The sequence below is a fragment of the Tamandua tetradactyla genome, chromosome 10, assembly GCF_023851605.1.
Source record: "Tamandua tetradactyla isolate mTamTet1 chromosome 10, mTamTet1.pri, whole genome shotgun sequence".
Lineage (NCBI taxonomy): Eukaryota > Metazoa > Chordata > Mammalia > Pilosa > Myrmecophagidae > Tamandua > Tamandua tetradactyla.
This window is the reverse complement of record NC_135336.1, coordinates 54,472,540-54,616,718: the sequence shown is the minus strand read 5'-3', so window position 1 is coordinate 54,616,718 and position 144,179 is coordinate 54,472,540. Positions and strand designations below refer to the sequence as shown.

At 34.3% G+C, this 144,179-nt stretch overlaps 2 long non-coding RNA genes across 5 annotated transcripts; one reads left to right on the top strand and one right to left on the bottom strand.

Annotated features, from left to right (window-relative positions):
• Positions 1–26,854: 26,854 nt before the first annotated feature.
• Positions 26,855–102,118, bottom strand: LOC143647934 (uncharacterized). 3 transcript variants are annotated; one of them, XR_013158263.1, is made up of 4 exons: positions 101,924–102,118; positions 36,654–36,695; positions 32,223–32,347; positions 26,855–27,074 (listed from the first exon to the last, which is right to left on the bottom strand). It is a non-coding gene; the product is annotated as an uncharacterized LOC143647934 (long non-coding RNA). The 3 variants fall into 3 exon arrangements; XR_013158261.1 differs by lacking the exon at positions 26,855–27,074 and having other exon boundaries at positions 32,143–32,347; XR_013158262.1 differs by lacking the exons at positions 26,855–27,074; positions 32,223–32,347 and adding an exon at positions 35,524–36,009.
• LOC143647933 (uncharacterized) lies at positions 64,828–73,071 on the top strand. Of its 2 annotated transcripts, XR_013158259.1 has the most exons (6): positions 64,828–64,906; positions 65,001–65,086; positions 69,517–69,642; positions 70,040–70,075; positions 71,797–71,822; positions 72,802–73,071. It is a non-coding gene; the product is annotated as an uncharacterized LOC143647933 (long non-coding RNA). The 2 variants fall into 2 exon arrangements; XR_013158260.1 differs by lacking the exon at positions 71,797–71,822.
• Positions 102,119–144,179: the final 42,061 nt, after the last annotated feature.

Genomic DNA, 144,179 nt, shown 5'->3' with positions numbered 1-144,179 from the left:
TGGAATATGGGTGGAAAAGGAGTACTCCTGGTCTAGACCTACTTCATAAATTTTGCATATGAAATTATACACTCTCTTCCTTTCCCCTTTTCTAGGATGAATGGGAAAGTTGCCAAGTACAAAGAGGAAGAGTTGGGCATGTCATTGGATTGAGCATAGAACTTTGAATTATGAATTACCAACCAGGAACATCTGCAAAGGATTTTGAGTGAGTGTGAAATAATCATTTTTGCAATAAATCATGGAGATTTAGGAGTTTGTTAAAGAACATTGTATCATTTATTTACATCTCTTACTTCATAGAGTCTATTTTTTTTTTTTTTTTTTTAAGAGAGAGGGAGGAAGGGAAGGAAAGACAGAGAAGGAAGGAAGGATGGGAGGAAGAAAGGGAAACATTTTTAAACATTTTCTTGTTTTTTTATATTTTGTTTGTTTGTTTGTTTTTTACATGGGCTGGGGCCGGGAATCGAACCGGGGTCCTCCGGCACGGCAGGCAAGCACTCTTGCCCGCTGAGCCACCGCGGCCCGCCCATAGAGTCTATTTTGATTGGTTGGGATCTTAGCCATATTTTCTAAAGTATGGTCTGCTTTGTCTGTTTGACCTTTAATGCTGATAAGATTATATAGTGCACATGGGCCTCTCTTACATTATGTATGGGTATATGTACTCATCCAATTAAGATATTATGGTGATCTTGTATTGTTCTAAGAAGTAGGAGTGGATAAAGGAATAATGAGCTATACATCATAAATCTTCATATATTATAAAGTGATAGGCAACTGCCAGATTTGCAGATAACAGAGTTGTTATCTACAACTATCTAGAACAGAAATTGTTATATTCCATATACCTAAGATGTCAGCTCCTTATATGACAAACTTAGAAAATATATTTTCAATGATTACTTTTAAATAGAAAAATATTACATCTTATTCGCAGGGAAAAGTAAGGTGAGATGAGATGAAAAACAACTACAGAAGGAGCACAACCTAATTCAAAAAAAAGATATTTTATTTTTAAGTAAAGTATCAATATTATTTATATACGTGAAAATGTAAACATTTACTATTAATTCTAATTAAAATTAGGCTCACCAAGATTTTCTTGAAAAGCAAAATCATTGGGTACATGGTAGTTTAATGAGTAGGAACACTACATGGCAAAATATTTTTCCTAGAGATAGCTGACTTTGATTTTAATATACATTGCACATTAGGGGAGCATTTTCACAGTAGTCATAATGAACATTAATTGTAAATTGAAATGGAGTTCATTATAATTTTTAACATCATAATCATATTTGAGCCATAATAGATAGTAAGAAGTTTTTGGTAGCATTAAAACACTTTAAGATTATGCAATTTTTATATGTTGCATGCAGAAGAAATGTTTTATAATTCATGAGATTATTTCCTATTTAAAAGACAAAAAAGTGTCATTTAAGTGAATGGTGTAAATATATTGATATATTCTTCATGCTCTTCAGCAAAGAGAAAATATATATAAATTATTTGTATTTAGTCACAATTTCTATATTATATATTTATGAAATAAAATATCATACACTGATCCTTCTTAGCTAGGTCCTACTACAATAAATATTTTAAGATGAAGCAAAGAAATAGATGGGCATCAGTCCTTAAGGTTGATAAGCCATTCGGTGAACTACTTCAAAAATTCAATCATCACTCAAAATATGCAAAGTTGTTTTTCAAACTGAGTTCATTGTAAAATTTGTCTAGGAAGAAATGAAAATCATGGAGATAAGGAACACACATTAAAATAAAGTTTTTCATGCTGCACACAGACTACTGCATTAGGGAAGAAATACACATTTTTTAACTAGAAATTTAGATTGTGGGAAGTGAAGAAAGTAGGGGAGGGGAAGAATGATGCCTGTACGTAAATAAATTCAGTTGTTGATTAGAAGAAAGTCACCTGTTACAACCTCTAAGGTTGGAGTCTCACCCTAGGGAGGCTTGTAAAGATCAAAATAATATCTGCCACCAGGAACATCTATTACAACCCACTCCAAGATTTGCAGGTGTCAGGGTCACCAACAAAATCCTGATTGACAGGGTCCCCAGGATAGAAGAATGATTATTACATAGAGAAGATACACAGCAAGGCAACTTCAATATTGGTGTCAGTCTCCATGGTCAGAGGGTCTCCATCTGCAGCTGATGCAAGTTGATGATCTTCATACAGCCTTCTTGTGCTTGTGCCATAGAAGAATGATCCTGCTCCCTCCCGACCAGGAATGGAAATGCCAGGGATGGACCAGGTGCCATAAAACCAACCTACCCAGTCTGGGAATGATTATATATGCTCAAGGCAAAAGGGAAAGGAATGCCCAGGCAGACCACGATCTGCTTTGATACGTGTTTTATGTAAAGATGCACCTGAGCAGGGAGTCAGCCAGGCCAATGCATCTAGCCCAGAGGACAAAGTTTATTTATGTTCACAAGGAAAAGCAACAGACCACAGTTGGCTTCCACAGAAATAATGTAAACCAGTAAATACGTTTTTTTTTTAATAGTTAACTGTTCATTATATCCCTGGTAAATGTTTTTGTTAGCAAAAAGACCTAGAAAAATAAAACATATTCAAAGATCAAATTATTAAGTGACCCTGTGTAATCTTATACCTCATATTCAATGATACCTAACATGTTTTCTTGACACTTGTGTTTGCTGTAAGTCTGGTTAAATCAGATATCATGAAATGTGATGGTTAAAACTATGAGAATCTATTTGCTTATAGTTAGAGTCTGGAAAAAATGTCCAAATCAAGATACAATTAAGACAATACCTTCTCCTCAAGATCAGCAGATAGTGATACTTGGCTCCTCTGTGACATGAGCAGGCACATGGTGGCATATACTGGTCTCTCCCTATTCTTCCAGGTTTCATTGATTTCTGCTTCTTGCCTCCACATCTTTTTCCTTTTTCTCCCTCTGTATTCAGTCTGTTTATAAAGGACTCTAGTGAGAAGATTAAGACCCATTCTGAATGAAGTTGATTATACCTTGAGTGAAGTAGCCTCATCAAAATATCCCACTTACAATAGGTCCATTCCCATAGGAATGGAATAAATTTAAGAGCTTGTTTTTCTACGGTACATACAACATCAAACAACCATACTCTACCCTTCAGACCCCCCAAATACATTTTCTTTTTATATGAAAAAACACAGTCATTTCATCACAATATCTCTACATCTTAAGTCATTTCAGGAACAATGTTAAGTGCAAAGTATCATCAAAGTTGGTTATAGGTGAGGTCTTTACTGGGGCCCAATTCCCCTGTCAGTGGACCTGTAAAACTTAGAGTGCATGTTATCTGTTTCCAATGGAAAGACAGTACAAAATAAATATTACCATTCCCATAGAGAAAAAAATAGAAGGAAAACAGAGATCATTGGTCCCAAACAACTCCAAAACCCTAAAGAGCATACTCCATTAAATTTAAAGGTCTGAGATTCAACTGTGGAATGATGTTTTGTCCTCCAGTTCTTATAGAAGAGAAGCTCCACCCTTTCCATGTGCTACTGCAGTGGCATGTGCTCCCCAAACATTGGGGTGAAGTCTGTACCTCTGAGAACACTGAAGTATAAGTGGGAATAAGCTACACCCACTGAAAAGATTGGGGTGATGGTGAAACACTCCATGATCTCCAGAGCACAAGCTCAACTCTCACAGAACAGTGTGGTGACAGCCAGTCTCTCTGCAATCCCCATGTCAAATACTCTTTGACGACTGGAGCAGTATACCACTTCCTGAAAAATGGGGTAGAAGGTACACCCCCTCCATGTGCAAGATCACACTCACCTTTTCAACACACCTATGTGGATCTGCTGTCTTGGCCCAAAAAAAAGGTCTTCAGTTCAGACCTCACCTTCCATAGTTCTGCTTTTGAAGTGATTTTTCTTTCAATCTGTCATTTATCTGTCACTTTTAGTCCAGGCTGGCAATCGTTCTGTTCATGCATATCTTACAAATGAACTTGTCGGTTTGACATGGAGCATACAGAGATTCAAACCATTAGACAAAAGAAATTTCCACAAACCTTTCCTGGATAACTGCATTTCCACCCCTGCCTTGCACTGAAATGGCTTGTTTGCATTTTCATTTAAATCTTCATAGGGAGCACTATAGTGTATAGACTCACTTTCTGGAAGCTCAGAATTTTTCAAACTGTCCATTTCTGGTTTCTTTGTGCCCAAGATTTCTGTTCTGAGCTTCTTTATTCCTCTTGCCCTTTACTATAAGCTCCAAGGAGAAACCAGGCTGCACTTTCTACATTTAGCTTCTAAATCTCTGCAGCTCAATATCTAACTTCATCACCCTCAAATTCTGCCTTCTATCTGACATCAGAACTAAATTTTGTAATTCTCTCTGTCACTTTTAAACAAAGATCACTTCTCTTCCAGTTTCCAAAGACACATTCATCATTTCTGTCTAAGCACTCTTTTTTTTTTTTTTTTTTTTTTTTTTTTTTTTAAAGGAAAGACAGAGAGAAGGAAGGAAGGGAGGAAGAAAGGGAAACATCTTTTAAACATTTTCTTGTTTTATTGTATTTTGTTTCTCCGTTTTTGTTACATGGGCTGGGGCCGGGAATCGAACCGAGGTCCTCCGGCATAGCAGGCAAGCACTTTGCCCGCTGAGCCACCGCGGCCCGCCCTCTAAGCACTCTTTTGAAGTACCTTTAGCATCCATATTTCTACCAGCATGCTCTTCAAAGAAACCTGTACTTTTTCTGTGAAACAGCCAACAATTCTTTCAGCCTCTACCCATAAACCAATTCCAAAGCTGTTTATAAATTTTTGGTATTTGTACCCCACTCACCTAGTCTAAAAATCAGTTTAGTTTCCCAGGCTGCTCAAAACAGATACCATGAAATGGATTGGCCTTAAACAACAGGATTTTTTTTTTTTTTTTTGCTTTTTTATAGTCCAGGAAAATGTTTAAATCAGGACATCTTTGAGATGATGCTTTCTTCTGGAAAGCATCTTGTGCTCCTTGTCACCTTCAGCTTCTTGCTGCATGGCTTTCTCTATATATTCATTCTGTTTATAAAGGACTTCAGTAAGAGGACTAAGACCCATCTGAATCAGGTGGGTCACACCTTAACTGAAGTAGCCTTATGAAAAGATTCTACTTTCAATTGGTCCACACCCACAGGAATGGATTAGATTTAAGAAGACGCTTTTCTGGGATATATTCAGCCTCAAACTACAACACCAATGCCATCTGGACTCATATATAGAGATGCATTTCCTTAAAAATCAGCATGTTAGAGCAGGTAGTCATTAACAAGGAGTTGGAAGTGTGAGATGTGAAGAACCGGGCATACCAGCTAAAGGAAAGGGACTGAATACTGGGATGGAGGAGAAGAGCAGCTTCTGATGTGTTTGTTTAGGACACATGTAACAAAAACCTCTGGATTGGAGAAATGAGGCAGAGAGATGGGTTGTGTCATAAAATGTCCTATTTGCTAATGAAGGGACCTACCATTTTTGTAGAGAATTTGGTATTATTGAATGCTTTCACGGAGGGAGAGATAATATATCAACATGAAGCTAATTACATGAGTCTAAAAATCACAACAGAGCTCTGGGTTGTAGGGATACATTTACAAAGATAACCAGTAAAAACAAGACTTAGCCTTAACATTGCTATAAGTTAAAAAATAGTAGTAATGAAAAGTTTATAGAAGAGAAATGGCTATGGCAGAAGAGACTTAAGACTATTCTCCACACTTCTTGCCAATCTTGCTTTCTTTTTCAAGAATGGACCCGTCACTCCCCTTTGTGACATATTTTTCATACCCCTTAAACCATAGGTCCCCTCTTTATTTTACTTTTACCTTAACTCACATAATAAAAAAGTCATCAATTTATAATCTGCATCTCTGTCACTACCAAATCTAAAAAAAAAAATGTGCTTTTCCTAGGGAAATATGATCCCCCTATTTATTTTCTGGATTTTTGTCCTTATATTCTTAAACCATATACCATCAATTTTGTCTTCTGTCCTCTATATTGTCAACCTCTTCCTCACTTCTGCATCCCTTCCATTGTCACAGAGATTTTCTATGGTATCTCTTTTTTAAAGTTGTGTCCTTTCCCAGACAACTTTATTCATCTTTCTTTACAATTATTTTCCAACAGTTTTTGCTCTTCATTACCTTTTTGCTTATCACCCCTTCTCCCTGATGTCATTGTACTCATATATTGAGATTTTCTCTAGTGAGATACATTGGTCATATACTCCCACAATAATTTTAAAATTATCTTTATTTTCTACTCTTTGTCAACTTAGTGTTCAAAGTATAGAATTCTGGGTGGACACCTATTTTACCACTGCACATTGAAGATAATTTTCCATTTTTCTTCTGTCTTCCATGGTTGGGTTCATATTTCAGCCCTTATTCCAGCAGCAGTTCCCTACTATGTTCTCTATCTTTTGCTTTGTCTCTTTTTCACAGTTTTCTTCATTTTCATTATAATACTTCCATAGGTGAGTTTCCTCAGTTTTGATTGCAAGCACTTTAGACTTTCTCTCCACTTTCCAATATATCCTGTTCTCAACTTCACTAAATTAAATTTTGAGCACAGTTCAATGCATGTACCATTGCTCCTTCCACTTTGATTGGTAATTTAATGATCTTACTGGCCTCTCTAAAATGTTTCTCACAGCTGTCAAAAATGTTCTTAGTATTATTCTTTCAAGAACTGAAATTATTTCCCAAAATCTCATTTAAAACAGGCTCAAAATCTCAATCTATTTCATTCTTTCCATCATGACCATTTCCAAGGACTGCATTTCTCATGCCACTTTATTAGGACTACAAAATAAATAGCTTTTATCTCTACCCCTTAACGTTAGTTGAGCAAGAAAAAATGTTTGTGTTAGAGTAATCAGTTTGGAGATGTCCTATGATCATTAATAGTTTTCTTAATGTTTTGTAAACACTTTCACCTTTGTAGATTTTCATCTCAGTGAAGCAAAAGAAATAAGAGACTAGCACCAGAGAAGCAGTTTAAGATGAATTTCCTGAGTTAAGCATCTCGGCTTACATCCCAAACCTTTTTGGATGTTTTTGATAGTCATTTGTTTCTAGATCTCAAACATTTCTTTAAACATCCTAAATGGAATAATTTGTTTATCTCCTAGTATTGATAGAACTACCTATTTCAGCACTATTTATACTGCTGTCTGTGTTGCTATTTCTCACCGATCTTGTTTCGTGTCCATATACATATGTGATTTATATTATGAAATCTTTATTTTCCTTGGAACATTATATGTGGACATTCTCAGATATATGGATTGAACATGATTTTTTTCAGAGGGATTTTATATTTGTAGCAATATCAATATTAGATTATTATAAACGTAACCTCTCACTGAAGCTTTTTCCGGTTATATAGGTAATGTGATATCAGAAAGCACAACTGCATGAGCTCTTTTTGTGGTCACATTCTCAGAGGATATTATTTTTTTCAATATTGATGATGTTGAGAGGAACAAGTTTCATTGCTGACCCCTGTTGCATAACAGGTTTATTTTTATTCTTCCCCATGCTGAGAGTTTCGACAAAATTAAACAAGGTATCTTATTAGACTTCAGGTGCTTGATGAGAAGTAGTCAAAAATTGATTGCTCACAGTCAGTCGTTTTCTATCTTCAAAAGCACTCACCTATATTTGACCAATTCGAAAGTCTTTGTATTATTTCCCAGTATATCTCAAATCCAAAGATATTGAATCAGATAGTGCATTCCTTTCCACCTGTAATTCCTCCCAATTTACCACAAACAAAATTTTGAGCATTTGCATTGCTATAAAATTTTAGGCTTATTATTACTCTACTGTCACCAGTAATGGTATTGTCATTTTTTTCTGACCAACAAGTGATACAACTCCAGGATCACATATTTATATTTTCCTAGAATTGCACCTGATGTTAGCTGCTTTAAATCATGCAACTGTAAATTTAGGAAGTGCTCAAATTTAAAGTCTTTGCCTAGTAAATCTAATGTCTTACTGTTTCCTATTTGACTGCTTTTTCCTGAGTACAGACCATGAATCTATGTACCTTTGCATGTCACATAATTAATTTATTGATGAAAACTGGACATTTAAAATAATATAATGTGGGAAATCTGGAAATCAGATTCTCCCCATCTCCCAAGAGTTTGCTGTGGTTGCTGCTATTGCTGTTTGTTTAGTGAACTAATTTTTTATATACTAATTCCTGAACTAACTCTGTAAAGAAGTCTGCATTATATGAACTATGCAGCAACTGAAGTCACTGCTTAATTAGATTAGTTGTCAGATAATGGATGGATAGAAAATTCCTTGAATCCCTGCAAGTAATTATTCTCCCAGTCTTTGCTGAGGGGCTGTGTGTGTGTGTGTAAGCTGAGGGAGACCTTGAGCACTCAGACAGACAATTTACACCTTTACCATAGCCTTCGCTCCTTGCTTGCACAGGTAAGCATGTGGTGGCAGATTACAACCCTATCAAATATTCCCTGGGTGTGGAAATAGCCCATGGCATGTGTAATAGCTTCTAGATTGCCATTAATATAAACATTTTCATAACCAAAGATGGACATCTACCTCCCAGATAGTCCCTCTAAGTTTAGATTTTTGGTCGGCTTGTTGTTTCCTACCAATTCACATCACTGCTTTAGACTGCTCTAGCATGAAACAATTGCTGCTAATTATTTTTGAAAAATGCCTCCAGGAGAAAAGGCTGTTCATATCAGGGGAAGTGTATGTCATCTTAAAAGAAGACAGGCTTTTATGAATGGGTTTTTTAAGGGAAAACCTGACCTGTCAGAAAAAAAAAAAAAAAAAGAAAAAAGACAATTCTCTGTAATGTGGCTTTGAAGGTCCTCTAACTCTATTCTGCCTCCTCCAGTGTCTGCTATAATTCACCATAATTGTATGTCTGTTGGTTTTCAAGATATGAAGTTGGTGATATGGGCATGAGAATATGAGGAGTTAAAATATCGCAAAACTCAGTTTTCTTAACTTGATTCACCTATTTTCCTTGAATAAATATTTCTCACAGTTTTAGAAGCCTTTGATTAATTCTAAGAGCTCCAATACAGTTGATTTTGACGATATCTGCCAGTGTTCTTGTTGCTTTAAAACAGAAAAGGCTTCTAAGAGGTCCCAATTCTGTTATTTCTGCTGATGTCATTCCAAGTTCATTGAGTTCTACTTTTATATTCTTTCCTGATTTTGGTTTATCTTGGTCTTTATTTTCTAGGTTTTTGAGTTTGGAGCTTAGATTATTGATTTCTAACTTTTCTTTTCTAATATATGTAGTTAGGTCAATAAATTTTCCTGTCATCACTGCTTTAACTGTGCCCTACAAATTTTGGTGTATTATGTCTTCATTTTCATTCAATTCAATGTGCTTTAATTGTGGTAAAATATTTATAACAAAATGTGCCATTTTGACCATTTTTAAACATTCAATTCACTCACATTAATTGCATCCATGATATTGTACAACTGTCACCACAATCTATTTCAAAATGTTTTATCAACCAAGCCAGAAACTCTATATAAAATGAACAATAAACTCTCCATTCCCTGTAATATTTTGCTTCTGGTAAACTATAATATACTCTCCGTGAATCTGTGAATTTGATGATCTATATGTGTCTGTGAATTTGAAACATATATGAATTACATTTCATAATAGGAGTCATACAATATTTATCACTTTGTATCTGGTTTATCTAATTAGCATAATGTTTTTAAGGTTCATCCAATTTAGAGCATGTATCAAAACTTCATTCCTCTCTATGACTGAATAGCATTCCACTGTATGCATATTATATTTTGTTCATCTATTCATTTGGGTTGCTTCCACATTCAGCTATTGTAAATAATACTACAAAGAACATTGGCATGCAAGTACATTTGAGCCCTTTCTCTTCAGTTCTTTTGGGTATATATTTCGGATCAGAATTGCTGAGTCTTACAGTAATTTTGTGTTTTTGAGAAACACTGTTTTCCATAACAGATTCACCATTATTTTTTATGCCTACCTGCAATGTATAAAGAATCCAGCTTCCCAATTTCTATGCATCATTGCCAAAAGTTTTTTTTGTTTTCTTTGTTTCATTATAGCCATCCTGGTAGATTTGTCCTAATGACAATGATGTTGCACATCTTTTCATGTACTTATTGATTGTTTCTGTGTCTTTTTTGAGGAAATAGCTATTTAAGTTCTTTTCAGAATTTTACTTGGATTGTTTGTCTTTTTGCTTTTGAGTTGCACAAGTTCGTTTTTATATTCTGATGTTATGCTCATCAGATATTCGATTTGAAAAATTTCTTTCCCATTGTGTAGGTTTATTTTATCCTCTACCTATTGTCCTTTGATTCACAAAGTTTTTAATTTGATAGCATCCAATTTATCCATTTTTCTTTTGTTGCTTGTGCTTTTAGTGTCATATAAAAAGCCGTTGTCAAATCCAAATTCACAAAGAATTTCCCATATGTTTCCTCCCAATAGTTACATAGTTATTACACATAAATTTATCTCTTTGGTCCTTTTTGAGTTATTTTTTATATATGTTGTAAGGTAATGTCAAATTTCATTCTTTTACATGTATATATCCATTTTTTTCAGTACCATTTGTTGAAAAGACTGTTTTGTGTCTTTGAATGGTTTGGTACCCGTTGAACATCAACTGACCCATAACTGTTAGGGTTAATTACTGAGCTCTCAATACTGATCCATTGTATATGGATATATAGACCATTGGTCTATATGTCTATGCTTATACCATATCTTTTGATTATGATAGCCATGTGTTAATTTTTAAATTCAGGAGTTGTATCTTCCAATTTTTTCTTCCATTTCAAGATTGTTATGGCTGTTCTGGATCTCTTGAAATTCTCTATGAATTGTATGATCTGTTTTTCCATTTTTGCAAAAAACACCAATGGAATTTTGATAGGCATTTCATTGAAACCATATATTGCTTTGTTAAGTTTTGTTATCCTAAAATACTGAGTCTCCCAATCCATGTTCATGGGATATCTTTTCATTTAGTTAAGTCTTCTTCAATACCTTTCAGTAATGTTTTGTAGTTTTAAGTGCATAAGACTTGCACCTCTTTGGTTAAAATCTTTCCTAAGGATTTTGTTCTTTTTTGATGCTATTTTAAATCAAAATGCTTTCTTAATTTCCCTTTGGATTGTTTATTGCTGTATATAATCACAGCTAAGCTTTTGATTCTATCTTTTCCATGTTATAGGTGTGTTGGTTTGAAATTGTATGCACCTCAGAAAATATGTTCTTTAAGTTAATGCATTCCTGTGGATTTGGACCCATTGTATGTAGTATCTTTTGGTGAGCATACTTAAGTTAAGGTGTGCTCTGCCTCATTCAGGATGCATCTTAAACGACTTGCTGGAGTCCTTGATAAGAGAATAAAATTCAGTGAGAAAGAAAAAGCCTCTGGAGCAAGAAGCTGAAAGCAAAGAAATCCAGAAGAGGAGGGAGAGACCAGCAGACACCACCAGATGACTTGCCCTGACAAAGAAGTCCAGGATAACTAGCAGCTGATCTGTGGAAGAAAGCATTGCCTTGATGATACCTTGATTTGGATGTTTTTCCAGACTCTAACTATAAATTAACAAAGTTCCATTGTTTGAGCCAACACATTTCATGGTTATCTGCTTTAAGCACTCTAGGAAATTAAAGCAATAGGTCTATTCAGACGTTCTACTTATTCTTGAGTTAGCTCTGGGAGTTTGTTTTTTTCTTGAAATTTGTCCATTAAATCTAGTTTATCCAATTTTTTTGTATCAATTGTTCATACTATTCTCTTACGTTCCTTTTTATTTCTTTACAATATATATGAATTTATATTCACTTTTATTTGTTTAAAATCATTCATAAAGGCCCTCCTTCATTAATAAGTTTAATAATTTGAGACTTCTCTCTTTCTTTTTTGTCATTTTCATTAAAAGACTGTCAATTCTCTTGATCTTTTCAAAGAACCGAATTTTAATTTAGTTGATTATCCTTAGTGTTTTACTATTTTCTTTTATTGATCTCCATTTTAGCCTTCATTATTTCTTCTGCTCACTCTGGGTTTTAGTTTGCTCTCCTTTCTTAGTTCCCCATTGTATTTTGTCAGGTTATTTGAGATCTTTCTGCTTTTCTTAATACATGAATTTACAGGTAAAAATTTCCCTCTGTGTACTGCTTTCATTGTATTCAATAAAATTTTGTTGTGGTTTTGTTTTCATTAGTCTCAAGGCATTTTCTAATTTCTCTTGTGATTTCTTTTTTGACCCATTCATATTTTAGGTTGTGTTGTATAATAGCCACATATTCATAAGTTTGTCAGTTTCCCTTCTATTATTCACTTGCACTTCCTTTCAATTGTGGTTGGAAAAGATACTTTGTATGGTTGAGATCATTTTAAATTTATTATGAGTTGTTTTGTGCTTTAATGTAATGGTCTATATTAGAGAAGATTCCATATGTACTTGAGAAGGATGTGTAGTCTGCCATTGTGCATGGAATATTATGAAAATGCCTGCTGGTTCTAATTAGGTGATGTTATTAAATTCTATTTCCTTTTTAATCCTCTATTTGGTTAAGGTATGCATTATTAAAAGTGGGATACTGAAGTGCCCAACTATTAGCACAAAAATGTAAATTTCTCCTTTCATTTCCATGAATTTTTGCTTCAAATGCTTTGGTCCATGTATTTTTTTTTCCCTAGATAAATCCTCTCTGACCTATGGATTATTTAGAAATGTGTTGCTTGGTTTCCAAGTGTTTGGAAATTTTCCTGTCATTTTCTGTAAGTGATGCCTAGTTTGATTCCATTGTAGTCAGAGAAAACTCAGAATGTCTCAATTTTAAAATATCTATTAGTGTTTGTTTTATGGTCCAGGATACGGTCTATCTTGATTATGTCCTGTGTATACTTGAAAATACTGTGTATTTTGCTCTTGTTTGGTGGAATGTCCAGTGGATTTTGATTAGATTCTGTTAACTGATGAGATGGTTGAGTTTTTATATCCTTGAATAATTTCAGTGTAGATATATTAATTGTTGAGAGAAGGACATTGATGTTACCAACTGTATTTGCAGATTTGGCTATTTCTTCTGGCAGCTATATGTTTGTCCTTAACATATTTGCCACTTCAGTTGTTTGGTACATACAAATTTTGGATCCCTTTGTTTCTTTGGTGGATTGATCCTTTTATCATATGTAACGTCCTTATCAGTGTCTACTAAATTTCTTTACTCTGAAGTTTATTTTATCTGGCATTAATATAGTAACTTCTGCTGGGCTTTGATTGTTAACCAGGTATATTTTCTCATCCTTTTACTTTCAACCCACCTGTAGCATTTTATTTGAAGTAAATGTATTGTTGATACCATCTTGTGGGTCATTTTTTAAAATACACTCTACAAATTTCTATCTGTTATTTGGTGTATTTAAATAACTTATATTTAAGGAAAATATTGTGATATTATGGTTTATGTCTGCAATTTTACGTTTTTTCTCTTTACTCTTTCTTTTCCTTTTTCCTGCTTTTCTGGATACTTGAAGATATTTTAAAATTCCATTTTGATTGATCTGTAATGTCTTTAAGAGTACCTCTTTGTAGAGGTTTTTATGTTTTACTGTTGTTTGTTTTCTGTTTGTTTAATGTAGTTTTATTGAGATATTTTCACACACCATACAAACCATCGAAAGTATATAATCACTGGGTCACAGTATCATCACATAGTTGTGCATAAAACCCCATGATCAATTTTAGAACATTTTCATTACTCCAGAGAAGAAATAAAATAAAAAAGAAAGCCCAGTCCTCCCATACTTCTTACCCCTCCCCCATTATTGACCCATAGTATTGGGGTAGTACATTTTTTACTGTTACTGTTCTTGGAAGAGTGTTAAAATATTACTGTTAACTATACTCCATAGATTGAAATAGAAGCATTTTCCCCATATACCCCTCTATTATTAGCTCCTTGTAATAGCATTCTACATTTGTTCGATTTCAGGAAAGAATTTTTTAATTGTACAGTTAGTCACAAATATTTTTCACCACAAGATTTGCTGTTATACATTCCCATATTTTAACCTCCAGCTTTCCTTCTGGTGACATACATGGTTCTAATCTTCCCTTTTCCACCACATTCTCACACCATTCGGCACTGTAAATTACACTCACAATAATATACTACCATCACTTCTGTCTATTTCCAAATATTTAGATTCAATCTAGTTACACATTCTGTACCTATTAAGCAACCACTACCCTTTCTTTAACTTCATTCTTTATCCTGATAATTTATATTCTTTATTTTATGTCTATGAGTTTATATATTATAATTGTATTATAATTAATAATATTATAATTAGTTCATATGAGTGAAATTATAAAATATCTGTCCTTTTGTGGCTGAATTATTTCACGTAACATAATGACCTCAAGGTTCATCCATGTTGTTGTATACTTCAGGTCTTCATTCCTTCTTACTGCTGAATAATATTCCATCTCATCTTTATGCCATATTTTTTTATACCCTCATCTGTTAATGGACACTTGGATTTTTTTTTTCATCTTTTGACAATTTTATTTAATGCCACTATAAGCATAAGTGTGAAAATGTCTGTTCACATTCCTGCATTCAGATCTTTGGGTATATGGGATTGCTAGGTTGCAAGACAATTATATGCATAGCTTTCTAAGAAACCATCAAACTGTACTCTATAGCAGCTGTACCAATTTACATTCTTATCAGCAGTAAATAAGTGTTCTTATTTCTCTACATCTTCCCTAACACTTGTATTTTCCTGTTTGTTTAATAATGGCCATTCTTGTAGGTGTGAGATAATATCTCATTATGGTTTTGTTTGCATTTCCCTAATAATTAGTGAAGACGAGCATCTTTTCATGTGCTCTTTAGGCATCTGTATTTCTTCATTGAGAAAACATCTATTATTGTAGAGTTTTTTAATGGTTTCCCTAGGTATTATATTGCATTATATATACTTAATGTATCACAGTCTTTTGGTGCCATCATTTTACTAGTTTGATTGAAAAATAGAATATTTTTTCCATTTACTCTACCTCATTTATTATATAATTGCCTTAACTATTTACATATTTTTTAGAACCCCATCCTTGTTACACTTCTTTTCTTCAAGTACTAGATACAATGTAGAAAACTCAAAAGGAAAATGGAATCTTACTTCATGCTTCCCTATTTTGGCTTAGCATGTGCTTTCTTCATTCCTGATTGTAGTATATTGAATTATGTATTCCGGAACAACAACAAAAAACATGTTCTCATCTTAATCCACATTCCTGTGAGTATGAAGCCATTGTATATAAAACCACTTAAATATGTTACTATCAGTCAAGATGTGGTCCAACTCTATGATTATGGGTCTTAATCTGGATCAATGAAGGCCTTTTAAAGAGGACCTAGAAGTCATTTAAGTTAGAAAGGAAAGGACAACATCATTTGACATGAAGCAGGAATTAAATCTAAGAAACCCAAGGATTGCAGTAAGCCAGCACCAAAATGCTGCAAACTCTAAGAGGAAGCCAGTCTTCTAGCCTCCAAAACTGCAAGACAATAAATTCCAATTGTTAAGCCAAAGCCAATTTATGGTATGTGTTATAGCAGTTCAGACAAAATAAGACAGTAATGATCAATTTTTGCTCCTTTTATAGTTTATTTCCTGTTTAGAGATTTTTTTTAGGCATTCTTTTAAGGTAGGCCTTCTGGAGACAAATTCTTGTAGTTTTCTTGCATCTGTGAGTGTCTTAATTTCCATTAATTCTTTAAGGATATTTCATTAGATATAGGATTTCAGGTTGATAGTTCTTTTCTTTTTAGCACCTGTAAAAGGTTGTACCACTCTTCCTACTCTAAGATTGTAAGTCTTATGAAAAACTATTGTTGTAACTGACTTTTCTGACACTGCTATGGCAGATAAAGGGGATAGAACTATCCATGGCACTATCTAAGGAAGGAGAAAGAGAGGGCCCCATTACTCCTTGGTGGGAGTGGAAAGCCAGGTTGCCCACTGATATTACAATGGGTGAGGAATTTATTATTTACCTGCAGAGAAAAGTCCTGGCTTTCTACTCAACTTTCTCTGACTGCACCTGTATGGAAATTTGGGGTTCATTGTTACACTCTGATGAGGGCAGAAATCATGCTCACCCCTTGGCTTTTGATGGCATTGGTGTGACTGGGATTACAGGATTTGTTTTTCCAGTGGTGTTTGGGTGGAGTAAAGTAATTTCTATCTGAACATTTTATTTATGGCTGGTCTCTCCCTTTCCTCGTACTTTGACTAGAGTGACCAGTCTTTGAGTAGTATTTTTTTTCTTTATTTCAACAACTGTTGGTATTTTCTAGTCTCTGCTTTCTTCTGCTCCAAGTCTTGGACATAGAGGCAAACAGAAAACAGGGGGAATTCACCACTGTATTGTTTCTTGGGTTGCAAGGACCTTTATCCACTTTTTTTTCTTCAGGACCTTTATCCAGTTTTTTTTTTCTTCACTTCACATTTCAGAGTTTCCCTGTGTTTATTTTATATATGAGATCCACAGTTTTATATTGTACCAAATGGGTAGAATAAGGAGAAGAACATCACCAAATATTCATAAGCCTCACATAATATTTTGAGTTTATACAGAAGATGATAGTCAATAGTACATGTGTAATTAACAAATTGAGTAGAATTTATGTACCTGTATGTATTTGTTTTCTATAACATATTCTCCCTGCAAAATTAAAAGAAAAATATTTTCTTAAATTTGAATTCTTTAAAGCTTCTCAAAGTTTCTTTAAATGTTTGACTTAGGAAAACTGATAGAAACATGAAGATTAAATTAGTAGAGAGGTCTAAAAAATGTGATTTTGCTTTGCTTTTACTGAAAAAAACACCAAAAAGATTCTAGGGAATGAGTTAACAAAATAATTGTTTTAAGAATAAATAAGTATTTAGCAAAAATGGATGAAGGAAAATAGACAAAATTATAAAAAACTTAGAACAGATGTTATAGGAGTGAGATGGAATAATAAATTCAATTTTCATTCCCTCCCAACTTTCCTGTCCAAATCTATCAACTTTTGCCTGTTTCATGCTAACCCAGATGAAAACACTGCCATTTATAGCCATCTTAAAGAGAGAGAAATGAAATGAAGGGGTGTATCCCTTCCTTTCCTGTATAAGTAAATGAAAACAATCTCCCCACTTGTGGAAGACAAAACCCAGCAACAGCTTTAACTGTACTATATTAGGAAGAAAGCAACTGCACACCGTGGCATACAGTAGAATCTCTGGATGCCATGGTCATATGGCCATCATCTCATCTCCTTTGCTATAAAATGAGTGCCTCCCATCAGTGACACTATGCAAGATTCTGTAGATTAGGAGCCTTGGCTGCCCTCTTTGACTTCATGCTTGTAAAGCGAATTTGCCTCCTAGGTCATAGAAGTGTTGCCAATTGGCCTCTTCTTTTCAGGAATCACATTATCTCTAATTATACTTGGAAGTTCAGTTCTGCAACAGCATCTTCAATTTTCAGCACCATTCTGCAGAGAACATACACCACCGGGCTCCTGCGTGTTAGTGTCCTCCACAGCAAGGCTTTCCTTTCAGCAATTGTAAATAGAACAAAGACAGCTGGTGGTTTCTTGTTTTGCATTTTAGCATGGCTAATTCTCTGAGACTTTAGTCTCTCCTTCCACTCTGTGCCTTTTTCTTCTGCCAGGGTTATATTGTTTAATATATGCCATTGCTATTTTCTTAGAATCCAAATGTCATTCCAGCAGTCTATCAGAAGTGGCTGTAAGGGTCCTTTCCCAAGCTTTAAATTATGAGTGACAGGATATTGCCCAGATAATGACGAAATCACTTATCCAATGTGCTGGTTTAAAATGATGTGTGTACCCTAGAAAAGCCATGTTTTAATCCTAATCCCATTTTGTAAAGGCAGCCATTTCGTCTAATCCCTATTCAGTATTGTATGTTTGAAACTGTAATTAGGTCATTTTCCCGGAGATGTGATTTCATCAAGAGTGGTTGTTAAACTGGATTAGGTAACGACGTGTCTCCGCCCATTTGGGTGGGTCTTGATAAGTTTCTGGAGTCCTATAAAAAAGGAAACATTTTGGAGAATGAGAGATTCAGAGAGAGCAGAAAATGCTGTAGCACCACGAAGTAGAGTCCACCAGCCAGTGACCTTTGGAGATGAAGAAGGAAAATGTCTCCCAGGGATCTTCATGAAACAGGAAGCCAGGAGAAGAAGCTGGCAGATGATGCTGTGTCCACCATGTGCCCTTCCAGATGAGAGAGGAACCCTGACCATGTTCACCATGTGCCTTTCCAGATGAGAGAGAAACTGTGACTGTTTTCGCCATGTGCCTTCTCACTTGAAAGAGAAACCCTAAACTTCATCGGCCCTCTTGAACCAAGGTATCTTTCCCTGGATGCCTTTGATTGGACATTTCTATAGACTTGTTTTAATTGGGACATTTTCTCGCCCTTAGGACTATAAACTAGCAACTTATTAAATTCCCCTTTTAAAAAGCCATTCTGTTTCTGGTATTTTGCATTCCAGCAGCTAGCAAACTAGAACATCCAGCTTCACATTGCACATACACACAACCATACACACATGCCATTCAGTAACCTAAAGATTCATTCCCAGGCATATACTTGGGAATACAGTTGCCTATTTCAGTATATATTTGTGCAATTTTTCATCTCTTATAGTTTAAAAAAGTCTTTTCTTCTTATAGGAGACTAAACACTTTTCTCTATTGGTATCCTAAGAATTTGCTACATTTATTGGTCTAGCCCAAAAGGGAGGTTATTGTGAGGTGGGCGAAAACTATCCTGCCAATAAATTGCATTAATTGATGCCAATTTCATAGTCTTCAAACAAGGATATTCTATAACAAGGGGTACCTAGGCATTCAAGGATCCTGATGCATTATAGCCTTTATATCCCAATCTCAATTCTCTTGCCACCTTTTTTTCTCTCATGGTATTGATTCTGATATAAGGCACTTTCATAGTCTGAGGATTCAATCTTCTCTGAATGCCTACCACTTATGCAGCTATGACCTATACTTGACCTCCAGTTGTCTCTGCCCTCTAGTTGTAGGAGCTAAGGGAATTTTTAAAAATTGCCAAGGAGGCACTCTGATTCTCACATTTTGCTTTAAATTTTTGATTATTAGATCAAAGTCTTTCACATTCCAAGATCAATGACTCATTGGCACATAGCAATGACCATCCAGTTCTACAATTGCTATCATCGCTGCCTCTCCTATTTCTCTCAGATACATGGCATAGTGCATTTCTGTTTTATCCTTTTTTTTTTTTTACATGGGCAGGCACAGGGAATCGAACCTGGGTCCTCTGGCATGGCAGGCAAGCATCCTTGCCTGCTGAGCCACCGTGGCCCACCCTGTTTTATCCCTTTTTTCTGTACCCCATTCTAATTAATCAGAGATGAAATCATAGCAGTTACACTACCACATGATGCCATGGACTATCAGTTCTTCCCTTCCCATGATGAGATTTCATTGCATTCAGAATCACATTCTCAGGAGCTACTTCTTAGGTCCAATTCTGGTATGAATTGTTTTAGGTCAAGTTTCCTAGAAATAGACGGTAAGATGGGGATTTTTTCCAAGTGATTTATTGAAGGAAGATCCCTAGAAGAAGGGAAATTAGTGAATCAGTAAAGATTAGGGGAATAATTTAAGCAACAGTGTCATCTCAGCTGAATATCAGCTCCAGTCTGGTTCCATGTGGAAGTTATGGAGCATTAATGGCACCAAAAAGTCAATGTTACTTGCATCAGGGTGATTGATCCTTGAACACTCATACCAGTCAATCACTGATGAAGAGCTACCTTTCAAACAGGGGTTGAATCTGGCCGTCCTACTGAATTGGGTACTATTTGGCTGAGAAAAATTCTCTTTCGAAGAGGGAAGTTGCCATCTACTAAGAAAGAGCCTCACAAAGCAGAGAGACCAGTGCAAAGGCTGCAAGAGTCGCATTCAGCATGTACTACCATGTGAGTCACTAAATTATTTAATCATTTTTTGTGGGGACCAACACTTCTATAATTATTTCAAGCCTATATTACTCAGGATCCTCTAGGGAAACAGAACAAACATGAGATATCTGTAAACATGAGATATACAAAGGTGTCTCACATAACTGTGAGAATCTAAGAGTCCTAAATCTGTAGCACAGGCTGTGAAGCTGGCAACTCTGATGAAGAGTTGCAGGAGAGGATTGCTGGCTGAAGAAGCAGTGAAAATTCTCTCTTCTCCATTAAAAGTCTTCAACTGATTGTATGATACTCAACAGATTAGATTATCTCATTCTGGGAAGCATGCCCTTACTTGACTGTAGATGGAATAAGACACAGCTGCAATCACCTGACTGATGATTTAATAAGCCAGCCTTCTGACTCATCAACCAGCCATGAAATATACTTGCAGAATCCAACCATCACAAGCCCCTAACATAATTAATGATGATGTGTTTTATGTGCAATAGACAAATTGCATTTAAGAAAAAAAGAATGAGAGAGAAAGAAATGAGAAGATTTTTTAAACCATGGGAATGGGGAATTAAGCAAAGTTGAATTTATAAGATTGGGAAATATGACATTTTTTAGAGATTAAGCACCATGCTAACATTCCACTATTATTCCTAGTACCTTACTGGTGAGTTGCATATTTCTTCTAGACAATAACTGTGACTCAGGAAACAGAAGGCATAAATACTCTCAAGCTGAAATTGTATATTTTATATTGGATTTTATTGAAATGACTCTTTTATGGAACCCAACAAAAATGGTTAACATTTGCCCTCAAGAAACTTAAAAGAGGAAATGGAAAAGAAATGGGGAATATTTTCATGGTCTACAGCTATGTTAAGGGAAACAACTAATTAAAAGAATATTTTGGGGAGTTTAACCTCAAACATGGATTGCACTGAAGCAGGATTGGTACATGATTACACTGGCAATAAAAGAGAAATTGGGTTTCTTTAACTCAAATAAGTTTGAACGCATTGGTAGTCCTCAGAATTGCAAAGTGAATACTGATTTTGATAATTGTAATGTGGCTACATATAGCAAGTCCTTGCTATTTTATTTTTTATGGAAATAGGGGTGTTATATCTTAAACAACTGAAAAATCACATAATATATGGAGAAATGACACAACTGTGCTGAAATTTTAACATTTGGGGAATCTATATGCAAGGTATATAAGAATTATTTGTATTTATCTTGCTATTTTTCTGTAAATATAATGTCAAAATAAAAGGTTTTGAAACAGAAATTGCTACTAGAAAAAGTAGGAATCAAAATAAATAAGGCAAACACAACATTTTAAATCCAAAGTTGTTCTCAGGTAAAATAGCATAATCATATAATCATTCTTATATAACAGCTGTTGTAAATTTTCAGATTGTGTGAAACACCATGATACCACCACCTGATATACATAGAATTAAAAATAAATAAATTCTGGCATACAGAAGGAATATTTGCTTTAATGTTGTGAGCATACTTTCAGGCTATTAAATAAAGAATCATTTAATTTCTTTCCTAGAGGCTGAAAATTGAAGCCATCTCTGACTTTTTAAGCTAATTTTTTGAAATGCATGAATGTGTTGTAATCAAAGCTGCAGGTGCAGACATGTTGCTGGGTTAAAATTTCTCTGCTCTATCCCATAATTAACAAGTAGTAATTTAATAGGACCAGAAAACGTAGTCTTCATTTTTAACTAACACCAATTAAGATAATTATATTGTACAGATAAATTCACTCTTTGGTTATGATATGATAAATATTCCATTTCTTCGTGTCTATTCCTGAAATATTTGAAATATGTCACTTTGTACTGTACAGATGTTTCTTCTTAGTTTCAGTTCAATGGTGAATGAGGTGATTTAAGCAGTCCATCAAGAATTGTGTTTCTGTCATAGAGAGAAATTGTTATACAGCAAATTCATGAATTACAGTTCTAAATATGTAATATTTACCAACTATAAAAACTTCAAAGTCAGTGGGAGAAATCATGCTGAAATTTATTTATATATTATTTTTTATTTACTATCCCTTATCCTGAAGTTTAGTGAAGCCAAGCAATATAGTTCAAACTTCTCTTTTATACCACTTAGTTTCATTATGATATATGCTATTAATTTGTGTTATTATTAAACCCTAAGGGTATAGGATTGCAAGCTGGAATTATTTAAAGTAATTTAAATCTGATAAGTAAAACAGGTTAAGGTAATCATCACTTGAAATGGTATCAAATAAAGAAAAATGTATGCTCAAAATATACCACAATCTATCATTCAATAAACATCTTAAAAATATCACCTAATATAACTATATGTTTCAAAATTTGTTATGAAATTATTTACCAAAAGAGAAACATTTTTCAAGAAAGACCTGTGAAATTAGAGGTTGTTTGAAATGCTACTTCTGGAAACTGTCCAAATTGTCAGGCAATGCGTCTCATGTAGATTGCCAGCAAATTACACTGCTGATAAACCTATTAGTTATAGTTTCTGATAAAAATTTTATAATATAAATCATTCTATATGTTTCCTATATACTAATTCTATAGTATAATAGAAGTTTTATAATATAAATCATATTATATATGTTTCCTACGTACTAATTATTCTGCAAGTCTTGCAACACTGGTTAATCTGTTTCCATAAAGTTGTAATAAAATATGATTTCATTTTTTTCTGTATTCAATATTCATTATGTGGTAATTTTAAGGCTTACATATACTAATGTGAATCCAATCTGATTAAAGATGAGAAAATGTCCATAATTATTAAAAAGTATCAAATAGGGAGCCAAACAGCATGAAATCCAAGTAAAAAAGAAAAAAGCTCAGATTCCCACTGTTTGCAGTTTGATCTAATGAAAATATCACTGTAATAGCTAAGAAGTCTTAGATCTGTCATAAACTAGCTAGAGCAGCAATAATCAAAAAATATTAAATGTAGAATTTCTGCATGCTGATCTTTAAAATAAAATCGTAGGGCAAGAGGAAATAGAAAAGTCACTTCCACATAAAAATACCCTTGGTATTTTCTTCGTAAAAACAAAGAGTCTTGCTCTGTCTTTTCTTGTTAAATAGTGATGAACATTTTGCCGCTTTTTAAATAGACATTCAGCTTAATAATGTATTTATGGTTTCATGTATATTACTTGATATCCTTTTTAGACTTTACAAGAATTCAAAGTTTCAGTAACCTTAATTTTGAAGTCTAAATTTTGAAATCTAAATGGAGTTGTGTGATGGTTAGGTTCTGGTGTCAAATAGACTAAGTAGCTATTTTCAGTTGTCTGGTCAGGCAAGCACTGGCCTGACCTTTGCTGCAAGGATATTTTGTGGTTGGTTGATAAGCCATAAGGTTGGAGTAGTAAACCATCTGTGAACTGATTGCATTTGTGGCTGATTACATCTGAGAACAGCTAAGGCATGTTTCCCATAATGAAATAATCCAATCCGTGGTGAATTTAAGGAAGAATAGAAACTCCTTCACTGTTTCTCCAACCAGTGAGCCTCTCCCATGACCCAGCTCCAGATGCTTCATTGGAGCTGCCATCTCCACAGCCTGCCCTACAGGTTCTGGACTTTTCCATTTACATGGTTACATGAGACACTTTTCTAAATCTCACATTTAGAGATCTCTCCTGTTGGTACTATTTCTCTGGAGAACTCTGAATAATAAGTTTGGTACTGGGAGTGGTTCTTGAGAAACAGAATTTTTAAAATGGCTTTTTACAATTGGTTTCTACTCTGACTAGACTCAAAGGCACTAATGACTCTGTTTCCAACAATCAAGTTGGCACTGACAAAAAGAAATACTCAAAATAGCTAGGTGATTTGGCAAAAGAGATACTCAAAATATTGCCAAGTCTCTGGATGAGAATATTTTTGACACCTTTATTGAGTATTCTGGAATTAAGAGTTAGTTGGAATGTTAGAAACTCTTGATACATGATGAGAGTAAGGGATGAGTTAAAGGCTTCAAATTTGCACCTCAAGCACTGTATGAATCATGTAAAAGTTTCTATGTGTGCCTTGAAAGGAAATCTTATTTCCTGCTGATGCAGACTTGAGATCTATGAAAACCAGACACAGAGCCTCATTGTGCAAGTAGCAGATTACAATATAAACTGAAATTTCAACCTTGCAGAGTGTCTGCTGTTAAGGTAAGGGTATTGATTGGATAGAAGGATCCTGAAATGTGAGATGGTGATATATGGCTTGATAATGATGATGATGAGAGATAGCATCCCTGGAATTTGCTGAGCTTTTTCTAGATAGATCTGTAATGGACAGCCCTAGGGAAACATCTTCCCAACCTCAGGTGTGCCTTGAGGAAACAGCTTTCTGACTTCCAACCTGCCCAGAGGAGTCTGCATCCAACCTCCATCTAATGAGATTAATACTTCAGTGACTGCAAATTCTGTAACCACATCCTCTGGGGAAACAGCCATCACTACTCTTTCTGGAGCAACTAATTATGTTCTACCAGATGAAACTGCAATGGAATGTCCTGAGATAGTTGGCTTGAGAGACACTTTTGTTTCTTTTAATGATCTCCTCCTACCACCTCTATTCTTCAAGACACATAACTAAAGTCCCAATAGGCCCTAAAAAGTGAAGTACAAAGTGTGAACCATGAGGAGGTATACTATACTATAAAAGAACTTCATGAGTTTTTTCCAAACTATATAGATAGAAATCAGGGGAATATGTGTGGGAATAAATATTAAGGATGTGGGATGATGGTAAAAGAAATATAAGTTTGGAATTTATTGATATGGTCCCACTAAGCAGAGATTCTGCATTCAAAGTTGTAGCTTGAGGAATTAGAAATGGCAGTGACAATTTGTTTGGATGGTTGGCTTAAACGTGGATCAAGAGGTGAGTGAAATTACCTGAGGTCAATGTGCCAGAACTTCCCTGGTATAATGCAGATGAGGGGATCCAGAGGCTTAGAGGGATTGGATTGTTAAAGTGGATTTATCATGGAAGACCTGCTCTCATACTCCAGGGATCTCCAGAGGACACGTCTTTCACCAGAACCTTGAGAAATAAATTCCTGAGACTAGCTTCATGATCCCTGAAGAGCTTTGTAGTCACTATTCTCTGTAGGTCAGATACTACTATGGGAATTGCTGTTACTGAGCTAGAATCCTTAAATAGAGTGGGGATGATCTGATCTCCAGGTTGTAGAACCATTGGCAGCAGTTAATCACCATAGACAAGGTTGGTGTGGCTACCATAATGGACAGCAGACTCAAAGCAACAGTCAAAATAATCTGTTTCACATAGACTTGTGGCATTGACTAGTAGGTCTTGGGATACCTAGAAGTAAAATAGATGAGCAATCTACTAAATTCTTCTTTGAGCTGTATAACCAGAAGTATTTTAGGTCAAGTGAACAGAAATCTAACCTGAATTACCAAAACAGAGAATCATGGCCTCTTAATCAATTCGTACACTTGAGAGAGTTTACAGACTCAGAGATCCTCAGATGAGGGGAGGGCTTGGTACACTTAGGAAAGGACCTCTTTTACATTGCCCAAAATTTACAGTGTTAATCTTCCTCTCATCCTTCCCCAAGGAGATCTATGGCCTTTTAACAGGGTGACTGTACACTGGGGGAATAAATGATCAGATATCTCTTGTAGTATTGAACATTGGGTCAGAAGTGACTTTAATTCCAGGAGACACAAAAAGTCACTCTGGTTCACCCGTCAGAGTAAGGGTTTATGGAGGTCAGGTGATCAATGGAATTTAAGCTCCAATCCATCTCACATTGAACCAGTGTGTCCGCGGTCCCATTCTGTGGAAGTTTCCCCAGTTCCAGGATGCATAATTTGAATCAACATACTCAGCAACAGCACAATTATCACATTGGCTCCCTGACTTCTTTAATGAGGGGTATTTTATTAGGAAAGGCCAAGTGGAAGCCACTAGAACTGCCCCTACCTAGCACAATCATGAATCAGAATCAATACATATTCCTGGAGGGATTGCAGAGATTAGTGCCACTCTTAAGGACCTGAATGATTCATGGGTAGTGATTCCCACCAGATCCCCATTCAACTCTACTATTTGGCCTGTGTAGAAAACAGATGGCACTTGGAGGATGATAGTGGATTATCATAAATTTAACCAGGTGGTGACTCCAATTACAGCTGCTGTTCCAGGTGTGGCATCATTGCTTGAGCAAATCACATCACCTGGTACCTTATATACAGCTATTGATCTGGCATGTGCTTTTTTCTCAGTAGCTTTCAATAAGGACCACCAGAAAGAGTTCGCATTTAGCTGCAAGGCCAGCAATATACCTTGACTGTCCTGCCTCAGGAATATATAAACTCTCCAGCCCTATGTCGCAATCTTGTCTGCAGGGAATTTGATTTTTTCTCCCTCCCAAAAGACATCGCACTTGTTCATTATATTGATGACACTATGCTGATTGGATTAGAGAACAAGAAGTAGCAACTACTCTAGATAATTGGTAAGGCATTTGCGTGTCGGGGATGGGAGATAAATCTAACAAAAATAAAAGGGCCTTCCTCCTTAGTGAAATTTCTAGGTGTCCAGTGATGTGGGAAGTGTCAAGATATCCCCTCTAACATGAAGGATAAGCTATAGCTCTGGCCCCTCCTACAATCATAAAAGAGGCACAGCGCCTAGTTGGCCTCTGGATTTTTGAGACAGCATATTCTTTATTTTGGGTGTACTGCTCTAAACCATTTACCATATGACCATTGATGCTGCTAGTTTTGAGTGGGAATGAGAATAAGAGGAGGCTCTGCAACATGGTCCAGGCTGCTTGTACAAGCTCCCCTCCACTTGAGCCATATGGTCCAGCAGATCCAATGGTGTTGGAAGTGAAAGTGTCAGTGGCAAACAGGGATGTTGTCTGGAGCCTTTAGCAGGTCCCTATAGGAGAATCAGAACACAGACCCTTAGGATTTTGGAGCAAAGCCTTACAATCTACTGCAGATAACTATTCTCCTTTTGAGAAACAGCTTTTAGCCTGCTACTGAGCATTAGTAAATACTGAAAGCTTAACTATGGGCCACCAATTTGCCATAAGATCTGAGTTGCCTATCATGAGCTAGTGCTGTCTGAACTACGATATTATGAAGTTTGCATGCACAGCAGCACTTCATCATAAAGCAGAAATGGTATATTAAGGATAGGGCTCAAGTGGGTTCTGAATGCACAAGTAGTGTGTGAGAAAATGGTCCAAATTCCCATGGTCCCCACTCCTGCCACATTACCTTCTCTTTCCAAGACCAGAGCTATTGCATCTTGGGGAATTTCTTACAGTCAGTTGACTAAGGAAGAGAAAACTCATGCCTGGTTTAAGGATGGTTCTGCACAATATGCTGGAACCCAATCATAAGTAAACAGTTGCAGCACAAAAAACCCATGCTGGGAGGTCCTTCAAAGACAGTGCTGAAGGGAAATCCTTCCAGTGGGCAAAACTTTGAGCACTGCACCTGGTTGTTCATTTTTCTTGGAAGGAGAACTGATCAGAGGTGAGTTTGCATACTGACTCATGAGCTGTTGTTAATGTTTGGCTGGATTATCAGGGACCAGGAAGGAGCAGGAATGGAAAAAATGATGACAAAGAAATCCAGATCATTCATCAGAGCTGTCAGCTTCACATCCTGCCCTATGGATTTTGGACTCTTCCATTCCCATAGTTGCATGAGACACCTTTATAAATCTCATATTTGCAGATCTCTCCTGTTGGTTCTGTTTTCTCTATCAATATCCATGATATCAAAAATTTAACCACAAAGGAAAACCCATTAATTTGCTTAATTTTTAAAATACTATTTCCATATTCTGATTAATTTTATTTGTGGGAGAGGCATGCTATACTATACAATTTTTCTAAGTGATTTACTACTAGCATTATAATATGGTAAAAAATGCAGGTACAATAGTATGTTGGGAAAGAATAGTAGGGAGTAAATTCAATTCAATTACCACACAGCTGCTTTTTCTTGGAATCTTGCATCTTTCTAAAAGTACACTTTTACAAAATGGGGCAGAAATCCCTCTGCTTTACTTGCATCTTTATTGTGATATATTATATAGTCACACACCGTATAATCATCCAAAATGATGGTTCACAGTATGATCACATAGCTGTGCATTCATCACTACTGTAGATTCTTGAACATTTTCATTACTCCAAAAAATAAAAATAAGAATAAACATAGAAATAAAAATAAAGTAAAACACCGAAACATCGCATACCTGCCATACCCCCTATTATTTACTTGTATTTTTTGTCTTTATTTTCTTACAAATCCATTCCTCTGCTTTTTAATCCCTCACATCTCTTTTGAGTTTGCACCACTCCCTCTCCTTAGAATTTAACATGTTGAAATAGCAGGCCCAGGCCCTTTCCTTAGGGAACAATCTTGCTTCCCCTCAATTATTTTCTTCCTCTCAATTATGTGAGTATCTCTGTAGTTTTTGGAGTTCCCATATGTGTAAGGGACTTACCCAGCTTAAATGTTCTATTTCTTAGGGCAGCTTCCTTAGATGCAAAGCTGGTGATTCTTATACAAGTCATTCACTGAGGAAGTGACATATGCAGAAAGTGAGTGGATAAAGTAAGGGGGAAAAATCTAAGCAAGCATGTTTCACAGCTGAAGCTCTGATGTCACAGATAGGCTCTAGAACAAAAATTATATCGCAGTTTGTCATGCCTTGAAGAAAGGACTCTAGCTGAGATGAAGGGTGAAAGGCAAAGCAGCTCCCATTTATTAGAAAAGGAGCAATTCTCTAGACAAGGTGAGGTTATGAATTGTTAGTCACTGTGTGGTTAATTTCATCTGTCAGCTTGGCTAGCCTATGATGACCAGTTGTTTGGACCAGCAAGTACCAGCCTGACAGCTATTGTGAGGGTATTTTGTAAATGGATTTGCATCTATAGTCAGTTGATGGCATCTATAGTCAACAAAGGATATTTCGCTTGGCAATGTGAGGAGTCTCTTCATCCAAAAACCAGAACCGAGGATTTCAGAATCAGAAAGAAGCATTTCTGCCTCACTTTCATTCAGACAGCCTCCTCAGGGGAATAAGGGTTTGCCAGAATTAAAGAATCACCATCAGTTTTGTGCTTGCAACCTGCACTATGGAATTCAGACTTGCCAGATCCCTTGGTCATCCTCTTCCATTTCTTCTCTAACATTCTGTGTAAAATGAATATTTAATCATATTTTCAAACTATCCTTTCCACCCTTACAACAGTGTTGGATTCCTGAGGCAAGCATCTTGGCTTATTAACTATATCCTTCACCTGTGCCTAGAACAGTGCTTTGCATATAGCGACAGCACGAGAAATGTTTGTGGAAGGAATGGATAAAGTCTTATCATATTTGGACTACAAGGCATCCTACCAAATCACCTTATCATGCCTAAATTTCTTATTCTTCTCAATGCCTACATTTTGAAGTTTAAACAGAAGGGTCCTTCTTATTCTTTCTCTATTCTCTGCTAAGGCAATGGACCCAAAACTGTGTAACTGTTGTCTGAATGGGATAAAATGTCAAGCTGTAGTACTGTATACTGATTAAGAAATGGATTTTTAAATGTTAGTTTGTCACATACACCATACATATTTTAAATACCATACACATTTTTGCATGCAGTTTCTTAAAATGTTAATACACTAATGAAGATTTAGCTTAATCAATTAGTGTATTTTTTAATCGGTAGTTATTCATCCTCAATATACAGAGAATATGTTGGTTTGAAGCTCTTATGTATCCCATAAAAGGCCGTGTTCTGTAAATCCATCCCTGTAGGGGCAGATCTAGTGTTAAGTGGAATCTATTGATTAGGTTGTTTCCATGGAGATTTGAATTAGGCCATTCAAAATGTGTCTATTTCCCCTGCTGAGCTCCTTTATGAGAAGATAAAAGACAGAAATACCAGGAGGGAGGTTTTAGAAAGAAAATACATCAGGAGATGCAAGAAAGACACACAAGAACTGAGAGAGATATTTTGAAACTAGAATCCAGGAGAGAAGGGCCAGCAAATGTCGCCATTTGCCTTTCCATGTGATAGAGGAACCCCAGATGCCAGCAGCTTAGCCTCAGAGAATGTATTTCCTCTTGATGCCTTAATTTTGACATTTTCAAAATGTCTTAGAACTATAAATTTGTAACCTAATAAATCCCCATTGAAAAAGCCAAACCATTTCTAGAATATTGCATTCCAGCAGCTTTAGCAAACCAAAATAGTGTCTATATGCTCAGGTCCAGTAGATCCACCATTCATTCTTTAACCACCTCAACATAAATCTAAGATCAAAGAAAGAGGGTAACATATCACTGAATAAGAACATACAATAATTTTCTTCAAACCGACTGAAAATGAGGTATGACTGTCATTTGTTTGCAATTAATTGCTATTATATGACGGAAGCTCAAAAGTCACTTTGAAACCTTCAGAGTATTAAGTAATCAAAAATAAGAGCACTGTGAAAGCCCTAATTAAGGATCCATGTACTCTATTTTTAAAGCAATATTGTAAACTCACTTATAATTTGTTGAGAATGGCAATTACTTGCCATTTGCCCTTCATAAATGAATAGTATCTGCTCATCAGTCTTAAAATTTGAAAGTATCTTTAAATCTTTTGCTTGATTTTACTGTGATATTAATTTCAGCAATGCATTTCCATCATCTGGTAATTTCATAATTTTGAAACTTTAACAGTTTTAATACTTACTTTTGTCTGATATGGCCATCTTGCCATTTTGGATTTTAGGCTTTAATATATAATGCACTGTTCTTATAGTGTTTTCCACCATTTCATTATTTTCCATTAAAATTTTTAATCTATATATAATTCATTTATTTAAATTATGAGGGAATAATTTTATTTTCCTATTTTTCTTGTAGTTTCCATGTTTCTCACATTCTTGTTCATTTTTTCACTTCTTTCTCATGGATTTTTATAGAGACAATTATATCATCTACAAAAACTAATTTCTTATTTCTTCTATCTCAATAGTTTATAACTGAATTTGCTAGAAACTACTGAATAATGATTCCCTTTTCTAGGATTTCATTATGTAGTTTCTTATTAGTAGAATATTGACCCAATACTGTGATGTAGATATAAGATTGAATTGCTGGTGTATCTAGATTTAATCAGTAATGAACATTGAGTAGTATAAAGTACTCCACCTCATCTATCGAGATAATCATGTGGCTATTCAGATTTAAATTGAATTATTCATTTGTAATGTATTTGTGGGAGATCATTTTCTATCAGTACTGAAAACAATTTCCCTAGAGAATATTCATTACCCTTTCAAAATTAGACATCTAGATTGAATAATACACATAAAATTTGTCAGATTTCTCAGTGGTATTCCAAAAATTATTGAAAAAGAAAGGATGTGGCAAAAATAATATTTCTAAGACTATGAGCAGAAATAGCCTAAAATTTTATTTTAGTGAATAACGAGTGACCAGAAAATTTCCTTTTATGAACAATTCATTTTTTTTCTATTCCATTTAATTACAGTTAAATATCCTTTCATGGTTTACATGAATACCAGAGCTTCCTTGTGCTTCACCACAGCAGGTAGGCAATTCTAGGGTGTTGGCTGCTGAATATATGGACACATAGATCTAGTTTTCTTTCTCTTCTGTTGCTCATGGGCATTTGCAACCCATTTCTGGTTACAACTGGAGATGGGGTTGGCTAACCACCAGGGCATATTGAGATTTCCTGCCTGGAGAAATGGACTACAGTGTTCTTTAATATCTGAATTCTCCTTTCTTCACTTATCAGGCCCTTTCTTCCCATCAAGAAAGAGTCCCAGTTAATGAAGCTGTGTTTGACTCCAACGGAACCAGCTGATTGAAGAAAAAAATAAAACAACAATAACAAAACACTTTTCCTATCATCACCAGACTTATATTAAATTTGAAAGCAAGTAGTTCCATTATATAGTTGTATGAAAGTGACAAAAGTAAGCCAAGAGTGCAACAGGATTGCTAAAAAAAAAATCTTGAGTGAGTCCAGTGTTGTGTTATTTCTCACTCTGTGGTTGGTAGAGATGTTAAAAGCCGATAAGAGGACTTGACATTTGATGGGATGCAAAGCAGCATAATAGTCCGAGTGGAATCAGTTCACTCTCTGGCTCACAGTGAGATGGAGACTGGCAACTACAAAGAGAAACAAATATGTGTTTCACAAAGTATTGGCAAGGAAAAGCAACCAGGACTGGTTCTGGCAGTCTATCCCTAATTTGAGAAAGGCATATGCTGTTATTCTTTGCCCAACTCACACATGACAGATGTCTTTTAACCAGGTCAGACAAACACAGCATGGAAGACAAAATTCATGCTTCTACCAGACTCTGGTCTGTACTCTCAAATAGAAAACCAGTTTCATCAGCAGGATATTGTATCAGTCTTACTCCAAAATGTACTCATTTTCTTCACTTATGCATGTTTTTCTATTCATTTTGTTGTTGTAAGAGACCTCTTTTATGTAATGGATCACACTCATGTAACTTTTCAAAATATTTTAATATGTAAATTTAGAAATTGTACATGATCACAACCACCCTTCCTTTCTTCCTTTTTTTACTTTTCAAACATATTTTCCTGAGTGCATGTTATATGACAGGCATAATTTACTTTGGAGCTTACAAGGTGAATAAAGCAAACAAGGCTTTTGTCTTTGCAAAGTTTAAGCCCAGTATATTTAAAAGTCAGTTAACCCCCTTCCCCCCCAAAAAAGTCAGTTAATATTTAAAATACAGTGCAGCCAGTATCAAGAATCACCTTGATACTGGCTCCACACCAATCACAGTCTCCTCACCTCACAGTGATGGTGTCTGCTTAGTCTGTGGGAACACCCGTCTGTGCTGCTGAACTTGCTGCCCTCAATGGGAGACCTACAGATGCCAGGCCTTGGCTGGTCCCAAGAGCTCCATGACCTGCTGCAGAGCGGTAAAGGCCCAAACATCCCCAGGTTCGTGCAGCTCCCTGAGGACATTGCACTGTACCAGCACACTTGGTTTCAGGCTCCCCTGGAGAGAGTGTGCTTGGAGCAAGATGTACCTCCACTCAGTTACCAAGATGAAGCTGCTTTGTGCATCTGCTTCCTCAGAAGCTTTGGCCACTTTGTAACTAAACTCCCTGGACAGTTCCTGAAGTTTGACTCTAGGTTAGATATTTTTGTGCATGCTTCACTTGAAGAACCTGAAAACTTGTGTGAGAAGTTTCCAGAGAGAACTTCAAGGATCCTATTTTCCAAAGACATTGCTCAGTTCTGGTTCCAGAGTGAAGTGGCGCAGCTGGAGAAGACCCTCAGTGGCCTACAGATTTGGTCAGTGCTGAACTCATACCTGTTGCCTGACTCCAACAAATTGATTACTGTGGAAAGTTTTTTCTCATCATACAAGATTGTTTTTGACATACTACCATGTCTTAAAAAGAGTAATCACAGGGCTTTGATAGCCATCACCTTCCTAGAAGGTAAACTGAAGAAAGGCAAATGCCAGTATCCAATGCCAGTCCTTTGTGTCTAAGAAGATCACGAGGGCCAGGATGACCAGACCATTTGGATGTCTGGGACCTCTATAACTTCTTGACTTTGGCAAAGATCTGCTGGACTCATCCAGGCCAAGAACACCTGATCCCAGCAACACGTTTGCCACCATCACAGGCATCTGTTTGGATAACCCTAGGGATTTCTCATATCCCCTGCAACTGGTTCTGGGAACAACAACTGAAGCTGGTGTGAAATTCCAAAACATCCAGCACTTCTGCAGGGAGTGGAAGACTGTCAGCTGATTGATCACTTCTCACTTCTTCTCTCTCCTTCAGCACTTATGGCTAGGACTCAATTTGTTCATTTCTCTTGTAAACACTTAATATTAAAGGTAGATGGTGTGGAAATACAAATATATACATAGGTACATATATATATTGCCATACATTCTATGGTAAAGGATGCAGATACAAAACAGGAGCATTCATTTTATTTACAAGGAATTATTCTGGAAAAAGTTACTTTGAAAGTGTTCATTAACCACCCTATACCTCAGTTTACTCACCTGAAAATATGAGGTTAATGACAAATGCCTCAAAGGTTTGTTGAGTGGATTAATTTTTAATTCATGAACATCATTTAGAGTAGAGTTTGGTAAAGACTAAGTAAATAATTACCCATATTATTATCAGCATTACTTATTGCAAAAGCCATCATGCTGGTTTTATCATGAAAAATACATCAGGGATGTATAGAAGACACTGAGGAAAATGAGACATGATATCCAGGGGTGAAAGCCTCCCTGAAGGCATGGGAGATGACTCCCAAGGATGAGTCCAACCCTGGCACCATGGGATCAACAATTCCATCCTAACCAAAAGGGGGAAAAGAAGTGTAACAAATAGAGTGTCATTGGTTGAGAGAGTTCAAATAGAGTTGAGAGGCTACTCTGGAGGTTGCTCTTACACAAGCCTCAGTTAGACAATGTTACCTATCATAACCTGCCAAACCCCTACCAGGACCATTCTAGCCAATCCTAAAGAACACCTAGGGCAATATATAAGATTGTATGAGAGTTCTGTGCACTAGAGTAACTTTTCAGAAACCTACAACCTCCAGATGGGTCCCTGTACCAGAGAAGTCTTGAAATCTAGAGGGCCCAGCCTCTCCAGAACATCAGATAATTCCATCTCCCTACTCCATATTAGTGACAGACCCTTCCAACATGAAAAAAGTTAAAATGGCCATAGCCCAAACACCCCTAAAGAGTAGGATAGAAAGATCAAAGGTGGTGGTGGAGTTATACAGAGAAGGCAGGATTTAACAAACGAGCATGATTGCTGAATCATTAAAAGGTTGATATTTCTTTTAGTCTCCAGTATTTTAGAGCAACTAGAAGTAAAAATGTAAAATTGTGGAATTATAACCCATCCAAACTCTGAAATATGTTCTACAACTAATTGTTGTGCTGTGCTTTGAAATTTATTGCTTTTTTGTGTATATATTATTTTTCTTATACAAGGAAAAAAGTTGGTTGTGATGACGAAAAAAATATTTATTCATTCTAGCCTCCTATATTCTGGAGCAGCTAGAAGGAAAAATCTCAGAAGATGGTATGGTAGCCTATGACAAACTCTGGGATCTTTCCTATAACTACTTGTTGAAGAGTGCTTTGAAAACTATAGCTTTTTTCTTTCTTTGCTTTGTATATATGTTATATTATGCAATAAAAAATTTAAAAACATATTACTTAGTCAAAATCAGAGCACAAATTCTACTTCTGGCTATACATCCAAGTGAAATTGAGAAAGAGGCCCATAAAGTTAAACATATTGGATTGTTTATTATAACATGTACTGTTGGAGGTAATTTAGGTGACCATTATTGGGGGGAAACTTATGTAATATAAAGCAATCTACTAGGTGTTTTCACTGGTAGATTATATTGCTGTCCCCTCAAATTGTCCTCAATAATTTACAACTCTACAACTCCCTGTAAGGGGATGTGTGTGAGTATAAATACACCTATTGTTGCTGATTTCTGCCTTATGACTTGATTTCCTTTTTGTAGAAGAAGTATAGTGCTTTGCTGTGTTGATATCAAAACTGGTATTTGTTTTGGCCAAGAAAATTAGAAGAGAAGTGACAGTCTGCCAGTTCTGAGCAGAATCTTTAACAGCCATTTTGTGGTTTTAGCCAGTCTTTGGATATTCTGTTTCTCCAGGAGAAAGGCTTATCCTAAAATGCTGATCCTTTTGATTTTATTCCAGAATGAAAAAGCCACAAGGAACAGAACTGTGAAGCGCCCAGCAGATCCAGCAGATCTCCTGTAACAATGTGAGCAAGACATACACGTGTTGTTTCAAGCGTCAGGATCATTGTGATCATGTTTGTTTATTGATAGTCTCTACCACATACAAACTCCTGAAGTTCAGAAAACATTTTACTTGTCTCTGAATCTCTAGCAAATAACAGTCTCTAGTACCTAGTATACACTCACTGCACCTGAAAAAAGTTAGTATTAACCTCACTCTCCAATAATCATCATCCTATGGAGTGGCAAACAGACCCACAATAGTGTGACTGCTCAGCAATTCCTCAATAGGAGAGTTTGTAATTTGGCCATTTCTCTTCTCAGGGCCCCTCTGGAGGAATGATAAATGTGTTGGGAGGTTAGAGTCTTTGAAGACTCACCCTGGCAAAATACACTTTCTTTCAGATCACGAAGGACCAGGAATACTTTCAAGTCAGCAACTGGTGTGGATTCTGATTTAAAATCTACTTGGCATGACTATTCTAGAAGAGAAAAAAACAGCCTTAGGATTTGAGGCCAGCATTGCTTTTACATATCTTACATAAGTTCTTGAATTTTTCAAGGTTGACTTGAAAAATATTTATAATTCTAATTGACTTTAGCACTTCTATAAAATTACTTTCGGGTGCATGGGTGTTTCAGTGGTAGAATGCTCACCTATCATTTGGGAGACCCAGGTTTGATTCCCAGACCATGCACCTAAAAAAAAAAAAAAAAAAAATTACTCTTTCAAATCAACTTTCTTATTTTCTGATAATTTTGTCAGCTTTTAGTTCAAGCCCCATTTTAACTTTTAGAACCTCATTTCTTGTAATGCTTATATAGATAAGCTTGAATACAACACAGTGAATCCCAATGCAAATAATTTTTGTGGGAGAAATGTTTGAAAGCCAATTTGAATTATAGTAGAGAGATAGAAATTGATGTTTTTATGTGAGTGGGTCTTTGTGATGACTAGTCTAATGATATGTTTTAGCTTCTTATTTATATTTATATATATTTTGCATATATATATATATATATATATTCTGCAATTATATATGTTTTTTCAGTTAGACAAGCATGGTTGTAGGGGGAGACAATGCTAAACAATTTAACAATAACCCACAACCCTCAGACCAACGCTTATATTTATATTTTGAATAAATATTATTCAACCTGAAGATTGTTGTAAATATTCAAGATACATTTACTTAAAATAAAGCTTTAAGAATGGAATAGTAAATGCCCAAAGAAAGATTTTTGAATCACTAATTCAAAATTATAGCTTTGATTAGAACTTGGAGTATTGGGCTATAATAGAAAGCAGAAGGTTACTACAAAATTTTATTTGTAGAATTACAATGGAAAATGTATTTGAGCACTCAGGTAGAACCATAATACTATTTCATTTTTTGTTAGTGAAAAACTCATCTTCTCTGCCAATTTAATGAAAGAAAACCAAATGGCAATGAAAATAAGAAGATTGAGACCTGCATCCAAAACTCTAATTATGGTTTAAAATCAAAATTGTATGTTGACTTGTTGAGATTTCAGGAGCCCTGTTTGTGACTATTTCTCCTAGGATTCAGAGTTTAAAGACTATTAAATGCCTATTAGTGGTGAAGAAAATCTCCATAACTGGCAAATAAAATCATATCTTGTATGTATATTCAAATAATTCCAATCATACAGTTATGCTTTCCTGCTCCAAAATACAGTATTTCTGTAGTGACAACTTATCTCATTTCTAATGGAGTACCATTTTTCCAATATTCTGAAAGATTATGTAGTAATTCTGTAGGTATGAAAGAAACAAAACTAAATTTTTGGCTAACTTGAAGTGTTTATATTGCCACTGCTGTAAATTAATCAACACATATTATTTTCAGTACTTCCCTGTGACAGCTGATGGTGAAAGAGTCCTTAAAAAAGTTTTATTCTAAGAAAGCATATTTTGATTAAAAGTCCATTTTTAAAAAGTCATAATCACTCAATTATAGATTTGTATATTTTAAGACCTCTTAAATAAAATGTGTGTGTGCATGCGTGTGTGTGTGTGCATGTGCGTAACTCATGATGATAGGGTTTTTCTGGTAGAGGTCAACTTTTAGATTACTCTTCTATTCCTCAACCAATAAGGCTTTGCCTATAATTAAGAAACATCTTAGTCTTGCTAACTAGGTAATTTATCACATTTTGTGACTTTTGGGCCTTCTAAAATATCAGTAGAAGCTATTTATTTTAGCCATTGATTGAGTTTATAGATGTTTTAACACATGGCATTTTTCTGATGTAGGTTTTCCCTTTTAAAATAAATAAGATGGTAACAGAGAAAACGTTTGTTTCCCAGTGAAAATAAAAGAATAGTCCTTTTATTCTAGAGCTCTTCACAAGCCTTTTTTTAATGAAAAGAACCTACAAAGAAGGAAGGAAATAAGTGTTTCAACTCATTTTTCAAAAGATTGAACGGCATTACTAGGTGCTTCAGCAATTCTTTTATAAAGTTCTCTAAACTGGTATCTACCCTTGAATGTCAAGAAAACACTGTTCTTAACATGTCTTCATTTCAAACTCATTCCCAGTCAATTGATACCACCATTCACTCATTGCTTAAGACAAAATTATTGGAACTTTTTCCTTTGTTTCCCACCACATTTACACACAATTCTAAAATATGTTATCTTTAACAAAATATATGTTACTTAAAATTCCCACAAGTTTTCATGTCTAAGCATTATTTTTCATAAATTCTCTGTCCTAAATTATCACATTTACCCACTTTCCGTAGTATGTTTCCCCTATTGAAAGCAAGAATAAACTGGATCATTTAACTACTCTGCTGAAGAAACTTTGAGATTCAGACTCCTTACAAAGAAATGCAATGCCTTGAACAGACATCTCCAGCTTGCTGCTCAACCACACTCTTCTTCACACAATGTGCTGTGGCAGGTCTGGAATAGTATTGGCAGTTACCTGAAGCAAGATCAGGTTCAGTAAAATCAATGAGCAAAATATAGATTAAGCAATGTTGTCAGAATACCTGGGCTGAAGTACAAATTTTATAGCCAACTCGCTGGAAAGTCCCAAACAATTTCTTAGAAATGTTGTATATGATTATACTTTAATAGAAATGATAGTCTGACATTTTAAAACCTATTTTTTTTTTTTTTTTTTACCCATTTTGCTTTTTCATCCCAGGATTTCCCTCAGCTTTCTTACTAACTGTCAAGGTTCACTGATTTCGAATCCTAGAATTTCTCCAATAGTGTATGGATCACATGCTATAAAGAAATGATATGTATTCTGATGCTGTAGGGGATTAAAAGGAGACAGTTTTTTCTTCCAGCCTGGAGATGTGGAGGGAAGAGTGCAGAACGCTATAGTAATCAGAAATGTGCGTACAGCTTTCCTCTCTCTAAGCCAAAGAAAGACCCAAAGAGGCAAGGAGGCAATGTGTATAGAACAAGGAGGAAGTAACAAGATAAGAGATCTTGTTTCCTGTTCTTTTGGGGATCTCTAAGAACATAAGTCCCCAAGATACAACTCTTAGCACCACATGAAATAAATTTGCTTCGTGATCAGACAAACAAGGGATCAGCAGAGAGCAGAAGACCCAGAATAGTATCCATGTCTCTGGATCCATCAGTGTAATCCTCCCTCTCTTTTGGTGCTGCAGGTCACATGAAATGTGCTCCCCTTTCTCCTCCACTTGCATCTGGTGCTGTACAAAACAGAGCAATTAACCTCTCTTTGCATAACTTCATAGTAGAGTACATTTTAGACTTCGTTGCTTTGTTTTGATATGAACAATTTATTTTGGCATTTGTTTCCTGCACAAGTGATTTCGTTCATTCTGAGAGGAGGGGCAAGTGCATATCTGTCCATAATTTGAATATAGCTGAAGGATCGAGGGAATCAATACTAAATGTCAATTCATTATTGGGTCATATTTATTGAGGGGAAATGAGATCAATCTACTTCATTTCTTCATCTACTTAATGGCTTAAACAGTTTTTATAACAGTAGAAACCTTGTAAAGAGTAGATGTCATGGCAAAAATGAAAATGGCATAGTAATAGAAAGCAATAATGGCAATGAAAACAATTGGGTGCTTTGAAATTTAATAGAGGCCAAAGTAGAAATGACCTTCCTTGAAAATGCAATGTAGTACAAAAAGATGCAAGGAAATAAGTTTTTAAAATTGTTATACAGTTCTATAAATCTAATTTTTACAGCCAAAATTTTAAAATGGACCTTTAGCTTCTTTATCTATTTTTCTGGTTTTGCTCTGTATTTGTTTGCTTTTTGCCTCAATTGGTTTTATATATTCTAGTATGATACCATATTCCCATGTAATTTGAAAACACAGAAATTTTATGAAACTTAAGAATGTGAATATTTGTGTTATAAATATCATGTAGATATGAAAATTGATTAATGTTAATGTGATTTTAATTGGCTTGTATTTTCAGAATATCCCAATGCTTAGGTCACATGCTGATTTTCATATTTTAAAAATATTTATAATCACAACATTAAAAATATATTATTTTCACTGAAGAGAATACACCAATGCCTAAAAAATTTCAAAAATGAGTGATTAATTTAAATTAGCTTTGCTTATCCAGTAAGAAAATATTTGCTTATCCAGTGAGAAATGTATGTTAAATGTCAAATATATGCACAATAGTTTATTTACTACTATATGCTTATTTTATTAAAATTATTAAGAGGCTTTCCATCTTTAGCATAAATTTTACAGATACACCCCACAATTGCAAAACAGAAGCGATACTAGTCATTCCTTAGCCATCATAAATAACCATTCTTACAAGATATTTGTTACCTTGCTACTCCAAAGTATGATCTATGAACTGACAGAACCATCGTCATCTGGGAGTTCATTTAAAAGTCGAATTTTAAGCCCTAGCACAGGTTTTCTGAAAAGGGGTCTGCATTTGCACAAGATCTCACAGGAAAATTTCACATGTTTTGAAAGTGTTGGTCTGATATAAATCTGTGTTGTTGTTGGTTTTTTTTAAATCTCTGAAATAGGCAATAGATTTTTTTTTTGAAGTCTATCTTTCCTTATCATGCACACATATGTAGAATACCTTTATTTTGATCTGTTAGATTCAAGTTCACCTCTGCGATGGTTAATTTTATTTGTAAAATTGGCTAGATTATAATGTCCTGTTGTTTGGTCAGTCACTGCCCTGGATGTTTCTGTGGAGGTATTTTGTATGTTTCACTAGAATCTACAACCCCGAGATCAAACTTAATAATCTAGGTGTGCCTCACCCAGTCAGCTGGAGGCTTTAAAAGCAAAGAACTGAAGGATCCAGAAATAAAAAAGAAATTCTGCCTCAAGACTATAGCACACTCTCCTCTCAAAATTTCCAGACTGCCAGATTAATTTATGGATCTAGACTTGCTAGCCAACAACAATCTTGTGAGCCAACACCTTAAAATAAATCTCAAAATACACACCACTCTCCCACATCTTGTTGGTTCTGTTTCTATGGAGAATTCTGACTCATAAAAATGGGGGTGCTGAAAGTAGAGTTCAAATTTCCCTAAATCAAGATTTAGGAAATCATCTTGTGGGCAGTTTTTGGAACCTTCAGTACTAAGTTCCTTTTTAGGCTGGTACCCCATTAATTTCTCCTAACTGTAACAACATTCTAGTGAAAGAAGTAATGTCAAGGGTGAAACAAGGCTGGGACATGTATCAAATTAGATTCCAGGAGAGATCCCTGGTTGGAACTTTTAATGAACTTTTCAAGTTATTGCAGGTTTATCAAAAGGGGGAGCAGGTGCCCTGGAGTCAGGGCTGTCCTACCTTCACTTTTGTGTCCGTCTTAGAACCTACTAAATGAACCTCTATTATAGGGTTGTTCACCAACCATACTGACCAATTTTGATAATGCTTGGCCTAGAGGAAATTTGACAATAAGAAGCTTTTTCTCATTCAAAGTTCAAGTGCAACAACTGTTAATATTAAATATACAATAAGAGACTACAACGTTTCTTTGATAGAAATGATAGTATAAATCTTCACACCACAGAAGATTGCAAGCCAGGAAAATGAGAGCATTGCGTTTTTTATTGAAGAAGACAAATTGATATTTCATATTATCCAATTTTCCTTCAAATTTGTGATAAATAAAAGTCAGGAATTAAGAGCTGCAGACTCTAATAGAATTTTTCGCATATGCGACATTCGCTTCAATCAGATGAGAATTATTTATGATTAAATAAGCTCAAATAATTCAAGTATAAGAAATATTCTACTCTTCTTTTGTGAGAAAATGGCATATTACTTTTATTATTTTCTGAAATTTGTGATAGAGATAAATATATTGACCCAATGCCCAAACAGTGTGAATATTCAATAAGCCATTATTATTTAAATTAAAAATAAGCCATGAAATCCAAGTGAAATAGAAGTATATAATTGCCTTGAATTAGGGAATTCAGAGTAAAAATAAATAAAAAAACCCAATCTATGAAGCTTCATGAAATTGTCTTGGAACCTGGATGTATCTCCCAAGTAAATATATCTCACACCTGGAAGTATCTCTCACACTCCAGAGTATACAAGGTATTACTTTCTCTTGTGAGACATTGCATCCCTGTGGGTGGAATTTTGTAAACATTACTCCCATATATTCAGGTTTTTATTCTTCTTTTGATAGAAAAATAAAGTACCATATATGGAATTCACTTTGAGCCTTTTGAGGAAAATAATTGTCACTGATTGTCTAGGGTAGGATTCATCACCTGTGAACTGAGATATACTTACACTAGGGCCAGGCTACAGTCATGCTCAAGATGATGGTAAAGCATGTATAGTGAGACAGTATTTAAAGCACACTATTCACTTTTCAAATACTCCAAACAATTGAAATCCTATTTGAGTACTCCTTGAATGACCCTTTCTGTTGATGTTCTCAATTTTTTGTAATTAATGTTGCAAGGTACAAGATTTGCTTGGTGGGCCAGCAGAACCTCCCTAATTTTCTCTTCAATCAGCCCAATTTATGCAGTTATGTTTGTGCAATTAAATATTTAGGTTTAATTTCTATTTTCATGTATTTTTATTTTCAACATTTTTTCCACTAAATATAGGCAGGATCTGTGGTAGCTTTCATTATTATTATCTGATATTAGAATCCTCAAACAAAAACTAAATTGATTTTTTTTGAATGAATATTACAACTGAGCAAATTCTCTAATTATTGATTATTGCATGTTGATGTTGAAATTATAAAATATTTCTTTAAAGAAAAAATAAAACTCATTTATTGCAGTGATTTATTAAAGTGAACATGGACATTTAGAGTTCTCAAACTGCATATTTCATAATATCATATGTGGGTGAAAATTTTAATTTTGTAAATTTTTCAGAAGTTTAATTATTAAAATAAAATAAGACAGTGCTTCCCCTTTTGTTTAGTACATGCCATTTTCAAAATATTTCGTTTTTCAAATAAAAAGTTAATTTTTTTCAAATAAAAAGTTAATTTTTCAAATAAAAAGTTAATTTTCAAAAAAAGTGTTAATTTTGATTAAAATAAATTAATTTTTATAAATGAAGATTGTAAAACAGTTGAAAAAATATTAGTTTTCTAAAGTCACAGAGGCCAACAACACTAAAATATTCTGAATTTATTTAGATGTTATATTTATAATCGTTAATTTGTACAATTGTTAAAATAAAATTGACAATGGTATTAATTTCCAAGGGGAGAGCAATATGCCAAAATTCAGAGTTTAGATCAATAAACATTATAGATATTATTGCATATAGATCCCAATATTCTGAAGATTCTTTTCTTCCTCAGTCCAAAGATTATTACCTTCTAGAAATAATAAATTAAAATTTTATGGCCTGGATACATCAGTATCAGATGCAGTTCAAATAGACAGTCAGAAGACTGAGTAATTGATAGCCAAACAATGAAGCACTGGAAATACAATAGGTGCCACTATCTCATGACATTATTGGTGAATACATTGGTGGCATGTCAAGTAAAGAGGCAACATTTTCTTGAAGTTAATTAAATCAATAGTATTTTCCATGTAGACTAATGTATATATGGTCATTGTTCAAATTAATAGCACTAATCAGAATTATTACTATCAAAGGACTTAAGAAACATCACATAATCTTCTCAAATTTTCTCAAAAAGATGACTATACTTAAGTCAAATTCTATATGAGCAATCTAAAAAGGAATAAAATATGAAAAAGTAAGTAAATGTGTACGTGTGTGTTCGGTGGAGCTGCAATGACAGAAAGGTATAAAGGAGGAAATGAGATGCCTTATATCCAAGCTGGCCTATAGATTTGATTCTATAGTAAATGCTATTATTTATAATCCATTATGCAAGTTTCATCTTTTTGAATTGTCATAAAATCAGGGATGGTTATCAGAAAACTCTCCATTTTATTTTATAAAATAGGTTGGTGATCAAGGGAGTTTTATAAAATAGTTATGAGCTTTAAGGAAACTTGAAAGCAATATCAACTGTCTCATTTGAAGTTTATTTGAATGATACTGATCATTTAAATGTGCTCTTTCAACTCACATTTACATGTAATGAAGTATTTAAGAACTCTTTAAAATGTATGTTAATGTATACTGACAAAATTCAGAGCAAAAATTCACCTTTGGAAGGTAAGTTTAAAGATAATTCATTGTCATTGCTTAATCAGAGTCATAATTAGATTCTTCCATTTGCTGCCCAAAAATTTTCAAAAAAAAAATTAGTTAAATGATCAAGGTTTTGAAAACAGGAGAGTACAGGTTCAAAATGATAAAGAAGGAAGTTTTACAAATTGCTCCCTCCACTATAAAAATGAAAGTGCAAGAAAAAGACATGCAAATTAACTGGGTGGTAGCTTTGTGTTCTAGTTTGCTAGCTGCTGAAATACAATATACCAGAAACTGAATGGTGTTTAAAAAGGGGAATTTATTAAATTGCTAGTTTACAGTTCTAAGGCTGTGAAATTGTCCAAATTAAAACAAGCCTATAGAAATGTCCAATCTAAGGCATCCAAGCAAAGATAACTTGGTACAACAAGAAGACCAATGATGTCCAGTGTTTTTCTCTCTCAGCTAGAAGGGCACATGGTGAACATGGCATCTGCTAGCTTTCTCTCCAGGCCTCTTGTTTTATGAAGCTCCCTGGGAGGCGTTCTCCTTCTTCATCTCCAAAGGCTGCTGGCTGATGCACTGTGGACTCTATGGTTGTCTTGAACTTCTGTCGTGGCTCTCTCTTTGTTCTCAAAAGGTCGCTGCCTGGTGGACTCTCTGCTTTGTGGTTCTGTGATGTTCTCTGCTCTCTCAGAACCTCCAATCTTTTCCAAAAATTCTTCTTCTCTTAAAGGATTCCTGTAAGGTAATATCAAGACTCACCTGGAATGGGTGGAGACACATTTTCAGCTAATCAAATTTACTCCCCATGCTTGATTGAGTCACATCTCCATGGAGATAATCTAATTAAAGTTTCCAAAATACATTACCGAATGGAGATTAGAAGAAATGGCTCTCTTTGCAAAATAAGATTAGAATTAAAACATGGCTTTTCTAGGGTACATAAATCCTTTCAAACCAGCACACCTTGGAATCAGAATGTACATTTAGAACAATTGCAGGAGTGCCAGAGGAAGTGAAAATCTGCCAACCGCTTGTTTTTTATAAATGAAAGTAGGAACCAGTGACAGTCTCATCGCTAAATCCCACAGCAGTGGGTGTACAAATGGCTGCAGTTGTGACACATTGCCCAAGAGCAGCAGGCTGTGGCTAGAATTGGCAAGGGAAATCTACCCCTCTAGAAGTCAGGATTTTGAGGGCCAAGTTCAATCTGTGGGATTCATGAGGAACCAAGGTGGAAGCTGGTCCCAGTTTCAGACCCCTCATCAGCAGCACTTCTGGCCTCCCACCAGCATTCACCTGAACCGAAGGAGCTAGTGTTCTTGTTAATTTGCTTTCCTTCTATGTGTGTGTGCTGCAAGGTCTGACAGGTCCCTGAGTGCATACCAAAGACTTAAATCATTTTCTGCCCTCTCTTCAGCAGCATGGGTTCTGGTCTCACACTAACATCTACCAGGACTTAAAAACCAAGTGCACATTTTCATTGGTTGGTTTCTTCCTTAGCTTTTTTTGTGTTATTTGGTCTAGCAGATCTCTGAAGGTCCAGTGTAGGCACTCACCCTAATTTCTCATGAAATCAACTTCTTCTGACCTTTCACCAGTATCAACAAGAACTTAAATAAAGAACCAGGACACTTCTTTCTCTCTCTTTCTTGTTCTTATATTGTTTGTTTGCTTGCTTCTTCTGTTTTATATTTTTGAATGTGGTGGATCCCTGAGGGATAAGCAGCAATTCTGGCCTATGGTTTTGATCTCCAAAGCTGTAGCTTCTGGCCTCCACCCAGCACATAAGAACAGCTTTGAAAGACAGTACACATCATTTTTATTTGCTGCCTGTTTTTTGTCTATTAGTTTTTATTTTATTTCTATTTTCTTTCCTACCTTTTTTATTTTCTTATCTGGCAGATTGAAGAGTGAGAGAAATGGATATCAAGAGTAATACAACCCAACACTTAAACACACAGGCCTCAACAAATTTTAAAATTATACCAGGTCACAGGAATGTATGCACCAATTGCAAGAAAAAGATAATTTGACAGGAAATATTTCAGCACAAGCATATTCTCTGAAATTACTAGTCAAAGGTCTTCAAACAACTCTCATAAATAGGACCAATGAACTAGAGTAAACATGGACAAAGAACTAATGGAAATTGGGTAAACAATAGATAATCGAAAAAATGAACTCAATAATAAAATAGAAATTATAAAGAAGAAGAAATTGAAGATTCTGGAACTCAAAATTACAATAACTGAAGTGAAAAATTCAATAGAGAGTGTTAAGAAAAGATTGGAGGAGACAGAATAAAGGAACAGTAAACAAAGAAAAAACTATCAGAATTACCCAAGTTGAGGAGCAGATAGAAAAAATAATGTCCTCTCCTTTTTTTTCCAGTTCTTTTTGATTTACAGCTTTGACTTCTCATCATAGTTTTATCTTTATATTGCCTCCTGTAATAGATTTAAGACCAATCTTGTTCAGCTGGCCATACTTTAACTAAAAATAGCATTTTCTAAAATTCTTATTTACCATGGATTCATACCTACAGGAAAAGGATTAAGACTAAAAACACGGTTTTTTTCAGTGGTACATAACTCAATCAATGGCATTTTCTTATTCTCAATAGTTTCTCCTGTTAAATGCCTAACAACATTATTAAAGATAAATAGAAACAATAGTTTAAAATGGTATCTGGGGCATTACACATAAATTCAACAAAAATAGATACCATAGGTTATTATGAAGAGAAAAAGAATTAAAATAGTGTGCAAAATCACGAGCAATATCTGCTTTCACTCTCCATTGCAATCCTCCTCATTTGATACGTTATATTCTTTTATTTATTTTGCTAAACTTCTTGCTAAGTGGTCTTCATGACTATAACAAATCACCCCTCTGCCTTAAAAATCCATTTTTATATAACAGTGATGTATTTAAAGTACACATAAGATCATGTTAAATTGTGCCAAACTTTCAATGACTTCTCATTGCCCTTATAAAATAATTCAAAATTCTTACCTTCCGCACAAGGCTGTACTTGAACTGGAATCTGCCAACTTATGTGAGCTTGTTTCTCATCCTGTTCACTCTCACCTACTTATCAACAACCACATTGGTTTTCTTGCTAGCATTATCAATACCAAGCAGTTGTTCTTTCATCTCCCTGCAATATTCTGTATCCAGATGATTGTATGGCTGTTCCTTTGTATTACAAAGATCCCAGCTTAAATCTCAACTCATGAGAAATGCCTTCCTTTTTTAAACAAGCAAAAGCTGCTCTCTTTTTTATTGCCATTTTGAGTTAAATTATTTATTTACTTGTCCTTAACTCTCTACTATATTTACCGCTTAAAGCCAAGAAAGCTGAGATATTTTCTCCCATATTTATTGTTCTATCTTCACCACGTAAAATAGAACCTAAAACATAGTAGGTACTTAATACATGCTTCTGGATGGGTGGAATAGTAATTAATTTGTAATGAGTTGTTCTCTAAGAAATAAATCGAACATCCCTCACATTAACAGGTAGACATCGAATGAGTACTTGTTAGATATGTAGAAGACAGGAAGACTCAGATACAGAAAATATCTCCATAATTAGAAAAACGAAGTTATTTGCAAGAATTCTACAAGATCCTTTTATCACTTGTATGTGAAATATTCATTGTAATCCATTAACAAAGTTAAAATTGGTAAACATATATTATCTACTACTTGTCAAGGATGTGCATATACATAGATAAATGATAGAAAGATGGATAGATAGAATAATAGATAGATAATATTTTCCAAATTGGTTATGCATCTTTCAAGTTTTTTTCTGTAAAGAAAGTTTAACAAATCAATGCAATCAAATGTATAAACCTTTCCTTTTATGACTTCGGATTTTGTATATCCTCTTCACAAGGACTTCATACCTCAGAATCTCAAATATATTTTCATGTATTTATTTCTAGTATTCTCATAGGTGTGTTGTTGATGGTTCATTGAACCATAGGGATCTTAAAAAAAGGTTTTTATTACATAAGACAAGAAAGTAACATTACTTTTTACAAATGTATAGCCAATTGCCCCAACATGATCTGTTTAATTGTTCTTCCTGAATTTCAAGGAAACTTCAAAACTATTTTCATTAAAAATCAACCTTTAAACTTTTGGAAGGGTTTTCACTTCTACTCAGGTATGATTAAACTCTGTAGAAAGTGCTATGCCTCCCTAAACAGCTAGAAACTGTTATGAAACAGGGCATATAAAACAACAGCTTTCAGGCAATGGGTAGCATGCAGAGCAGGATGGTGGTTTCTCATGAGGGAGAAAAAGAGATCAGTTTCTTTTTTTATATTTTTTATTGTATAATATAACATATATATACAAAGCAAAGAAATAAAAGAAAGATAGTTTTCAAAGCACTCTTCAACAAGTAGTTACAGGACAGATCCAAGAGTTTGTCTGGGCTACCATACAATCCTCTCAGATTTTTTCCTTCTAGCTGCTCCAGAATATTGGAGGCTAGAAGACCTAAATATTTTTTAATCATCACAATCGACTGTTTTTTCTTTCTTGTGAAAATATACAAATAAGCAATAAATTTCAAAGCACAGCACCACAATTTGTTGTAGAACATATTTCAGAGTTTGACATGGGTTAAAGTTCTACAATTTTAGGTTTTTTATTTCTAGCTGCTTTAAGATACTGGAGACTAAAAAGAGATGTCAATTTAAGGATTCAGCATCCACAATCATTTGTTAAATCCTAACTTCTCTGTATAACTCCACCATCACCTTTGATCTTTCCATCATCTCTTTAGAGGTGTCTGGGCTATGGCCATTCTGACTTTGATTTGATGACTACAGACTATGAGCTATAGCATAGGAAAGAAGAACAAAAATAGGTTAGGGAAATGAAAAAGTGAAAAAAAAATTGCAAAACATGAATCTGACAAAGTATTTTATCCAGAATAATGATACTCTACACCTAGGTGACAAGGAGACAAAGAGCCCAATAAAAATTGGACAAAGGATTTAAAATGACCCTAAAATAAAAAGATATAGGAACTGCAATATGCATATGAAAAGATGGTCAATATCATGAGTTAATAAACGGAAATTAAAGTTGCAAAGAAAGAGCACTAAAGAGTTTTTGCTATTGTTGGCAAAATGAAAAAGACTGGCAATTCCAAAGGATAGTGATGAACTAGAACTCTCATACATTACTAGTGGGATTGAAACATGGTACAATGATTTTGAAGATCACTTTGCAGGTTCTCATAAATTAAATATACCTTTACCAAATGATAAAGCATTTCCATTCCTAAGGTCTATACTCAAGATAAATGAGAACACGTTCACAAAAAGACTTGTCTTCACTTTACTCAAACCAAAAAAAAAAAAAAAAAAAGCATGCAATGATGGTGTTACTTTGTTTCACTCCTGATAATCTACTGTCATCTGCCACATTCTATCAAGATTTTGTATCAGCCATATAGGACTATGAAAGAGCTATGGGTGATATTATTATCCCCACTTGCTCCAACTTTTTGATAGTCACTGAGATTTCTGGGTGCTCTTCTAGAAGTTTATATTGTTAGGTAGCATTGACCCTCCAAGGTGGGGCTACTTTTAGAGGGGATCATTTTGCCTACCCCTTCAAGATAACTTTCATCACCTGTACACCAGAGGCAGAATTCCCCTATGGAGGTCTGTGATGTGGCATTTTATAGAAGATCAATTCCTAAAATGTATTCTGGCACAGGAGAAATATATGCTGTTAACACCTGAGGTGGGTAATCTTCCAATTTGCTGAGTACTCCCCAGTTAGGGCATAGAATGGTGGCTTCTTTGTTGACTTCTTTTCTCCCTTTGAGGCTCAGGAGTCTACTTCAGTAAATTCTTGTTCCTTTGGCAGTTTGTGCCACAGTTTTACCAGGACTGCATCAGGTTGTCTATCTTTAGCCTCTGTTTTTGTGCCTGCTGCTATATCTGCTTCTGAGATACCTGATTAGGGCCGTTATGTCCCTGGGAGATTTTCTCATTACCCTTATATATGCACCCCTTTTCTGCAGCCTCTCCAACTCTCTGAAGTCAGCTGTGACCTGAGGACAAGGGAAATGAAATGTCCTACTAGTGGGCTTAGGGTAGCGGCCCATAGTAACGGTAGGGGGCAGTATTCAATACCATGCTTTCACTCCTGCAGTAAAATCTTCAGTGCCAGGGCCTATGAAGGCCATGGTAGAAAAGGAATGTTTCATCCCCAGCCCACATGAACTGCCTTGCATCTCCCCCATATTTAGCCAATGGGGGATATTGTGTGCTATAGCCTCCTTATTAGGCATACAGCTTTATACCTGTCATACCAACAAGGAGGCAATTTTTACATTAGCTGAGGTAGCATACAATTGTTGTTTCAGTGAAGGGTGGCTTGTGATAGACATCAATTACTCATCTCCATTCCAGAAAGCACTAACCCCTCTGCTCTGGTGTCCCATAACCTTAGAAGGCAATCAGGTAGGGACTTCCAGTAGTTTTTCTATACTGCTGTCCCAAATCACTCAATTTGGCAGTAGTACAATCGATCATATTAATGTGTAATTTTTGTTCAGGAGGTTGAGTTAATGAACCCCAGGGTATTTTATTTATTCTGCTTCTGTTGTATTATGGGCCACACATTTTGAGCTCTTCATCTTCCTCCACTTCCCATTTCTTCTCCCTTTCCTCTTCTGAGGAGGAGTCTGTGGGGCTCCATGCTTTGGGGTTCCATCTTAGGGTAGCTAAAATCCTCTGGATTCAAACCCAAGGCAAATTACTGCTTCTGACTCTGACATATCTGCATGCCAGAATCTCTAACTGACCATCCACTTAGTGCAGGTGATAAGTCAAGGAGCCTTTCATTTCTGCCTGGGCAAAGCATGTTATCTGTTTCTAGTTTTAATTCCTCCTCTCAATGGCTTTTGCTATTTGTTCTATCTTGGTTCCTAGTCACAGAGCTCCTAACAGGGGCCATACTATGGCCACCACTCTTTGGCCTATCTGTTGCTAAACATTCAGCAACCCAGCCAGCCACCTCTCCCCACATAGATGCCAACCCAGGCACCCCCTTAATCTTGCAGTGGTCCTTTTTCATCTAGGAGGGAAACCACCCCTCCCCACATAGATGATAGAAGCCAAACTGGGATTTCCCCACAGATTCCCCCTTTCCAAGACTCATTCCCCAGTATGGCCTGTGGCTCTTTGGTTTCTGGCTGGCTCACCAATTGTTTTAATCCAGCTCTTGGAGGGCTTGGGTTGGGTGGGCCTAAAACCAAAGGAAATGTCAGGCAAAGAGTTAGACATGAATTTTATTGGGACTTATGGACAGAAGATCTTCCATAGTGACAGGCAGCCATGGAAAATAAGGTTAGGGTTCTGCCCGGTCAATTGATTTTTGATAAGTTTTCCAAGTCCAATCAAGTGAGACAGAACAGACTCTTTAATAAATGGTGTTGGAAGAACTGGATATCCATACCCCCAACAATAAAAGAGGATTCCTATCTCACATCCTCTACAAAAATTAACTCACAATGGATCAAAGACCTAAATATAAGAACCAGAACCATAAAACTCCTAGAAGAAAATGTAGAGAAACATCTTCAAGTCCTAGTGATAGGCAGTATTTTTCTAAGAAAATACACCCAAATCACAAGAAACAAATATTACAGAATTTCACTATTATGAACTAATTACAATACGTAAACTTATAGACATAAAATATAGATTATAGGTTGCCAGGATATAGAATGAGTTTAGAGGATGGGAAGCAGTTGTTTAATAGGTGCATATTTTTTAACTGTCTAACATAAACTTTTGGAATTAGATAGAGGTGATGGTAGCACATTATTGTGAGAATATTTAATAGGGTAAATTGTGGATCAATGTGGTGAAAAGGGGAAGTTGAGACTCATGCATGTCACTAGGAGGAAAGCTGCTGGAGGTTAAAACACGGAATGTTTACCACAGTAAATCATGTGGTAGGTGATGACTGTGAGTAACTGCACAAATATTAAATAGTTCTTCTGTGAAGGAGAACAAATACATGGCACAATTAGAAGGGGTTAATAATAGAGTGGTATACTGGAAAATGTACCTATTGCAAACTATGGACTATAGTTAATAGTAATATCTTAATATCCTTTCACTAAGAGTAACAAATGTACCATACCAATGCTAGGGGTTAATAATAGGGGGATATAAGGGGTAGAAGATGTTTGGGGTTTTCTTTTTTCTTTTTATTTGCTTTTCTGGAATAAGAATGTTCTAAAATTGATCATATTTATGAATGTACAACTATGTGATGACACTGTGAGCCATTGATTGTCTACATTGCATGGATTTCGTTGAGTGTGAATATATCTTAATAAAATTGCATTTTAAAAAGGAACTAAAAATGCAGCTTTTCTTTTATGTGACAACCAAAAAAATTTAATATTTTGCCAAAATTAGTTAAGAGAAATATGCTTGTGTAGAAAGTATAAAAGCAGAAGTTAATGTTTTCCTTCTTTTTTTTTAACATGTATTCAGATAAGGTTAGGAGACAGCAAATTCTGACCTCCAATAAACTGTGATGGAAAAACAAAAAGAAAAGCATAAATAAGGAGAAATATAGCATTTAAACAATCTAAAAAAACTGGGGTAAATTCAACAAATGCTTACCAAAACTTTTCAAGGATTTAGTAATTATAAATCAATTTTAAGAAGTTATGAAAGTGAATTATTTTTTGAGGCATAAAAGAAAATATATTTATCCATGCTTTATAAGGAAAATTGATAGACTAGATGATTGATAGATGACAGAGAGAGATACAGAGAGAGAAAGAGATAAAGATAAAGATGATAGATAGGGATATATAGAGAGAGATGGATAAGGAAATAGATATATAGATTCAAGCATGAACACAGGAAAGGAAGACAGGTTAGCTGAAAATGGAATGTTGGGAGGGAATTAGAATAAAGCATGGATCAAATTGCAGTTATCTAGGTGATCATAAGAGACTGGAACAATCAACCTAACTCTAAGGAGAATTGTGCTGATCTCAGTTAAAATACTCCTATGAAAGATAGATAAAGAGGTCAGATAGACAAGAGCAAAGAATAAAGACAATCTATATACATTTCCTTAGACTTTTTTATCCCATGCCATATGAAATTATCTTTGACATGCTAACCAAATCCAGTCATTGACCATTGCTAGTGAGTAAGTGAAAAAAATCAATTTTTGCCTCAACTGTATTAGTAGTTCTGCCTCAACTTTAAGGGCATAAATATATTAGGGCAAAATACAGAATAAGATTATTTTATAAAAGAAAAGCGTTCTATATGAATTTAAACATTTTAGGAAGAAAATATCTGCTTGAAAATCCAGATAAAATTCTACATGAGAAGTGAAGAAAAATATGTGAAAATGTAAATACAGGTATGAATTATTTTGGAAAAGAGAATATATAGTAACTTAAAAAATGGTTGACCAGTAGCAAAATCAATCACTTGCTTCTGCTAGGAAAATAGACACATTAAAAAATTCAATATTTCCCAAGTTTAAAAATATGTTTATTAAAACCATTCTTTTGCTTATACACTAAACTGATGTAACTCGAATAATATTTAAGATATTGGAAGTCCATTTGCAAATATCAAAACAAGTGATTTGGAACAAAAGGCTTTCTTTCATATAATATTTTATCACTAATATTAACAAAAATATTTTCAATATTTTAAAATGCTATTATGGAACAGAGAAATAGAATAATGGAAATACACATATCATTGCAGAGGGGCCACCTATGGTATCACAAGTTATGTCCTTTGGTTACTGCTTTTTACTTAAATTCAGTGTTTTTAGGTTGGGATAAAATGTGGTGTGTCTCAATTTTCTTTACCTCTGGACAAGCCAACCATATATATATTTAATCAACCTCAACAGTGGATCTTCGTAATAAATCTTCATTGGACAAGTGGATCACCCAAAATAAATCATCTGTGGGTGAGTGAAACAACTTTGCTCACACATCCATGGAAAGAGAGCTCATCCATCATAAATCAAAGATAGATAAGTGGATCAGCCTTGATTTACTGCCTCTATCCATGACTATGGTTTTGCCTTACTAAGATGTACTGTGATTTTACAAACAGTATATAGTCTAGAAAAATTGTCACCTTAAGATTGTCTTGAAAGCCTGTTTTCCAATAAAGCAATAATATCAGGACTAAAATATAGACTAAAGTAAGTAAAATAAGTTACATAAATTTAGCAAAATGATATAATGTAAAAAATAAAATCAGAATTGTAAAAACCTGGGTCTAAATCTCAGGAACTCCAATTATTAACATGACCTCTAGCAAACATTTTCTTCAACTAATAAAGTTACAGTGATAATGAACAGATTTATGGGTGTTGTAAGGAGTAAACGAGGTGCTCAAAACATGAATTGTGGGCGGGCCGCGGTGGCTCAGCGGGCAAAGTGCTTGCCTGCTATGCCGGAGGACCTCGGTTCGATTCCCGGCCCCAGCCCATGTAACAAAAACGGAGAAACAGAATACAATAAAAACAAGAAAATGTTTAAAAATGTTTCCCTTTCTTCCTTCCTTCCTTCCTTCTATCCTTCCTTCCTTCTCTCTGTCTTTCCTTTAAAAAAAAAAAAAAAAAAAAAAAAAAAAAAAAAACATGAATTGATATTATTTTAGAATATTCTTTTCTTGGTACTGGAAATAAAATGAAATATACAATAAACAATTTCTGTTTTTTGTTGGGAGGAAAGCAAAGTAAATTAATCAGAAAGCAGCATGATAATCCTCAGACAGAGGTATGAATAGAGAGTTATTAGAATTAATTGGGCAGTGAGCCTGATATCTATTCCAAAAGTTCAAAAAAAATGACCTTCAAGATAACTCCTCAAGCTTGAAGGATACATTAATTGGACAATAGAAAAAGGATATATTTAAATATTAATAAGTATGAAAATATACTATGGATACTGCATATACATGTGTGTATTTCTGAAAATGAGTGTTTATATGTGTAGCAATAAATGAGCTCAGTATATTTAGGCAGGGAACAAATCATAAAAGACCTCCTATGCCTTACTAAATTGTTTGGATTTTATCCTAAAACAGAGGAACATCCCTGGTGGCTTTGATGAATGGGGTTAATTTAATGACGTGCGTTTTAGGAAGAGCACTGTGGTGGCCAGGGGGAGAGCTGATGTGAAGGAGTTAGTTCAACTTTATATACTACCAGAAAATATAAGAACAAGAGAGAAAATAGATACAGAGGAGAGTGTATAAAGAGATTATATACATGCTTTTTCTCTTCATATTCCTCTATAGAGGTTGTTTCTACTCTTATGATTTCACCTAAAAAGCTGTCACTTTTTCTCATTTGTGTTCTATACAAATTATTTTCCTGCAAACACTGTCAAATGCAGCTTGCAAAAATATTTCTTTCTAGCGTTAACCCACAATATAGATTCAATAGCTCTTAGGCTTAGCCCTTATAAATATGATATAAACACAAAAAGAATAATAATGCTAATGATAGTTATTTATACCTGCAGTGACATTTTGTTTTGTTATGCATAGAAAAATATTAAAATACTTTTATAAAGGTCAGATGTCTTTGAATAATATATCTCATTCACCAGAACACATATAAATTGATGTTTCATTTTACTACAGATTTCACAAAGTATTACTGTTGTCAAAACAAACTTTCAATGGTTTTGGCACTGATATTATTGTATTTACCAATTTTCTTCCTTTAATTTTTTCTTTATACTTACCAAATATCTTCTCATACTAATTTTTGGGAATCCTTTATTTGCTAATCATACAAGAAAGATGTTGGATTGATTAGGCTGATATTTTCCCCCAAGGAAACATGATATCTGATTTTACCATCTAATCTAAGGGAACGAGAACCATTTTTAAATAATCATTTTCCTTTCTACACTCTGATAGAAAAATCAGCATAATATCCCTCAAGACCACCCTCTCTGCATATAAAAATATATGCATATAAAAATATGCAGAGACATCTTCCCCAAAACACAAGAGCCATATTCAAAAGCAGGTACATACATTTTTAATTTTTTTAAATATTTTCTCCTAAAATCAAAGTGCTTCCAATTTTTCAGTTTACTACTAAGTATAGAATGACTTTGTATGATAAGCACCATTGTACAGCATGGACTTCAACAAACTTCTGGACCCTCAAATGAAATTCAGGAATAGAACACAGCTGTCTGTTGTGCACCTATTTGATTAAAAGCAAGGTCTCTGCAATAAGGTGGAATTTTGTCAAGTCTCAGAACAATTCTGTGATTGTTCCTTATTTGTTAAATGGTGCTGGCAATAATGATATATTAATAAAATTAATGGAAAATGAATAAATATATTTACATACATGGTAAATCATAAAAAAAGTAAAGTTTAAACTATAGTGATTGGTTTATAGGGCCATAAATTATCCACTGTGTCTAGACTTCTCCAACTTTCCTGCTTTTTATAAACTGAAGGTGAGGACAATGTCCTGGGGCTAGGTGTCAAGAAAAGTTCCCTGAGAAGATGAAGTGCCAGTGTGCGTATAGAACAGGAAACTGTGAATTGGAAGTATACTTTCAGAAGCTTTTTACACTACGTGTAAAGTGGCACAATATTATTTGAAGTAAGTTGTGGCAATTAAAAAGTGTACCCTATAAACCACAGAGAACTTACTAAAATATAAATAAAGGAACAAATCTAATAAACAAAATCCAATAATGGAGATACAATGGTATGCTAAATGGGCACTTAATTAAACCAAAAGGAGGAATATAAAGAAGAAAAAATGAACACAGTAGAGATAAAACAAAAAAGTAAATATATACCAATATAATAGATTTAAACCCAAACATAAGAATTATACTTTAATGTACATGGTTAAATCGTTTCAATTAAGGCAGAGATTTTCAGGTTGGATAAAAAGTGAGTTCAAACATATTGTCTACAAGAACAAAACTAAATATAAAGACTGAGACAAGAGCAAATGATGGAAAAGATAAAGCAAACAGACATTATTCTGAAGAAAGTTGGAGCACTTATGTAAACAGCAGGCAATATAGACTTCCAAATAAGAAATACTGATAAGTATGATAAAATAATACACCACAAATGGTAAATATATGTGTATCTCTTTCAAAATATATGAAGTAAAATTTATACAGCACAAAAAGATGTAGGCAAATCCACAATTATAATTGGAGTTTTCAACCCCTCCCTCAAGAAATTATGGAACAATTTGAGAAAAATCAGTAACGATATAGTATGCCTAACCAACACTGAAACAACTTGTCCTAATAGTTCTTTATTAAACAGTAATTAGCAGAATTCACATCCTCTTGAAATGTATAGAATATTCACCAAGATAAACCACATTCTAGGCCATAAAAAATATCATATTAAATATAAACTATTGAAATCAAAGTACATCTCCTGATGGAACTATAATTAAACTGAAAATATTTAATAGAATAATTTCTTAAAATGTAAAATATTTTTAACTTCAACAGCACATTATTAGTTAACCATGGGCCACAGTAGAAATCACACAATTAGAAAATATTTAGATCTGAAAGAAATTGAAAACACAAGATAGTTCTTGGGGGATACAATAAAAGCAATTTATAGAAAGGAATTTATAAATTTAAATGCTTATATTAGAAGAGAACATTATAGAATCAATTAATTAAGAAAATAAAAAAACCAAATTTAACCCTAATTAAGCAAAAGAAAAGAAGTAACTATAAAGCAGTAATCAAATAAATAGAGAAACAGAGCAAATTAATGAAACCAAGGTTTATTCTTTGAAAAGGTGGACTACATTGTTAAACTTTTGGCATAGATATATAGGAGGAAAAGGATAAAAGGCACAAAGTGCTAACTAAGGAAATAAAAGGGTAATAATATGTATCCTGCACATATTAAAAGGAAAAGAAATCAATATATGGACACATTTTCTGCCAATAAATGATAAATTTCATGAATCTAAATGAAATTAGCGCATTTCTAAACTCACACATTACCAAAAATCTCCCATGAAGATCTAATGACTATTACTATCTCTAATTAAGTATTAAATTCTTGTTCAAACTTTAAAATAAAACTTCTGGCTCATAAAATGGTAAATTTTATTCAAGGAAAGGAAGATATAATACTAATTCTACATAAACTCTTCAAGAAAATGAAGGCAAATATTTATATAAGGCAAGAATTTTGTTCAAAATACATAGAGTTAGCCCGCCAAAGAAAATTATCCATGCTAAAAAAAAAAAAAAAAACATTAAAAAAAAGATTTTTCTTAAGCAACTAAATTCCTAGTTTAAAAAATGAATTAGATGATGTATTTTCTTGGATTTTTTTTTTTTATACCTTATGGCGAGCTACATTTCATTCTTTTTTCCATGTGAATATCCCTTTATTGCAACATCATTTGTTGAATTTTGTTTGTTTCTTTTGGTTTCTGTTCTAATTTGCTAGCTGCTGGAATGCAACACACCAGAGATGGATTGGCTTTTAATAAAAGGGAATTTATTTTGTTAGTTCTACTGAGGAAAGGCAGCTAACTTTCAACTGAGGTTCTTTCTTATATGGGAAGGCACAGGATGGTCTTTGCTGGTCTTCTCTCCAGGCCTCTGGATTCCAACAACTTTCCCTGGGGTGATTCCTTTCTGCATCTCCAAAGACCTGGGCTGAGCTGCGAGTGCTGAGACAAGGTGTGCTGAGCTGCTTGGGTTGTGCTACATTGTGCTATCTCATTTAAGCACCAGCCAATGAAGTCATATGTTATTCATTGCAGCAGGCACACCTCCTAGCGGACTGCAGATGTAATCAGTAACAGAAGAGGTTCACATACCATTGGCTCATGTTCACAGCAACAGAGCTCGGTGCCTTCACCTGGCCAAGTTGACAACTGAATCTAACTAGCACATGTTCATTCCTTGTCAACTTGGCAACTACAAGCATCATCTTAAACAATATTAAGGTGCAAAAAATTCTCTTCTGGCTGTGGACCTGTGAATCTTAAAACAAGTTGTCTGGTTCCAAGATGCAAAGGAGGATATCCACAGGATACAGGTTTTCATTTCCATAGGAAGAAATTAGAAGAAACACAGGTGTAAAATCTGCAGGGCAAGTGCAATGGGATTTCAAAGTCTGAAAGTCATTTATCCTTTGGCTTTAGAAAGTGGCAGTCCCACCCTTTCCAAGGGCCTATGCAGTGGCCCGCCTCTTTCCAAATCAACCTCGGGGAACATTGAGGAGACCACCATTTTATCAGTTCTACTCTCTCCAGGCATTAGGACCACTCCTGGGCTCTTTGCAATTTCTGGGGCACACGCTCAACCCCTCCATGTGGTGGCAGCCAGGCTCTCCCCAGTCCCCAAGGAGCATGCTATACCTACTCCAAGGCCTGAGGCGGCACAACTGTTCCACTGCAATGAAATGGGAGACTCATCCTCTGCCCTCAGGGCAAACTCACCCTCTCCATGTATATGGGTGGGTCCATTCTCCTGGCTGAGGTTTCTTGGCTTCAGACCTGAGTGTCCATGGCTGTCACTCTACAAACTCCAATTTGTCCCTTTTTGTCCAGATTGGCAGTGGTTCTGTTACACCAACAGTCTCTTCAAGCACTCCAGGACTTCTCCATCATTCTCTTCACAGTTCCTCCAAAATCTTCCCCTTAGCCATCCAAAAAACTGTTCCAACATATCTGGTATTTGCAAACTGCAGCAGCACCCCACTCTCAGTACCAAAATCTGTTCCAGTTTGCTAGCTGCCAAAATGCAATATACCAGAAATGGAATAGCTTTTAAAAGGGGGAATTTAATAAGTTGCTAGTTTACAAGTCTAAGGCCGAGAAAATGTTCTAATTAAAATAAGTCTATAGAAATATTCAATCTAAGGCATCCAGTGAAAGATACCTTGGTTCAAGAAGGCCGATGCAGTTCAGGGTTTCTCTCTCAAGTGGAAGGGCACATGGCGAACACAGTCAGAGTTTCTCTCTCATCTGGAAAGAAACATGGTGAACATAGCATCATCTGCCAGCTTCTTCTCCTGGCTTCCTGTTTCATGAAATGCCCTGGGAGGCATGTTCCTTCTTCATCTCCAAAGGTCACTGGCTGGTGAACTCTGCTTCTTGTGGCTATGCCATTCTGCTCTGCTCTCTCTGAATCTCTTATTCTCCTAAATGTTTCCTCCTTTATAGGACTCCAGTAAACCAATCAAGACCCACCCAAATAGGTGGAGACATGTCATCACCTAATCCAGTTTAACAACCACTCTTGACCAAATCACATCTTCCAGGGAGAATGATCTGATTAGTTTCAAATATACAGTATTGAATAGGGATTATTCTAACTTTATGAAATGGGATTTTGATTAAAACATGGCTTTTCTAGGGGCCACACATCCTTTTAAACCAGCACAGTTTGTTTGTTTGTTTGCTTGGGAAGTGCATGGGCTGGAAATGGAACCTGTATGGTAGGTGAGAATCCTGCCACTGAACTACCTTTGCACCCCCTGCCTTGGTTTTAATATATTTGATTCCAGTTTTTACGATTTAGTTTGGTTACCAGCAATAGGTACAATGTTGTGAATTATAATATTATATATATATTTATTTTATTGCATTGTATTCAATTATATCATATTACATTATACATTACATAATATATTAGGTACTCACAGTACATACTACATTAGAAATGAAAACATGCAAATAGATAATCAGTGACCAAACCTATGAAACTCTACTTCTTCTACAAAGACAGTAGCTCAACTTTCTCTTATGCCTGGTTGTCAGATCTAGATAAAGTTTCATGACCTGGATTTTAGTAGAAATGGGAAAGTATTTTCAAATATTTATGGAAGGGTTCAAGGAGGAGCTGTGTAGAAATGCATTTCAGTTCTTGAATTTAGTTCTGAGAACTCTAAAAATATTTCCCTACTCACTGTTCTCTAAAATATAGCCTTCTTACTTGCATTAAATTAATTGCTTGCCTCCTAAATGCCAGGGCATTTACCTATCAAAGTAATTTATTACAAACCAGTCATATCCCTGTAACTCATCCTTCTGTGTAGCAAGATTTCAGCATAGTCTTCACATGTATAAGAAAGAGATTATTCTGTGTTAGGTGCATTTTGTTACTTTTCCTAATACAAAACATCTTTATGATCAAGGTTGTTCCTTTTATCTTATGTCCTTTTTTATTATACCACCAAAATAATAATAATAATAATAATTTGCACATTAGGGATTAAGACAAATATCATATCTGGTTGAAAAACATTCCCTGCTCTGTAAGCCTAAGCAGAATAAAATATTTTCCCTAAATTGTGGTCCCTAATAAGTTAGAGCTCGTTATTTACATGAGTGTCTTCTACATGAGACTGTGAACTTCTTGGGGGCCCTAGTTTAATAGCTACTCTCCCTGAGCATCTGTAACTATGAGAGTGTCACAAATCCAAATACAGTTCTCATCGCTTTTGTGCTATTGTTAATAGAATAGGGTCAGATAACCAAAAATGCTTCAATTCAGTTTACCAATTATATCAACTTCCTAGAAGTCCCCAAGGGAAATATACACATAAGGAAAAAACTGAATGGAAAGCAAAGTACTATTGAATGCATAGTTTTAAAATTCACAGCAATCCTTCCCACCAGCGAAATATGGACTATTGGATGATGTAGGCTTTGACCAAACTCCAAATGCTTTTCCCCAAAAGCAAGAGGAGTTAAGAAGTAGACAGAAGCAGGCCTGGAGAGCAGAAAGAAGTAAAAGTTCTCTCTTTTCTAGGGAGTGTTACCAAATGTTTGTATCAGAGCATTTATTCACTGCAGAGTAGAGATTGCTATGTAACAGATTAATATACAATTATATAACGGGTTATGGAAATGGGTTACAGAATCTAAAATCATTCATAGCATCTGGTGTTGTCTGTCCCTACCCCTCCCCCCAAAAAAATCCTTAAATCATTCCCATTACTGAGTAAAGCTTTTGAGTTCTCTATATCTTTAAAGGATAATAAAGATAAATAATTATATCTTATCTTATTGAAATACTGTAACCAGAGCAGGCTGTTAAAATTACATATATAAGTTTCTAAAGGAAAACTACTACTATACTGAAATAAAATAATATTTCCAGAATATCATATGTCAAACCGATTACTGGGGTAGAGGATCATTGCTTCTTCTTGTAGATTTGACTCAATTTTCTGTGGAATAATTTTAATTTTGGAAGAGATTTTTATAATTTGAATAGTTGTTATGAGTCTTTACAAAACCATGATTTACGAGAAACAACAGCATTATGTGGAAGTGCTACTATGTCATGATTTAACCAGGTTTATATATGATTGACTCCATTTTAACTGACTTGTTAAATTCCATTACTTTATGTCTAATATGTTAAATAGTAATGAAAATAATTAGGATGTTCAAATTAATATAAATCATAGAAACAGCATGATATAATTAACATGGAAAGAAAGAGAAATAAGATTCATAATGATATCTGTCATGGTCCCAGGCATCAGAATTCCTTGATTCTCACTTCATATTAACTATGAAGCTTTAAAAAGTATTTGTACTGCCTACCTCAAAGAACAGTTATGTTAACCAAGGAAATTAATTAGTGGGAAAACATTTAAAATCTTAACATGCAGAAAGATACAAGTCATTTATATAGAGAGTACTATTTTCACATGGGGTGGAAGATTATAATTTGTCCTTGCTTCTGGAAGAAGTCAATTTTTGTTGCCTTGTATTCAAAATGGAACTTATGCATTCTCACCAAAATCTGAAGGCATCCATGGCAGTTCTTGAAACTGAGAAAATTAGTGCCTTAATATTAAGTAGTTTAGGAAAATATTATTGTGAACAAGAGCTTCCATGTCATCTTGCTGTTTCTCTGAATGACAAGTGTAAATATTACTGAAGTTTCTTCCTAAAACTGATCCTCTAGAGGGACATTTTCCTTTCTATACACTGTTACTTCTTAGTACTAAAATTCAAATTGCTTTTCATATGCAACTGGGCTCAACATAAACTGCCTTCTCTCTCTTCACTTATTTCCCAGCTGCCCCATTGGTCTTACTTCTGACTCTTCACTAAACATGTTCTCATCTCAGGGCTATTTAGGGCATGCTGCCCCCAATATTGTATATAGTTTGCTCCTCAGTATCATATAAGTTTGAGTTCACATGGAATTTCACACAAAAAAGGCTTTACTGTGACAATGTTATCTCAAGAATTCCCCCACATATCAAAGATATGGTCTATCAGACCTTGTATTATATTTTTTCTCTTTATGGCATTTAGTACTTTGAAAATTTTGGGGTCTATTTATTTGCTTACTAGTTTAATACCACAAACCATATAAATCACAAAGACAGACATTTTGCACTGTCTGCCTCTTGTCTCCCCAGTATTTGAATCAGAGCCTTTTATTTGAAACATAATTCACACATATACACCGACCTGTCCATGAATATACACAGAGTGATGGGCTGGAGCTGAGTGTCAATGGCTTATGAGGCTCTTATGCACATTTCTTCCTACTTCCGAGTTCAGCATCATCTTGCTGGAACTTCAAATTGACCAGATGGGAGTATTTTCATCACAGATACCAGCAAACACTATAAATCAGGGTATTTTTCCACCATGGAGAGTCAGTTGACTGTCCTCTTTGGAAAGTCTCTACACCGATGCTCAATGTCAAAAAGCCAGTTAAGCCTCTAGTTAAGTATATCTGGCCCCATTAAAAATAAAGCCCCACCTACACTCCACATGCCCCCATAAGACTAGCAGATCACTGCTACTGAACAGCACTTAGCTGACTTCCTTCCGTCTGTTTACGAAACTACTGACACACTCCCTGGCCACAAAGCTGCATCCAATCTTGTAAGTAATTGCCTTCCTTGATGTTGCAATCTTGGTGTCCTCAATAAAATGCTGTAAACAGCAACTCCACTCTGATTTGGCTTTTGACAAGTTTGAAGTTTCCATCAAGGTACAGAAGGTGCCCCTCCCTTATTACAGGTTCCAGTAAACAACCAGGTGAGGTATCCATGGCAGCCACCTGTGTCTACTGTTGGATCACCAATGCTCTACATTCTCAAGGCAAGTGCTTCTTATATCTGAACTCTTCTGCTATGTCAAACTCAATGACCTTTTGTTCAGGACCTTGGTTTAGATATCTCTGGTATCAGTTTGCATGTGTGTGTGTTTTAAATTTTGGTTCTAACATCTGAGCTTCCCTTTGATTTCATGTCTTTGTCTTGTTCCTCTTTACCCAGGAACTCCTGCTCCTGATTTGAGGCCAATATGTTGGTTCTCAGCCAGCATTTTAGAGCCAGCAGTTTACCAGTCCTCTTGTTCCAAGGTCAGTAAGAAAACATTGCTGTCACTGCCATTTTTAATACTGGAATGAGTCTCCTTTTCTACCCATAATGCTGACTGTGTTCCTTTCTAGGGGCCTATTTGAAACTTCTCATATTGGGATTCAGCTGAGCTGAAAGGCTTAGAGGCCTAGGACCTGAGGTAGAAAAGCATTTCATCTGAGCACAGTTTAATAGGCTTTTCTTGCTTTAACTTTTCCTCTCCTCTGCCTGCAAAAACCCTAGCTTCTTATGTATACTCACACCATGCTGCTACCTGTGACTTTCCCATTCCTAGGAGTATCTGACAAAGGACAGCCTGTCTTTGTAGCATCCACTTCGGCGAATGTTTGATATGAACAAAATTGCATATTTGAGAGTTGTCTTAAGAAAGAATACAAGCCCTACCACAAAATAAATGAGGACAATTTGATTGTTATGCAGAGGTTTCTAAAAGGAAATCTGTCTCTGCAATAGCTTCACTTAGAAATTCATTAGAAAAAAGCTAAAAACATATTAAAGAGAAATGAACTTCAAACCAAGCCTACCGTATCCCCTTTCCCTTTACTTTGTGTTTCCACCATCTTCATTCTAACAACTTCCTCCTTCCACCACTTTTTCCTGACCTCCCTGAGGAAAAATGATCTAATCTAAGTTCCCTTAAATATTAAACCATCTTCTGAACCTTCCATGCCCACTAGTGTGAAATTTAAACACCAGGCTTGAACAGAAATTAGAAATATCATAAAAAGACTTCCCTAAACCCAATCTGGGCCATCAAATACTCATAGAGTATAGAATTTTCAGAGGTGCATATGGTCCAGGGTAATCTAATTTATGTCAGTGTGTACACATTTTGGTCAGAATCTCATATGCTAAATCCCATAAGCTTACTGGAGTCACCTGGAAGGGACTTGTATGATGCCTCTTTCAACAATTAATCTGAGGTTTAAAAAAGGCCCCAAAGATAGGGCAAAGTTTCTGTAAGATTATACATCAAAACAATGAAAATCTTAAAAGTATCATCCACAGGTACTAGTGGGAAAGCCTTAGTCCTCATACTGAACACGGAACCTCCACCTGCCCCATCTGCCAGGAAAATAATTCTGGTAAAAATATGGACATGGAGCAAGAGCAAAAAAACAAACTCTTTTATACAAACTAGTGAGTTTTATTGTATTTTTTCTTTCTGTGTTTCTGACTCATGTCTGAAGCCGAAAATTTTAAACTTTAAGTCCTCTATCTTTGTGTCTATATGTTTATGAATATATGTTATATATACAGTATTTTTTTACCTCCAGATGGTGTTATCAAATTAACATAAAATTTCTTAAAAGTGATGTATTCAGAGTGGACCACGGTGGCTCAGCAGGCAGAGTTCTCGCCTGCCATGCCAGAGACCTGGGTTCAATTCCCGGTGCCTGCCCATGCAAAAAAAAAAAGGGGGTATATTCAAATTGGCTTAAAGATTTCTCCTAAATGTTTATATAAATTAAGTAGTCCTAAAATGCCAGGAATTGAAAAATTAAACTTGTAATTCTTCCAATCAAAGTTTAATGAAAAATAATAATAATAATAAAAAGGGCAATGCAACAGTGGCTCAGTGGTAAAAATTCTCTCCTGCCGAGCTGGAGGAATATCCTGTTGATTCCTGGAGTCTACCCATACCTAAATAAATAAATAATAATTTAAAAATGTTTAATAAGAGCAGTAATGTCTTTTTCGAGTTACCAAAGCATACAATTTTGTTCTACTTGAATATATTCTTCCTAAATTTATACAAGGTTATTAGCAAAAAACCTAGCGTTACATATACTAAATATTTAAAGTGATAAAAATATATGTGTTTAAATATATTCAATTATTATTCTAACACATTTTATTTCAATGTCAATTATATTTTATATCATCCTAAAGATAGTTTCCAGTATCTTTTTTTGTAACTTAAATATGGTAAAGTTTGCAGGATATATTTTAATATAGAATAAGGAAAAAGAGTAATCTCATTCTGAAGTACAATGACTGGTTATCCCAAAGTGAAACGCAGGAAAGAGTCGGACAAAACCTGATTAAAAATGGAAGTTGTAGAATGCTTACAAAAAGGATTTATTTGTCATGGTTCGAGCTGACTAAGATTTCATAGATATATTTATAAGATTATTTAAATAGAGCTTCATATCAAATAATATAGTCATACAAAACTAAAATTTGTTTTTTACTCTATTAAAATGGGAAACTTTATTGGATCATGAGTCGGATCTTAGTAAGAGGTTGTTAAAGTTTCTTTTTAATTTTAATGATCTGAATAGTCTACCTAAACAAAGATTCTAAGTCTTATCAGAATATTTCCCTGTGCTTTATAATTACCTTATTGTCCTTTATTTGTTTAAGAAAACAAGTCTTCAAATTTTAGAAGAGCTAGATTTGTTTTTACTACTCTCTTTGTTTTTAAAATTTTTATTATTACTTTGTTTAAATAAAAATTACATTGTTTCACTGTGATATTATTAACCAAGTGATCAAGCTTCCTCCCAATTTTTGACATTTGTCTACCCAAAAATCAAATTCTAAATACTATTTATTTTTTTGAATTTCAAACCATCTTTGCAGTTTTCCAGAAGGCATCTGTAAGACCATGAAGGATTTATTCTTTCACTTAATAAAAATAAAAATGCTAAACATGGTAGTATTTAATTGATGCAATATGAGTTGCATGACAAGTGTTAAATTCAAAAGGATTCCTAAACTTCTGTTGGTTAAGTTTGTTTTCTTGTATCGGAAACAATACCTCCCATCTTCAACTATTTCAGAAATTGCACAAAATTCTTAGGAATGTGTCAGTTATTAAACAATAATATAATATTATGTCATAATTAAAAAAATTACAAGGCACAGAACAGTCACATTTCTTTATCAATCACATTGTTTCACTCTGATGCTTCCTTGAAAGGGCTTATAATCAGCTATAGGTTAGAGCTCCATCTTCATCAAATAAAAATACTATAAATGAGAAGGATGGCAAATTTATAAATTATATTCCACCTGCTGATTTCACAACCCTGCTAAAACTGTAAAGGTGAGACGGGATCATACATGTTTACATCAGGGCCCTTTAAACATCTTCAAATGGTCTTTTATAGTTATTTCCTTCTATGGGATATATATATGTCCTTGTTATAATATGTCTGTTTTCGAGATGAATTAAAAGCTTTCCTTGTTGTAAGGCTTCTGCCCACACGGTAGCTAAAAAGCTGTTTGACTTTGTTTTTTCCACCTGGGAATTCCCACTATTTTCTCAAGCAATAGGGGAAATATACTTAAGGGACTTTGCAAGATCTTGTTCATCAACCAAACATTTCATCTGCCCCTACCATCTTCAATAATCAGGAAAAAATTAAAATAAATTTTAAAAGCAAATGATATCTTAAAACATAAATTAATGAAATTATTTCACTCTCTCTCATTACCTTGGCTAGGGTTCCCTTAATCTTAAAGGCCATAAGATCTAGTCCCTCAGGAAATGACTGACTATCCCCCCTAACATATCACATTGAAAAAATAATTCCTTTTATATTGGACTGTAGGCTATTATAATCTAAAATTCTTAGTTACTATAAAGGAGCAACCAAATATACCCAGTTCCATCACTCACAGATCCAGGCTACCTTGCCTGAGATTTCTGCACTGCAAACTCTACATAACTATGGAAGAGACATCAGTGAAAATTTGCTTTAAAACCTGGTTAAAAAGAACCTTATCAAGTCTTACTGATACCACCACAGATGTAAAATCTACAAAAAGTTGACTCCTGTATCCACAGGTCACAACTAAAATGTGCTCCAAGCTCTTAGGAGGACATTTCTATCTCAGACCTCAAGCTGAAATGGGTACAAGGATGTGTCCAAAACATATTACACCTGATGTGGACAGCAAGCCCCAGACCAGCTGAATAAGAAATTACCCCTAACCAAAGACCATCCTCCTGTACAAGACCAAAACTTTTTCTTATCACCCATTTCTTTTTTATGCCCCTTTATCTCCTTCTAATCTTTTATCACCCTCTGAAGATCCATGGGTCTTATATAAAAATGACTCCCTTCCCTTCTTTTGTTTCCTTTCATCTTACCTGATCCTGTCAACAATAATGGCACTTTCTTATTTTATGACCATCCTTAAGTTATCTCAGAAACTTGCCTCTATCCTAAATCTTACTTCCTATTCTTAAATAAATGAAACAGGTAAGTGGAACAGGCTATACATTGGCTTTAAAAAAAAAGCCTACTTAGCTTTCCTGGGTGAACCCCTGGGATGCAGGCAACTTATTTCTGACTATTGGTTTTTGTTCCTGGGAACCTTGGTTTGTAGATATTCTAAGAGGAACACTTATTATGTTTTCAGTCATAATGTTCATGATATCCCTCTTGTGTTTCAACAGAAATGCTACTGTGAAGCCACTAAGCTGGCAAATGACACAATTGAAAACCTCAGGGACAATGATATTCAAATGATCCTGCAAAGCCTTGGAAAACTGAGTTACCAAGCTACCAGGAAGAAACTAATGGTGAATGAGAGACTAACAATATCTTTGGTCAACTCCTCATTACTGAGAGAATGACCAAAAGGGGTGAATTGATAATTATAATAAAAAATAACTCCTTTTTATTTCTCAGAACACAGAAGTTACATTCCCTGAACTAACATAGAATTATGTGACAAACATTACTTCAGAAATTCCCTATAGAAATGCTCAACCCCAAAAAGCTAGTTAAGCCTCTAAGTGTATCTGGCCCCATTAAAAATAAAGCCCCACTTATACTTCACTTGCCCCTATAAGAATAACAGGTCTCTGCTATAATCAACAAAACCTTATTAATTTTTTTCTTTCTGTTTATAAAACTGCTGGCAAACTCCCTAGACTCAAAACAACTTTTACCTTTTTTTTTTTTTTGCATGTGCAGGCACCGGAAATCAAAACTGGTTCTCCAGCATGACAGGTGAGAACTCTGCCACTGAGTCACCATGGCCCACCCAGCTTTAACTTTTATAATTAATCAGCTTTGTTACAACAATCTTGGTGTCCTCACTAAAATTCTGTAAACTGCAACTCAACGCTACTATATCTTTTGACACCTATCAATAAGATCTGAAATGAAGAAAATATATTTTTATGAGAAGCTCCAGGGTAGTATAAAAACAACTGCACCACTAAACCATTGTTAAGAGAGCTACAGAGAAAGTTTTGAGGTGATAACTCATTGCACCAATTACTTGGCTATCAGATGTTGGAAACAAGAAAACAATGTGTCTCAATTATTTTACTCTCCCAAGAAATTGTATTATAAAACTCAGTATTATACTTTCTATATTAAAATGGAGAGAATTTCAGATTTTTTGGCATTAAATTTTAATGGCAAATAATTCTTAACAATAATCCATACTCCTAATTATGTCTGATTAACTCTTGCATTCTGCTAGTATTCCAATTTCCAAATACTGTGAAAATTGTGCCAAGCAATTATGGGTCTATAACTTTTTCTCGCCCCCCATATATACCAATATGCCCATTTATCTGCAATTATTATGAGTCAATCCTGAAGTAAGAACACAGCAGGAGCTATTTTTGTACTTCTCTGGTCTCAGAATTTAAGTTGAAACTTTAGATAACCTACCAACTGGACACGATATGACTTTTTTCATGGTAATGCCACACCATTGGTTAAGTATTCTAGAAGTTTAGTTCCACCAAAGAGAATATCTATCATTATGAATGTAGATATTCACCACAGGAAATGACTCTTTTTGACAATGTTGACACAATATAAGAGAATCTACCAGAGGAAAATAATATTGAGTAGTTATTATCTATTTCATATTTGCCACGCCAGGCATTCTGTTAAGTATTTTGCATGCCTTTACTTAATCATCACAACATCACTATGAAGAAACTATTTTTATTGTTTCAATTTTAAAGATGAGGAAATGGATAATTTGGTAAAATTTCCCATGGTTATACTAGCAGTATGTAGGGAATATGCAATTTAAATTCAGGTAGTCTAACTATAGATTGCATATGATTGCATATGAGGTATCAACATAAAACATATTGCCATCCCACAAAAACTAGAGTTGCTAATGACATCTCAGAGGGATTGGGCTATTCAAAAGGCTGGATAAGTAATATATTTTCACTGGAGAGCTTGCTCTCTAGATTAGGAAATTGAGCATATGTATACTTTCTTTAACTGGCCCCCTTACAATACATATCTATATGCAAGGCCATGCAAAATATGCTTTATTTCTGCTTATTTAGAAATGATGGCTGTATTGCATGATGTTTACTATCTTCATAGATTTTGATCTTATCCTTTGGGATATGATAAATGAATCCCAACTATGTACATTTGTTATACAAACTTATAAAACTTAATATGGCATAAACTGGGTCCTCTTAGCTTTTATGCACAAGGAAATAAAAGAAATGTCCCCAAGCTCAGCTTTCAGTAAGCCATCAATTCCTATACCTCTTTTCAAGGATTTCTTATTTCTTGAGTGGAGTTTTGGGTCTGGTAGAAAGATTAAGCTTAGAGTATATAAAAGTGAGAAAAGCACTGTTAAATTGCCTATTTCAAGCAAAGTCTTGGAAGAGTGTATATAAATAACAGGATACATACACACCTAATGAAACAATTTACCTACATATTATCATTTGTTCCAGGTAGTATAGAAGGTAAATTCCAAAAGGTAAGTTGAAAGCATAATATATGTAAGAATTCTCTGTATAAGAGCCCGTGTATGTGTTTTGGCACAAGTGTCTGCTATTAAATATTCTGAAGAATAATTTGTTTAATTGATTTATTCATTCATTTTCCTTAGTGAAACAGAAATAAAGTATAGAACTTGAGTCACACTTAGAATGGTTGGGTTAAGTGATAAAATTATATGTAAGTATTATAAATAGATTTGAGAAGATATTTATATTCACCCAATGAGTAAATAAAATATATATAATGATGACATTTTTCTAAAATGTGACAGTGAGAAATTTTCATAACAATAACAAATTAGCAAAATATGAAAAGGTTATTTCAGATAGCAGAAAAATGAATATGTAATGATGACATGAAAAATGTCAAAAAATCGATTACATGATCAATGAATTAATACACATTATTTCACCCTTTTTATTTGCATCATGGTCTTTGAAATTAGCTAAATAAATGTTTTCCACAAGTTCCAAAAATGTTAAGAATATTTAATAAATCACTTATGGTTCTAGGACTCAAAAAAGCAGTAGTAGATAGTAAAAAACATATGCTATTGCAAGGTTAATTACTGAAAATATAAGTATCTCAAGGATTAAATAATATGGCTTGAACATTAATTCCATCACTCTTTATAAGGAGTTCATGTAGAAAGGATTGCCCCTTCTTCCTTAAGCAATTACATGAATTTCTTTCTTGAATCTCTTTAAAAAAAAATCTTATTCTATATTGATTTTACATTTACAAATTGAATGAGAAGGCAATACATAAAGAGTCCACATACTCCACATTCAGTTCCTCCATTATAAAAGCATTACATTAAATACCATATGTCTCAATTTTATGATATTTTATAAATATCACATTTATAATATGGATATACTATTATCAACTGAGGTCCATGTTTTATTCAGATGTCCTTGTTTTTTATTTTACATTATGTCCTTTTTCTGTTCCAGGATCCCATCCGGAAGAAAATACTAACTTAGTCATCATGTCTCCTAAGGCCCTCTTGTTTGTGGCGATTTTGTATACTTTCCTTGTATTTGATTACCTGGACAGCTTTGATAAGCAGTGTTAAGGTTTTTTATAGTATGTCCTTCTATTTGGATTTTTTGATGTTTCTATCATGATTAGCCTGGTATTTTGAGGTTATAGGAAGAAGAATGCAAAGGTAAAATAGCATTCTCATCAGATTATTTTAGGAGTATAAGGATTATCTGCGTAAGTAGTACAGTACTACATTATTTAAATTCTTGTTCAAATGGATTGTTTCTTGTGTCCTTTTTATACACTTTCAACTTTGTGTGTGTGGGAGGGTGGGATTTGTGTGTATGTGTTTAGATTGGTCTTATTGTCTGGCTTTGGAATATACTCCAGACCCATCTTAATGAGTTCTCTTCCCAGCCATCGAATCAACCATTTATACAAGGAGACATGGTTCTTTTTAATGGAGAATGCTGTTATTTGAATATTAATTAGATTCATTTGTCATATTTTGAATTGTGCCCTGGAATACTTCAAACACAAATGATTTTTGCTCTATTTCCAAGGATTAAGGTTCACTTTTAGTGCCATAAAGTTCTATGGGTTTTGATGAATAGTTTCATGTATCTACCATTACAGTATCAAACACAATAGATCTACCACCCTAAATAATCCCCTATGCTTTGTTCCTTCTTCTTCCTCAAACACCTAGCACATACCTATCTGTTTACCAACACTATATTTTTGCTTATTCAAGAACATCATATTGATGGAATCATACAGAGTTCACTCTTCTCAGACTGGCATCTTTTACTTAACAGTACAGGTATACCCTGGAGATATTGCAGGTTTGGTTCCAGTCCACTGGAATGAAACAAATATCACAATAAAGTGAGACATATTAATTTTTTGGTTTACATAAAAGTGCACATAAAAGTTATATTTATACTATACTGCAGTCTATTAAGTGTGCAAATGCATTATGTCTAAAACACAATGTATGTATCTTCACTTAAAATACTTTATTGTTAAAAAGCTGTTAAACATCATTTCAGCAGCTTAGACATTCTTTTTGCTGATCGATGGTCTAGGCTGGATATTGGCTGCTGACTGATCAGGGTGGTATTGCTGGAGGTGGGAGTGGCTGTGGCAAATAAGACAATAGTGAAGTTTCCTGCATTGATCAACTCTTCCTTCCATGAATGATTTCTCTGTATAATATGATGCTTCTTGATAGCATTTTACCCACAGTAGAACTTCTTTCAAAATCAGAGTGAAACTCCTCAAACCTGCGGCTGCTTTAATAATTCAGTTGGTGTAATATTCGAAATCCTTTGTTGTCATTTCAACAACGTTCATAGCATCTTCACCAGGAGCAGATTCCGTCTCAAGAAACAAGTTTCTTTGCTAGTCCATAAAGTGCAACTCCTCATCCTTAAGGTTTTATTCTAGGGTTGTAGCAATTCAGCCATATATTCAGGCTCCACTTCTGTTTCTAGTTCTTTTACTATTTCTACCACATCTACATTTATTTTCTCCACTGAAGTCTTGATCCCCCACTAATACAAGAGTGTTGAAATCAAGAACTTCCAAATCCTTCTTAATGTTGATAGTTTGACCTCTTCCAATGAGTCACAAATATTTTTCATGGCTTCTAAAATGGTGCATATTTTCCATTTTTAATGTAATTTTATTGAGATATATTTGCATACTGTATAATCATCCAAGGTGTACAATCAATGGTTCATAATTTCATCATATAGTTGCACATTCATTACCACAAATAACTTTTAAAATATTTTTGTGGAGAAATAACCACACACACACAGTCCAACCATATTAAACAATCAATGGCTCACAATATCATCCTATAGTTGTATATCCTTCACCATAATCATTTTAGAACATTTGCATATATATTGTATATATATATATATATATATATATATATAACTCATACATCTTATACCACCTATCCCTCCCTCTCATGGAAACAGTATTTCAATCTACCCAATTTTTACCCTTCATCTCCCCCTACTATTTATTTTTATCCATTTCATTTTTTTTTTTACTCATCTGTTAGCACCAGACACAGGGTTTTCACAGTAACATAGTCACACTGTAAAAGCTATATAGTTATATAGTGTTCTTCAAGAATCAAGACTACTGGAACACAGTTGAACAATTTCAGGTACTTCCCTCTAGCCATTCCAATATACTGTTAAACTGAAAAGGGATATCTATATAACACATAAGAATAACCTCCAGGATAACCTTTCAACTCTGAAACATCCCAGCTACTGAGACGTTATTTTGTCTTATTTCTCTCTTACTCCTTTTGGTCAAGAAGGTTGTGTCCTGGCTCATCCCCAGGAGTCAGGGTCCACGTTGCCAGGGAAATTTATACCCCTGGGAGTCATGTTCCATGTAGAAGGGAGGGCAGTGAGTTCACCTGCCAAATTGGCATAGAGAGAGAGGCCACATTTGGACAAGAGAGGTTTTCTGGTGGTGATTATTAGGCATAATTATCAGTAGGCATGCCTTCTCCTTTGCAGGAATAAGATTCATAGGGGTGAGCCCCAAGATCAAGGGCTCAGTTTATTGAATTGGTTGTCCCCACTGCTTGTGAGAACATCAGAAATTCCCCAGATGGGGAAGGTGAATATTTTTTCCTTTTCCCTGGCCTCCATGGGAACTTTTATTCTCTGCCCAATTGCTCTGTGATATATTGGGGCATTACACTAACCTGTATAACCAATAAGATCTCACACCCTATTCAAGATTCCATGTAATTATGGTGCTAGTTGAGTAGTCTGAACACAGTCTTATGTGGTGTCTTTGTATAGAATAGATTATTTTTCTCATGCCCCTTTCAAAATTTTCTGCTTCTCTTCAACATTTGACAGATTGATTAGTATGTGCCTTGTGGAAGGCCTACTTGGATTTATTCTGTTTGGAGTTCATTGGGCTTCTTTGACTTGTACAATTATGTCCTTCATAAGGGTTGGAAAGTTTTCACCCATTATATTCTCAACTACTCTTCCTAGCCCTTTATTCCTCTCTTTTCCTTCTGGGACACCAATTATTCTTATATTTGTGTGCTTTGTTCTGTCTATCATTTCCCTGAGATCGAATTCAAATTTTTCAATCATTTTGCCATTTGCTATTTTGAGTCTTCAAAGTCAGTTATCCAGTCCTCTATATCACTTATTCTTTTTTATTTCTCTTCAAATCTGGTGTTGTTTGCTGCTAGTATGTTTTTTTATTTGGTCAATGGAGTCTATAATCTTTGTGATATCTGCTATTTTTCTATCTATTTTTTCAAATTCGTCTTTAGGTTTGTGGTAGTCAGATTCAGTTGTCAACTTGGCCAGGTGAAGGCACTTAGCTCTGTTGCTGTGGACATGAGCCAATGGTATGTGAACCTCATCAGTCGCTGATTACATCTGCAGTCGGCTAGGAGGCATGCCTGATGCAATGAATGACCTTTAACTTAATTGGCTGGTGCTTAAATGAGAGAGCACAACGTAGCACAGCCAAGCAGCTCAGCATACCTCATTTCAGCACTTGCACCTCAGCCCAGGCCTTTGGAGATGCAGAAAGAAATCACCCCAGGGAAAGTTGTTGGAACCCAGAGGCCTGGAGAGAAGGCCAGCAGAGACCATCCTGTGCCTTCCCACGAAGAAAGAACCTCAGTGGAAAGTTAGCTGCCTTTCCTCTGAAAAACTAACTATTCCTGCTTTGACTGGTAAGCCTCTCCTGTGGAGTTCATCCAGATCCTCCAACAGTGTCATCTGCTTCATAGCCTGCCCTGCGGATTTTGGACTCTGCATTCCCTCAGTCATCTGAGACATTTTTATAAATTTTATATTTGTGAGTGTTCTCTGTTGATTCTGTGTCTCTAGAGAACTCTAACTAATACAATGCTCTTCTACTGTCTTCTTGATTTCCTTTACGTCACTTGCCATCCCACTTATTTTATTAAGTAGAGTTGTATGAACATCTTTGATTAGTTGTTCTAATGTCTGTGTCTCCTCTAGTGTTTTAATCTGGTCATTAGGCAGGGCTGTATCTGCATTGTGATATGCTTAGTGATCTTCTGTTGTTTTTATTGCATGTAAATATCTTGATCGATTTTCTTTGGGAGTTGATTTCTTTCAGTAGTCTAAGGCCTTGGTTTTCAGGATGGATATGCAGCAGGGAGCAGGATATGGGGCAAGGAACTCAGTACAGTGATTAGTTTCAGGGCAGGTATAGATACAGTTTTGGGGAATGTTAAACTGATACTTGTCAACGTGGGCACCCAGCAGCCAGGGAGGATGCAGCTGTGCAGGTGCACTGGTCTGGGAGGCATGACCCTGGTGTGTGCTGGTCTAGGACATGGGGCCCTTTATGCACATGTGTAGATCTGTGGCAGCAGGTTGGTGTTATGCATTCATGGGTTGGGGGCAGATGTGATCTTGCAGCACAGGTCAGCACTTTCTCAGAGCTGGGAAATGTGATTGAGGGCATGCACATGATCAGCTCTGGAACTGCCATAATCTGAAGTTTCCAGAGTTGAATGATGTGATTGAGGGCCTGTATACATGTGCAGGTATAGGAGTGCTGTAAATTGAAGTTCCCAGAGCTGAAGACCATGATTGGGGACTGGGATTAGGAGTATAGTAAACTGATGCACGGAGCTCAGGGTGGGTGGGGTGAAGCTGTCTACACTAAGGGTGGAGGGCATGGTAGCCTGGGTATGGAAATTAGCGCATGTACCCTTCATGCGCTGGCAACAGCCTGCAGGAAACAGTGAGGAGGAGGTAGTGTTTGGGAGGGGTGCAGGAAAGGTGGGTTGGCTGTACTGAGGTGGGAGTGTGGGGAAGGTACATGTGCTGGGGGCTGGTGGGGTGGGAATGCTTGGAGTGTGGGGAACGGGAGCAGGTGATGGGGTTTGGGTGCTTGGGGTATAGGGTGAGTCACCGGTAATGGGGTTGCACTGGTGAGGGTTAAGCATTCAAAAAACGTAGCCTGGCTTACTTTCTAGTCCCTCTCTCTCTGTCTGTGCACTCCCATGGGCTCCACACCTCCATGCCAGGCTTCAGCTTTTTGCTTCTCAGTTCCTTGACCTCTGCAACAAGGGCCCCCTATGTGGTGCAGTAGGGTTTCCCAGGTCAGTTGCACTCTTGGATCACAGTCTCAGTCACTTTCCTGCCCCTTCTCTAATTTTTCCATGGAGCAAGGCTGGTCTTGAGCTGTTCTATTCAGCCATCTTCCCAAAAGTTAGTTCTCTCTGTTCATTTTTAAACAATTTTATTAACAAATCATATAATCTAACCCAAGTAAATAGATGTGGCATTTACCACCATAATCTATATGGAGAAATTTCCTTTTCTTCCACATGGAATCTATATCCCTCCCTTATGTCCCTTTTTTGTTGACATATGACTTTTGGCATAATGCCTTTGTTACACCCAGTGGGAGCATATTACAATGTTACTGTTGTCTATAGACCCTGGTTTGCATTGATTTACCTTTTCCTGTATACCATTCATTTTCAACCTCTTGTATTGTTGACATTAATTTGTTCTCCCTCATGCAAAAATATTTTTTTATTTGTACATTTAACCAATATAATTGTCCACTCTAGCCATTCCTAAATTATACCATCTCAGCCTTTATCCTCTATCTTTCCTTCTGGCTTCATAACTCTTCTCCCTCAACCAAGCTTACATTCAGCTTCATTCAGTGTACTTATATTTTTGTGCTACCATCAGGTGGTATTGTGCTATCCGTTTCTGAATTTTTACATTCAGTCCTGTGGCACAATCTGTATTTCTTCAGCACCAAATGCCCACTCTCTACCCTCTTTCTATTTCCAGATAACATGTGTTCTTAATTCTAACTCTCAAAGTTCACTCACTAATATTAGTTCATATTAAAGAGACCATATGCTATTTATCCTTCTGTTTCTGGCTACTTTCACTCAGCATAATATCTTCAAGATTCATCCATGTTGTTACATGTTTAATGACTTTATTATGTCATAGAGCTGCAGAGTATTCCACCATGTGTATATACCACAGCTTTTTAAGCCATTCATCTGTTGATGAACATTTGGGCTGTTTCTATCTCTTGACAATCATGAATAATGTTGCTATAAATATCCACATGCAAATGTCCATTGGTGTCCTTATATTCAGTTCCTCTGAATATATACCTAGTAATTGGATTGCTGGATAATATGACAATTCTATATTTAGCTTTCTAAGGAACCACCAAACTGTCATCTAGAGCGATGGTACCATTTTACATTCCCACCAACAGTGGATAAGTGTGCCTCTTTCTCCACATCCTCTTCAGGACTTGTCATTTTCTGTTTTTTTTTTTTTATAATGACAATTCTAATGGGTGTGAGATGATATCTCATTGTGGCTTTGATTTGCATTTCCCTAGTAGCCAGGGTGTTGAGTATCTTTTCATGTGTCTTTTAGTCTTCTGTGTTTCCTCTTCTGAAAAGTCTCTTTTCCTGTCTTTTGCCCATTTTTAATTGGGTTCTTTGTCTTTTTGTTGTTGTTGATTTGAAGAATCTCTTTATATATTCTGAATACAAAACCCTTATCTGATATGTGGTTTCCAAATATTGTCTGCAATTGCATGAGCTATTGTTTTATTTTCCTGAGAAAGTTCTCCAATGCACAGAAGTGTTTAATTTCTAGGAGATTCCATTTATCTATTTCTTTTTTCAATGCTTGTGCTTTGTGTGTAAGATCTAGGAGACCACCTCCTATTACAATATTTCTAAGACATTCCCCTACATTTTCTTCTAATAGTTATATGGTCTTAACTCTAAAGTTTAGGTCTTTGGTCCATTCTGAGTTAATTCTTGTAGAATTGGTCTCTTATTCACAAATTTTTTGTATCAATGATTTTTTCTTTGTATGAAAATATTTTAATATCTACCTCAATTTTGAGGGACAGTTTTGCTTAGTATAGACTTCTTGACTGGAAGTTTCTTTTCTTTCAGAATCTTAAATATATCATATCACTATATTCTCACCTCCATGGTTTCTGCTGAGAAACCTACAGATAGTATTATTGAACTTCCCTTGTATGTGATGGATTGCTTTTCTCTTGCTGCTTTCAAATTTTTTCTCTCTTTGTCTTTGATATTTGACATTCTGATTAGTAAGTATCTAAGAGTATGTTTATTTGGAACTATTCTTTTAGGTTATGCTGCACTTCTTGGATCTGTAATTTTATGTTTTTCATAAGAGATAGGAAATTTTCAGTGATTATTTTCTCATTAGTCTTTCTCCTTCCTTTCCCTTCTGTTCTAGTTTGCTAGCTATTGGAATGAAACACACCAGAGATGGATTGGCTTTCAATAAAAGGGGCTTTATTTTGTTAAAAATAGGTAGTTCTTCAGAGGAAAGGCAGCTAACTTTCAACTGAGGTTCGTCTTATGTGGGAAGGCACAAGGTGATCTCTGCTGGCCTTCTCTCCAGGTCTCTGGGTTCCAACAACCTTCCCGGGGTGATTCCTTTCTGCCCAAAGGCCTGAGCTGAGCTGCAAGTGCTGAGATGAGGTATGCTGAGCTGCTTTGGCTGTGCTTTGTTGAGCTCTCTCATTTAAGCACCAGTCAATTAAATCAAACATCATTCACTGCAGCAGGTACGCCTTCAAGCTCTATGTAGCCCCTTTTCTTGTTCTCCAGGCTTTTTTTTTCAGTATTTTGTGCTGTACAACTAAAAAATCCTCTACTTTTTTTTTTTTCCCCAGTCAGCACCACTTCTGTCTACTGGGGTGAAAACTCCTAGCTCCTTTAGTGTGTATTCCAGGTTTATCTGTGCTGGGGTTCTGTTTACAGCAGGGAGAATTTGTTAGTTCTTCAATTGAAGATTTGGTTAGCTAAGCCTTTGCTAATAGTAAAGTCTGTTTCCTTTCCCTTGGGGAAACAAGTCTTCTGTGTCATGTGGGAGGGGCACCAGCTTCTACAGCTGTGGGGACTTTCAGTTCTGTGTGGGATCTCATCCGTTTCACCTGCTCCAGACTGGTTCACACAGTGCAGTATGTCTGGTCACTGATATTCTCCCAGCAGTTGTTTTGTACCATTCTTGATCATTTACCAGCTGCTCTGTTGGGTGAACTAAATTCCACACCTCATTATGTGGCCATTTTGCCTCCTTGAGTTTACCACAGTCAATTTTTGAACATTTTTAGTTTACCAAATATATATAAATGAAAAGAAGCACCCCAAATCTACCATATCCCTATTCTTCCCTATTATTTATTTATTTGACTTATGTTGTTACTCATCTGTCCATATCCTGGATAAAAGGAGCATCAGACATGGTCCCCTGTAAAAGTTATATAGTTATATAAATGTCTTCAAGAATCCAGATTACTGGAATACAATTCAACAGTTTCAGGTATTTCCTTCTAGCTAGTCTAATCCACTAAAATCTGGCAAAAGACATTTATATAATGCACAAGAATAAACTCCAGAAAAATCTCTCCACCTTATTTGAAATCTCCTAGCCACTGAAGCTTTATTTTGTTTCATGTCTCTTCTTGACCAAAAGACTTTTTGGTCAAGAAGTCTTTCTCAATTCCACAATGCTGGATCCAGGCTCATCCCTAGGAGCCACACCTCACATTGCCAGGGAGATTGATACCCCTGGGATTCATGTTCCACATAGGGGGAGGGTAGTGAGTTTACTTGTCAAGTTGGCTGAGAGAGAGAGGCCATATTTGAGCAACAAAAGAAGTTCTCCGGGGATGACTCAGGCATAAGTATAAGAAGGTTTAGCTTCTCCTTTGCAGGATTGAGTTTCACAAGGGCGCATGCAAAGACTGAGAGCTCAGCCTATTAAATTGGTATTTCCCAGTGCTTATGAGAATACCAGGAGTTCCCCAGCTGGCAAACTTTAATGTTTCCACATTTTTCCTCAGTTCTCAAGGGGGCTTTACAAATACTTTTTTTTTTTTATTTTCTGCACAAATTACTTTGGGAGTTATTGGGACATCGCACTAACCCTTTTCAAATAAGATCTTACTCATCATTCAAGGTTTCTTTCATTATTTTGTTCAAATCAACTGGCCATACAAGATAAATTAGATAGTCTGCTACAGAAAATATAAATTTTCCACCAAATAAACATCTCTTCCTTTGATCTCACACAGAAGTTGAAGTTTAAAAACAATCAGCATCATCGTCTACCCTTTAGTCTTATTTACCTTAGTCCTAACCAGATTTGCTTCACTGATATCTCTAATTTAAATCTGACCTCTTTTACAGCTTTTTAAACAGTTTCTATATATGGTAATGCTGACTTTCTGAACTGCACATATCTAGTTCTGTGTCTCATGTGTCATACAAATACCCAAAGTTCAAGGGATAAATGCCAGGTTATATACAAAGGGCTCAGCATCTCAGAATTAGAAATAACCATTACAAGTCAGGAATGGATGTGCCTACTGTAAGAGTTTACAATCTAAGAAACTTTACAATAAGCCTTCCCCTGATAACCTAAACCTTTTTTTTTTCCTTTGTATGGACAAGCACTGGGAATCCAGCCTGGGTCCCTGGCACAGCAGGTCAGAACTCTGCTTGCTGAGCCACTGTGACCCAGCTATAACTGAAACTTTTGAATTCATCTCTCAGTGTTTACACATTAGAGTTCATCCATTTTAGTGAGGCATTATAACGTTTGTCTTCTCAGTTCTGGCTTACTTCACTCAACAAACTGTTCTCAAGGTCTATTTACCTAATTGCATGCCTCACATCATCATTCCTTCTTGCAACCACTCAATATTCTATTGTATGTATACACCACCATTCTACTCATCCCTCGATGTACCATTATGCCACCTGTATCCATTGCACACTGTGAATACTGTTGCCATGAACATCCATGTGTAAATGTCCATTCATGTTCCTGCTTTCAGTTCTTCCCAGTATATACTTGATCACAAGGTTGCAGTATCATGTAGTGATCCTATGCTTAGCCTCCTGTGTAACCATCACATTGCCGTCCAGATGGGCTACTCCAACCTACTTCCCTACCAACACTGAATAGGGAACAGCACATTCTTCTCTCCACATTTTCTCCAGTGCTAGACTCTTTCTGTTTATTTTTTTTAACTATTTATTGATTCCCAGTATAATCACATAGTTATGCATTCACCACCACAATCTCTATGAGGACATTTCCATTTCTTCCACAGAGAAAGAGGAGGAAAAAATTAAGAATAAAAAAATTAATAAAATAAAACAAAGAGGAGAAACAGCAACAACAACAAGTATCCCATACCCCTCCCTTATATCCCCCTCTTATTGCTTTGGTATATTGCCTTTGTTACGTTTACTGGAAACATATTATAATGGTACTGTTATCTATAGACTCTAGTTTGCACTTATTGTATTTTTTACACAAAACATCCTATTTTCAGTACCTTGCAATAGTGACAATGATGTACTCTCCCTCATGTAAAAGAACTCTTATATTTGTACATTTAATCACCATCATTGACCACACCAGGTTTCACTAATATATAGTACCAGTCTTTATCTTCTATCTTTCTTTCTTTCTGGTGTTATACATGCCCCTAGCCTTCCTCTTTCAAACATACTCACAGTCATCTTTGTTCACTGTTCTTACAATATTGTGCTACCATCAGATAGTATTGTGCTATCTATTCCTGGATTTATAAAATCTATTGAACATTCTGTATTCTTTCAACATCAAATACCCAAGAAGTTTTCCAATTTACTTTGCCCATATCTGTCAGAAGAATCACAACAATGACAGTGATAGCATCACCAAATATACTTCGTAAATATTAGAATTTGAAATTTGAAACTACTCCTTGATCTATAGACTGCAGATTGAATGTTGGGTTCACAGACAGCAAAGCAACATTAATCTTATTGCATATCTCTATCAGAGCTCTTGAGTGGCCAGATGCATTGTCAATGAGTAGTAATATTTTGAAAGATCTTTTTTTCTGAAAAGTATTTCTCAACAGTGAATTTAAAATAGCCAGTAAAACATGTCATCAATCTATATACTGCTATCTAGACTTTGCTTTTTGATTATAGAGTTAGGATTTGGGGGATGGCATAAGAGCACTGGCTTCAACTTCAAGTCATCAGCTGCGTTAACTCCTAACGATAGAGTTAGCCTGTCCTTTGAAGCTTTGAAGCCAGACATTGACTTTTCTCTAGCTATGAAAGCCCTAGATGGCATCATCCAATATATAATTGTTTCACCTACATTGAAAATTTGTTGTTTTGTGTAGCCATCTTCATCATTTATCTTAGATATATCTTCTGGCTAACTGCTGCAGCTTCTACATCAGCACTTGCTGCTTCACCTTGCACTTTAATGCTACAGTTATGGCTTGTTCCTTAAACCTAATGAAGCAACCTCTGCTAGCTTCAAACCTTCCCTCTGAAGCTTCCTCACCTCTCTAAGTCTTCACAGAATTGAAGATCATTAGGGCCTTTCTCTGGATTAGGCTTTGGTTTAAGGGAAGATTATGTCTGGTTTGATCTTTTATCCAGAACACTAAAACTTTCTCCATATCAGTAGTAAAGTATTTCACTTTCTTATCATTTGTGCATTCATTGGAATACACTTTCAATTTCCTTTTCATTCACAACTTGGCTAACTGTTTGGTACAACAGACCTAGTTTTGTCTAATCTTGGCTTACAACATGAATTCCTTACACAAAATATTTATTGTTTTCTGCTTTGTAGGAGTACAGTTCCACAGATCACCGTAACAGGCATATTAATATCTGCTATGATATAAATATATAATATATTATATAAGAATGATCATAAAGTGATAAATATTATAAGAATTATCAAATGTGACACAGAGACACAAAATGGACACCTGCTGTTGAAAAATGGTGCCAAAAAGACTTGTTAGATGTGGGGTTGACACAACCTTCAATTTGTAAAAATCATATCTGTGAAGCATAATAAAGCAAATGCAATAAAACAAGGTATGCCTCTATGCATTGAAGATTCATCCATGTTTTGTGTGTCTTGATAGAACATTCCTTTTTATCATTGAATAGTGTTCTATAGATGAATGTACTGTTTATTTATCAATTCACCTATTGAAAGACATTTGGATGGCTTCCAGTTTTGTGCAATTGTAAATAAAGTTGCTCTAACCATTTATTTGTCATTTTGTTTTTTGTGGGAAGAGTTATCAAATCAATTGGGTAAATATCTATGATTGTGTTTATAGGCTCACATGCTAAAACTATGTTTAATTTTGTAAGAAACTGACACATTGTCTTCCAAAATGGTGAAGAATTATGCATCCCACCAGCAGTGAATAAGGGTAGCAGTTGTTCTGCATCCTCACCTGCAACTGTAGGTGAGAATTTAGTATTTTAGCATTTTAATAAGCATACAGTGGCAGCTCATCATTGTTTCAACTTGCACTTTCCTAATGACAGGTGTTGGATGCCCATTCACATGCTAACTTGCCATGTGTATATCTTCTTTTGTGAGGTGTCTGTTTAGATCTTTTACGTATTTTAGCCAGTTTGTTTTTTTTTTATTGCTGAGATTTAAGAGTTCTTTATGTATTTTGGAAGAAGTCCTATATTAGAGATTACAAATATTTTTTCCTAATCTTTTGTTTCTTTTTTTTTCTCTCAACTGTGTTTTTGCAGAGCAGAGGATTTTAATTTGAACAAAGTACAACTTATTTTTTCTTTCATGTATCATGCTGTTGGTATTTCATGAGCATGGCCAGGGTCACCATAGTTTTCCTTGTGTTTTCTTCTAATAGTTTTAGTCTCATATTTCACATTTTTCCCAATGATGAGTTAAATTTTATGAAAGGATTGAAGTCTGTCTGCTTTTTTATCTTTTTAAAAACTTTGCTTATTTTTCCAGCAATTTATTAAAATAATATATATTTTCCACTGCATTGTTTTTATTTTTTGTCAAAAATTATTTGACAACATTTATGTTTGTCATTTCTGACTTCACTACCTTCTGTCGTTCATTTATGTGCCTAATCTTTCACCTGATTGTGCTGTGTGTGTTTCTATATTGTGGTTCCCTAAAATCTGATAGCATAAGTTCCACAACTTTGGTATTGCATTGGCTATTATAGATACTTTGCCTTTCCATATAATTTTTTAAAAAATAGTTTATTGCTATCTACAGAAAACAAGCTTGGATTCTGGTTGCAATAAATCCATATATTAAGTTTGGAAGAATTGATATCTGAACAATATTGATTGTTCCAGCCCAGGAATATAGAATATCTTTCCATTCATTCAAAACTTCTCTAATTTTCACCAGAGTTTTGTAGCTTTCCATGTATAAAACCTGTGGGCATCTTATACCTAAGGATTTAATATTTTCAGTGCTTTTGCAAATGGGATTGTGTTTCCCTAAATATCAAATTCCAATTGTTCATTGCTGATATGTAGTAAATTTTGTTCTACTTGTTTAATAATTCCAGTTTGGTTTGTTTCTTTATAGATTATTTGGGCTTTTTTACATAGAAAATCAAATCATCTACAAACAAAGAAGTTTTATTTCTTCCTTTCTGAAATATATATATATATATATATTTGTTTTTCTAATATGATGACCCTCCTTTTTCAATTTCAACATTGACATTTTGTGTTTTATCTCTTTCTTGGTTTGTTTGGATAGAGGTCTATCAATTTAATTGATTTTCTTACAACAACCAGATTTTGGTTTCTTTAATTTTCTTTATTGTTTACTTTTTATCTAATTCAATGATTTCTGCTCTAGTTTTTATTTTTCTTCTTCTAAATTTGCTTTAGACCAAAATTATTCTTCTCTCCCTTGTCTCTTAATGTGGAAACAAAACTTAGGTTATTGAATTTAAATTTGCATTCCCTTCTAATATATGCATTTAATGCCATACATTTTCCTCTAAAAACTGCCTCGTTTCTCCTCACAAATTTGGTAAATTGTATTTTTATTTAGTTTAGTTGCTTTTTGAAAATTTTCTCTCTTATAGCTATTTTTTTTGGTCTGTTATTTTAAAGCAATGTGTTTTATTTTTCTAAATATTTGAAAAATGTCCACATGTCTTATACTGACTGATATCTAATTAAATTCCATTGTGTTTTGTGACCATATTTTACATGATTTATATGTTTTAAGTTCGTTGAGGTATGTTTAATGACCTGGGTCATCTCAGTGAAAGTTCCATGTGAACTTGAGGAAAATATGTATATTGCTATTGTTTGAGGGAATTTTATAAATCACAATTATATTGAGCTGATAATATAATTGATATATAATTTCAGATTCATTACATCCTCATTTTTTTGTGTGGGCTTGATCAATCATTTATAGGAAGATGAGTGTTGAAATTTTTACTTATACCAATAGGTTTTTAATTTTTTTCTTGCAATTTTGTCAGTTTTTGCCTGATGTATTTGACATTCGGGTTTTAGGTGCATGCATGCTTAGGATTGTTATGCATTATTGAAGAATGTACGTCTTTATCAATATGTAAAGCTCTTCTTTAACCTATTAATCTTCCTTTTTCTGTAGTCTGTTCCATTCAAGGTAATATAGCTGCTCCAACTTTCTTTTGATTAAATTTAGCATGGTGTAACTTTTCTCATTCACTTATGTTAACCTATCTGATTCTTTACGTTTAATGTAGTTTTCTTGGAAACAATGTATTATTGTTTGTATTTATTATTCCATTCTTACAATGTCTTTTAGTTGACTTGTTCAGACCATTCACATTTAAGTAATTATTGATAGAGTGTGATTAATGTTAACCACATGTGTAACTGTTTCCTTTTCATTACATTTGGTTGTTTTGTTTTCCTTTATGCCCTCCCTGCATTGCCATCTTGGGAGCCGGAACTCAAAAATTGCCCCCCAGATGCTCAGTGCTGGTTCACTGAATGATCAACAAAGCTGAAGCTATCTGGCATTCATTGGGAAGCAGTTGCTATTTCCTTTGCCCTGGGAAGACTGTACACCAGTTTTGACACTGGAGAAATCACCCAGTGGGATGAACTACATGCAGTCCTCTGCACCCTAGGACAATCACAGTGAAGCATCCACACTTATTTGTTTACTGATTCACGGGCTGTTGCCAATGGCTTATCAGTCTTGTCAAGGAGAAGAAGTGTGATTGGAGAATCAAATGTTCCCTAGGATAGAAAAGGGATCTTTGGAAAAAGCGATCATATGTAAAAGCATCATCTAGGCTACTCATGTTGATGCTCAAGGCAAGGACCTGAATCATGAAGAATATCATTGGAATAACATAGACCATAAAGGATGCACCAAGCTGCTTTTCATTCTAAATGATGCTAGAGATCCTCGTGCAAGAAAAGCACACAATGAACCCTGTCCAGAGGTAGGGGACAATGAATTACCCTTGGTGAATTCCATGATATAGCTGAATTTCCCCTGGCAGCTTCCACCCCTGGTAAATCCATGACTGAATTGAACATGGAAATTCCAACACCAACGAATTATGGGCCCCTTAAATTGAGTAATTCTCTCATTTAAAATGGCCCAATATACCATTTACCAACACAAGGTATATCAACTACAAGCCAGAATCAAAAAAGGACATTTAGGGCAGATTCCCAGATGAGCAGTACTGGATAATTCATGATAAGTGGATGATATCATCTCTCTCCCACCACCTTTAAGTATGTCCTATGACTTGGTCATGATAGATACCATTTGCAACTATGGCCTTGACTTGCAAGTTCTTTGGTGAACATGATAAATACATGGATACTTTGGCAAACTGGCTCCATCACATCTTTGGGTTCCAGAGGTCATCTTCTCTTTCCAAGTAGCCCACTTTTCACTCAATCATAGGCCAGATGCTCAGAAATAGTTGGAGCTTCCATATCATCCACCACCCATGGGCAGCCAGCATTGTGGAGAACTAATGACTGCCTGAAAAAGGAGCTTCAGCCTCTACACCTTGACATCTCTCTTACTGTATGGACTAACTGCCTTATTGGGGTCCTCTGGAAGCTGAACTCAGCAGTTTCCCAGAAGAAAAACATGGCCTTATTCTACTTTCCAGCACAGAAATGGGACATGGGTGGGGAAAGAAGCCAAACTTTGTTGCACATCTATTCTTACAAATGAGGATTGGACCGCAATAGGGACTAAGGGTACACCACTTAGGACTCTTTTTCACACACTTTGAAGGAATAATCCCACTTCCCCTCCACCATTACACCCTGTACACAATTCCCAGGATGGTGGGAGTTTAGGGCAGCCAGATATAGGGTAGACTTTGGTGGAAATCAAGGACATACCTAGGGACTATTTCCCAGCCCATCCCCAACTCTGTCTCTTTTCCTGTTGTGTGCAGATCTTTAGCATATTTTCATTCTACAGTCTGGGGAGATGTAGGGTCTCATGAAAAGGACTGAACATACCTTAAACCCCTTAAACTGGAAATTAGTCATCTCAGCTGTTATCCAAGGGGTACCTCTCAGGGGCAGGGTCCCCTCCCCTTGGGTTGTATAAAGAACCCACCCTTGGGCCACCCAGATTTGTCTCTCTCCTCTCTGAAGCAAATTAGGGCTTGTGGAGCTGCCATTTACCCATTCTAGCTGGAGTAATTAGCCTCTCCAGGAGACCTAGCATGATGGAATCTCTTTCCCTTCTCTTGTGGACCATTTAGACAATGTAAGTAACAAAGCAGTCATTTTCTGAAAGGTCCTGTTGTGCCTGAGCTGTGGTCTCATGACGCACCACATAGCAACTTTTACCACATGATTCTCTCTTCATGTTTTTTTCTTTTCATTATTTTTTCTCTTTTCCTTCCATTTGGGATTTTTCTACTGTCCTATCTTTGAGCTCACTGACATGCCTACCAAAAGAATTCTTCATTTCTATTAGAGTGTTTCAAAAATTATTTTAGCATTCCCCTTCAATTCTTTCATAAAATGTCCATATTTCCACTTCCATTACCAGGGTTTTTATATATTATCTAATTTTTCATTATGTATTTTAACATATGTGGTACTGTTATTTTGAATTTCCTGTCTGAAAATCCTAACATTTGTATTATAACCTATCTGGTTCTGATGATGACTTTATTTCTCCAGACTCTTCTTACTTTTCTTGTCTTTCTGAATGACATAATGCTTTATTGGGTATAAGAAACTGAGTTAAATAGATATTTAGTTTGAGGATTTACGTTAATATTGCTAAGAGGGGGTTGATTGATATTTGCTGTAGCTAAGGTACCAGAATCTTCAATTTCCTCGATTATACTTATTTTTCTCTTGCACCTTGTCTTTGCATTTCATTATGTACCTCTTCCCAGGAAAAAAACAAAACAAAAACAAAAACAAAACTATCTTTAGCCCTGTGTATATGATGGTAAATTGAAGGGAACATGGAGGATTATATGAACTTCTGATTAAATCATTGTCTTTTGGTGGATCTGTGTCTGAGAGCTCTGCCCTTCAAAATTGTTTTCCCATAGCTTCTCCTATACCCCCTCCTTTGTTCTCTGATTGCTCACATTCCAAATCTACTTCTTTAAACCCTTTACCTCTGTTGACTCTGTCTCCCAACTAAGTAAGACAAAAGGCTTGGACTTATGTTGGGAACAATTCCTTCCTCCAACTAGCAGAGCATTTCACAACTCTTCAATAAAATTCTTTGTATTAGAAAGTAGTACATCATTATGGAGAAGGTATCTTTCACAATGGTTAGACTCTTATCTTACCCTGCCAAAACTAAGAGAAGATCTTTCTCAGATCGTCAATGTGAGACTCTTGTGGAGTCCCTGAAGAGTAAACCCCAAAAGAAAATGCATCCCTGAAACTTAATACTGATTCCTCTGGGAGTTTCTCATTCTCATGCTAGTCTATACTCTGATTCCACCTAATCATCTTTACATTATTTAAACTTTTTGTTATCTTATGCCTACATCAGCTTCTGCTCTACTTAAGCAGATCTTGGTTTTTATATTTCTCAGGATGAGCCTCTATTTCTGGTTTTGGGATGACAATTGTGAAGGGCTGAGCTGCTAGATGTTGAAAGTACCTAGTCAAGACAACTAAGCCAAAGTAAAGTAGCAGTAAGGACTTTACTCACTTATTGTAATTACGAAAACAGTCTAAATTCAGGAAAGATGCCAGTATTCCTTTATTGCTCTTTCCACATGGAATAGCACCGCGGGTCAAAGGTCAGCTGGATTAGCACAGGTGTGGGGAATCTCACTGCTAAGGGCAGTCAAACAAAAGGCTCCTGAAGTTTTACTGGACCTAAAGTATAAAGGGAGGGAGAAGGCAACTAGTAGGGGAAAAGTGCTGAGCAAGAGGGGGAAAAAGTGTCCTCAAGATCTTCCACTTTCCTTGCCAATAAGAAGTTCTCAGAGGCAACCAAGGAAAGCGTCAGTTTTTATCCTGCCACAGGAAGACCTTTTGGTGGAATCATTTGGGCTAGAAATACACACACACACACACACACACACAAACACACACACACATAAACTCACACACAAAAGCGTGACCCATGGAGGCTGAGAGCTTGACTGAAACTCCTTTCAGAGAATGCATTATACTTGCAAAAAGTCTAATGTGGAGGAGGGCAGTTTTCTCCCATCATACCTGTCTGTCTGGAAAAGCCTTTTTAATTGCCTACGGTCAAGCCTGAAATATCACACAATGGCTTTTGGCCATGAGCAGGACTTCTCAGACATTTTCTTACTGATTTCGGTTCGCTTAAGGGTCCAAGAAAAGTTGTTACTTATCACTTTGTTGAGTTTTTACATATTATAAAAAGGTGAATGGCAACTTCCAATTTCTTTAAATGTTGAAGTTGTAAGCTGAAGTTTTGAATACCTTTTTTTATTGAAATTTCTTCTCATTTCAAATATATTTGGCCACAGTAAAATATTTAAATTTAGAGGGCATAAACAAGGAGTGAATTAATCTGAACATTTAGGATGATTCTGTTTCATAATCATTTCCATAAGAATTAAAATGTTTTTCATACCCAGGAAATATATGTTAAGGGTGAAACGTCCATGGAATAAGTGTGTGAGTTATTTGAACTACCTTCATGGAAAGTTCATATCCCTACCGAATAGTTGCATTGTGGGGGACATCAGACTTTAGTTAAAGCCCCTCTTATATGCAAAATTACTTCATGCTCCAGACCCTTTTGAGTATCAAATGACCTGGCAGTTTACTTGTGAAAACAATTAGTGGGGAGCTTATGTCCATGTGTGGGAATGGTTTCTACTTGGCACTTAGGAATTTCTTAGATGGAACATGGTAGGAATACAGACTGACTCATTAACTCTACTCATTTAATCTCAGATATTTCTCTTCACATCTCTTTCCCTATATGGAGAACACAAGGGCTGATTAGGAAGATATTTCCAAAATCCAATCAAGTGATGTTATCTTTGCTTCTTGTGCCATTTTAATAGTTTACAAAGCACTTAAAAATGAATTATCACTTCACTATATTTAGTTGTTCCTAATAAATGTGTACTTATTATACATTGTATTTAGTTAGAGATATTAATGGCAAAAAGCAAATTTAAGCAGTTATTTATTAAGCCTTATTTGGGAGCAAATACAGGTGTGAAGATATGCTGTCTATATTCCATTTGAAAATTAAAATAAATTTATTAATCATAATAAAATACAGTCCAGTTAACCAGATGAAATTCTGTAATAATGTTTCCTATGTGAGAGACTACAAATTATATAACAGAATAAAATTTAAGCAGTAAATTAATGACTAATAAAATATATCTCAGAAAATGTTTTTTTAATTGCTAGAATATCATAAATAGAAATAAAGCTGGATAAATTATCCAGATTTTCCCGATATGATCACCTTTCCACTTGCTTCTACCTGTTCTGGTATAAATATTTAGAAATCTTGCTTTTAATGAGCAAAGTTTGTTTATTAATAAGGATATATGATTTTCCCAGGACTGGGAGCACTGGAAATTATAACTAAGTTATTAATAATTATTTGCTTATAAATATAATTACAGAAAATGACCCAGAAAAATATGCATTCTATCCTCTAGTTCAGGGATTTTCTGACACTTTATTGAGCAAGTTGTGTTGTAACTGGGCCCATTTCAAAGTAGCCATTCGAAATCTCTTCTGTATTTCTCTATCACATTTTTGTAAAATTATCATGGTTGCAGGAATACTTGAAAAGTGTATATTTTAGTTTCCTAAGATGTTCCATGAAATGGATTGGTTTAAATAAAGGGAATGTATTAGCTTCCAGCTTTGAGGCAGTGAAAATGTCCAAAACAAGGCATCACCAAGGTGATAGTTTTATTCCAAAGACTGGCTGCCAAATTTCTTAGCTCCTCTGCCCATGGCAAGGTACATGGTGTTGGTATCTCTTTTGTTTTCCATGTTTTATTAATTTTAGCTTCTTTCTTCCATGGCTTTTGCTCTGAGATTCATTTTCTTATAAAGCACACCAGTGATAGGATTAAGACCCATCCTTAACTGAAATAGCCTCCTCAAAAGGTCCTTTCTGCAATGGGTTTAAACTTATGGGAATGGATTAAATTTAAGAACATCTTTTCTTCCATGGTACACAGTTTCAAACCATCATAGCATACTACTATGTAATTTTGCAACCGTATCAGTTTTATAATTCATAAACATTTTATTAGGAGGTACAAATACCAAATCTAATTCATCAAGTCCATATTGGTGGTGATGTTCAAAGAGAAAAAAAAAAGTCTCTGCTCTGGTATTCTAATTAAAGTATCAATTGTTAAGTATTTAATAGAAATAGAGAATATAAGAAGAAAATATTTTAAATATGAGCATTGAAAGAAGAGATAAGTGAGACCAGTATCCCAGAGAAAACCAAGATTTAATAACCAAGTGGAAGAAAGGGTACCTAAAAGGGTGGAGAACAAATTTGGCCAAAAATTAAACAAATTCATTATTTCTGCATTTGGCTATGATGGACCAATTTGAAGCAGACCAAAGCTTGACAATTACAGCATAAAAATATCCAAATAAATTGTTTTAAAATCCCATTTTAGGTACACTAAGGAATTGATAAAGAAACAAGAATGAATAAACTACCATCCCAGAAAGAATATTTAAGAGGGAAAATGAAACTTTGAATTGTATTTCTTTATGGATAGTTGATTCTGTTTGTAGGCTAGAGGCTGAACATAGGGTTTTCCCCAGACAGTAGGTCATTATTGAATGACAGAGAAACCAGCACAAATAATTTCTGGTGTGAGCAAACAATGAAAAATACAAATTAATTTTCGAATGCATAGAATATTTTTTAAAAGGCATGTAGAAGACAGAGGTACATATTCACTAAAAAAGAGCATAAAGACATTATAAGAAGATCCACCTGTGAATCTGATATTGAAGTTCAGAAAAGTTTTTTTTTAAATAAATAGAATTAATACATTTGAGAAAATACATTGCACAAAGGAGGAAAAGAAGAATCAAATGGACATTCTAGAAATAAAAGGTAAGCATGGGAAATTAGATTAACTGCAGAATTGATGAAAGTAAAGACAGAAATAGTAAATATTAAGGAATATCAACAGAACATATCAACAGTAAGACACACATAGAAAAAATAAAAACAACAAAAGTTTTTAAAACACATGTAGAATATCTGAGACCTTACAAAGTTCTAATATATGCATACATGATTTCAAAAAGAGCTACAAAACATTGGGAATGTATGGTTACTGAAAAATAATGAATACTATTTTTTAAAAGACTGATAAATGGTATGAATCCATAGAATCAAGATACTTAAATCAGGCAAGAGAAATTAAAAGAAAATTACCCCTAATCATATGATATAAATATCCTGAAAAGAAAAGTCAATGAGAAATTTAAAATCCTACCAGAAGATGAAGACACATTATATTTAAAGAATAAATAAGAAGATTGGCAGCTGACTTTCTCAGGAAAACTGGTGAAATAAAAAAAGACAGCAAAATGTTTAGTACTTAATGTCCTGGGGGTCCTGGAATTACAAATCTAAATTTATATAAAGAAAATATTCCTTAGAAATGAAGTTAAAGTTTCAACTTCAACATGTAAAGAGCTTGTAAATTTTATAGGAGGTTTTACTCTTATTTTTACAACAAGAAATGAGCTCAACAAATTAAAATTAGTTAATTTTCTTGAATGCATCCAAGAACTGAACTAGCAGGGAAAACCACAGTGTCAAAATCTACAGAAACAGGTATGTACATAATGTCACAGGAAAAATCTGTTTACCTGGAGCAGAAACCATTCAAACCTTAGACTGGTTGAATTATGTGAATGATAATTTTGCCAAACTATTAGATCCGCAATGTGGACTATGATGGAGGGAGAAACTCCCAGGGCCTAAATAATAGTGAGGTCATCACACATTCATGTATTTTACCTCCAAGAACTACTCTGGATATAAAAGATTATTTCAAAATTTGAAAATTAATGAATAGAAGTTACTATTCAACAGTCCAAAGAAGAAAAATCATAAAATTATACATATTGATGCTAAAGTATATAAAATTATATGATGAAATCCAACACCACTTCATGATTAAAATTCTCAGGAAACTAGGAATAGATGTTATGCCAATTTGAGGCTATGTATCCCAGAAAGGCCATGTTTTTTTCCTGATCCAATGTTGTGGGGCATCCATGTTTCTTTTAATCCTGATTCAATATTGTGAGGTAGAAACTTTGATTGGATTGTTTCCATGGAGATGTGCCACACCCAGTTGTGGATATGACATTTTGATTGGTTTACTTCAATGGAGATGTGGCATACCTAACTGTGGGTGCCATCTTTTGAGTAGATGGAGATGTGACTCTGTCCATTCATTGTGGGTCTTCATTAGCTTTCTGGAGTTCTTTAAAAGAAGAAACATTTTGGAGAAAGCTCACAGCTGTCAGAGATATAGATATTTAGAGATGCTTGGAGAGCTGACAGAGACAGTGGATGCCTAGACATGGATGTTTGGAAATGCAGATGCTAGCACACATGGACATGTGTCTTCCCATAGGGTGATGAGAAAACCAGAATTCAGAGTTGTGTCCTGAAGGAGCTAAGTGAAGGCCCACAGATGCTTAGAGAGGAAACCACTGGCATCAGACACTGGAAACAATGGACCCAGGAATAAGGATAAGCAGATGCCAGCCACATGACTGCCCGTGTGAGAGACACTGGCCTTTCTTGAGGCTCTCTTTCTCTGGATCCCTTAGTTTGTACTTTTTATGGCCTTAGAATGTTCAATTTGTAACTTAATAAATTTCCTTTTTAAAAGTTCTTCCACCTAGAAAAACTCTAGGTAACCTTGGGATTAATGGCATGTATTTAAATACAATGACAAAAACCTGGTCCATAAAAAAATAAGTTGGATTTGATGAAATTAACAACTACTGCTCTCAGAAAGATGCAATTAAGAAAATGAAATTCATGCCACTGTCTGGGAGAAAATATTTTCAAATCATTCATTTGATAAAGGATTTGTTTCCAAAATATACAAAGAACTCATAGAACTCAATAATAAGAAAACAAACAAAGAGATTAGAAAACGGGCAAAAAATATGAACAACCTCAGCTAATAACATATGCAGCTGAGAATTAGCAAAGGAAAAATATTCCCAACCAAATTGGTCTTTGAGAAATTACAAATGAAGACAAAAATGAGATACCACTATCATCCTTTTAGAATGGATTGGAATATAACCTGAATAAATCAAATTTTGGTGTGTATGTGGGAAAGCAGGAACTCTCAAGCACTACAGTAGGAAAGGAAAATAGTTCACAGGCACTTAGGATGAGATGTTGACCATTTCTCACAAAGCTAAATGTCATTTTAGCATGCAATCAAACAACCCTGCTCCTAGATATTGATCTAACTGATTTGAAAACTAATGTCCATTAAAAAAAAAACCTGAATGTATATTAATAGCATATTTTATTCACAATTACTCAAAACTAGAACTAACAATATTTTTTCTTAAATAAATGAATGGATAAATAAACTATGGAAGATAGTTTATTAGCAATAAAGAGACAGGAACAGGAAATGAACTATCAAGCCACAAAGAAACATGGCTAAAACTTAAAAACATATTGTTTAATGAAAAAAAAGTCTAAAAATTCTGAAAAAGATATATACTGCATGATTCCTATATGTTCTTCTTAAAAAGGAAAAAAAGTAAAGATTGTAAAATTTCAATGGTTTCCAAGTGTTTTGGGATTAGGAGTGCATTGATTAGGTGAGAGTGGGTAACTTTAGGCTGATGATACCTAGTCTGTATGACACTTCATTGTGGAAACATGAAATTATTCATTTCTCAATTTCCATTGAAAGTCATAGTACAAAGAGTAAAAGTATACAAATTAAAATAAACTAAAAGTATACAAATTAAAATAAAATCATTTATGTTGGAGTAATCCCAGAATATGAAAAAAACAATCTGACTGTGTTGAAAATATATTAAATATCTTTGCAAAAAGGAGTGTAGAAAATATATTGACACAAGTAACTCTGCAAATGCATAGAGTCTCTAAAATTAAAGAAAAAAGAAACTGCAAGTTAGCACTGTCCTCTAGTTGATAAAGTTTTATACCCATAGAGATGAAGCTAAACAATTCTGGTACAACTCTATAAGTATACCAGAACTGATCAATTAAGTAATGAAATGGATATGATGGGAGCAAAGTTTCTCACTGTTGGAGTGGGACTTCATAGAGAAGAAAGGGGAGTAGGCTAGAATGATCATGTGGTAATAAATTAATATTGGAGACATCACTATGACCTTATATTTAGTTAAATATAAATACAAATGAATATGTATAGAAATATTCACTGTGTATTATACGTGGTTTTGTATAAACACATATATTTATTTTTCTGTTGGAGGGCTTAGAAGCAACACTAGCGATGAGCAAATGTGACCCTCAAATATTTATGGTATATTTTTCCAATAAAAGAAACCATGGCTCCTCAGAAAAATGGCTGGTTCTACACTAGGGCAGTAGTTATATAATATGATCCTGAAACTTCTTGTAGTACCAGAAATTAAACAAGCTCTCAAAAAACCCATAAAATTGTGAAGGGATATGAAAGGAACATAGAAGTCAACTGAAAGAAGTACAAATGATCAAACCTCGAACTATTTGAGAAACAAAAAAATTAATTGGCATTGGATCATAATCCAAAATATGAAAGAATCCATGTATTCTGTTTTACTTTCTTGACTTCTAAAACAAATGCCATGCAATTGGTTAGGTTAAACAAGAATAATTTATTGGTTCATGGTTTTGAGGCTAGCGGAAGTCCAAAATGTAGGTGCTTTCTCCCAGAAGATTATGATGCTCTGAGGCTGCCAGCAATCCTGGGACCTTGGCTTTTTTTTTTTTGTCACATGGCAGCCTCTTCTCGTTTCTCTGGGTTGCACTGGTTTCCAACCCCTTCCCATGGCTTTCTCTCCATGTGTCTGAATTTCATTCTGTTTATAAAGGGCTCCAGTAATAGGATTACAATCCATCCTGGTTCACTTGGGCCACACCTTAACTGAAGTAACCCTCTCAAAAGGTCCTATTTAAAATGAGTTCACGCCCACAGGAATGGGTTAATTTTGAGAACATATTTTCTAGGGCACATCATTAAAAACCACAAGTTCATATTGATACTAGTAATATCAATATGAGAAGACATGACAGATCAATGTAGCTTGATATACTGGATGAGATCTTGGAGCAGGAAAAGAACATTAGGTTGACTCTAAAGATCTCTGAAAATAATATGGGGCTTAGAAAATAATGATTGTTATTGTCCACTATAGAGGTAGAAGAATTCCCACTCAAAATTTGCTTCAGATGCTGAGACTAATGATACCATAAACACACCGAAAAGGTATGAAAATGTTTGTCACTTACATAATTGAGGTTTCAGGGGCTTTCTTATTAACTTGCCAAGATGTAGGACACAAGGAGAAAAGAAATAGGTGAGGCTTAAATATTGCCCGCAGTCAAACATGAAAAAATGGTATCAGTCTCCTCATTACAGTAATGTCTCAGTATTAGTTCATTAATTGTATCAAATGCACCATACTACTTTAGGATGTTAATATTAGCGGTAACTAGCTATGGCTGATATGGGGATTCTTTACTAGTCTGCTAATTATCCTATAAATCTAAAACCGCTCTAAAAATAAGATTTATTTTAAAAAAATGAAGGTGAACTGAAGCATACACAGAAAAAAAAGGAGAGATAATTTGTCATACAAGAACCTGCACTTAAAAAATAACAAAAAACACTAACATGATCTAGGCAGAAAGAAAGTATTCTCAGATATAAATATGAAAATCCAGGAAGAAATGAGAAATAGTTATCTGGTACAATATGTGAATATTGACTATAGCAAAGTACTTGTAATGTTTTATGAAATTTACAATGTGAGAGGCATTAGAATGGCTGACAAAATGAGGGAGGTGGTAAATTAAGGTGTTTAAAATTGTAAAATAAGTAAGGAGATGATAAAAATAAAAAGCTGTACTTCATTTCCTAAATCAATGATGTATCCTCTTCTCTGTATGGCAATCATTAAAATATTAGTAAAATAATTATATAAAAATGTTAATAATTTAAATATGTAATAATAAAATTGATTAATCTAAAAAGGGAATAAGAACAACATAGAACAAAAATGAAAAGGGGGGCGGGCCGTGGTGGCTCAGCGGGCAAGAGTGCTTGCCTGCTATGCCGGAGGACCCCGGTTCGATTCCCGGCCCCAGCCCATGTAAAAAACAAACAAACAAACAAAATATAATAAAAATAAGAAAAATGTTTAAAGATGTTTCCCTTTCTTCCTCCCTTCCTTCCTTCCATCCTTCCTTCCTTCCTTCCCTTCCTCCCTCTCTCTAAAAAAAAAAAAAAAAAAAAAAAAAAAAAATGAAAAGGGCCAAATAGAAAATTGTAAGTTGGTCAATAAGAACCAAATTATATCAGTATATAAATCAGAAGTAAATGAACTTAAAATTAAATGTGTCAACTGACCATTAATCATTGTTCATGGGCTGATTTAGTTTCTAAATTTAAGTTAAGAGTATGGCACAGTCATTATCTTTCAGTTATTAGACACAAGGGGTATACTTTTAGATGAAAATTCTGGTTCAAAATAGTGTAAGAATTGATGGTACAAAGTTTCTAATTATAAAAACAAACATATATATTGGGATACCTATGTTTATCAATTTACAAATTATTTATATAGTATATTTGTTCTAATCCTCAAAAGTTACGTGCTGCATATGGCACTTAATATAAGGGACAGTTTATAATAAAGGCATAAAGATTATTAAAAATAAATTCTGAAATTCTTAGATAAGAATATTGCATAATCAGCAGAAATAATTCAATTTGTACTATAAGAAAAATTACAAGAGTCCTTTGTCTTTTTATCAGAAAGTACAACCTGGTTTGCCATATAAGTACTATTTGTACAATGATCATGATTTTTAAGATAGTTCAAACAGAAACCTCTAAATTATACTCCCACCCCAGAATATAAATTTGCTTTGTGCCCTGACATTTTGTTTTGTTTTGTTTTGTTTTGCCTGTTGTGTTCATTTGAAGTTGTATATATCCCAGAAAAACACCTTTAATCCATTCCTGTGGGTGAGAAACCGTTGTAAATAGAACATTTTGCTGAGGTCATTTCAGTTAAGGCATGTTCCCCTTCAGTCAGGACGGGCTTTAATCCTATCACTGGAGTCCTTCATAAGTGAAATGAAATTCAGACTCAGAAAGAGAAAGTCACAGAGGAAGCAGGTAGAATGTGAATGACAGAACCTGAAAGATAATGGAGAGGCCAGAGAAGCCAATATGTGCATCGCCATGTGACAGAGAAGCCAAGGTCCAAGAATTGCTGGCAGCCTGGAAAGAAAGCAACACCTGATGATACCTTGATTTGGAATTTTTTCCAGCCTTAAACCTTGAGCATAAATTCCCATTGTTCAACTTAACCCATCTCATGATATTTGTTGAGCAGCCTAGGAAACTAAAACATCTGTTTTACCAAAGGCTCCTCCTTCTATATTCACTTTGAAATACTAACTACGATTTACAAAATCTCTTAAGTGTTTTTGGAATGTTTAGCAAGCACCATGAAATTAAAACTTTTCAAAATAGTATTCTGTATATAAAGCTAAACATATTTTTCCAACGCATATACCAAAATATTGGTACCTACCTTGGATATTTTAATCACCACAATGATGGAGGATTGCCATACTTACGTAAATATAAAGAAAAAAAGATACACTGAAATTAACTGAATGCAAATTCTGTAGTGAGCATTAAAACACACACACACACACAGATGCATACTAAATTATGCATTTTCTTCATTACCCTAAAATAAATCATAGAAAGATCTAAGAGAATGTGTATGAGGCAATTTTCTATATTCTAATCCAATTTTAACCTTTCCTTATGTTTTCCTATTACTGCAAATCCTTTTCTCTTTTTCCCAACTTTCTTGTCTTATGCTGATCTGTGCTGAATTTTTACTCTTTTGTTCTAAAAAGATATTACTTTTATGGAAGTTAAAAATGTATATACTTAAGAATATCAAATATATACACAGAGAATATTATATCTGTTTAATTAAAATACATTATTTTATATAACATATTTTATTGTAAATATACATATTATATGTATATAATATAGTGTGTGAATGCATACTACATACTATGAGTAAAATGACTAATCCAATGTACTAAGACCAAAAATATGATTTAATATAATTCCTGATAAAAATTCACATTAGCATTATTTCTTTCAGTTCACAACTTATATTTTGTGTCATTACTTTAACAGACCACTGAATTTTCTTAGGAAAGGGAAAACGAGAAGAAAGCTTTCCATAGATGTTTCCTTTCTTGCTGTCTTTGTTCTGAATAACAATGATGAAGTCAGAAAGAGAATTGTGCTGCCTAGACTTCAGAATTCAGAATTTTGAGTTTATTTTAGCAGCAATAATAATATGACATACATATCAAAATATATTGTTGATACTGCGCTTACCTTGTAATGAGAGAAGTAAATATTGTCTTCTAAAGAACAAAGTATTCAAACTAACAACAAAATGGGGTAATATCAGAAAGCAGTTTCAGATGGGATAAATTCCTAATATGCATTAAATTATTAGCTCTTCCCAAAATACTTGCATTATGAAGAACTCTTGCTCTTAAATATTTTCAGTATTATCAAGAAGCTAGTTACAAGGTATGCATAACAATTCAATTATGAAGAAATCAAAATATTGTATTATTACATCACTGATATTCAAAGTAACACAGCAGGATTATGATAAATGTTCAAATATAATCAAGCTAGGAGATCCAGTTTTTATCTGAATAATATTCATATTATTACGATATTCTGTAATTTATACCAATTTGGTTCTATTTTATTTAATTTAGAAAGCCTTCTTGGCAATCAATTTTTATAATGGAAGAAAGTCCTTAGGAGAAAATCAAATATACTGAAGTAAATCAAATCCACATTTAATTATAAGAATACAATTATCTTTGGTAAGTGAGGTTAAAAATTTATCTTTGAGGTTTTCTCTTCATTTTCTGAGAATTTTAAGAGTTTTAGATCTTACTGCTAAGTAAGATCAGTGGAGGATAAAAACAAAAGTAAGAAGAAGGGAAGAGATTGATGAACAAATGCAGTAGACATGATGAAACAATTATCTATCTCAAGTATATGAAATTAAGGATGTCCAACTCACTGACACAGTCAGCAGAACTCTGAGAAACCTGAATATTGGAATAAGTATAAGGCTTGAGGAGGGAATATGCCCAGGTGTCCTAGTTTGCAAGCTGCTGGAACGCAACATACCAGAAACAGAACAGTTTTTAAAAAGGGGAATTTAATAAGTTGCAATTTTATAGCTCTAAGGCCAAGAAAATGTCCCAATTAAAGCAAGTCTATTAAAATGTCCAAATTAAGGTACCAATAAGAGGTTACCTTTACTCAAGAAAGGCTGATGATATTCAGGAAAGGTACATGGTGAACATGGCAATGCCTGCTAGTTTTCTCTCCAGGCTTCTTCTTTCTTGAAGCTCCCTCAGGACCATGTTTCTTCATCTCCAAAGGTCTCTGGCTGCATGGGCTCTGGTAGTTCTCGTGGCCATGCTGCTCTCTCCAAAATATGTCCTCTTTTAAAGGATTCTAGTAAACTAATGAAGACCCACATGGAATGGGTAGAGTCACATCTCTCTCTAATCAACGTTAAGGATTGGGCATGTCACATCTACAAGGATGATGTGATGATCTAATCAAGGAGCTTTTCTAAGGTGCGTAATTCTCTCAAACCGCACACCAGTGAATATGAGAACAGAAAACACATACCAATCCCAAAATCTCAGCATGAATGGTTCTGATATTTATCTTAGGGTAAAGCAATAAGTGATAGAATATCAATAAGTGATAGAAGTGAGAAACAAATATGAAGGTCCTAAATAACATGAGCTATCTACAACTTAAGGTGAATTTGATAGCAAAGAGAAGAACTCTGAATTTTCTTTGAAGTATTAGGTGCTGCGGAGTTCTGGCAAGGCATTTACAAAAGTGGTTTCAGGGACAAGATAAATGTGGTTTGATTTTGCATAAATGATGAAAGCTATTTAGGGTAATCATCACAATAAGAAGACAACTACATAAACACTCAATCCAAACTAGAACAACAGCAAAAAATCTTGGGGTTACATTAATCCCTTACAAATAAATTTAAAATTTAGCAAAAAGATAAGAGTATGATGGAAGCTAGGATGAAATTTCTGTACACTGGGAAAAGAGAAGATTTCACAAATTATATTCTGTAGAATTCATTCTAGGTTTTAAACATGAAGATGCAATCTTTAGATTCATACATGCAGTTAAAAGCAATGAGCTTTTTATATTTACTCATATTAAAGATCTTAAACTGTATGATTAAGATATAAAACAAATAATGAAGAATATCTACAGTATATGAGTAATTTATAGAAAAATACTATTACATTCTCTGCAATATTTTTAGTGCAGTCTTATTGCATCTAAGGATAGAAATATGTAGGCATATAAGAATTTTACAATGGTATTAAGCATTTATATTATTAATATAATTAAAATATCATTGTATTATTAGTTAGGGTTCTCTAGAGAAACAGAATCAACAGGGAACACTCACAAATACAAAATTTATAAAAGTATCTCACGTGACCACAGGAACACAGAGTCCAAAATTCGCAGGGCAGGTATGTGAAGCCAAGGATTCTGATGGAGGGTCTGGACGAACTCCACAGGAGAGGCTCACCAGCCAAAACAGGAAGAGTCTGTCTCTTCTGAATCCTCCTTAAAAGACTTTCAGTGATCATATTAAGCATTACTCATTGCAGAAAACACTCCCTTTTGGCTGATTACAAATGTAATCAGCTATGGATGTAGCTGACATGATCATGATTTAATTCTGTGAAATGTCCTCATCGCAACAGACAGGCCAGCACTTGCCCAACCAGACAAACAGGTACCACCACTTGACCAAGTTGACACATGAACCTAACCATGGCAATCATTAACATATAATAGGAAATCATCCTAAAATCAATCTAGGATAAACCTAACTAGAAATTGTAATATTTAAATGTGCATATCTTTGACTCTTCTGTTCTAGATCAAAGGCTCTACTTTATTAAATTGTGTATAACAATATATGCTCTAGGGTCTTTGTTGTAATATTATTCATAAGGTAGGTAGTATAAAATAACCTAAATATAATTCAGGAGGCAATAATCAAATAACTTAAAGTAAAATCATATTATGGGATGCCATTAAAATGTTAATGTAATATTTATTAAAATAATGAAGAAACTTTTTAATGTATAGTTTAGGGTACAGCAGAAGAATAATGAAAATGTATCTATAATTTTGGAAAGCAGGATCTTTGCAGTGATAGAAGTGAGAAACAAATATGAAGGTCCTAAATAACATGAGCTATCTACAACTTAAGGTGAATTTGATAGCAAACAGAAGAACTCTGAATTTTCTTTGAAGTATTATATTGGGCAGTGCGATGGTGGTTCAGTGGCAGAATTCTTGCCTGCCATGCCAGAGACCCGGGTTCAATTCCCAGTGCCTGCCCATGTTAAAAAAAAATAATAATCATCTTACATTTTACCTCTGCATAAAAAATTCCACTACCCCCTCCTGATTATACATCTATTCTTCTGAGTATTTGTTTTGCTACCAGGTAATTATCTGTATTTGTTTCTCATTTTATGCAAATTTAATTAATTTTAGGAAGATATTTATTGAGGTATCATTGTCATGAAGAAAACTATACATATTTCAAATGCAATTTGGCAAGTTTTGATATATATGTATACACCCACAAAACCACATCCACAATCAAGATAACATTCCCATCACTGCCCAGTTTTTTGTAAATGCTTCCAAATAGTTTAACTCCCACCTCACCCCTGACAACTGATATTCTAATTTCTGCCACTCAATATTAATTTGCATTGTCTAGAATTTATATAAATGGTATCATACCATATATACTCTCATTTTTGGTTTGGTTTTTTTTACTAAAATTCATCCATATTGTTGAGAATATCATTAGTCCATTATCTTTATCGTTGACTATTATTCCATTGTGTGGAAATATTACCATTTGTTATTAGAAATGTTGTGTGTTTACAGAAAAATTATGCATAAAAATGCAGACTTCCTATACACCACTCTATTAGTGTAGTACATTTGTTACAACTCATGAAAAAACATTTTTATAATTGTACTATCAACTGAGGTCCATTACTTATATCAGGATTCACTGCTTACATTGTACAGTCCTGTGTTTACTGTGTGTTTTTATTTTTATTCTAGTGACATATCCACAACCTAAAATTTCCCACATTCAAATATATAATCCAGTGCTGTCAATTATATTTGAAGGAACAATTTTAGGTAAATTTGGATTATTCACAGTTTTTTGTAAATTTGCCTATTATTTTGAAATGTTTTTCCACTTGATTTCCCACCATTAGTTTGTTTACTCATTAGTTCAGTGTTGATTTTGTTTTTAATTTGAAAAGCATGTATTTAGTGTCAGATTGCCTTTATTTAGCATGTTGTCATTAATGGGATACAAGATCAACACACACAGACACACAATCAGTGGCAATTTAAACATAAGAAATAATAATCTGAAAACTAAGAAAAAAATTTCATTTGCAGTAGAAATTGAAAGAAAAAAAAACTAAGAATAAATTCAAACAAAATGTAGAGGACTTGAACATGGAAAACTACAAATCGTTACTGAAAGAAATTAAAGAAAATCTAAATAAATGTTCATGCTCATGGCTTGTAAGACTTAACGTCATTAAGATATCAATACCTCCCAAAGCAATTTACAGATTCAACACAGTTTCAAGCAAATTAAAGCAGTCTTATTTGCAGAGATAAAAATGCTAATCATCAAGTTTTATGGCAGGAAACAGGCCCCATATAGACAAACCAACTTGAAGAAAAGAACAAAGTTGGAGGACTCACACTTTGCAATTTCAAAACTTATTACAAATCTGTAGTTATAAAACAGTATCATACTGGCACAAGGAAAGCTATAAAGACCAGTGGAATAGATTTAAGAGTTCTGAAATGAACTCATATTTATGGCAAATTGATTTTTTTACAAGGTTGCCAAGTTCACTCAATGAGGAAAGAATAATTTCTTCAACAAATTGTGCTGGGAAAACTGTGTATACACAGCAAAAGAATGAATGTGAACCCCTGGCTCACACCTTATACAAAAATTAACTCACAATGAATCAACAACATAAATATAAGAGCTAAAACTTTAAAATCTTAGAAGAGAATATAGGGAAATATCTTCAAGTCCCTGTACTAGATAACACATTCTTAGACTTTATACCAAAAGCACAGGGAAAAAAAAGGGATTGAAAAACAAAACAAAACAAAACAAAAATCTGGATTTCATCAAAAAAAAAAAAAAACTTTTGTGCATCCAAAGACATTATTAAAAAAGTAAAAAGACAATCAACAGAATGAAAGAAAATATTGGAAATATTAGACTGTTAAGGGTTTAATATCCAGAATATACAATGAAAATCTACAATTAAACAAAAAGATATAAAATCTAATTTAAAAATGGGAAGATGACTTGCAAAGATATTTCTCCAAAAAGATGTACAGATTACCAATAATCACTGGAAAAGATGCCTCATTAGCTTTTAGGGTAATGGAAATTAAATGCCAATGAGAATGAGACATCCCTCACACCTACGAGGATGGCTATTATTAAAAGAAAACAAAACGGAAAATATCAAGTGCTGACAAGAAGGAGCAAAGATCGGAACTCTAGTACATTGCTGATGGGAATTTAAAATGATACAGCCACTATGAAAGCAGTTTGTTGGTTCCTCAAAAAGTTAAATATAGAATTGCCATGACCTATTTGAACTGAAGATCCCACTTCTAGGTATTTATCCAAAAGAATTGAAGGCAGGGACTCTAACAGGTTTTTGTACACCAGTGTTCATAGTGGCATTATTCACAGTAGCCAAAGGTGGAAGCAACCCAAATGTCCACTAAGAGATGTGTGAATAAACAAAATGTGGTATATACGTCCGAGGGAATATTACACAGCCAAAAATGGAATGAATTTCTGATACATGCTACAATGTGAATGAACCTTGAAAACATCATGTTGAGTGAAATGTCACACATAAAAGCACATATATTGTATGATTCCACATAGTTATATGAACTAACTAAAATATGCAAATGTATAAAAACAGAAGAGATTACAGCTTGCCAAGGGTGGTGGGAGAGGGAGAATGGAGTGTTAATGCATAATGGATTCAGGGTTTTGTTTAGGGTGATGGAATGTTTTGGTAATGGATAGTGGTAAGTGTAGCACAACACTGTAAATGTAACTAACCTTGCTGAATTTTATTCATGGAGTGGGTGAGATGATACATGTTTCCCAATTTCAAACAAAAGCGAGAAAAGGACTAAAGAGATAATGACAAATGTAATACATGATCCTGATCTGGATCCAATAATTGGAGAGATAACAAATTAAAGAGATAAGGATATATTGTATGCTTTATATAAATGTTAAATTTCTGGTACTTGGTAAGCGTGCTTATGGAAGTTACCTGAGTGAATGTCTTTCGACCTCCGGAAATATAAATGGAAAATGTATGCAATATACACTCATATATTTAGAAAAAGAAATAGATGATAGATTTTATATAGATATAGTTATATGATATAGATAGATGATATAGAGATAGAGACATAGAGATGATGAATAAGTTATAGATACAAAGATAGATAGAATGAGATAACAAAAACAGCAAAATGTTAAAAGTTGGTAAATCTGGGTATCTGCGTAGAGGATATATTGAAGTTCTCTGTATTGATCATGTTTTATTTTTACAACTGTACTGTAAGTTTTAAATTATTACAAAACAAAAGCCTTTAAAAAAGCTTTAAGATAAGTTACAAGTCCTCTATAATAGGAATTATCACAAACACTCCCTTTATAGCATAAAAATGAAAAAGACTAAATGTCTAATTGCTGTGTATTAGTTAAATAAATCTGTACTTATGCATATAAATAATAGAATGCAGGCTTTGAAACTATGATATATATTATTTTTCATTTTTTCAGAAAACCATGTATGTTTAATGCATGTGTATAAAGTTGTTTATGTCTTTTGGGAATAATTTTAAAAAAAACAAACATCTACAAAGGTAGTATATTAATATTAATGATCCCAAGACGACAAGTAATTGAAATATTTATTGTTGGTAATCTAAATTTTAATGTTTCTTTAAAAAGGTCATACTATTCTTATTTTCATAATATAGAAAGAATAAATAAGTAAAATATTAAACCCCAAATAAGTATCTAAAATATTTATTGTTTTCCATTGAGTTTGATCATTGAATTATTTTGCCATTTTTCTGGCTATTTTAAGGGATATTTATTCCTGGATTATTTTAAGGATTCTAGTTATTCTCTTATTTACCGTATAGAACTGGGCTGCGATCTGTTTCTTTTTGCCTTTGCAACACATTTTATGCCTAAAATCACACAAACTAAATGTCTTCGCTTATTTAACCCCAGGTATGTTTCTTTGATGCAAATTAGAATGAAAAATTAATGCACAAGGCCACGGTGGCTCAGTGGCAGAATTCTCGTCTGCCATGGCAGAGACCTGGGTTCTGTTCCTGATGCCTGCCCATGTAAAAATAAATAAATAAATAAATAAATAAATAAATAAATAAATAAAAACAATGCACAAAGCAGAATATTATTAAAGATTTCCTTTTGAATGCTAGTGTATTAATTATAGTCGTTTTATAAAGTCCTCCTCCCTTAGTTACATCCAAACTATTTCATATTTCTTTTCAGAGCCCCAACTTCAATCTGGTTAAAAGAAATTGTTCCTCATGCCTTAGAATATTATCAGTTTTTGTTGAAAATTTTCATCTCTTTGCGTGTTTTACTTGATATCTCAATGGGAAGGGGGAAAATAATTTATATATTCAAATTTTTATGCTTCCATATTGATATAACAATATGCTGATCTTAATTCATATTGTAAATAGTGTCTTCTGCCACAAAAAATGTGAATTAACAATACAATATGCACTATTTTCTTTCATCTTAACACCTAGTTTTCATTTTGTTTCTTTGTTTTTGTATGCTGTATGTCAGGGATCACATTTCATTGTTTTTCCATGTGAGTATCACTTTACTGCAGAACCATTTGCTGAATTTTTATTTGTCTAGGTTTTCATTTTTTTGCTTGCTTGCTTGTTCAGGAGGTGCATGGGCCGATGATCAACCCGGGTTCTCCCGCATGGCAGGCAAAAATTCTACCACTGAACTGCCCTTGTACCCCCTTGTTTTGCTTCATTTTTAATGCAGGGATTTCTAAAAAAGTCAGGTATGTGTTTTGTGTGAAAATTTAACCAGAGATTACTTCGCCATGCATACTTGTAAAGTCCAATTATCGATTGCAAAGATAAAAATTTCCCTTCATGTTGAAGCTGACTTCAACAAGCTCCCACAACTTGAAAACCATGACAGAAAACTGCTCATCTTACTGTTTATCACAGAGGCATTGGCCTTTAAATACTGAAAAGAGCTTTATATAGAATTCAATTATAGGTTTTGAAAGACAAAAACAGATACAAGAAAATAATTTCAAAAGGTAGTATTTAATGTTTACCAACCATAAAATAGTTTTGTGAAGTTGAAATACACTATCCATTTCCAAAGATCAAATTTATGGTATATATTGAATATACTTACTATTAATTAATAAGCAGAGTTAATAGAGAAACTAACGCATCGCTAAAGAACTTCAGGGATTTCCCCAATTTTACTATGCATTAAAATCAATTTGAAAAGCACTCTCTTGAGCTAAATAATGAATGTTAGATGTTTATTTATATAACCAGATTTCTGCCTTTATAGTCACATACAACTTCCTTAAAATTGCACCAATATAGCAAAATCTAGCTGCACTGTTATAATCTTGACTTTGACCAATGCTTTGACCTTTTTTTCAATTTTGAGAGAATTCAATTTCTTCAGATGTTACATTCCTAACTTTGTCTTTATTATGTCTCACATTTTTATTTTAATTGGTATTTTTAATATTTATTAATGAAATAAAAATGTACAAATAAAAACTATCATACAAAATACATGCAATGTAACTAAGAAATGATTGTCAAAAACAATATTTTGTTTGAAGTTCTACCCAGTCATTATTCACCATCTTGTGCTTAAAAACATTCAGGAGAAATCTAATAGAACCCTAGCTTGGAATAAAATTTCCTCTTATACTTTACTTTTCATGCATATCATTTGCTGCTCCCTGATAAGTATTATATAAATTGCTTATACTGAGGTATTCACCATTCCCTAACTACCATATGCCTTTTAAGTCTTCAGACCCTTAGAAAGACTTTCTGTCAATTGGCTCACCCATCTCTTATATGTCCAAATTTTTTTTCCACATCTATATTAAAAGGGACATCTCTGCCACTCTTATTCACTATCTGTGAATCTATACATTTAAAGTCATTCACTACAAATGGGTCTGAACCAAGATTGGCCAACTTCTTTGGAATATTCTAGTTAGATAAATGAGAAAGAAACTGTTTCTTTTAATATTTAATATTTGAAGACCATTATTAAAGTACTTGGAGGACTTCCCTTCGATTATTATACAGCTCTTCAAGATACAGGCTAAAAAACATGAAAGTACAGCTTTATTTCCCATGTATTGTTTTTCAATGGTGCATTATCCATAAAATGCATTATTTAAATCCATATAGCATAAAAGCGACTAAAATAAATTTATAGGAAAAAAAGTGAATAGTCCCAGACTGACATTTTGCTTTAGTTCCTAAAATGTCTATATGATTGAATTCAGCAGTTAAATAAAACATAATATAGAGTTCTTGTTATCCAGAGGACCTAGGATATAATCACATTCCTATTATCTATTGCTTAACCTAAACTTGACTTTTTTGATTTTTTTTTTCCTTTTACTCAATTATTCATTCAACAAATATTTGAGGATCTCTTATGTGCTGGGCACTTTATTAAGAGCTTAAGACACAGTTATTTAAAACTGAAATCTGCCTTCATACAATTACATTATAATAGTAAAAACAAATAAATAACAGACATAGTACATAAATAAATTGCACATTTTGTAAGGGAAAGAGAAGTGCTATAGACAAAAAGTAGAGCATGGTGAATTGATTTGGAAATGTAGGGATGGGATGATTAGTTATAGTTTTGAATAAATGATTATAATGTAAATAAAGCTTTTAAACTATCTCAATGAGATAGTCTGCATTGACAGAGGGAGTTAGATGTAGCTATGCCTCAGGAAATACTGTTCCAGAGAGGAAACAACTAGTGGTAAAGTCCTAAGGTAAGGTAAAAGCTCAGCACATTCTAGAAAGAGAAAGGAGACAACTGAACAGGCAGAAACTAAATCAGAATACTGAGATACTTTTAAAGTGTAATAGAAGATTGGATCACATCAGACTTTAAAGAGTGTTTTTTGGGGGTTTTGCTTTTGACAGAATTGTGTGAATTTCTCAATTTTATTTGTATTAAAATATTTGAATTTACAAACATTACTTTTCTTTAATTATAAAAATATCACATCCAGAGCAATGTAAAGGATGTGTCATATAGTACGGAAATTTTCTGAAATGACAGTCTTATCTTGTTTGATATTTTTAATACTGTTTTTTCCCACTTTTTCTATGAGACTTAGCTACTAACAGAGCTACTTATTTGTAAAACAGCTACAATTAATTGTAAGCCTCACCAGAAAATTAAATACTTATATATCTGCAAAGTTATTAACACAATTACTAATGAGACTATTGGAGGATTCTTATGCACAAAAAAGAGAAAGTAAAATTCCATGAAGATATTCCATTTTGCTATCTTATAGTTCACACACTTTCAATTAAAAAAGATTAGAGTTAAATGGCCATTCCAATTATGAAGGTTTTATACTGTAATAAAGAAGGGTAGTAGGAAAAGAAGCTGCATTACAAAAGTGATGCTTCTATATAAATAGAAAAGTGAATAATAGAACATTTTGGTGCACTGCCTGAAAAAAATTATGTGATTTCAGTAAAAATGAAGAGATGTCTTGGTCCCTAAGCATAACTTATTATATGAATATATTTGTTCAATATAAGATAAAGTCAGACAAAATTGTTCCCACCTTCATCTTTGTAAAAAAAATAAAAGCTTTCAGAATTATTTTCTATCTTTCACTTAAATAATTCGCGCCGTGACTCAGTTCAACCTCATAATACACAATAATCCTGACATTCTGTTGGCGTTCTTTCATATACGTTTTCTTACTGGTTTAAAATTAATTTAAGCCCATTCTGTTAACAGTACGCTTCAGGGATATAGCTGGATTGAAGGGTGCACTAGGGTAGAACTGGATATTCTGATTTTTCACTTATTTGTGCTATTATCTCCAACAGAGATATTAGTCAAAGACTAAGAGACATCAACCTTCTGTCATCAATCCACGTATAATCAACTGTAAGCTCTGAAAGTAGTACACAGATAAATCACTAAAGCCATGAAACATCCAGATGAGATTTGCCTCTGAGTATTTGGTTATTGTAAAAATGAAAGCAAAAAGGATTTTATTTATTGTGTTTTATTACAGTATTAGGTAATATCTGTTTGAAGAAGCAAAAACCCGTCTAAGCTCTCTCTAGTTTCTGGGTCTTGTTTTAATTCTGGATTTATGGTTTTGAAATGCAATTTTGTCTATTATTTACCAACACTGTATACACCATTAATCTTAATTCATCTATTGATATATCTTTATTTATAAAATGAAAACAGAGAGAGGAAAAGAAAATTTTGAAAAGATATGCTTATTTCAAAATAAATTAAGCTTTATACCTGCTCTCAATTATCTAATCATCAAATATGAAGGAAAAATTTTTATAAACTAATAACTAAAAGTTACTATAGAAAATACTATAGAAAATATATCAGAGATATTTGCAAAACAATTGGAAGTAGGGAGAAAAGAGCAGAGCTGTGGCTCTATATTCTCTCTTGGAGATTTTTAAGTGATTTTATAACTGTTGATAATAATTGCAGCATCCGTTGGTTAACTAATATCTAAATGTTATTAGATTGTTATATGTTTTCTAGCATCATCAGTAATGTCTTTAACAAAATGCCTAATATGTTGGGATGTTCTACTTATGCATCAAAAACACTGAACTTAGCAAACTATTGAATTGTGCAAAAATTAACCCAGTGTTAGTTCATATGACTAGTTTGTTTATTGGCGAGTAAATACAAGAGGGCCACTGTCTTCATTTGGGTCCTAAAAAATTGATGCTGATACAGGAACGATATGTAAGTGATTTTTCAAAGAGTGTTCTCAGTTGAAAATAGAAGAGGAATGTAGTCTTAGAAAGGAAAAGAGGCTAAATACTTGAAGGTTAATCTGAACTCTATATAACTGGGAAGCAACCTTCTGGGAACTCTGGAGATGAGGTAGGTCGCACCTCAAGGTTGTTCCTATCAGAATCTTAAGGGAGGTTTACTAGCACAAAACTTCACATGCCAATTATTGAAGAGGATAGAATCTGCTAAAGGCACTCTGGAATTCCACAAATTTAAAAGTTTTATTTAGTTTCCTAAATAAAATAAGTAAGATTATTAAGAGATATTAGAAAATCTCAAAATTCAGAGAAAGATAATGACTTCTCACAGAAGACCCACATACTGGTCAAGTAAATATCCTTTCCTCCTTATTCTATTTTGCAGCACATTATAACTTCTTGGTATACTAATATTTGTGAAATTATTCTAAGAGGTTGTATGAAATTAAATTTTAAGTCTGCAACTAAACTCTATTATTAATTTCCATGATATAAAATTATTGGATATGAAAATGATAAATGACACAATTACTAACAAGATATATATTTGGGTACTTTTGACCATCTCATTCACTCATTATAATTTAAAATAATGTGTTAAATTTGACTTAAGAAGATGCTTTTTAAAAAGTTTAACTATAAAATAAATATGAAAAGAGAAAATACCAACAATATATCAATTGATTAAAAAAATCACTTTTTCAAACATGTTATGTTGTTTTATATACTGCTTTTGCTTTAAACTCTTGTCTCTTTCCTGCATTACAAACCACTATTTCCATTCAAGCTTTGACCCAAAATAAGAAAAATATGAATGTGGACATGCTAAGTTAGAAAGGAAATCATGACAGATTTTGTCACAGAGGTGTTATTTGGGCTCTTGATACAGCTGGCATTTATTCATGTAAATCATGTAAGGTAATTATATAGTTAAGTTTGTTTCTATCCATAGTTATTGACTAACCCAATATTTTCTTATTGATATGCAAAGCTGCCTCTGATATTTCAATATTTATTATATGTGAAGGTCTGTTTCAGGATTTTGTATTTTTTTAACTAACCTCTGGGTTTATTATTTTCAACTTTTTTTTAATTTCAAAATATTCTCTGCTGTTTTATTTAGATATAATTTGCATATAGTAAATGTGCAAATTGGAAGTTACAGCTTGATAACATTTTACAATATATGTACCAGTCAGATTAAGGTATAGAATATTTCCTTCATGACTTTTCACAGCATGAATTTATACACAATATTCTTCAGAAAGTGATTCCCTTTCTGATATCTATTAGCACATATTATTTTTGACTATTCAAAAATTAATATGAAGTCAATATAAATGGAACAATAGAGTATGTAATTTTTCAAAATTGTGTTGTTATAATGTTGAGATTCATCTATGTTTTGCATGAATTAGAAGCCATTCTTTTGTTGCTGAATAATACCTCATTATATGAAAATCCCAAGACAAGATACCTATTTTCTATTGATGAGTATTTATTTGAATTTTTTTCATTTTTTGGATAGTATAAAGCTATCCAAAAAAAATAAAGCTGCTTTATCACTCATGAGCCAAACAACAACAATTATTTTAATGGAAAAATATAATTTAAAGAATTGTTAACAGTGTAAAGGAACTCAAAAGTGAAGTAGAAAAGACTAAGGTATTAGTGTCACAGCAATGCTTTGACATTGGAAGAGGTTGAAATCATTAAAGCAAAATATTTGAAGTTTGGCTATAAAGATGTCATATATATATTGAGCCAATGATCCTGCCAATAAAATATAAACTCAGGGGAAGATATAGGATCCACAGACTGAAGGCACTGGAAAAGGATTTGACCACAGTAGCGAAAAAACCCTTCCACTGATAATATTGTGAGCACTGGCTCATAAAAATGACTTTTTAAAATTTATCTGGCATAATTTCCTACAATATGTTGCAAATATAGAAATAAAGGTAGATGTCAGCCTCAGTTTTGCTTGGCTGAGAAATTACAGGTTTGACTTTTAGATCTGAAGAGTGGCTGGAAACTAAGGGGAAAATTCCAATAGGAAGTGAGTCAAAAGGAGAGCAGCTCAAATTCTGAAAGCAATTTCCTTCAAATTATTTTCTGATTCTGGAATTACAAATGCTTTATAAAATAGCTCATGACAACCAGTGGAAAATAACAGAAGACTGAAAGTGAAAGAGCTGAGCACATATTCAAAAACTCTCCAGTATTGGAAAGAGAGTTTGAAAAGCATCAAACTATAGGAATATAAATACAATGCATTTACAGGATGATATAGAACATAACAAATAAAACATACAAGATCTCTACACTAAAAATTCAAATTTCTGAAAAATTTTAAAGAAAACACTTTAAAATGGAAATATGTATCATGTACTTTTAATGAAAGTCTCAAATTTATTAAAGATTATTTTATAGATTCAAGTAAACCACAGTCAAAACTTAGAAGTTTGGGTGAGAGATCAGTGGAAATGAAATTTAGAGATGTGAGCATGGGATGCCAGCCAACTACGATAACTCTCAGAAGCTAAAATGAGACAGGTTCAAGTGACACAGAAAAATTGCAAACTGAATCAAAGGATTTATTCGAATGAACAGCTGCCACTGTGGTAAATAATGTTGCTAGGGTGATGATGACAATACCAGGAACTCAACAAGAAGTAGATTATAGAAGGTTGAGTTTGAAGCAGAAATACAGTAGCTCAGTAACCAGCACTATCAACCCCTTGGACCTTTCGGCATACGAATACACTCCTATGTTTATTTCACCTGCCATGCAATGAAAACAACTCTGTGAACACAGCGATCCTACTATCAATCCAGAAACAAACCCTTGTTCTCTAGCTGATTGCATTAGACTTGTAATGAAAACCAGTGATGAACTTCACTGTGCTAAGCTACTGAGATTTAGGGGCTGTTTGCAACCTTAACCTTCCCTTACTAATACAAGCCCCCCCCCCACCCCCCAAAACAAAGAAAAACAAAAACTCGTGTTATCTTTCTGCTTGAGAACTGCAAGATCTCCTTCTAATTCCAAGCTCTGTTTTATCTGGAGAGCAGCTACCCTCCAGATAATTCTTTTCTCTACATTTCTACCAATGATTTTCCTGTAGCATTCTGGTCCCTATACACAATGTATAAACTTAAAAGTAACAGCTAATCTAAATGAAAGTGATTCTGAAAACAGGAGTTCAATACTACCCTTAGAACCACATTCCTTAATTTACAAACACAAGAACACATTATAGTTAACGATTTTGCTATTTATTTCTGATGTGATTGCTTAGAGTCAGAAGATATACTATGACTTAAATCCTTTGAAATTTTTAGTGATATGATGTATTTTGCTAGTTATGTTAACCAGAAAATTGCTTATATATATTCCTTGTGTGTTGCAAGCTAATGTATATTTGGAAGGTTTTTTTGTTTGTTTGTTTTTCCTTTGTTGAAGCTGAGAGATGAGAAGGTTAGGTTTTGTTCTGTAAATGCCCACAAACTAAAATATTAGTCTGGCTATTCAATTGTTATAACTTTATCTATATTGATTGTTTCATTTTAATCTACATTTAATTAAAATGACCTGCTATAATTATAGTTTTTTTATTTGTTTTTAATTCTGTTAATTTTTACTTTGGATATGATGAGTCTTTGTAATTAAGCTCAGAAAAAAGTTCAATTCGCATATTTTCCTTGTCTTTTAAAACTATTTTTTTCATTATGAGGTGGTCCTCTTTACTCATAGTAATATTTTTTTTGCCCAATTTTGAACAATATCTATTTGACTATACCAGCTTCCAGTCTAGTATTTGCAGTCTTTTTCCTCCTTTGTCTTTTAAACATTCTAGATTAAATGTATCCCTTACTAACAATGATTAGTTTGATATTTTTTTATTCAAGCTAACAAGTTTTTACTTTTTTAGCATCTAGTCTATATACATTTAATTTAAATTCTAATATATTTAAGTTTATATTTACCATCTTATTTTGGGCTTTGTATATGTTTACTTTCTTGACATTTTTATGGGATCTGTTTTTAATTATATGATTTCCCTTTTCCTTCCTTGTTTGAAAGTTCTAAACTCTATATAATTTTAATGTTCATCTTAGAAAGTAAATAGGAAGAATAAAATAATTAAAGCTCACATTTACTGAAATGTTATCTGCTCTTCCTGGATTGTACCAGGATCTTCAGAGAGTATGTTTCCACTTATCTGTGTTTCTCTTCCATTTTATATGTTATTGTTCTATGATATACATTTATTTCTGAAAAGTAAACAAGACACTATTACTCCTTCAAATAATGAATATTCATATTTATCATTTGGCCATATAGACGCCACATTTTTTTGTATTAATTTCTTTTTGAATCTCTAGCTCACAATAGATGAAGAGTTATATGAATATTCAGAAAAATCTGGAAAATATTTTCAATTGTGATTGATTTATAAATGTCACTTCTAAATTTTAATTTTAATTTTTCTAAATATTCACCCAAGCATCTTAAAATTACTTCCAAGTAAGAAAATATATCAATGTCGATCCTTTTCTTAGTCTTCAATCCACAGAACATCTTTTTCCCTTTATAATAAGTTTGTAAATTGAATATAAGAAAACCTCTAGATTAGCAGACATTCATTAATTCATAATTCTTCACTTTAAAATAATGGTCCCTTTCCCTTTGTGGAAATGAATTCATAGGAAACTGCTTGTTAAGCTAAAAAATCATTCAAAAGTGCATTTTGTAATTAAAAAATGAACAAATCTGATAATAGTGTATAACAGATAATTCTGCATGTGTATGTTTTTAGCAACTCAATAAGTCTTGGCTACTGAATATCAATAAATTTTTAAAGTTTTTAATTCATGCGATTTGAAGTTCTTTAGCTATCTTGTACAAATACATTTTATTTTTTAAAATTTTACTTTGCCAAAAGGCTTTACTGCTGACAAGTGACAAATTAAAGTACAAGGTGCCAATTTTCTAGATCCTGATTCTACAAGTCTGACATTCTGTCACTGGGTTTCTTCTTTTTTTAAAAGAAGAAGTTATACTTCATCTGAAACTCCAGTATGTGCAGTAGCTCATATTTATGTAGCAAGTTATCAGAGCATAACTACTCAGATATTTCCCTTCAGTATATGTAATACTGAAAATCATCAAATAAATAAAGCAGTTTATCTACTGCCCAAGCAGCAATAATCTTTTTTTTTTTAGAATCATTTTACCGTTAAGTCTTCTAGAAAGGAATATTTTCTGGCAACTATTCTTGATTCAATCACCTTGTAGTGCCATTAAATAACGGAGGGTTAATATATCTGGCTATTTCTTGCTTAGTCCCAGAATTCCACTTCACCATTGTTTTCCATGCCTTTCCAGTGTCTACAGAATTTAATATTTATTCTAAATTACTCTAAATAATATTTTGGGTATTCTAAATCCATGATTATATTTTAAATATGATATCTCTAAGAAAGCCTCATTATTTCCATCAAAGCTACTTGACTAGGGAGTATAAGACGCTCTTTCAGAAGAAACTTTAGTCTAGATCATGGCTCCTCATTTCAAGCTTTATTTCCTCCTTAATTTATTTCATAAAACAGGATAAAATCAGCAGTAGTATCTCATTGTGTTTTAATTTTCAGTTACCTAATGACTAGTGGTGTTGAGTATCTTTTCATGAATTTTATGAATGCATTCCATCATTTTTATACCTTCTTTTTGATGGGTATGTTTCCTTATGGGTTTTTAATCCAGATTTTTTTATTCTGTTTGATTTCTCACTATAGAGTAATGAGAATTTATTATATATTTATATATTCTAGAAATGTCTGTTATATAAAAATTTCATTTTGTGGCTTGTTTTAAGGTTTTGAGTGTCTTTGGAGGAGCATAATTCAGAAATGGATAAAGTCCACTATATTTCTTCTTTTATTATGACTTTGATATTATATCTAAGAAATATTTATCTAAGTTATTTTCAAAAAGAATTTTCCTGTTTTCTTCTAAAAAGTTTATAGTTTTACGTGTTAAATTTAAGTCTATCATATATTTTGAGTTAATTTTTTTTCATACAACTTTTCTTTTTATTCACCAGTATTTGTTGCCACACTTTTAAGCAGAATAGGATTTGGGTACTACATTTCCAGTCACAAGTCTGGTTGAGTCCTTCCGTTGCTTTACAACAGTGCAGGTAGTCTTAGAACTGAGTGAATTTTTGAATATGGTGCAAGATAAGGAACAAGTTCCTTTTTTCCATATAAATATATAATTGTTCTGCCACTATTTTTAAGAAAAGCTCCCTTCTCCATTGTACTGTAACTTGGTCTAAAGTCAATTGATGATATAGAGCACTCTTGTCTAATGTCAAATGACATTATATATGTTGAAATTTTATTTGATCCTCTGTTCTGTTTCATTGAGAAATTTCTGTATTATTGTGTAGCAATATACCATATCACTGTAGTAGTTTTATAAGAAGTTTTAAATTAAGGTTGAATAAGTCTTCCAACTTTCTACTTTTTCAAAGTTGTTTTTGCTTTCTAGGTCTTTTGCCTTTACATACAAGTTTTAGAATCATCTTTTCAATTTCTTTTAAAAAAATGATTCCTCAGATTTTGTTTGGGATTGTGTTAAATCTATAGATAAATTTTGGCAGAATTAGCATCTTAACAATATTGAGTCTTCTAATCCATGATCAAGTATATCTCTTTATTTATATAAGTCCTCTCTAATTTCTCCAAGCATGTTACATAGTTCTCAGCCTCTAGGCTTTGCACATCCCTTGTCAGATTTATCCCTAAGCATTTTATAATTTTAATTCTATTGCAAATAGCATATTTTCTTAAAATTTCCATTCTTGAATGTATCTTTTAGAAAAACAATTGATTGTGCATATTGATTTTGTAGTTTTAAAATATGCTAAACAGCAAAACTCACTTACCATTTCTGTTATCTTCTTTTGCAGATTATACAGGAATTTCTGCGTAGGCAGTCTTTATGTTGTCTATGATTTATTACAATTTTCATAGTTATTTTATCATCTGGGCTCACTTAGTTTGTTTGCTTGCCTAAATGCACTAGCTAGAGCCTCATATAAAATGTTTAATGAAAATGTGCAGTCATTTCACTAGATTTTTCTTGATTCAATCCCTGATTATAGTGAAGATCTGCAATCTTTCACCATTAGTTATGATATTTGTCATGTGCATTTGTAGATGATCTTTATAGCTTTGAAGAAGTGTCTTTCTATTTCTTGCCTGCTGAGAGTTTTATTGGGAATTGATACTGGAGTGTTATAAATGTTTTTTTTTTTTCTGAGAATATCATGATTATCATACAGAATTATTTTTCCTCTGCGTATGACATGTATCACATTGACTGATGTTATACCAACTGTGCTGGTTTAAAAGGATGTATGCTCCCTAGAAAAGCCATGTTTTAATCAAAATCCCATTTCATAAAGGTAGAATAATCCCTATTCAATACTGTATGTTTGAAACTATAATCAGATCATCTCCCTGGATGATATGATTTAGTCAAGAGTAGTTGTTAAACTGGATTAGGTGACGACATGTCTCCAGTGGTTTATTGGAGTCGTATAAAAGAGGAAATGTTTTGGAGAATGGGAGATTCAGAGAGAGAGCAGAGAATGCTGCAGTACCACAAAGCAGAGAGTCCATGAGCCAGCGACCTTTGGAGATAAAGAAGGAAAATGCCTCCCGGGGAGCTTCATGAAACCAGAAGCCAGGAGAGAAAGCTAGCAGATGATGCTGTGTTCACCATGTGCCCTTCCAGCTGAGAGAGAAGCTCTGTGTTCACCATGTGCCCTTCCAATTGAGAAAGAAACCATGGGTTTCATTGACCTCCTTTAACCAAGGTATCTTTCCCTGAATGCCTTTGATTGAACGTTTCTATAGACTTGTTTTCATTGGGACATTTTCTCAGCCTTAGAACTGTTAACTAACAACTTATTAAATTTCCCTTTTTTAAAAGCCATACCATCTCTGGTATATTGCATTCTGGCAGCTAGCAAAGTAGAACACCAACCTTCTGTTTACAGGATAAACTCCACATGGTCATAATCCATTATTCATTTTATTCTATTGGATAATATTTTTCTAAGATTTTGTTAAAAATTTAAAACTTATGTTCATTAAGTATATTAAACTGTAGTTTTCTTTTCTTTGTAATATCTTTGTTTGGTTTTGGTATCTGTGTAATGATATTTCTTATATTTCATTCCTCCTTAAAGTTTGATACTTTCAGATTTTGCTGTAACATTTAAGGAGTGTGTAAGTTATCACCCTTGTCCTCGCAATAAGTAAAGGCTGAACAAGATGAAAGTCAAGAACCTCTCTTAGACCCACTGAAGCCACAGGACAAATTGAGATAAGTTGTGAATACAGAGAGTCATAGGCCAGATAAGCTTCCTGAGAGTAGAAGCTCCTGGAACCTGTAGCTGGTAGGAACATTTAAACAGTAATTAATGACAGTTGGAGGCTGAATTTGAAATACCTTGAGAATTAAAAACTGTTAGGGGACTAGTCTTAGAGAGCTGTATACTTTTCTGGCTTTATCTCCAGGTACTCCACGAGGTTCACATGGTAAAGAGCATAGAAAATCCCCAGGTGCTTCATGCAGGCAGTAGAAAAAGTAATCATTTTGAAATAAGTCCAGAGGATTCTCCATAACAAAAGCTAGTTCATAAGGGAAACTACTTTACTAGACCTTTATCTGACCTTGGGAAGATCAATTAACCACTCTTTTCTCCCTAACCCTCTGCATCACATAAAGGGAAAATAGCTAAGAAATACTTTTGAAGGACAGGTATTCAGATCCCCAAAAGAGCTAGGATTTAATTGTATAATTATACAACACTTCCCATCCCCAACACCTTACCATCATATCAACAGGGCTTTGACAGACTACAACTGAGAGAGCAATAAGATAGTCTCAATTGAAGAAGGAATGTTAGGGAAACCTAAGGACAACAAGAAAAAAATAAGAGAGGATGTTAGAGAAGATTGAAGACTTTGGCACCTACAACAAAGTAAAGATTAAGCATAGCCAACCTCCTAACCAAAGTAACATAAAAACGGACTCTCAAAGCTTTATTACAATAGTTGCTACTACATAATCATCATGTTCAGCTTTCAACTAAAGGAACAAGGCATGCAAACAAGCAAGTAAAAAGTAGCCTGAAGAGACAAAAAAAAAAAAAAAAAACAGTGAAAACAGATAGATTGCCATTTGGAAATTTTCAGATATAGAATTTGAATAACTATGATTAATATGGTTAAAGGCTTTAATGAAAAATATAGACAATATTCGAGAAAAGATGGGTAATGTAATCAGAGAGATGAAAATAAGTATGATATAAATGAAAATAAAGGATACAATCTTTTATTATTCTTATTAATAAATTATCTAATAAATAACTGTTCAAAGCAATAACAGCAACAATGTATTTTGTGATTATAGCATATGGATGAATAAGTGAAACAAATGTCCAGAGGGTGGAATGTGCCAGTTTGAAAGGATTACCACTTGTAGAGGATTTCTTTGAATCCCTATTCAGTACTGTAGTTTGGAAACTTGATTAGATCATCTCCATGGAGATGTGACATACCCAATAGGGGGTATTAACCTTTTTTTGAGAAAGAGATGTGACCACACCCATTCTGGATGGGTCTGGATTAGTTTACTGGAATCCCTTTAAAAAGAAAACACTTTGGAAAAAGCTTGAGAGTCCACAGAGCCACGAAAGAGTCCAGAGAGCCATGAGATCCACAAGAGACCATTCAGCAGAGACCTTTGGAGATGAAGAAGGAAAATGTCCCTGGGGGAGCGTCATGAAACAAGAGGCCTGGAGAGAAGACTAGCAGATGTCACCATGCTTGCCATGTGCTTTTCCAACTGAGAGAGAAACTCTGAAATTCATCAGCCTTTCTTGAGTGAAGGTAACCTCTTGTTCATTCCTTAATTTGAACCTTAATATGGACTTGATTTAATTGGGACTTTTTCATGGCCTTAGAACTGTAAACTTGAAACGTATTAAATCCCCCTTTTTAAAAGCCATTCCATTCCTGGTATATCATATTCTGGCAGCTAGCAAACTAGGGCACAAGGTGATCATAAAGAAAAAATCAAAAGCTTAAAAGAACAAATAACAGAACCTATGAGAATAAAAGGTACAATAGAAGAGATGAAAAACACAATAAAGATTTAGAACAGTAGATTTGAAGAGGTAGTAGAAAGAATTAGAAATTAGAGGAAAGGACATCTGAAATGTTAGGGAAAGGAATGGAAAAATATGAACATGGTCTCAGGGAGTTAAAGGACAGCATGAAGCACACAAATATATGTGTAATGTGTCCTAGATGGAGAAGACAAGGGAAAAGATGTGGAAAAAAAAATGGAAGAAATTATTACTAAAAATTTTTCATGTCTTATGAAAGACATAAAATTACAGATTGTGGTAGATAGAGTCAGTTGTCAACTTGGCCAGGTGAAGGCACCTAGATCTATTGCTGTGGACATAAGCCAATGGCGTTTGAATCTCATCTGTTGTTGATTACATCTGCAGATGGCTAGGAAGCATGCCTGCTGCAATGAATGATGTTTGATTTAATTGGCTGATGCTTAAATGAGAGACTTTAATTTAGTACAGCCCAAGCAGCTCAGTTGCCTCATCTCAACACTTGCAGCTCAGCCCAGGCCTTTGGAGAGGTAGAAAGGTATCACCCTGGGGAAAGTTGTTGCAACCCAGAGGCCTGGAGAGAAGGCAAGCAGAGATCACCGTGTGACTTCCCACATAAGAAAGAATCTCAGTTGGAAGTTAGCTGTCTTTCCTCTGAAGAACTAATGTAATAAATCCCCTTTTATTAAAAGCCAATCCATCTTTGGTATTTTGCATTTCACAGCTAGCAAACTAGAACACAGATCCATGAAACAAAACATACATCAAACAAAATATATCTGCATAGACCTAAGATACTTATTAATCAATTTGTCAAATATCAAAGACAAAGAGAATTCTGAAAGCAGCAAGAGAAAAACAAGCTATCACCACAAAGGAAGGTCGATAAAACTAGGCAGATTTCTCAGCAGAAGCATGGAGGCAGCAAAGTAGTGGTATCATATTTAAGATATTGAGAAAGAAAACCTGCCAACCAACGACTCTATATCTTGCAAAACTGTCCTCAAAAATGAGGATATTTTCAGATAAGCAGTCACTGAGAGAGTGTATGAATAAGACACTGACTCTACAAGAAATACTAAAGGGATCACTATAGGTACATAGGACAAGAGACACGAGAGAGGGCTGGAGAAGAGCACAGAGATGAAGACTACCAATAAAGGCAAAAAGAGAAATAATAGTAAGGTATGACTTATAAAATCCAAAAGACAAAATGAGAGAAGAAAGTATTGCATTTACATTATTAAAATTATATGCTACTGTATTAAAATTCCCAATCCAAAGACATAAATTGGAAGAATGGATTAAAAAAAAACAGGGGCAATCTATGTGAAGTCTGCAGTAGACTCACTTTAGACATAAGGAAAACATAAATTGAAATAAAACGATGAAAAAAGTTTTCATGCAAATAATCAGGAAAGAGCAGGAGTAGCTATACTAGTATCAGCAAATTAGGCTTCAAATGTGAAACAATTGAAAGAGACAAAGGGCACTATGTATTAATAAAAAGTCAAATAATCAAGAAACCACAACAAATATAAATATTTATGCACAGAAACAGTATGCCCCAAGTTACTTGAGGCACACATTGACAAAATTGAATGGAGAGTACATGATTCAATAATAGTTGGAAACTTCAATACAGCACTCTCATCAATAGATAAACCATCTAGACAAAGGGTCAATAAATAAACAGAGATTTTGGATATTTATGATAAATGAACTAGATTTAAGAAACATTTTCAGGACATTATACCCCACAATGGCTGGATACACATTTTTCTCAAGTGCTCTATTATTTAGGATAGACCACATATTGGGTCATAAAATAGTTCTCAATAAATTTAAAAAGATGGAAATTGCGCAAAACACTTCCTTGGGTCATGATGGAAAGTAGGTGGAAAAATTAATAAGCAGAAGGCAGGAAAATTAAAAAATATATATATATGGAGGTTCAACAACTCAATAAATACAATAAAAATCAATAAATATCTAAAAGCAAATGAAAATGAGAATACAGCATATCAAACTTATAGGCGGCAGAAAGGCAATGCTGAGAAGGAAATTTATTGCCCTAAATAGTTATATTTAAAAAGAAGAAAGAGCAAAAATCACGCACTAAATTGTCACTTGTGGGAACTAGAGAAAGAGAAGAAATTAACCTCAAATCAAACAGAAAGAAAGAATAAAACAAAGATTGGAGCAGAAATAGATGGAATTGAGAACATAAAAAGCAATTGAGGGAATCAAAAAATCATAAGATGGTTCTTTGAGAAAATCAATAAAATTGATGAAACTTAGGCTGTCAAAGTATGCAAATAGAAAGGATGCAAATACATAAAATACAAAAGTGAGGGGGCATAACTTTAGAACCCACAGAAATAAAAGCAATTATGAGAGGATACTATGAGCAACTATATGCTAACAAACTAGACAACTAAGACAAAATGGACAACTTCCTAGGAAAGCATGAACAACCAACATTGACTCAAGAAAAATAGAAGACATCAAAAGACCAATAATTAGTAAAGAGATTGACAGAGTCATCAAAAAAAAATCTAAAGAAAAAAAGTCCAGGACCAGATGGCCTCACTTGTAAAGTCTATCAAGTATTCAAGAAAGAATTAGAACCAAGCTTGGTCAACAAGAAAAAAAAAATTAGAAAACAATCTCTTAAAATCCTCAAAAAATACTTGGAAATCATATCCAGCAGTACATTAAAAAGATTATACACCCCAGCCAAGTGGATTTTATTCCAGATATGCAAGGCTAGTTCACCACAAGAAAATCAATTAATGTAATATACCACATCAATCAATAATAGGGGGAAAAAGCACATGATCATCTCGATTGATGCAGTAAAGACATTTGATGAAATTCAGCATACTTTCTTGAAGAAAACACTTCAAAGGATAAGAATAGAAGAGAATTTCCTCAACATGATAAAAGGAATGTATGAAAAACCCAAAGCTAACATCATTGTCAATGGAGAGAGACTGAAGTCTTTCTCTCTAAGATCAGGAACAAGACAAGTATGCACACGGTCACAATTGTTATTCAACACTGTGCTGGAAGTTCTAGCTACAGCAATTGAGCAAGGAAAAGAAATAAAAGAGATTCAAATTAGAAAGAAAAAAGTAAAGCAATCAGTGTACACTGTACATATGTACACTGTAGAAAATTCCAAGAAATCTACAGTGAACATACTAGAGCTAATGAATGAGTACAGCAAATTGGCAAAGTAGAAGTACAAAATGAAAAAAATCAGTAGTATGTCTATACACTAATAATACAATATCTGAGAAGGAAATTAAAAACAAATTCTATTTACAATAGCAACCCAAAATTGAATATTTAGGAATAAATTTAACCAAGGACATGAAAGACCTATACACAGAAAACTACAATATACTGTTGAAAGAAATCAAGGAGGACCTAAGTTAATGGAAGAACATATTGTGTTATGGATTTGAAGATCATAGTTAATATGTCAATTCTAACTAAAGTGATTTATAGATTCAATGAAATACAAATTAAAATCCCAACAACTTACTTTGCAGAAATAGAAAAACCGATAATCAAATTTGGAAGTGCATGGTGCCCCCCAAAACTAAAAAATATGTCTTGAAAAAGAGGAACGAAGTGAGAGGTCTTGCACTCCCTTTAAAGCATATTAAAAAGCTGCAATGGTCAAAACAACATGGTACTGGCATAAAGGTGGATATACTGAACAATGGAATAAAATTGAGTGTTCAGCAATAGACACTCTCATCTATAGTCAATTGATTTTTGATAAGGCAGCCAAATCCATTCAAGTGGACCAGAGCAGCTTATTCAACAAATTGTGCTTGGAAAACTGAATATACATAGGAATGAAATAAAATCCAGTTTTCACTACTTATACAAAAATTAACTCAAAATGGTCAGAGATGTAAACATTAGAGTTAACCCCATAAAACTTTTGGAAGAAAATGTACAGAAATATCTTCAACATCTTGTGGTAAGAGGTAGTTTCCTAGACATTACAACCAAAGTACAAGCAATGAAGGAAGCAACTGATAAATAAGTTCTGCAAAATTGAATACTTTTTTTTTTTTTTTTTTTTAAAGGAAAGACAGAGAGAAGGAAGGAAGGATAGAAGGAAGGAGGGAAGGAAGAAAGGGAAACATTTTTAAACATTTTCTTGTTTTATTGTATTCTGTTTCTCCGTTTTTTGTTACATGGGCTGGGGCCGGGAATCGAACCAAGGTCCTCCGGCATAGCAGGCAAGCACTTTGCCCGCTGAGCCACCGCGGCCCGCCCAAATTGAATACTTTTTGTTCTAAAGGAATTTGTCAGGAAACTAAAATGGCAGTATACTCAATGGAAGACAACACTTAGAAACCACATATAAGTTAAAGGTTTAACATCCAGAATAAAGAGATCCTACAACTAATCACATAAAGACAAACTACCCAACTGAAAAATTAGCAAGTGACATGGATAAGCACTTTACCAAAGTAGAAATACAAATGGCTCAAAAGTATATGAAAATACTTTCAACTTCACCAGCTATCCAGGAAATACATATCAAAACCACAGCAAGATATTGTGCTGGTTTGAAGTTCTTATGTACCCCCAGAATAGCCATGTTCTTTTAGTCCTATCTTGTGGGGGCAGAATTTTTGTTGGTGGGACCTCTGGATTAGGTTGTTTCCATGGTGATTTGACCAACCCAATTGTGGGTGGGACATTTTGTTTAGTTTGTTTCCATGGAGATGTGACCGCACCCACTCAAGGTGGGTTTTAATCCTTTCCTGGAGCCTCTTATGATAGAGAACTCAGAGCTGACACAGAGCACAGCAATGAAACCAATATACAGATGTTTGGAGACACTAATCTTAGAGATGAAATCCAGAATTTTCCTAAGAAAAGCTAAGAGAGAACCCTTGAGATGCTTAGAGAAAAAGCCAGTGGAATCAGAAGCTGAAAGTTATGATCTGGGGGCAAGGACCAGCAGATTTCGGCCACATGCATTCCCAGCTGATAGAGATGTTCCAGATGCTGGTGACATTTCTTAAAAATCAAGGTATTTTTCTCTGGATACCTTTATTTGGAAATTTTTATGGCCTTAGAACTGTAAATTTGTAACCTAAGGAGTCTCCTTTGTAAAAGCCAATCCATTTCTAGTATATTGCCTTCTGGTAGCATAGCAAACCAAAACAAATTTTGGTACCCTGAGTGCAGTGCTGCTGAGTTTGCAAATTACCAAACATATTGGAACAGCTTTATAAATGGATAAGGGATAGATTCTGCAAGAATTGTGATATGCTTGATAGGAAAGTCCTGGATTGCTTTGTATAAACTATTGGTAGAATTGTGGACTCTAAAGGTACCTCTGAAGAGCCTTTAGATATAAATGATGAATGTGGCATTGCCAACTGGAAGAGAGGTGATACTTATTTTAAGGTGGTATAGAACTTGGCAAAATTGGGTTCTGCTGTTGGATGGAAGATAAAATTTGAAAATGATAACTCAGATAACCAGCTGAGGACATTTCCAAACTGAATGTGGAAAATGCAGCCTGGCTTTTCCTGGCAGTTTATAGCAAAAGACAACAGAAAAGGAATAATCTGAGAACTGAACTCTTGGGTACAAAGAAACCATAAATTGATGGTTTGGAAAATTCTTGGCTTGCAGAAAGTGAGACTACAGAGAATAGTGCCCCATAGAGGGTTTAAGCCATACATGACTAGTTTGTTTCCATGGACATGTGACCCCTCCATTCAAGGTGGGTCTTAATCCTTTCTTGGAGTCCTTTATGAGAGAAAACTGAGAGCCAATACAAGGAGCAGAGAGGTAAAATAATATACTGATGTTTGGAGATGTTGGGCGACAGAATCTCAGAGAGGAGGCCACTGGAACAAGAAACTGAAAGAAATCAAACTTGGGTGCAGAGAGCCAGCAGACATCATCATGTACCTTCCCATGTGAAAGAGAAACTGGATGCGATTGGCCTTTCTTGATTGAAAGTATTCACTTGGTGATACCTTAATTTGGAGATTTTCATGTGCTTAGAACTGTAAATTTGTAATCTAATAAAGCCCCTTTGTAAAAACTAATTCATTTCTGGCATATTACCTTGTGGCAGTGTTAGAATTGCTGTATGATCCAGCAATCCTATTACTGAGTACATACTCAGAAAATTGAAAGCAAGGAAATGAACAGACATTTGCCCACCAATTTTATAGCAACATTAATCATGATTGCCAAGAGATGGGAATAGCCCAAATGTCCATCAACTGATGAGTTGCTAAACAAACTGCTAATACACATAAAATAGAATAAAATTGACACATGCAACAAAGTGCATGAAGTTTGAGGACTTCGTGTTGAGTGAAATAATTCATAAACAGTAGACAAATACTCAATGGTCTCACTAATGTGAACTAACTATAATGAGCAAACTGAGAAATAACTATAATGAGCAAACCATGAGAACTAAAGTTAAGAACACTTTCAGGAGATAGATAAAGGATATAAACAAGGCATTTGATGTTGAAGGAGTATAGAAGGTTTTACAAGATTGTAAAGATTCAGGAATGGATAGCACAATACTGTGAGATGGTAGCACAATATTTTAATATAATAAACAAAGCTGAGTGTGAGTATGGTTGAAAGAGGAAGGCTGGGGGCGTGTATGACACCAAAAGGAAAGATAGAATGTAATAACTGATGGGATTGTATAATTTAATTAAACCTAGATGGATAGTGATGGCGATTAAATGTACAAATATAAGAGTGTTTTTCATGAGGGAGAAAATATGAATGTCACCATTGCAAAGTATCAAAAATGGGATGGTATATGGAAAAATACATTTAATCCAAACCAGGGTCTCTAGTTAATAGTAACATTATAGTATGTTTTCATTAATTGTAACATAGACAATGTTCCAAAGCTTAATGTTAATAAGGAAGAGGCACAGGATTTTTGTTGTTGTTTTTCTTCTTTTTAACAGTTTCATTCTCTTCTTCTTTCTTTGGAATGGAATGTTCACATGTAGATTGTGGTGGTGAATGCATTGCTATGTGATTACTCCAGGAGCCATTGGTTGTACACTAAGTATGGATTCTATGGTTTATGAATAAGACTTTTTAAAAAATAAACAGAATGATACAGGTGCTGGCTGAATTTGTTTTGTCATTGGTTTAAACACTTTTGGAATGACTTAACTTCTTGAAATCCCATTGTTTGAGATTACAAAGGCCAAATTATTTAAATCTGATTACTAAGAGTTAGACTGCAAACAATTATAGATTTGATGAGACATTGATATCCTTATTCCATCTCATGTCTGGTTTGGTTCTGACATGGTGGACCTTTACTCTAAACAGAAGAAGACTTGTTATTTTAAACCAACTTTTCAGGAGGGCAAGTTTAAATCCAGGAAGAATATAATTTACTGTGCAGACTGGGACAGTGAGAGTAAAAAGTGACAAAAGGCAAATCAGGACATATAATTATTATGGTTTTGAAACACTTATGTAGGAAGTGTATAACAAATCTAAAACCATCAGAAGAGATATGAACTTATATATGGTAATATTCTAGCACCATGTATCTTTAGTGGTCTCCACATTACAAAGTCATACAAGAAGATTATCTGTTTATAAACTTCTTATATACTTACCTACCTCCTATGCACTATGAATTTTGCTAAGAATCACATCTACCATACACTATCAATTTTGGTAAGAATCACAGCTTCAATGATAAACAGTAAATAGGCCCTGCCCCTAGAGAGTTACATTTAATTCCTGTAAATCTTCAGTAACATCAAAAGGACTTAAGAAATATTGATGCTTCAACATTGTAGAACAGTGATCATTGCAACATCATTTGCCTGAAATAAATTAGAAAAAAGTAAAATGTGCTTTATAGCAAGAATATATATTCAGTTAAAATTAAAAAAAGTCAAAGCCCAAATTTGGGAAAACTTCTCATAGGAAAGAAAATTCTCTGACATTAAAAACAAACAGATAAAAAAAGACTCTCATGAAGTAAATAAGTCTTATTAAGATAAAAAAAAAGCATGGTTTTATCATGCTTAAAATGGGGATGTTGTGCTTTGAACTCATTTTATCATAATATACTATAGGGGAAGATGTGGTATGAAGTCAAATTTGGAATTTCTACAAAGTACTTAGTTTTTAAATTACAACAGAAATTTAAGCATTAATCCATTTTATGCAATTCACCTTAAATAGAGAAAGGGTTATTTTTTTTTTTTTACATATTTGAATTATGTCAATCTAATTGGTGCCAGATTGATATACCTAGTATGCTGGTTTGAAATTATTATGTACCCCAGAAAAGCCATGTTTTAACCCTAATCCAATCTTGTGGGAGCAGCTATTTCTTTTAATCCTGATTCAATATTGTAAGGTGGAAACTTTTGATTAGATTATGTCCATGAGAATGTGGCAGACTGAATTTGGGTGTGATCTTTTGATTAAGATGGTGATGTGACTCTGCCCATTCAAGGTGGGTCTTGATTAGTTCACTAGAGTCCTTTAAAAAGGGAAAAAAATTTAAGAAACTTCAGATGCAGATGCAAACATAAATGTTTGTGAATGCAAATGCAGATGCTTGGAGAACTGTTGCTTCAGAGCTGACAGAGACATGGATGTTTGGAGATGCATGGAGTGCTAACAGAGTGAGCAGATGCCCAGACACAGGCAAAGCCCAGCAGATGTTGCCATGTGCTTTCCCATGAGATGCTAAGCAAGCCAGAACCAAGAATTGCTTCCCAGATGAGCTACGTGAAGGCCCACAGGCCCTTAGAAAGGAAACCACAGGAAACAGAGGCTGAAAGTAATGGATCTCCAGAGCAAAGGGACCACGAGATGCTAGCCACATTCATCACCAGCTGACAGAGGTCTTCTGAACCTTTCTTACCTCACCAGCAAGGCTTGCTGGTGCCTTAATTTGGGTATTTTCATGGCCTTAGAACTGACAACTTATAATTTATTAAATTCCTTTTTTAAAAGTCATTCCATTTCTCATATATTGCATCTAGTGGCTTAACAAACTAGTACACCTAGTGATATTAAAGTTCATATTCACACAAAAAATGAAAGCAGGAATAAAACATTAATTCAAATTAATGCTTTAAATTTACATAAACAAGTGTTTATTAATGTTATAATCATACAGAACTCACTAAATATAAAGAAGTATTATAGAAAAAATAAACTTATATTTGATAATTTCTGGAAAAAACAGACTAATCAAAGTAGGTACTATATTTATCAGGATTTCATAATGCAGAAAATCTATAAGAACTATTGACTGTATAGATTTGATAATGTCTTTATCCCATCAAATGTGGAGATATTTGAAATGATATCTGGATTCAACTCCCTATTAAGGCTTAAAAATAAAATAAATAAGACAAATGCTGGTAGATATTTTTACTGCAGTATTTGGGGCAAAAGATATGCTATTATTTTAGAAAAATCCACATTTATTATAGATTATCATTTAAAATTATTTTATGGTTTATGAATACAGATATGGCAATACACATCACCAATATAATCATATTTGCTCTGACAAGTTGAATATGTTCCCACCATGCCACCACATGAGATCAGTAGAAAGTGTATAAACAAGAAGAGAGACTAGTGATTGTGAGAAGGGTGAAAATTTGTTGAGCTTCAAAACTCTAAATTAGAACACATTATTCTTCTTTTCCATTTAAAATCCACTTGAATGACTTGGCTGATACTAAACCATCCAATTAAATCCAAAAAATGTATTGATTGCTTATTTTACATGAAACACTAATTTAGTAATTGGGAATATGGTGTAGGTAAAGTAAATGATGGTCCCAACATTCTAATGAAGAGAGAAAAATAATAAACCAGTATACTGCTATGTTAAACAATGTTAACCGAAATAAATTATTCATGAAAATGGGAAAAACTACTACTACGTTTTTGAAGGGAATATGATAGATATGGCTTTCAGGCAAGTCCTTTCCAAAACTGTGACATCTGGGGAGAGACCTGAATAGTGAGAAGGATGTAAAGAAGCAAAGCATACTGCAAATGATCCAAAACAGGAATAAGTTTCCCATTTTCCAGGAACAAGATAATTGTAGATAGTTCTTCATAAATGAAAAGATCATTGTGAAATTAGTGTAGAGAAGTAGGTGGAGGACAGATGTTACCACTCGTTGTTAAACATGATAAGGATTTTTTTTAAATATATATTCCAATTGAAATTGGATTATAAGCAGAGGAATGATGTCCTGATTTTTTTTAAAGATAACTGCCTGCTGCATGATAAATGCACCATAAGAGACAAAAGTGGAAGCAGAGAAATACATTCAAATATTTTAGAACATTGGTGTTTTAAGTTGGATTCAGTAGGTTCAATGCCAGCAATGGGAATCTATGAATTTATTAAGAGAGAACTCTAAGGAGAACCAGCTAGAGAGTAAGTAAGTAAAGTAGAATAGAGATAAGTAGGTCCTTTAGATTGTAATTTTGTAGATGGGGCAGTCCCAAATCTGTGTTTCTTACTGGTTTCAACCAACAAAAGTTGTACCAAATGAAGCTGATGAGGAAAAAAAGTTCATTTGTGCTGACTGGCAGAAGGACAGGGGATATTTCCCAAATCAGCTTTCCAAAATGATTTTTCAAGTTCTTTTACACCCATCAGTGTCAAAGAAAGATAATCATCTTAGCAGGTAACAGAGGTCTGGAGAACTTCAACAGGTTTTTAATCTCAGTAATTTCCTACTTTCTTTAGGATTTATACCCTCTTTGGCACCTGGGGAAGGTGCCTCCCAGTCTGGAGAGATAGACAAAAGTTTATTTATATCTGGACTATCTGGGGCTATAGTGAGAACTTATTCAAATACAAGAAGTCTGGGAGATAGATGAACTTTATCTTGGAGATCGAAGAAAGCTCATTCAGGTCTGGGTGCAGACTTTACATTTACATATTGCTCTTTTTGAGACTAAGTGCTTACATTCACAGCTCCCTTATACTTAAAAGCTGCTATTACAATTTCCAGCTTGCTTTCAGCTTAAAGATTACATTTAAAAATTTACGGTTATAATTTCAGGTGAAGTCTAGCTTTACTTTGGCCTCACAGGGAGTTCTAGGATCTTTCCCATCCTAAAATAAGGGGATTTGAATTTGTAACCTTCACCATATCAGCCGTTGTACATGAAACTTCCAGGCATCTCCAAGAAAGGTGGCCCCAATTGCACAAGGACTGTACTCTGGAAAAATGTCACTTGAGAACCATTAGTCTAAGCATTTGCAGCAGGTGGGTGTGGGCACACCAAAATAATTGGTCAAAACCCAGTAGAGTAACAGGGTGGGCTGAATGGAAAGGGCATTTTTGAATTTTAATCTGGTACTATTATCAGAAAATAATGAACTGTGTCATCATGAACAAGTAATAACTTTCTTTAGAACAAATATTTGCATTTCAGGACATTAATGGAATCATCATGATTGAATCAGAAGGATTATATGCAATAGCAGTCTAGAAACAAATAAGCTCTAAAAAAATGTGCCAAATGATCATGCTAATCATCAATTCTTCCTTGCATAACATTAAATCTGTCATTCTATTAAATTAGATAACAAGGTAAGTTATATATTTTTTTTTTTTTTTTTTTTTTTTTTTTTTAAAGGAAAGACAGAGAGAAGGAAGGAAGGATAGAAGGAAGGAAGGAAGGAAGAAAGGGAAACATTTTCAAACATTCTCCTGTTTTTATTGTATTTTGTTTTTCCGTTTTTTGTTACATGGGCTGGGGCCGGGAATCGAACCGAGGTCCTCCGGCATAGCAGGCAAGCACTTTGCCCGCTGAGCCACCGCGGCCCCGTAAGTTATATATTTGAACTATACAACTTGAAGAAAACACCTTAATAAAACTACAATTTAACATGCTCTTAGATGGTATCAGAAGTTATACAGACATTGAATACTTGGATATTAATGAATCTTTTGTAAAACTGATTAGCATCATGGTCCATTGTATTGTTTAAAACTTTTAAATAAATATATATGGTATTTTACTCTTGGAAGTTCAGAATCAAAAGTGTATCCTTTCAGGATAGATACTTGCCTATCCTGAAAAATAAGTGTGCTTATTAAATTCGATAATAACATACATACAACCTGTGTTAGTTAGATTCAGTTGTCAACTTGGCCAGGTGAGCATACCTAGTCTTGTTGCTGCGGACATAAGCCAACCGTACGTGAACCTCATCTGTTGCCAATTACATCTGCAGTCAGCTAGGAGGCGTGTCTGCTGCAATGAGTGATGTTTGACTTAATTGGCTGGTGCTTAAATGAGAGATTGCAACGTAGTACTGCTAAGCAGCTCAGCATTCCTCATCTCAGCACTAGCAGCTCAGCCCAGGCCTTTGGAGATGCAGAAAGAAGTCACCCCGGGGAAAGTTGTTGGAACCCAGGGGCCTGGAGAGAAGACCAGCAGAGACCATCTTGTGCCTTCCATGTAAGAAAGAACCTCAGTGGAAAGTTAGCTGCCTTTCCTCTGAAGAACCAACAAAATAAATCCCCTTTTATTAAAAGCCAATCCGTCTCTGGTGTGTTGCATTCCGGCAGCTAGCAAACTAGAACACAACCTGTACATTTTCCTTTGCTATGTTTGTTAAGGAGTAACCAAGAAATTAGGGCTTAAGGGATGATTCTGATTATGAATCATATTCTTCTTTGCTTTCTGGTATATTGGAGTAGACTGAGGGAAATATCTGAAATCCCTAAATTACAATTCAGCTGCCCTGATATCTGAAATGATTGCTAAAAGTCCTTATCTGGTGCCTTTGTGACTTTAAAAGCTGTTACTTCCTTTATTCAGTAATTTTTTATATAGCAAATGCCCTAAGGGTCGTGAAGAATTGGAAGTCAACCATTACCTAGTTTAAGCCTCTTACATTTGAAATTGTATCAGCTAGATGCTGCTATTGAAAGATAGCATATCTCCCTTCCTTTTGGTTTACACCTTTAGTATTGAAATGATAGCTCTGTCTCCCCTCCTTTCTGATTATGTTCTCCTATTGAAATGATAATAATACTGTCTCCTTTTCTGCTTAGAACTTGCTATTTGAAATTGCAATGATATCCTCTCTTCTTGTTAAAATCCTAAAAACCTTGAAATCCCTAAACTCAGGGAGACAGATTTTAGGCTGATAGGCCAAGTGATCTCTTATTACATGCCTAGTAATAAACTCTTTCTCTCTTTGAAACCCTACTGTCTCAGGAATTGGTTATTGAGTACATCAGGCAAAAGAATCCAAAGTGTTTGTTTGGTAACACTTTGGTGATCTTCAGATGGGATGAATGCCCAAGGCTCTCTAGCCTCAACAGAGCAGATAAGCCAGGTAACTGAGTCTTTTGTCACCAACTGGACTTAATTTAGTCTAGGGGCTTGGCAAGTGGGTTCTCTGTTCTGCTGACACTACAGAGACTTTTGGTGCCTTAAAAAGCTTAAAAGAGAGAAACTGTTTCCAGTCCCATGTCTGGACTGCATGAGTGAATCAATAAGGAGTAAAGTGAATTTGGTAGTAAATATGGTGGTTCAAGTCCCCTTGACCTAGGGCCATTGATGCTTCCAGAATGATGCCCCTTGTTTTGATCTCTACACCTTCTTGTTTTCTGGGTGCCATGCTATACAGGGTTTGATGACCTGACCTAAATTTGCTGTTGCGTATATTCCTAGAAAATCAGTAATATAACTAATAAATTGTTATTTAATGAAATTGAGTAGATCTCTTTAAGTGGCAGCTGGTGTGTTACCTAGGTATAGTAAGAGTTTAATGATTGTTTAATTGTTAATCAGTATGTTAAGCATTTAAATGCCTATTTAATTGCTAGTTGGTATTTTGGTCTAGTTATTGATTGATGTGCTACTTAAATATATTTATTAAGTGTCTGCTAAAGCTTGTTAGTTGATATGTCCCTGCATTTGTATTGGTCAAATGTTCCTAATTGGTTACTGACTATGAAAATTCTTTAAGAAAAAAGGAAACTTTGGGCTGCATTGAAAACTGAAAAGATTTTAGTTATGAGTCTATAAAAAAGGGTTTAGTACTGTAACATAATTGGGCCTCAAAACAATTTAAATGAAAATATTACCAATGCAGTTAAAATTAAGGATACTACAGCTCAAATTGTATTGCAAATACGTATAAATGGGATTAGATAATATATTCAGTCCTTTATTTGTCTTTCTCAGAAGTATTTCTGTGTTTTAGCTTCTTGTGTAGCTACTTTTATATGTGTGCCTGTCTTTCTGTCTGCCTGTTAGATGTATATTTTCATACATCCAGGTGGTAATAACAAAGTAAAAAAAATTCCTTGAAACATACTCTATTGGAATGTTTAAAGAAATAAATAGAAAGTTTTATACAATTTTATATTAATTGGTATTTCTGAAGTAAAAGAATAAAAATAAAAAATTCTGAATGGCAAGATTCAAAACCTTAGTTTGTAATTACTGTAAATAAATCAGAACATCAGAGAGAAACTACACCTGGAATTTCCAAAAGGCAGCAAAAACTGTCAAAAGACTACCTCTGAAAAAGCAAGGACCTTTTCCAATGATCCTGGTCACAGCATTTAGTAAAATAAATAACACGATAACTTAAAAAGGGCAAAGAAATTCTCAAAATCCCACAGTCCTCACCTAAAACGTCCAACAAGCCAGGCCTCATTCTGCACCAAGACCTAACCTCCTAGAGAGGTTACGGAGGGAGGGGCAGGCACAGAACAGGGAAAGGCAACTTATTGCTTAGAATTCTCTTTTTTTGCTGGGCCTGGAAATAGAAATGTTAAGCATATAATATGCTATAGAATAAACTATGCATGTTAATATTATTTTCCCAATATTACTTTTGCAATGGTACCTAAAGAAATCAGAACATTATTAAAATATAAATAGCCTTGGGATGAGAGTAACTGAGTAAAATCTAATTACCAATTTTCTGAGGTAAAATGAAAGATATTTGAGGGATGTGGAAAAGTTTTCCTGCATTTAGGCTTGGAACAAATTAAACAATTGCAGTATATTTTCCAGAACTTGGTGGTCTCTGTCCTTATAAAATTGCTTGTATTTTAAGATATGAAAACAAACAGATTTTTTGCAAACTCTAATAAAATGAATTTTATGATAAATTATGAATTGAACAAATGCTATTGAATGTGCTTGTGTATGTTCTCCCTAAATTTATACAAGCTTATCAATAAAATAAGATAACCTGACTATAGATTAAGTTACATAATCTGAACCCTGGAACTGGTAGTAATAACACATATAAAATATAATAAATTAAGAATAAACTAATGCTTCAAATATATTCTGTTTAAGAAATTGTTAAAATTTACAGAAAAATATAAATTTATTTTTTAATAATCTTTATTGCCTGGAATTTCAAAGAATCTGACTTTTGGTTACTGGGACATTTGGGACCTCAGTGTGTGGAAGAGTTTGAATTTGTAGTGGCTTTGTTAATATCAATCAGTATGTTATTGTTAATAAATGCTGTCATGAACAGAGAAGACATAATTCTTACCTTCAAAGACTTTATATTCCAGCTAGACTGTAAATGTACTAGGGCATTGTATAAGACAGTACTAATGAAAGAATAAAAATGCTGGATGAAATAAAAAAGCAGATAGATAAAGAATGGCCTAAGAAGTCCTCATAGAAAAGATGATACTTGTAAGACCTTCAAATAAGAAAGTAGCATTTAAATAAATAGATCTCTGAACTAGTTTTTTGTTTTTTGTTTTTTTTAGAAGCTGTAACTTAATTTTGTGAACTACCATGTTTCTGGTATTATTTAGCATTCAGTAATAATGTTGAGAAAAATTTGAGAGTTTTTTCAGGATAAGTCCCTTAAATATTGAAAAACTGATTATATTTCAAACTTGAAGCTTTTCTGATTTTTGAAGGCAGTGCTGAAATGGATTGAGAGATTTTAGGCATACTGTAAGGTAATCACTTGTGTCTTCTGAGTAGACATAATGAATGGCTGTGTTACAAAACCAAGCATAAGTTTCTTCTTTCCCCATTACATTGTGGTATCTCTGTATCTTCTTCCCTTCTGTGAATAATATTATTGAAAGGAAGCATGCAGGTTCAAAAATACTTTGTGAATTTATTACCAAATTTATTTCTGATTATGTGTTGCTTGGATAAATGAATAAATGGAATGGGTATAGAAGGTGGTAGAGAGTTTAATGAAATGAATTTTGTTTAGTACAGTCATTGCTGGCTACATGCCCTGAATGGATACAGAAAGTAGTAGAGAGCTGGAGCAGGTGAATTTTGTTTGGTATACTCATTGTTAACTATAAGCTCTGAATGGATATAGAGAGTTTGAAAAAGGAGCTTACGAAAGTGGATTCTGTCATAATCAGTGCTGAAAAAATTTAATAAATCTGCTTTATCATATATTTCAAAAGAAGAAAGCTTTTGTGTCAAGTTGGAGATTCATACAAAATTAAGCTTAGCTTGCTCCCTATTAGAATAGTGCAGATTGTTAGTCTGCTGTTAAATTTTTTTTTTTAATTTTTTCTTAATCATCCAACTGCTCTGTCTAGAAAACAAACATTTTACATCAGAAAAGTATAATGTTTTGCTGGCCTTATTATCCTTTATTTCAGAAGAAAAGTCTTCTCACTGTTGAGGGAAAACTATTACAAATAATTTGTTCTTCCACCTTGTAAAGATAAGGTGCTAAAATTGTTTAACCTATTGCATGGAAGTCTTTGAGAGGTATTACAGTGGTTTAAAAAGATTTTCTATCCTGTTGCCAGATAAATTTGTATAGATAAAATCTGATTATTCATATTTAGAAATTATATAAAATTCTTAAAAATTTGACAATGTTCTCACTATACATACTATATCCTGATACTAATTTGTATGATGTTAAAGAAGGGTATGGTGTCGGTAGTCACAGTTTTAGTTATTCTTAAAGAGCTGCAAATCATAGAAACAGCCTAATTGTTGGTTGTCCTGCTTTGCTCTAATACTTCCATAAAAGTTTATGTGGTCAGCTATCGGTCAGAGCTCCATCTGTGACAAGGAAAAAAATTAAAAGAAAGGCAGGAAAAATATATAAATTATATTTTATTTGTTAATTAACATAAGTTTGGTAGATGTGTAAAAGTGAAACAACAAAACCTCTGTTATGGTTTATTAATATAAAGCAATGGTCTACTGTTTTTATGTCTGAAAGTAGCTTCATTTAAGACTACATTTAAAAATGAAAGCTTGAATTGCAAGCTGTAACTGTTATCTTTGAATTTTGAAATGTTTTGCTTTTTGTATAACTAGTAGTTCCCTGGAAGTTTAAGTATCTATGTGATATACTTCTAGCTCAGAATGTCAGCACAAGTCCATATAGCACTTGTTAAAAAAAAAAAAAAAACTGAAAAAAGATCATATTTATACCTCTAGCTCAGAAAGTCTGTATAAGTTCATACAGCAACTGAAAAAAAAAAACTGAAAAAGGTCAAAGTGCAATTAAAACTGTAATAAAACTGATCTAGTTCACTGATATATACAAAGTAAAAAAATATATATTATCTGCATTTTAAAGCTTTAAATTTTGTGTGAGACAAAAATAAAAATGTTTATTTTGCCCCATATTCAAAATTTTTGTAGCACACTATCTAATTTAATTTTTCTAGTCAGTTAATTTAAACAACCTAATTCAGGTTTATTTGTTATAGAACCTGGAATTAGGAATAAAATCTTAATATTCTCTACAATGTAATGTTATACCATGATGCAATTCAGAGTTTGGGAGCAGAAAATGGAGTGTTTACAAAGTCCTTTGAGGGACAGGGAAAATAGAACAATTAAACTTCTCCACCTAGGGAATTCTTGACATTTTCTTAAGAGGGGTTCCCAATTTAATAAGCCAAGGTCTCAATCTTGAGGTTTGCCATTATGAAACATTTCTGTAATTAGTGCCTAAGAGTCATCTCCAGAAAATCTCTTCTGTTACTCAAATGTGGTCTCTCTCTAAGCCAAACCCTGACCTCCTCCCCTATGTGGGACATACTTTCCAGGCATCTAAGCTTGGCATTGTGATACATTACTGGTCCTGGCAATGTGGGACATAACAGACCCTGGCATTGTGAAATAAAATTCCCAAAGATGAGCCTGGCCCTGGCATCTTGATTAGCTGACCAAAAGGGGAAAAAGAAATAGAGTTTCAATGTCTAAGAGATTTCAAATCAAGTCAAGAGTTTATTCTGAATATTACTACCATACAAACCACAACCAAAAATATTCCTGGGAGCCCTGAAGACATCCTAAGATTTATAAAATTTTACTTATTAAGTTTGTTTTTCAGAAATTTAAAACCTCCAGATTGTTCCCATGCCAGAGTAGCTCTGAAATCCAGAAATGTTGGACTCTCCAAAAATAACAAATGGTTTCATTGTTTCCTTCCTTTGTCCCTTAATGACAATGCCCCTTTTAAGCCTTGAAGTAGTTAGAAGAGTCATCACCCAGATATCCCTCGAGATTGATGATTATCAAATAAGAGGGAGGAATTTTAACTGAGAAATTAGGATTTAAGGGGTGATTTTGATTAGTAAATTATATTCCTTTTTTGCTTTCTGGTATATTGGAGAAGACAGAGGGAAATACCTGAAATCCCTGAACTATCAATCAGCTTCCCTGATATCTGAAATGATTGTAAATGTCAGGGAGACAGAGTTTTGGCTGATAGGCCACCTGCTCTCCTTGTGCCTAGTAATAAACTCTTTCTTTCTTTGAAATCCTGTTGTCTCAAGAATTGATTTTTGAGCATGTCAGCAGAAGAATCCATGGCCTTTGTCTGGTAACAAAGGAAGCTCAGAGAAAATGATTAAGTTTAGATATGATTAATCTTTGCTTGTCATATAAATTATCCTCCTTTTACACTCCTCTTTTACATAAATCTTGTTGCTTTAAAGGTATTATTATATTAATTATCAAACTTTTGGGGATTTTTTTCTTTGAGTGTGAATTTACCAAAATCTTATTTGACTGGGAACATATTTGACATTATAAATTGTGCTCAGTAAACTACACTAGAGCATTTTTGAATGATGTTCTGGAAATTGCAAAGACCTAATCACAAAAAATTAATTTCTATAAATATATGGTTTCAAATAAAGTCAAATTGAGTAAATATAATTCATTAAATGGGTACAATGATTAGTCTCTAATTCTCCATACAGAGCACTCTCTGCATGAGATATAACTGTAGGACAATTCAGAATCATAATAGCTATTCTTGCTGCAATTCATTGTGTTGCAAAGAAATGTATTCATTCAAGAAAATATGTTTGCTTTAGTACACTACTTTCAGTAAAAAGTGATATAGTTTAGTAAGTATAAATTAGCCCACGTCTGTTTTTTTTTTTCTTAAAAACATGATTGTATTGGATACTTATGACTTCAAATTATTAAAATCAATATAATAGAGAAAATGTTACCAGGGGAAGAGGTCAGATCATAAAATTATTCCAGATTTCAGCATTAGCATGTGATGGTGACTTTGAATATTTTGCTCAGTTTCTCAGAGACTAGCATCTTCATATGTAAAAGAGAAACATTTCACACTGTAATGAAGCTGTCATGAGACATCTATGGTACATTGTATTTATCTTTTATTTTCCTTACTGTTTATTGTCTATGTCTTTTTCAGATAAAAGCTGTGCTGCTTTTGAGAGTTGAGACTGTAATTGTTTTGGTGTCTAATCCAGTGTTTATCATAGTGCATTGACTATTTTATTTATAGAACAAATGAATTATGAATTCCAGTCAAAGCTTTTACCCTGAACAATCATTTAACAGTTTTTAGTATTTATTTTCTTCATTCACAAGATAAGAACTGTAATAGACTAAGCATTCTGATTCAGTCACAATTTACAAGCACTCAACCCTGTGGTCTCTTTACACCTCCACGTTGGGTCAGCAGTGAGAAAGGAGAGTAAACTAGCTTTGAGGAATGATAGATCAGGTTTGTTCTC